This window comes from Mastigoproctus giganteus, chromosome 2 (genome assembly GCF_048544385.1).
Source record: "Mastigoproctus giganteus isolate SK-2022 chromosome 2, ASM4854438v1, whole genome shotgun sequence".
Taxonomy (NCBI): domain Eukaryota; kingdom Metazoa; phylum Arthropoda; class Arachnida; order Uropygi; family Thelyphonidae; genus Mastigoproctus; species Mastigoproctus giganteus.
In genome coordinates, this window is record NC_143576.1 from 30,249,757 (window position 1) to 30,371,652 (window position 121,896).

At 36.1% G+C, this 121,896-nt stretch overlaps 1 protein-coding gene across 2 annotated transcripts; it reads left to right on the forward strand.

Moving 5' to 3' along the window:
* The first annotated feature begins 16,768 nt into the window (after window positions 1-16,768).
* LOC150089243 (solute carrier family 12 member 1-like) lies at window positions 16,769-120,857 on the forward strand. 2 transcript variants are annotated; one of them, XM_090390398.1, is made up of 24 exons: window positions 16,769-16,934; window positions 19,630-19,719; window positions 25,214-25,289; window positions 25,484-25,579; window positions 31,515-31,654; window positions 38,129-38,248; window positions 38,684-38,795; window positions 46,586-46,710; window positions 48,392-48,586; window positions 55,099-55,206; window positions 64,271-64,394; window positions 66,293-66,394; window positions 72,596-72,751; window positions 73,872-73,971; window positions 77,081-77,192; window positions 81,758-81,892; window positions 94,050-94,153; window positions 101,771-101,943; window positions 102,426-102,701; window positions 103,391-103,505; window positions 104,490-104,576; window positions 104,912-105,017; window positions 118,666-118,733; window positions 120,592-120,857. In XM_090390398.1, the coding sequence occupies exons 3-24, from the start codon at window positions 25,214-25,216 to the stop codon at window positions 120,725-120,727; spliced, it is 2,766 nt and encodes a 921-aa protein (XP_090246524.1). In that variant the 5' UTR covers window positions 16,769-16,934; window positions 19,630-19,719; the 3' UTR covers window positions 120,728-120,857. The 2 variants fall into 2 exon arrangements, with proteins under 2 accessions (XP_090246524.1, XP_090246525.1); XM_090390399.1 differs by having other exon boundaries at window positions 19,633-19,719.
* The last annotated feature ends 1,039 nt before the right edge of the window (window positions 120,858-121,896 follow it).

Below are 121,896 nucleotides of genomic sequence, written 5' to 3' on the forward strand. Positions count from 1 at the left end.
GTATCGCCACAAAGTTTCATTTATTTAAATACTTAGATTTTTTTTTTTTTTAATTGTAAATCTGTTTTGTTTAATTTTGCTGATTTTTCTTTTGTTTATTTTCTCATGGATTTCATAGTATAAATGTATGTCGATTTTGTTTTAATTTATGGCAGGGGGTAGTTATAGAAAAATTATAATAATTCTGTTTTTAAAATAAAAATTTCAAGAAATTGCAATAAATGGATCATTTGAATATATATATAGTTCCGGGAAACCGGGACTCCGTCTTTTGTTCCACTGGAATTCTCTGGGCAGATTACTGTACACAGGGGCATGTTTAAATATATTGCAATAATATCCATAACTGTATGGGTCGCATTTCGCAAACGTCACAGGTATTAATGTGTGAAGAAACTCCCTTATGCATGCGAAAGTATAAGAATTAAAAGCAGTTCACAAAATCAACCGGAACGAAACAACCAAGAGAATTGGTTAATACGCTACGTTGCAGATTTTGTGGACCCAAGTGGAACAAATTATGCGTGGCACCTTTCTTAAACCGGTGATTATAGTTATTTATTATGGCTAAAGGAAATAGATCTTTCATCACATTGAAAATCTACGCAGTGGTGCCTCTTGATTTATGATTTCAAAATCACTTAGCAGTAAAATCCCATAGCCATAATTTACAGATTTGATTACCTAACTTTCAGATACCGTTGCAGTCTTAATAAATAGAAAAATTTTATTATCTGTAAAAAATCTGTAATAAATAGAAACAAGGAGGGAAACAAAAAAGACAGAGTTTCTGTTTTTCTAGTCTATCTGCCAATCATCCAAACAATTTATATACAGGGTCATTATAAAGTCCTTGTGAAGTTTTAAAATTTTCATAACTTCCGTTCTATACATGATAAAATAAATCTGTTAGAAATGTAATTTAGTGAAGTTTAGTATGTACTGAGAGTGATTCATTTATTTTATTGTAGTTCACAAATATTTTGTTATTATTATTTTTTAAAATTATTTTATTAAATGGCTTCAATAGAAGAGAAAGTAAATTGTGTGCTGTAGTTGGCCGAGTTAAAGTCTGTAATCGCAGTATAAAAAAGATTTAGAACCCATTACAACAAAGATGCACTACACAGGAATTCCATAAGTAACTGGATAAATTAGTTCAAAGAAGCAGGTTCCGTCAACAATGCCGGATTAAGGTACGGGCAATCAGGGACCTTGCCCTGGGCCCAAAAACAGAAGAACAATCAGTAAAAAATATCTATATCCTTAGTAAAGGGCTCCGATAAATCATTCTGCCCGGGGTGTGGAAATGCTTTGATCCGGTACTGTCCGTCAATGATAAACCGCGATCTGGAAGACCAAGTGTAAGTGAGGAAAGTGTGGCATCTGTAGAACAATCCTTTACTGCAAGTCCATGGAAATCAATAAAATTGGCATCTTTGTAAAACTGTAATAAATTTTTTCACTTAACCCTTTTTAAAGATTGATTTTATCATGTATAGAACGAAAGTTATGAAATTTTAAAACTGCACAAGGCTTAATATATAATTACTATAAAACCAAGAGCAACCAAGGTTTAATATATATAAATACGAAATCAAATAATACAGAATATGCCTATGAACCAATTGGTTGCGTTTCTTCCTCCTACCTAGGGTCTGCTTGCCCCGTGAGTGAGAAGTTTGTAAATAAATAAATAATCTGCATGCAGTATTAAAAGAAATACTTCATAACTTCTTTCCTTCGGTGGTGTGTACAAGTATATCTACCCCTTCCACCACGCTGCAAATATCTGTTGTTTTAGGTGCATCAGCAACTAAGACCATATTGTGCCATTGTGTATTATAATGTTATACAAGTGTGTGTTTATAGGCTGAGTGGCAGCTGAAAAATGCGGAATAACTCACGGGGGCGGGACCCTACTCCAGTGCTGTAGACGTAAAATTAACAGAAGGTATACGTTATGAATGTTACGAAAAGCAGAGAGTATACTGAACATATCAGGCTCATTAATCGAATTACAGAGAGTATACGGCGTATATGTTGTTATTTGGGCTTTTAGGAGCATCGGCAACTAAGGCCATGTTGTTCCGTGTGTATTGTCTGCAAATTGCGCGTGTTCTGAGATCGATTTTCTGTTCTGCTGGACGAAAAATCCGAGTTTCATGGAGAAGAAACCATGCTACCCTCGCCTGAGACCGACTAACTCAGCCACGTTGTGATAAATATCCATAAAAATTCCTTCCGTCATCGACGGGATTCGAACTCAGGTCTTTTCTGCCCGGTGTGGGGAGGACGGTGATCCTACCAACTGTGCTACCCACAAGGTACGGGTATACCCGTATATACATGGCATTCAAAGAAAGTGCATCACCCCTTAAAATTGTTACGTGCAGTTGACGCCACGAAGAAAGAGTGCTATTTTTGCTTCCCGTCATATTGCTTATAGAGTATCTTGTAATCAGTCGACAGTGAGTAGATTTCTTTCCAAACTCAAGAATACTTGTTTTTGCTGATAGTGAAAAAGGAACCGGACGCAAACGAGTCTCTACGCCAAAAGAGGACTGCGTTTTCAAGCGTTTATACCTTAAAAACCGTAAAGCTTCTTCGTCTGAGCGGAAAAGAGAATGGGAAGAACATACAGTAGTGGTAGCAAGTGCAGTAACAGTCAGAAGACGCCTCTTCAAAAATGGACTTGTAGCCCGCCGTCCTAAGAAGACGCCCCCCCCCCCCTCACACAAAAGGCCCGATTAATTTGGTGTAAGGAGCATGTCAAATGGACCCCCGAGCCGTGGAAGTCAGTTATTTTCTCGGATGAGAAGAAATTCAACCTGCATGGCTTTGATGGGAGACAAACGATTCGCCGTAGATGTGGTGAAGAACACCATCCAGACTGTATGGTGAAATTCCCTACCAGCCAAATGATATGGGGTTGCATTTCATATCGCGAAGTAGTTCACCTGCAGTTTATAAAAAGTTCCGTAAATGCCAATGGATACCTGGCTATATTGGAAGACAAATTGCTGTCAACCATTAGAGACCATTTCAACCTGCGAAGTAACTGCATCTTTCAGGACGACTCCGTTCCTTGTCATCAGGCGAAAAGTGTAAGTAGGCACTTCTGTAGTTACTTTAGCTTTATTTCTACATTAGAGGTTCGACAATAATGTGTTTACATTTGTTACAGGTGAAAAAATGGTTGGAAGAATGGTCCATTACAACTCTTACTGGCCAGGAAACAGCCCGGACCTGAATCCTAGAGAACTGTTGGCATCATGTGAAATCTGCAGTTTCCAGAAAGAAACCAAAGACCCTTTGTTAACTTCAGGAAGCCATAATTCGTGTTTGGAACCACGAACTATCAGTTAATTATGTTCAGAAATTCATCTTGTCAATGCCTCGACGGTGTGCTGCTGTCATCAGGGCCAGAGTTGTTGTTGTTGTTTTTGGTTTTTAGGAGCATTAGCAACTAAGGCCATATTGCTCCGGGGATATGCGGAGGATGTGGACTGACCTTTCCGAATCCTCCGTATTTGGTGGTCACGGGCTCGGACCCCGGTCTAATCAAGAAACGTGTGTTACGCACTGCCGTTCCTGCCCACCTGGCTACGGAGGAGCCTCAGGGCCAGAGGCGGTTCAACTAAATATTACTTTGCACCTGGTGAACTTTTCGTTTTGTTTTCCATTTAAAATTATAAACTGAAGCAAACTGAGGGCTTCTGATAACATTTCAGCCAGTTCTGTGCGTTCTGGAATAGCTATATGACTCAATGCTGTGCTTATGTGAACATCACTGAATACACAATTTTTATAGTGTATTCAGTGGTGATGTTGTTATATTCCTTTATATTGTATTATATGTAAATCTAATCAAATATATGTTTTTATTCCTTTATATTGTATTATATGTAAATCCCCCTGGCATATACTGCCGTGAAGGGAATTTTCTCACCAATGTAACACTTATGTATCTTGGTAGGACAAATAAAGATTTATTTATTTATAATTATCGTGTTTACCAAAACTGTTGTATAAACGTTGCAAATGCTCATTTTGTAATATTTTGAGAGCACCTGTCAAATATTACTTAGCTTTACCTTAACTATTAAGAAATAGCTTTTGTTCATATTTCTATTTGTGATGCTAGTCATTAATGTAACATACCATCGCGAAAAAGGATTAGAAATGTAAAATTCCTAGATGATGCACTTTCTTTGAACACCAGTGAATATACACAGCATATTTACTTACTTATATATACGGCATATACACTGAGTTATCACTGAATTATGACCACCTACCTAATACTTCGTAGGTCCGCGATGGTATGTTACATTAATGACTAGCATCACAAATAGAAATATGAACAAAAGCTATTTCTTAATAGTGAAAGTTAATTTATTTTTTTAATTTTCAGTAAATATTTTAATAATATTTGTTTTTTCAAGTCTTTCAGAAACCAGAATAGCCTATTCACCTAAAAAAAATCCAGAGGATATACGGTGTATACCCTCTACTACAGCCCTGCCCTACTCCATGGCCTGAGATAGATTAACTACAGCCTCGATTGAAGGGGACGTTAGAAATTCTTTCGGTTGTCCACAGGAATCGAAAATCTATACCTCTCCAAATGAATGGAAAGTGGCAAAACTGCTATTCTGCCGCGAAGACTACAAATCTCTTTAGTGATGCAGGTCTGATTTAACACTGATTATAAACACTTTGTTATAAGACTAAACAATAATAAGAACTAATATTTTTATATTAATTCCTTACCTACCCTCTAATAACTTCATTAACTAATAACTTTTAATATTTTAATATAATATTAAAACTCAAGATGTTTAATTTAATATATTAACTCTTTACTGGCATGGTCCGTAAATTTTGGCCATCCACTTCAAAATAACATTTTTTTAGTGAAGTTAGGTTCGTTTAACCTTATCCTCACTAGCGTCGATACCCTTTTTTCGGGCCCGGGGGCAAAGAACATGTTCGGGCCCCTACAAAAACAGGAGACAGACAAAGATGCCGGGCTCCTAAAGAGCCCGGAGGAAAATGCCTTGCCTGCCTACATGATAGCTACGCCATTGCTTATCCTTATGGTATATGTTGATCCAGCCGTTACAAAGCAGTTATGAACGAAAGAAATAAGAGAGAGAGAGAGAGAGAGAGAGAGCACTTAACTACAGCGCTGTGCAATTGAATAGTCAATCGCTCTGGGCAATTCCACTGTAGTAGTTATAAGAGTAAGTTGGGAGGGGAAGGGAGAACGACCAATTACTGCTAAAATGCGGGTACAATTGACACTAACAGTTAATACATACCGACTACCAATCCTTGTTCTCATCGTAGAAAGATGCTGAGAAACAGAAATCTCTAACAAAAAAAAAAAGAAGAAAAAAGTTGCTCTCCGCGAAACGGGACATCAAATGCAACGGCGATTTGGCCTACTCCTTACCAGTTAAGAGTTGATATAATATTAACTTAACGTTTTTCCATCCTTAACGAAAATGCAAGGCTGACGGAGTAATGTAAGTTATTTTGGTTTTATTGATTTGTGGGCTCATAAGAGGGTGAGTCAAGTGAAGACGACAATTATAAGTCTTTTGGTTGATTGACGGTTTCTTTACGTATGTGAAGAACTATAGAAGATGCTCATCCATTCCCCGGTGGAATTTTTGGTTAGTTGCAATAGTAGTATTGAATCGTTTCTGGTTCCACATTTTCGTGCAGCAAAATGGTACCGTCAGTCAGACATCCGAGTCTCAATTAACATTCTTTGAAGAACAGCACGAGCATAATCTTCCTGGTACTTTGGAAAGTCACTATGCGATCCAAGAAGTCATTCTTTCCTCTTCATATTCCGTTAGGTCTTGCCGATACAATCCCATTCGCAAACGTTTCTGTTCATCGTTCAGACACTTGGAAATAACAGACACTTGAACCATGAACCTGCAGAACTTACTGCACTGCTGTCATGAATGATGATGTAGGCAGAAGCAAGACGACTATCTGGCTTCCTCCCATCATCAATAGTCGTATACAGATTCGTCATGATGATGTTCATTCCTGGATAACATCTTGTCCTGGAATGAGGTCATCCTCCAGAGTTTTTTTTTTTTTTTTCCTTCCAAGGTAATAACGATTTGCCTATTAGTATACTCGTGGGTATTACGTATAGGTATAGGTATAGGTATGTTGAGGGTCTGACGGCTCCGGGGATTTATCCCATCTCCGCGTATGTTCTTTGTATCGAGTGACAGTACCCTGTCTATGCCAGAGGTTTAAAAATAATGTATGGGTCATGTGGTATGTAGTTTGTTGTGCCCATTGTTCATCCGGCCTGTTGGCCGCCGGGCCCCCAGTGGGACCCGGCGTTACCATACCTAGCGACGGGGACGCCGGCCGGGTGTACCAAGAGACTAATTATACTCTGGCAGGTCCTGCCACTTACTTTCCTGGGATTTCGGTGACGAGGACCTAAAATAAAGGTTGGAGTTATCGCTAAGTTGTAGTTATCGGTTTAAGTAAAATTGCATTTAGAAAGCGCTGCGTGGGGTTTTACGCTGAAAGAACTATTTCTAGAGAGCCTAAAAGGTCGGGCAAAATTTGATGTGATTTAAATTTGGACATGTGGGGCAGTCGCTGTACAAGAGAAAGTGTTGGGAGGGGAGGGTGAAGACTGGGGGGATGAAATAGGAAGAAGAGGGGTCGGATAGAGAGGTGACTCCCCATTTTCAGTGGGGCATGCCCATGCCCCACCAGAGTGAAAATATGGGGAGGCGAGGAGAGGAGAAGAGCAAATACCCCCTCCCCCTCCCCGAAAAAAAAAAAAAAAAACGCACAAGGGAGTGCAGTTTTGGGTCGATAGTAGGCCATTCAAATCATCCTAAAGTCTTGTCTTTCTGTGGTATGGTGAGTTTTTTGCTTGTGTTTTTTTTTTTTTTTTTTTACTTGTTTGACCTCCTGCATTCTTTCTAGTTGGGTTGCCTTTGGTATATTTCTATCATTGCTTCTAGAAAATAGATCCTGGGCATATTGACTGAGTGCCTTGTAGTCCTCTTGAGTGTCTAGCAGTCTGGGTTCTTGGTTGTCTGGGATATATTGCATTGACGTTATTAGCTGTAGTCGCAGGTCGTCATACAAATCGCACTCAAACATTAAGTGTCTCCAGGACTCCGGGTCGCCACAGGGACAGTCCGCGTTATTTATGATACCAAGTTGGTGAAGTTTAGCTTTAAACGGGCCGTGTCCTGTAAGGAGGAAGGTGGTATTTCGACCAGGGTGAAACCACACTGGCGCCTTAGGGTACAGCTTGGTGACAGTGGGGAGGAATCTTCTGGTCACTGCACCTTTTTCTGTGTTGCTCCATCTCCTCTGCCAAATCTGGATGAGGTGGTCGGTGATTCTTCTCTTCTCATAGGTATTACGTATATGCGCCTATTCCATACACCATTGAATTTCTGCCGACCGGGCTAGCCGGGTGGGTAAAGTGCCTGCCTGGCAACCCAAAGGTCGCGGGTTCGAATCCCGCCTCGGGCTTGGATCAAAGTACTGCAAAAACCTTGGGAGGTGCACTAGGGCCACAGAAGCCAATGGGCCAAAAAATTACAAAAAAAAAAAAAAAAAAAAATTGAATTTCTATTGGAAAGACGTCCTTCGCTGTAAAGAATTAGCAATTTGGAAGCACACTAAACTGTGCATGACATATTGCATCTGCTGCTGCGAATCACTCTTCGGGATACGGCCAGCATATCCCGTTGTTAACTGGAACCAGAGACGCGACGTGCAGTTGCGCCCGCACAAAGGCGCCTAATTAAGGGGCATCACCCGGAGTTTAATAGTTTACAAATCTTAAAAATTAAAATAAATACAAATAAAAAGCTAGAATGATTATTCTCGTTTTTGGTTGCAATTTACAAGTCCAGTTAGCACAGCGGTTATAATCACCATCCTCCCCTCATGGGATGAAAAGTGCCGGATTCTATATCCGCTACCAATTTCTTAAATGCCGATGTTCAGGTAATTCTCCAGTGGGGCAAAGACAACTTAGTTGATTTCAATCCTTCAAAATCTCAGTCTTGTCTATATCTCGCAAAAAGGATTCTTCTGCTCCTATGCTTATCTTTGGTGATACTCCGATTTCTAGGCAAGATGATATATCTCTTTTGGCGATTACCCTGACTTCTAATCTCTCTTGGCACAAGCACATTACAAATATCTTCCTCTGCATCGAAAAAACTTGGTTTTCTCTTTCGCTCTCGACGTTACTTTTCTTCCAAACAGCTGTTCACCTCTATACAAATCGCAAATCCGCCCTACAATGGAATATTGTTCCCACATCTAGGGCGGTGCACCCAAAGTTTAGGTTAATTAATGACGCATCTCTAACAGAGTCTCTCCACTTGCTGTCTCATAGACGTACTGTATTTGCTGCATGCCTTTTCTACAGATACTTCCATGGGCACTGTTCTTCTGAATTAGCTCCTACAATTCCCGCTCTCTCTTTAAAAACGGTCCGAACACATGCCCCCACCAGCCAACATCCATTTACTGTCCAACTTCAAACTCACAGAACCAACTTTTCATCTTCCTCGTTTATTCATTCAACTGCCGTTTTCTGGAACAACCTTCCTTCATACGTATTTCCTGAAAATTACAGTCTACAGAAGTTCAAGTCTAATGTCAGCAAATATCATCTTTCGTCTTCTCAACCTCTAACCCAAGCACGGTACTAAGTACTATAGGTTCTAATACCTCTCGTGTTTGGGGTTTTCATAAAAAAAAAAAAAAAAAAAAAAAAAAAAAATCCCGTCAATAACGCGAGTAACTTTTAAGAGATTTTTCACTTCGTGGCTGGCCGCGTTAGTCAGTCTCAGGCAGGCGTGGATGGCAAGGTTTTTCTTCCGGAAACTCGGGTTTTACGTGCAGAAAAAACAAGCAAATCCACCAGAGAACACGCACAGTTTATGGACCTAATTACACATGGGCGGATAAGTTAGTTCTTTTTTTTTGTACTTTACTATACACATTACAAAAAAGTTACCAATCTATTACATTGTCATCTGAGATTTACTTTCAGCCATAAATTACGCTAGTGTGCAAAACTTAAGGACCAACACTATTTCTAAAGGTTACAACCACAAAATCTTTACTTAAGGTACTCTTTACTGATGAGAGTAGATTCAGTCTCAGCAACGATTCTGGACGTCAGCTAATCTGGCGAGAGGTTAGCACACGGTATCACCCCGCAAACGTCACTGAAAGGGATCGATATGGCGGTAGAGGTGTTCTCGTCTGTGGAGGCGTTTTTTTGGATGGACATACACAACTCCAGATACTGAAAGGCGGTACTGTAACCAGTGCACGCTACTGTACTGAGGTAATCCTTCCCCCCCCCTGTGCATCTGTTCCGAGGTGCCATTGGCCCTGAGTTCGTGTTTATGGATGATAACGCCACACCGCATTGCACTGCAGCTGTTGATATGCTTTTGGAAAGTGAGGACATTGTTCGTATGGATTGGCCTGCCCGTTCTACGATATAAATCCCATAAAACACATATGGGACGCTCTGGGGAGACGCCTAGCGCGCACGTTCACGCCCATCAGAAAATGTTCACCAGCTGAAGATGGCGCTGACAGAGGAATGGACGATGTTACCGCAAGAACTTATCAACAACAGTATTCTAAGTATGGACAGGCGGTGCAAAGCCTGCATCGACATTAGGGGGTGGCCATATCTCCTACTGAAGACCACCTCTTCCGTTTGTTCCATCTTTGGCAGTGATGTATCTGTATCATGGCATGCTATGTTGCCATTTTTGAATAAACTCTGTCTGTACCGTTTTGTTTCCGTTGTTGTGTCGGTGTAGTTTCCTTCATCATTTCTGTACCTCACGAGGTTCCTTTGGTATGCTTTTCCCATATGCAGGGCACTCCTATGAGAAGCTACAGGTGAAAACTTGACTGATCCTTAAATTTTGCACACAAGTGTATAAAAAACAGAATGATATATATTTTGACAAAAGACTTTTTTGGTTGTAGATTGTTATAACATAATTAGCATTAGCATTAGTAGAGGCATTTGATGCAAGAAAGCAAGCTTATGCAGCATCAGCCAAAAAAAAAATAATAATAAAGTAAAAAAAATAACCACTTCCACTTCACCCCTCTGTTCGTTCGAAATACCTGTCCAGCTGAGCCTTAAACTTATTTAGGCTATCAACTTCCATGACAAGGGATGGAAGTCTGTTCCACCTACCAACCACCCGCTGGCTAAAGGCAAATTTCCGCACATCTATCCTACATCTGTCTTTCCTCAATTTGAACTTATGCCCTCTCAGGTGATTATTCTGAGCAAGAGGCAGTATCCCATCAGCATTGAGCATGCTAAAACCATTCAAAGCTTTGTACACCTCTATCAGATCACCTCGCTGGTGCCTAGTCTCCAGACACTGTAATTTGCAAAACTTAAGCCTTTCTCGTAAGAGCACCCCTTTGTTCCATTCACTAATCTTGTTGCTCTTCTCTGTACTCGTTCCAGCAGCTCTACATCCTTCTTGAAATGAGGCCTCCAGGCCTGTATACAGTACTCTAGATGTGGCCTGACCATTGCCTTATACAAGGGAATAATCACCTCCTTATCCCTGCTAGAAAAATTCCTATATATCATTGACAATACACCATGAGCTACTCTTGCAGCCCGTCTGCACTGCTCAGAGAACTTCATATCTGCCTGCACAACCACCCCCAGGTCCCTTTCATTCTCTACCACTGTCAGTGTAGTACCACAGAGTTGATACGTTGCTCTGGGGTTGCTGTTTCCCATATGTAGTACTTTACATTTGTCAATGTTAAACTTCATTTTCCACCTCTCAGCCCATCTGCTCAACCTTTCCAGATCCTGTTGCAGCAGCATAGTGTCAGTAGTGTCCTTGACAACCCTGCCAACCTTCGTATCGTCTGCAAACTTGGACATTAAGCTTGATATACCATCATCAATATCATTTATAAATACAGAGAACAATAAAGGACCCAATACTGAACCCTGAGGGACTCCACTAATAATATTAGTCCACGATGAGCAGTGTCCATTGATTACCACTCTCTGTCTTCTCCCCCTCAACCACCCCTTTATCCATAGCAGCAATTTGCCTCCAGTGCCACACTGCTCCAATTTGTGCAGCAGTCTTCCATGTGCAACAGTATCAAAAGCCTTTCTAAGATCCAAGTATATAATATCAAAATTATTCCCTGCATCCAGTTCTTTTGTGACTGCATCATAGTATCCAATCAAATTGGTCAGGCAGGACTTCCCCTTAACAAAACCATGCTGTGTCCGAGCTATAATTGAAGTCTTGTCTAGATGATCCTGCAGTGCTTCTTTAACCAGTGCCTCCATTAATTTTCCGGGAACAGAAGTTAAACTAACAGGTCTATAATTACTTGTGTCGCCCTTTGATCCTCCTTTGTGAATTGGGGTCACATTTGCACATCTATAGTCCATGGGTACTTCCCCTGAGTCCAAGGAAGCTCTCATAATTATGGCTAAGGGTTTGCTTACTTCCTTTGCTGCCTCCTTTAATATAACTGGATAGATCCCATCCACCCCAGGTGCCTTTCTTGTGTTTATCTTCAACAATTTCTCCTCCACTTTACTCTCAGTTATTACAAGATTCTCTAGCTTACTGCTAGAGTTGAATACACCTCTGGCATTCCCCTCGCTGAATAACTCCTCATGTGTGAATGTCGATGCAAAATATTCATTTAGTTTGTTAGCTACCTGAGCAGGATCATCAACAGTTGACCCATCGATATCAAGTGGACCAATCTGATTCATCCCCTTCCTTCTAGAGTTTACATAAGTAAAGAACTCTTTGCTGTTTTTCTTCGCATCCTTTGCCAAGGATTTCTCGTAATCTGCCTTTGCCTGCCTAACCTCCTTTGTAACTTGGTTACAGATCAACTTGTATCTATCATAGGCTTCTGTGTCACGTGTTAATTTGTATGTATCCCATGCATTTTTCTTCTCTGCCATATGCCTCATTAGTTCATCTGACATCCATTTAGGCCTAAACCTTGAACAATATTTCTTAGTTGGTATGTAAAGCCTAGTAGCTTGCAAGATAAGTTCTTTGAATGCTTCCCATTTTGAATTTGCTGTTGGTAACATCATCAGTTGATCCCACTGTATAGAATTTAAATACTGTCTCAGTCCATCGTAGTCGCCTTTACGAAAGCAATACCCCTTCCCAATTGTAGGTTTTTAATTCCAAAATGTATTATGTATTCGTTTATTATTATGAAATAGATTAAAATATAACTGTCTACAATTATTTATTATTATTTATTTTATTTTATTATTCTTATTTATTTATTTATTTTTTATTATTATTTTTTTTTTTTTGTGGTGGGGAGGTGCCAATAAGACTGCACAAAGGCGCCTCACAGGCACGCTGTGTTTCTGAGCAGTGGCATTAGTATCAGTCCTTAAATTTACAACAATGGTGGAGCGTAACCGAAATTAAGACAGTTGAAATCTCCTTTTCATTTTGTTTATCTTCATAAATGCATAATTAACTCAACAGGAAACGAATTTCACAACGAATTTGACGAATGATCCTAAATCATTCGCCTGATTTTGGACATGACTTTCTTTTGAGTCGTAATAGTTTAATATTTAATACTTTTAATATTTGATTTTGTGAAACTGTTATGTAATGCATGTTTAGTAGCATTATTATTATTATTATTATTGGCCATATGGTGCAAGGAAGCCTCAGGCTTGTGCTGCACCAGCCAAAAAAAAAAAAAAATTCCCGAGTTACCCTGAGAGACAGAGAGAGAGAAGTAGAAAGGAATCACCAAGAAAGAGAAGAATGATGATATCCCGCTCGGGGCCCTGGGTGTGCGAAGCCCATACTCACCAGATGTGAGCCCCTGGAGAATTAACCAGGGGCGAAGGTATTAACGCTCGTGAAGTATGCTATTCTTGCTGGTCGAACAGTATTTGCATTCCAAATCTGCTCATAATGGGAACTGCGATAGCCCATTAGTGCTGCTGCTGAAGACATTTGCCTTTCCATTATGAAAGACCATTATGATGCACAGCCTTACGATAGCTGTGTGTTGAAGTAAGAAGCCCTTTACGAGTTTCCTCAGTATTGCATTTTAAATAAATAGCACTGTTTCAATGGAGAAGTACATTGTTGCGTATTTAAAATACTACAGTGGCGGACAAAAAAAACTGCATCAACTTTAAAAAAGTAACATTTGTAGTGAAACGTATAAGATATTGTTTGATTACAGTCATTTTGTTTGTCGCAAAGCAAAAGTATTGCGTCAGATAACGCTTCTATTGCATTAGACAGTAATTGCAATGTATTGCATCAGCCATTTCTATAAGTATGGCGTAGGAAGGATATATACAATCATTAGTATCTGTTTTGCGGAGGTGTAAGCATGGCTCCATATGTTCAGTTGACACCAAGAAAAAAAAAAGTAGCTGTTGCTCTGTCCCAGGAAGGGCTTTCTAAGCGTGCTATCGCTGATAAAAGAGGCTGCCACCAGTCAACAGTATCCTGGGTGCTGAAATTAAAGTGTGAAACTGGTGATGTGAAGAGAAGACCTGGATCAGGCCGTATGAGAGTGACTACGCCTTCCCAAGATCGATATTTGAAATGGCTACGCCTTCGTAATCGCCATGCTAGTGCTCCTGGTCTAAAACTGGACTTTGAGATGGCCTCTGGTGTTGAAACAAGTGCACGAATCATCCAAAGACGGCTCTCGGAATGCGGTCTGCATGTCTATTGGCCCAAGAAGTCTTTGTTGACTCAACAAAGACTTCTTCAACAAAGTCTTTGTTGACTCAACAAATCAGGAAGAAGAGACTTGCTTGGACTAAAACGCATGTTTCACGGACAAAAGAGCAATGGGACACCATCGTCTTTTCTGACGAATCAAAATTCAACCTGCATGGCTTGGATGGGAAGCGATATGTCAGAAGACGAAAATCGGAGGCGTACCATCCTGGCTGCATAACACCAACTGTAAAGTACCCCGCCGGTCAGATGGTCTGGGGATGCATAACAAGCAAAGGGGTAGGGCGAATTAAGTTTATTAACGAAACGGTGAATGCAGAAACCTACACTGCTATCTTGGAGGAGTGCCTGAAACCCATTATTAGGGATTACCACACAGACGTCCAAAACTTCATTTTTCAAGAGGACTCAGCACCTTGCCACACAGCAAAATTGGTAAGTTTTATGCTATTTAGATTTAATGATGAGTTTGTTTTCTTGTCTCACAAGGCTTAAAACATACTTACACCAATGTTTTCCCTTGTTTTTCTCCCTTAAGGTGCAGTCATACCTCAGAAATGCTGGCATTACAGTGTTTGACTGGCCCGGCAACAGTGCAGATTTGAACCCTATTGAAAATTGCTGATACACAAATAGTCTAAAATTGCTCAGAAGAAGCCAACAAGTAAGATTCAGCTGCAGGAGAGCATTGTAAGGATGTGGTATCACGAAATTGGGCAACGGTATATGCAGAAGTTGATTAACTCTATGCCAGATCGTTGCAAGGCTGTACTTTCACGTTAGCAATTGCAGCTCGAGGAGGAACAACAAAATATTGAGGACTTATTTTGCTGATATACGGTACATGATACTATTACGTTAACTTGTCATTTCAGTTTGTACACGTAAATGCAATAAAATGTATGTTTGGTTGTCATGATTGCCATTTCTCATATTTCCATTAATTACGCATTTTACCCTTTGGGAAAATATGTTAATTAGGTATATCAGGTGGAGTCTTTTTATTGGATTTTATTCACATATATCCCATCTAACAAATGCATTTCGAACATTTTCGCAACCCACAATGCAGCGCAAAACACATTATTTGCAAACTTCACAAGTGATGCGGTTTTTTTGTCCGCCACTGTATATTAGCATTAGCATTAGCATTAGTAGAGGCATATGATGCAAGAAAGCAAGCTTATACAGCATATATGCATATACCGGCCACCACAATATGAGATCGCTGTACTTAGTAGCAAATTTACTTTGCTCAATGCTAAGTACAGACTGAGGTTCCTTACCTGTATAATTATGTTTTCTAACTCTTTCGTAGCATTAGTTATACCTTTAATACCTTTAAACATCTCTTATATCATAGATATTTCTTATCACCGGGTCGTCAGGTCATTCAGTCACAGTGCCTTCTTTTTGACCGATAAGGTTCCAAAAGGAATCGAATCCCGGGTTAAGACCTCTGACTTACAAGGCGTAGTTTGTGATTGAGAAGATATAGAGTATGGTTGCCATTTCTCTTCGACCTTCTTTACTCTTACACTTTTATTCATCTTTTTTTCTGCACTTCTGCTGTTGTTGTTGTAGGGTTTTAGGCGTATCAGCGACTTAGACCATATTGAGCCATTGTGTATATTATGTCTGTACAAGTGTGTGTTCACTGACCGATTTGTATGTTGTGCGGGCTGAAAAACCGGACTAACTTAAGGGATGTACTCCTACTCCTCGCTTGAGATTGGCTAAGTACAGCCTTGATTGAAGAGGATGTTATAAATTCTTTCAGTCAAAGACAGGAATCGACCCTAGACTTCTCAAAATGAGTGACAGTGGTGAAACCATTATACTGTCAAGGAGGACGATTCTTCTTCTACCCCTTTCTACTATTTTGGAGGCTTTTAGACTGAATTAAGTAGTGTTGTGTTTACAAAAAGGACTGCAACGGTAGTATGGAAATGACATACATTTTAAATAAATAGAAATAGACTCCTCCATTCGAGCAGTTCTTTTTATTTAAAGTGCCTAGTGAAATACGGACAGTACCGAGTTGCCTCGGTACTGTTCGTATTGTGAAGCACATACAGACAGCACTTCTCATATTGTGAAGCACCCCCACAATATGAGAAAAATGCACATATAATAGTTTGTTCAGTGGTACGTACTGAGCACAGCTTATCACACAGCTTCAAGAACCTAATTATAATTATTGCAAGATTAATGCATTGCTGCAGTAATTTTTTGTTTAGCAACATAGTAGTGTTGTGTTACCAAGCAAAAAAACAAATATGATATTCTAACTCATTAACTTCGGAATGCACTTAAGAAGCAGCTAGGATTATGTTTTTCATAATAATGCAGTTGTGGTCAGTTACTCTGGGTGTTGGCTATGGTATTAACTGCTCAACTCGTTCCTGTTTCAAAGGCGCAAAAAAGTTTCATCGGAAAATGTAATGAGCGATTTTCATTTCATTTGAAATACGTTCACTATTTTTGCAACTCATGGTTTAACTGAGCCCGGGCAGAACAGTTTTAATAGGAAAGAACATACAGTAAAATATGTAATGGTAACGTCTGTAGTACCCAATAAGATTACAAAGTGTAGCAATACCTTTAACCTCACGTTAGTATCACGTGACTGGTGATGTTATATGCTAATACCCTAGCCTGAAAAACATTGGATGGCATTATACCGCATGTAGGATGCACTAAACTTTCAGCTTCCACTTTCAATTACCTTTCGTTGCTGGTTAAGTCTTAAGGCGAAATGAAGACGTCAAGATTTCAAGTGTCTTCTGCTGGAGGATGCTATGACAATCCACTATCAGTAGGAATGACTGCTCAAGAAGTCGATCGTGTTCCTCCTGAAACTGTCTTAAGGAGGCTTAGTTTAGCTCTCAGAAGAGGCAGCAGAAGGCAGAGTTTCCAGATAGCAAGTCCTTCTAATCTCCAGAACTTTACTGCGATTATCTGTTCGATGAAAGTAGTGGCACGTATTGCCCTCAGTACACCCACGATGCAGTACCAAGGGTGGAGAATTATCGCAATGTACTTTCTTTAAGCAGACATGTGGTGCGACCAACTGTAGATGAACTCCACAGTCCCCTAGGTTTTCGGCAGGTCAGTGATGAAATAATAATTATTACTTAAGTCTGATTTCGTCTCTAGATTGCAATTTTGGAAATTTGTTTTTATCTGTAACACTGCAAGCTATGAATTAAAATAGGTTTTATTCTCAGGACCGTACTTACACTTCTCGGGGACCGAGGCGCTAAGCTCTTTCGGGGCCCCCTTTAAAAATACCAGATGTCCAGAGTCCAAAAAGAAAAAAACTTGCATATATAAATATAATCATAAATTGCAAATATAAATATAATTGGTTGGTTTGGAGGGGGGGGGGGGGGTTGATGGCTGTCGACTTTCCGCAAATCTTCTCGATGCGCTAAGTTGGATATGAGTATGGAATACATGATGATTTTAATACGTAGCTTTTTTAAAAAAATCATAAATTGATTTAATTAACATGGTACGGTAATTTACATAAGAATACATTTATACGCGATTGAGTGTCGAGAGAATTACAGTCCTACAATAAATGTATGAGGTGTTCTATTATAATTTAAGATAAATATAATCAGAAAAAAAAACAATTATTTTTACAGATCTGTTTAAACACAAACGTTGCAATACAAAGATCTCTTTAAAAATTTGAGATTACAGAGGCCATGCGAGGACCCCTCTATGGTGAGGCCCGAGGTTAGCGCCTCATGCGCCTATTTATAAGTACTGCCCTGTGTATTCTATAAAACCTACACAGTTGTCCTTAAATATTATAATAATACAGTAGGCCCTCGATTTAACGGACAAAAAAATTTCTCTCCTAAAGGAAAAATTTAGAACCTTTTTTATAAGCCAAAAAAAAAGTAAGGCAAAAAAAAAAAAAACCTCGTGCCTTAAAGGATTTAATGAACCAGCTACCGGTGATATATTCCCACTCAAAAAATGCCTGGTTACAATGGAAATTTTCTGTGACTGGTTCTTTACTCATTTTATTCCTAATGTGAGACACAATCAGACATATGTGCTGAAAATTCCTTCTCATGAAATAAAGGCTGTTTTACTGCTAGATAATGCACCAGCTCACCCTAATGCTGAGAGGTTAGTTAGCAGGGATGGGAGAATTAAATGTGTTTTTCTGCCTCCTAACACTACTTCACTGATACAGCCGATGGATCAGGGTATAATCGTTGCATCTAAAAGGTTGTATAAGAAGTTTTTGGAAGAGGTGATGGTTGTTTTTGAAGAAACAGAAGACGCAGAAGAAGATACAAGAGGCACCAGGACACTACAAAATTTACATGCATACAACATCAGATCTGCTAACTTCAACTTAGCAGCTGCGTGGAAAGATATGAAGATTACTACCTTGGCCATGCTTGGAAGAAGTTGTTGCACGATGTAGAAACTGAAATGGACTTGGAGGGAGTTTAGGCGTCTAATTTTCGGGACACTCTTCTGAGGACCGGCAACAAAAAAATGCAACTAAGAATTATGTGGAACAGTGGCTCGAAAATGATGAAGGTGAGCTGTGCTATCAAATTTTTTCTGAGGTAGAGATTGCGGAAAACGTTCTTCGTGGAGAACAATAGGACAATGATGATGATGATGACAAAATCGAAGAATCAGTTGCACCTCATCTTAAATTGTCTGTTATAACATATGGATGACATCATACATTATATTGAATCATCATTAGACCCTGATGTGCTTCCTTATAATGAACATTTTAGAGAATTTCGATCTACAGTAATAAGGAAGGAGCACCAAGGTGTAAGGCAACTGAAACTTGATGATATCTTCAAGACCACTTCATCAACTGGACCTGTTCACCAGAACCCTCTACCAGCAAGGAATTAATTAACACCTCTCCCTCCATATGACAGTTATTTCTGACTCTGAAAATTATAATTCTTTCAATTAAGTTAATATTAATATTGAATATTATGTATCTTTTTTAACGTTTTTTGTATGTTTTTTATTCAATAGAGTTTAAGAATTTTTGAAGTATTTTTTTCCTCTAAAATGGATTTAAATGAAAAAACTAATGTTCACATTGAAAACAACTTTGTGTGAGCTTTAAGAAAAAAAATTTAAAAAAGTGATGGAAACACTACATTAGTTACATTGTATAGTTTTTGACGTGTTTAATTAAAATAAAGTATGGTTCCTGTCGTAAATTTATTTTTATATTTTTAACAGATGTTTTAGTGGCGTGTATAAATTATTTGGTCTTGAAGTTATTTCCACAACACTTATTCCAGCACTAACTTACTCTCAATACGAACCTTGATGGCATTGATAATGATTTTGCTAACATAAAAAATTAAAAAAAAAAAAAAAAAAAAAAAAATATATATATATATATATATATATATATCTAGAAGATAAATCTGTGTTTAAAAATCAGTTCGTAGAATTTTATTGTTGGAATAAAAATCGTTGAATTCTATTTGAATATATACATATTTTTTAAGTCTTTGTTTATTCCTAGGCACTGCGCACTGTGCCCAATGAAAAAGACTGCTGTGCTCTTAACGCTTCTTAACAACAACTTTAATCCCCCCTTCCCCCATTATTGTTTAGGGAAATACAGTACTCCAGTTCAAGTCATGACATGCATATATGTTTAAATCTATTTACCAGTAAAGTTTCTGTGAATTCCTATGTGATGACATAATCTAATATTATAATTAGAGTTATGACAGAAATTCGGAAATATTCATGTAAAATATACAGTATTTCTATGTATTTTTAGCAGAGAAGAGATACCCACCAAAGTACAGATGAAGACGATACAAAACAGCTGGAGGGAGTAGTGAAATTCGGGTGGATTAGAGGTGTCTTTGTGAGTATTGCGGCCTTTTCATATATCTTTCTGAAGTTTCATCCTTCAATTAGTATAAAGACTGTTTTTACGTAGATGATGTCGTAAAAACAGTGACATCTGCCCAAGATGTCGGCAAATCGAGGACAAACCTGAATGCCAAAATATAAAAGAATCTCTTCGGACTATCTATTTGTATTTACTAAACAGTATGTACGGAGGTGGTGGTGGGGGGGGGGGTTATAATTAAATGACATGAATATTAAAAACAAATAATGAATTATAAAAATTTCATTTAAAGTTTAAAAAAATTACATACTTGTAGGCTTACTTTGCAATTCCTTAAATAAATCGTTCCTATGTATATATATGTATGTATCAGAAACATTGAAATAACGTGAAATAATAAAAGAAGATAATTTTCCGTGACCTCTGGTACTCTGATGCCAATCAAATATTTTTTGTCCTCTAAATGGAAGGTTTACTGTATAGTCGGCTTATAATTAAAAATATTTGTAAAAACATTCATGTGATGAAATAGATCCTTTAAAAAAGTCCGAATAATCCGATTTAGAACATAACCTTGCCTTATTATACGAGGGCTAAAGAATGATCTTTCTTTTTTTCTTTTCTTTTTTTTTTTTTTTCACAACGTGTCTTTTATTCATCATCTATATTTTGATGGTCCTTTTCAGAGTAGTCCCCATTTGGTGAAATGTACTTACTCCAACGTTTCTGCCATTCTTCAAAAATATAGTGGAAACCATTTTTTTGGCATGCGTTTTAGAATCGCCTCCGTTGTCTTTACAACTGATGACTGAAAACGTTTTCCTCGCAGCTCTTTCTTTAACTTTTGAAATAAAATAAAAAAAAAAAATCGCTGGGTGCAAGGTCAGGCTGTAGGGCGGATGGGGAACACAATTTAACATTAATGTGGCTAAGTACTCGATGACAGTACGAGCAGTGTGAGGTCTTGCATTGTCGTGATGCAGTACCCACCCATCTACGTGCAGTTGTGGTGGTTTGCAAGGAATGTGATCCCACAAAGTGTGCAGTTCAGTTCTGTAGTAAGGTCCTGTAACAGTCGTATGACGTGGCGCAACGTGCCGGCCGGTAAACTCTTCCTTGAATGTACAAAAAAAAAAAAAAAGAAAAAAAGAGATGATATACCTTTCTTGCAGAAGCGACAACTTTTGCTTTTTTCGGTGTTTTTGCAATGACTTCCAAACAGAGCTTTGTTGCTTACTCTCTGGGTGGAAATGATGAAGCTATGTCTCATCCGCCGTTATCGCTTTTCTGTGCAGAACCTTACCATCCGTTGCAGCTCCTGACGACCCTCCATGCGAACTTGCTATTGCTCAGGTGTGAGTAGTATTGGAACCAGCGTTGCCAACTCTTAATAATATTTCCCGCTAGCCGCATACTCAAAATCCGCTATTTTTAGCACTTGACCCGCCAAATTTTTTAAATTTTCATTTGTTTGTACTTTGTAGTGAATAAAAACAAACAAACAAATAGTATATATAAATAGTTATTTATTTTTCTGTTTTTAATATAAAATCAATATCTAAAAATCTAAATTAATTTCGAAATTCAATACCTCCTCATCATATGCTTCTTGTGTACCTATTTTGCGAAGCACTTCTTCAGGTAAAACATAATTTCTACAACACTTTCCAACTATTTTGAGCCCGTACCTACTGATAAGATTGCATTAACCATGCCAACACTCATTCTGTTGCGTGTTTTGTTTTTTACTAGATTTAAGTTGCTGAATATTCTTTCCACATCTGCATTGGATAATGGCAAAATTAAAATACCCAATGCAAATTCGCTAATTTCTTTAAATGGATTTTCACCGCTTGCATCTCGATATTTCGAAACTTCTGACCAAAACTTCATTGTATTGTTGATGTTTTCCCATTTAACGAGAGTAATGTTTATATACAGTTGCTCAATTTTTTTATTTTTCTACTTCAGACAATTTTAAATTTTGTAATAAATTTATCAGTGGTTCTTTTTGTTGCTTTAGTAAATCTATAATGCTTTAATATATTGTTAACTGAGATTAATGACATTTTTTCTAATTCTTTTATGTTGTCCGGAAGGCGTTGTTTTAATTGCTGATACAAATCAATCAAGAAATTACGGCATCTCTCTCTTATTGCCATTTCATCTGTTGTTGTGATAAGTTTATTCATTATTAATTCATTTATTTTTATTTCAAATTGGTAACCTAAATATGGCTTAGGGTCTAAATAATTATTAATGTCCTCTTCTATCCTTTCAATATCTGTATTTGGTAAAAACATTTTATTGGCAATCATCGACAATAGCATGTTTAAATCATGTAGTAATAATGTAGGATCGGCAGTATTTGATTCAAAAGATTTGTTTACTCTTTGTACTTCAGATAAGATAGGTTTTAAAATAAAAGATATACTAAATTACTTTCATCTTTGAACATTGAATAAAGAAGTTCTGCAGTATAACATTTGTCAGTCAAACGAGTTATTTCAAAATGGGCTTTTAATTCAATATACTGTTCTAAAATTCTTGTTATAGCAACTTCAATGGATAACCACCTTGTTTGACACGAATGAACTATCTTTTTCGGATCTGCACCATCGTTTATGGCACTGTATAAATATTTGAATTGATTTTGTCGGCTGGTGGATTTACTAAACCAATTAAAAGTTTCAGCTATCATGAATTCTAGACTTCTAGGGAATGTTTCGCGGGTTGCATGACATACTGCTAATTGCAAAGAATGACAAACGCATTTAATTAATGCGTATGTCATTCTTTACAATTGTGGAAAAGCTAACCATTCCTTCCGAAAATTTTGGGTATATTTCGTTTTGTTTTTGTCCGCCATCCCGTAAGGTAAGGCTTATGGCCAGTCCACCTCTATCGAGAGAGAAAAAAAATATGAAATCGTGAAACGCTTTGAGCGAAATGAAAGCCCATGTGATATTGCACGTGCTACAGACCTAAATGAGGCAACGCCGAGAATTACAAAGAATGCGGAGAAAATAAAAACAACTTTCATAGCGGGAACAACTCAAAGTGTAATTAAAATCCATTAGATTAAGACACAAGAATTGGAAGAGATGGAACGGCTGTCATCTCTTTGGATAGAAAATCAAACAAAAAACAAGTTTGCTTACGATAGAAGCAAAAGCATTAGCAATATTTTATTACGACCTTTACGTAATAAAAAAATACGTAATAATCGTAATGAAATACGTAAGTATTTTATTACGATTATTTATTGTGTTTGTAATGTTTTGGTTACAAATGTGTGTTCAATCTTGGGTGGTCGGCACCTAACCCAATTTTTCCCATAGGGCCTGTTGTTTATATTGCACGAGGGTTTCTAGGAATACAACTATCGTGCTATACGAGGACTGACTATACTAAGATATTATTACACTGTGGTTATTAGAAATAATTATTACTTACTCTTATTACTTATTGCTCTGTGGTTATTAGAAACGTTGAAAGAGATGTCGGTAATTCGGATCGCATTTCTTTGAAGCCAAACAAATACGACGAAGAAAAATTATCCAATGCCATTCCTTCGCGGTTTCAAAAAAAGGCGTCATTAGAATTTTTTCCACATTTTTAGATTTGATCCAACAATTTAAAGCTATGACCCAATGATCAGGTCGTTTGACCGCGAGCGTAACTACGTAAAATTGTTGGGGTTCTCCTCAGGGAAATCCAGAATAATATAAAACCGATTCGTCGCTTTATAAAAAAATAACTATGAAATATGATATCCCTACTATTTCAATTATGAATTATTTTTATTATTAATTAAATAATTAATTGAACAATTAATTTAATATTTCTTAAATGAATATTTCTTAATTTAAATGTTACATTGCCAAAATACATAAAATGCTAAACATTTATACTCTTCCCGCTAAAAAATCCGCTATCCGCTATATCATATTTTTATCCGCTAAACCTGAAGCAATTCCGCTAAATCTAGCGGGAAAACCGCTAAAATGGCAACACTGATTGGAACCCAGCGTACATAAACACATGTTATATGCAAATGGTCATGGACAATACCGTGCGTGCTTCCTACTGATATTATTATTATTAGCCATAGGGTGCAAGGAAGCCCGAGGCTTACGCTGCACCAGACAAAAAAAAAAAAAAAAAAAAATTCCCGAGTACCCTGAGAGAGAGAGAGAGAGAGAGAGAGATGTTAAATGCAAGGTGCAAGGTGTTTATGGTTTCTGTGGTGACAGCAGTGGTTGAAGTACCAAGACCGCGGATTTTTGTGATTGAATCACGTCCATCTTTAAACATTCTAAACCACCTGCGAGCTGTGCTTTATGGAAGCGTAGATTCACCCTGTCTCTTCTCTTTTAACATTTCATTGGCTTCACCTGATATTTTCTTGAGACGGAAACAAAATTTGAGAGCAGCATGTCACGCGTGTCACGTCCATTGTTACTTAAGCAAAACTGAACAGGCATAAGCTTGACCGACCACCAAGGTTACACAGTGCACACGAGTCAACTGCGCAGTTGCAATGTGATGCAGCTTGGTTTGATCTTAAATTCAGCAGCTCATATAGCAATAGCAAGCAGTACGGTTGGTTGTTCATGAAAATTATGATAATTCTTTATTGAGCAATTCCTCGTAGCCGAGTGGTCAGGAGCAGGAGTGCAGTAGCCCACGCTCTTTGAGCAGACCGGTGTTCAAGCCCCTGACTGCTAAATACGGTCGATCTGCCAACCCGCACTGGACCAGCGTGGAAGATTATGGTCCATTTCCTTCAGCATGAATTGTTGAGAAGGCTTCCATCCTGCAGTGGGTTGATAATGGCTGTAGTTTATACTTTTACTTCCTCATACATTACAACCCCAGGGGCTCACATCTGGTGAGTATGGGCTTGGCACACCCAGGGTCCTGAGCTGGATATCATCTCTTTCTTGGTGATTCACTTCCCTCTCTCTCTCTCTTAGAGTAACTCGGGAATTTTTTTTTTTTTTTTTTTTTTTTTTTTTTGGCTGGTGCAGCATAAGCCTCGGGCTTCCTTACACCATACATCTAATAATAATAATAATAATAATAATAATAATTTATTCAAGAAAACATATTAATGAGTAACTTGAGGGATGCCTGAAAATTAAAAAAAGAATCTTTATTGCGTACATGGCATTTTTGACTCCACATAACACTAAAAACATGATAATGTTCTTGCAATGCTCTACCTTGAAAACTTCGCTGTGTATATATATAGACAATCCAGAGTTAGTTTAAACATAAATTTTAATTGTTTATTTTTTATGGTTTGCTCTTCATAAATGCCTTCATCAAAAATTAAAAATAAAATTTATGTTTATGTTTAATTTTAATTAAATAAACGTAACTATTTATTTAACATAAATTTTTATTAAATAAACTTAAAATTTATTTATTTGTTTATGGTTTGCATTGAGCTGTAAATGCCTTCTTCAAAAATTAACGGTATACATATTTCTACTTATAGATGAGATGCTTATTAAACATATGGGGAGTGATGTTATTCTTACGAATGGGGTGGATGACTGGACAAGCTGGAATGGGTAAGGAACGAATGAAAATAAAAAAGCTATACAAAGTTTGTTTTTATCTTCTTATTTTTAAGTTTTATTATTCTTGTATACAAAATGGACAGTGAGCCCATTTATGGGCATTAAATAAAGGAATTTATTTTCATTTCACATTTTCTTACTTGTATTACAAGTTTACATCTGACTACTGCTGTTTTTCGTTGCAGGTTTAGCGATCCTAATTGTTTTATTAGCATCTGTTGTAACAGTTCTCACAACTCTTTCTATGTCTGCCATATGTACTAACGGAGAGGTAAGAGGAGGTAAGTGTTCTCCCCCCGCCCTTTAATACAGGGAATAGAATTGGGATACCAGACACTACAGTTTCTTATTTCTAATAATGCTTTTCTTGATTAGCTTTGAATAAAATACCCTTTGTAATCATGTTAATATTATTGTTGAAACTCCCTGTATTCTTTCTTTCTGTCTTCTATCTCCCCGCAGTTCACCATCTAGAAAGATGAATGATATATCAGAAATCTTGTTGCGGGAAACACAGTTTATATTAACCAGGATTAAATAAATAAAATTTTAATTAAGAAGTTAACATAATTGAATCAGAAGTATGACTGCTATTTGTCCGCTACAGGAGGGAGTTTCGCATGCCGGCCACTTCACTCCTGTGGCGTGTCAGTAGTTGTACTACTGTAGATATGTAGATATTTCCGTGTATCATGGGATGAAAACGAAGTATTTCTCGAAATATATGGACCGGATTTAAGATGAGGATGAAAATTAAAAAAAAAAAAAAATCTTTATTGCAACACATAGCTGATGATTTACAATAGTGTAGTTTCAACTACCCGTCACGGCACAATGGTAGTGGTATTTTTCAAGAATATTTATTTCTTATTATGTTAATAATTTAAATGCAAGACTGAGAAAGAATATGTTTATGTTTGAAATATTGCTGTGATTTTAGAATAAATTGCATGTATTCTAAAAGTAAGTTTTTCCAAGCGCAAAAATCCTTCGCCTTCAGAAAGAAGGTAGAGAACTATGAACCCGAGCGCGCGCGCGCGCACACACACACAAGGGGGCGATTTATTGTGCTTGATGTAGCAAGCAGGTAGATTCACAAAAAAAAAAAAAAAAAAAAAAACGGCGCCAATTGATTAATGCTAAAAAGCGCCACAATACCAGATTTCGGCGTCAGGGGGTACAGCGTCCCTGTTGACCCTACCCTGGTTACGCCACTGTACGTTTCTATTGCAGAAGATTCTACATTTTCATTATCGAATTCAACAGGGGCTCATATCTGGTGAGTATGGGCTTGGCACACCCAGTGTCCTGAGCTGGATATCATCATTCTTCTCTTTCTTGGTGATTTCCTTATACTTCTCTCTCTCTCTCTCTCTCTCTCTCTCTCTCTCTCTCTCTCTCTCTCTCTCTCTCTCTCTCTCTCTGGGTCGCAGGGTACATCAAATTTTTTTTGGCTGGTGCAGCATAAGCCTTAGGCTTCCTTGCACCATATGGCTAATAATAATAATAATAATAACAGGAAAACCTAAATTATACGAAAGTGACAATAAAATCGTTGTTAGTTTTCAGTCGAAGTGCATTACCGTTAGGCTTCTTTTATAGTCTATAACAGAGGTTGGAAAACTTTATCTGTAAAGGGCCAGATAGTAAATATTTTAGGCTTTGCGGGCCAAGAGGCAAAATCGAGGATATTATGTAGGTACTTAATTCAAAAATTCAAAAATTTAAGAAATTCAAAAATTTAATTATAATAATTCAGTACAATTTTTTTGGAATACAGATCTACTAATGAGAAGAATGGAATTCGGTTTTTTTTTTTTTTTTTTTTGGGAAAATATTTGGGTTAATTGGGGTTCAAAGTTAGCGTTCCCTATCATCAAAATCGATTGCAAATGTTCATCTGTTAATGCTGATTTATAATGAGATTTTACATATTTAAAATGCCTTTTCACACAGATAAGTAGTGCCAAATACTGATATCAATCCACGAACATACGATTTCAATTGAGCATATTCATCGCTTGGAAGGCATTTACAGAATTCTATTAGATTCTTCTCTTGATATTTGCCTTTTAGCATGTCATTATATTGCAGATTAATCACTTCGGATTAATCTGCAATATAATGACAATATAATATGCTAATTTCTTTTGCACTTGCATCCAAGTCCGAAAAATACTGCTGGAACTGTAGTTTGAGCTCTGAAAATATGTCATCTGCAAATTTGTATGGGAATGGAGATCTCGCTTCTTGTTTTAACTTTTGACAGCAAGAAAAGTGTATAAAGGACATTACTTGTGATTCAAAAACACGTTAGTTGCCGTCGAAATGACTTTACCGCAGTATAAGTTTCGCATGTAAACTCTGATTCGCCTTGTAATTTTAGGTTGAATTCATTAAGATACATTGTCAAGTCTGCAGCAAAAGCTAATTTCCAAAGCCATTCAGTGTTTGATAATAGTGGTTGAGGGCGTTTCTTCTCATGAGCTTAAAAAACCCCAATAAAACGTTAACACTGCTACGCCATCGAATTGCTGTGTGGTCGGACAAGTCAAGGATATTCTGACAAAAATTGAAGGAACTGAATTTTTTCTATATTATTTATATTAACTGATATTAACTTTCGTTAATATCGGTTAATAGGAACTGATATTAACGAGAGTTAAATCCACGAGAGCGAACGAAGTCCACCATTAACTACTGGTTCAATGACACATGATAGATTAAAATATTTTCCGCAAAGTAACTACTGATGAATGATACAATGAATAACCATAGGCTTTAAGCATCTTGCATTCACAAGCTATATAAATTTGCCGAACTAAGTCTTTTTCTACTCCACATATTTTTACCTCCATCAGTTGTTAACACATCTTAGCAGATTCCACGTCAGGTTGTACTGAATTAGCGTTTTCTCAATTTCTTTGAAAATATTCTCGCCTGTAGTTGTTCCACGCAAAAAATTCATAGAGGTTAATTCTTCAGTCACTTTGAACTCGGCATGGACTCCTCGAATACACAACAACTGAGCAATATCGGAAACAATTGTCTCCACATCAAGAACCAAGGAAAACCACTCGAAATCGTTTGCCTTGTTATTTAATTGACTATTGATGTTGCTTCCAATTCCCCCAACTCTTCAAAAGCGACTGTTCTCGCCGAAAGGCTAATAGTCTTAAACAAGTCTATTGTCTCTGGACACATTTCTTCGGCTGCTGCAATCAAACACAATTTAATTAACTCACCATCGGAAAAAGGCTTTCCTTGTTTGGCTAACAAATGAGCCACTCGGAAACTTACTTTAGTTGCAGCCTCATTTTAATTTTTTATTTTTGCGAAGAAATTCTGTTGTGATTATTATTATTATTATTAGTCATATGGTGCAAGGAAACCTAAAGCTTATGCTGCGCCAGCCAAAAAAAAATTTGAGTTACCCTGAGAGAAAGTGAGACAAAAGGGAATCACCAAGAAAGAGATGAATGATGATATCCAGCTCAGAACCCTGGGTGTGCCAAGCCCATACTCACCACATGTGAGCCCTTGGGGTAATGAGATATACCGTTTTAAAATTTCTAATTTTTCTGACCATTGTTTTCCTGTGAGTTGGGAATATTGTGATGAGTGCTTAGTTTGGTAATGTTGACGTACACTGAATTATGACCACCTCTATGAAAATTGAATGCGACCCGTTGACCACGTGAGGTACGAGAATGCACAGTTAGTCGATCTACGTAGCATAGATAAGGTGTCAGTGGTTCAGTAGGTAGTTAAATTCCGAGCGTGATGGGTAAAAGGAAGGATTTATCGGACTTTGATAACGGCCAGATTGTGGGAGCTCAAAGAGCTGGTGCCTCGATTTCCCAAACGGTGTTCTAGAGCCGCCGTAGTTAAAGTGTACCAGGACTGGCGTTAACATGGTCAAACAACGACCCGACGGCAAAACTACAAAGGTCAGTGAACGGTTGGTGTTAGAGGTGAGCGCCGGGTCCGATGACTCGTACAGGCGAACAGGCGCAGCAGTGTTGAAGGGTTGACTACCCAATACAACATGGGCCAACCCAAAACAGTATCTAGCATGACCATGCATCGCGCGCTCGCACGTATGGGCTATACCAGCAGATGATACCTACGGCATCCTCTCCTAACCAAGGTTCATCAGCGTAAAAGACTCACCTGGTGCAAAGAGCATGCAAGTTGGACATTAGAAGACTGGAAGAAGGTGTGCTGGTCGGATGAGTCACGTTATTTACTCCACACCGGGGATGGTCGTGTACGGATTTGGCGTCAACAACATGAGGCTCTTGATCCATCATGCATGGTATCAAAAGTGCAGGCAGTGGAGGCGGTTGTATGGTGTGGGGCATGTTTCACTGGCAGGAACTTGTTCCTCTGGTGCATGTGGAACAACGTGTCACTGGTCTCCACTATCGTCAACTGCTTGCTAACTGTGTACACCCCGCTATGTTGCACTTTTTCCCGAATGGCGATGGTGTCTTCCAAGATGACAATGCTCCAAGCCATCGGACACTTGTTGTGCAGGAACAGTTTGAGAGACACAGTGCTGACTTCCAGCCTATCGATTGGCCTCCGAACTCAGCCGATATTACTATGGAAAGGCATATCAGTCGTCTGGATACACCAATCACCTCCATACCTGCATTGCTGACCGCATCACACACAGTTTGGTTGGCCATACCTCCCGATGACTTCCGATATCTTGTTGAGATCAATGCCATGTCGGATAGCTGCTGTACTGAGGGCAAAAGGAGGCCCTACGAAGTATTAGGTAAGTGGTCATAATTCAGTGATCACTGAGTGTACATTGTATTCTTTTAGCACTGCTATGTGTCATTGTATAATAAACACAATGCACATTTAATTCGATAACAAAATAATCCACAGCGCAATAAAAGTGCGACATTCAAAGTCCACTTTTCTCTTCTTTTCTTGTTTTGGCATGATGAATACACACTGGTAATAAAATAAAAATAAAATGTCGCGGTACGGCAAAACACATGGTACTCGAAAGGCCGCCAAGTTGTCAAGTCAAAATTAGTGCGCTGAGCAACAGTGCGAAGCGATGAGAGTGCCACATACGATCTCTGTCGCAACTACTGAACTTTGCTGTTGTAGCGCGAAAGCAGCCATAGACAATACGTAAACGAATGAGCGTGGCTGTGTTCCAATAAAACTTTATTCATGGACACTGAAATTTGAATTTCATAAAATTTTCTAAAAGTGTGGCCCTTTGTCTGTTTTTTTAAAACAGGCAAAGGGCCAGATTAGCCTCGTGGGCCGTAGTTTGCCGGACCCTGGTCTATAACAGGGATTCTCACGCTGCTGTCCCCTCTGAGGAATCGAGGGTAACTCAAAGGAGGAGGTTCGCTTTTTTTTTTTTTTAATTTTTCCTCAGGTTTTAAATTTGATTATTTTTCATTTTATTTAATTTATTTTATTTTTTATTTATTTCCGGTAAAACGGTTTTATTTTAGAAAGGTGTAAGGTTCTATTACTGTTTCAATGTTTTATTTGATCTGTGGATTAAACTTGAATTATTAAAATAAGTGTAATACTGTATTTATTTCTTGCCCATCATCTAAATGGAATCACACAAATTCGTTTATCATTTACAGTGGCGTATCCAGGTATCATCGTAAGGGGGGGGGGAATGGAAACCATGCTTTTGAGGGGTTTTTTAGGAGGCCTCCTGCATTCTTTTTCTTTAATTTAAATTTTTTTGTTAGGGGGGCATATTCCCCTTCTGCCCACCCCTGAATACGCCCCTGATCATTTATGATATGAAATAATAGATACAAGTTGCCAGGTGGTATAATAAATATAAATCGCTACCAAGTGGAAATAATGGGATATATACAGTTCAACTGGAAAAAAAAAAAGAAAAAAGATTTTGAATTCAATAATATGAGAAAAAGTTGGCAAATTAGTATAAAATGTTGCTGTTGGGCATTTTCTGAAACTACTAACTTCTGGACATTTAAATTCATTCTTAATCCAAAACTTTGCTTTGTCTTAGAGGTTGTGGGGAAAGGCAAAATTCTCAGTCCAGCTTATAAAAATTATTTTTGCATTTTTTGCCTTCATAATTTTAGGCTCTGAATCCAAGGTCTTTGGAAGTTTATTTGTTCTTTATCAATTTTTCTGCACTAAAGTTAGTTATTCATTCAGTTTGTAACATTTTTGTAATATTTTTCATAGGTGGCGCTTATTATATGATCTCTAGAAGTCTTGGTCCTGAATGTGGTGGTGCTATTGGTATTATCTTCTCCTTTGCCAATGCAGTGGCTGTTTCCATGTACATAGTGGGAGCTGCAGAAACTGTCAGAGACTTATTACGGGTAAGCCATTTATGATTTCTTTTTAAAAAAAAATTTGGCTTTGTAAGCTTCTGCAACTTTGCTTTTTCTGGTCAGAGCTGAGCAAATGTGGTGCCGCCAAGGCACAGTGTACAATTTCTGAGAAGGCCGAAAATAAAATTATTTTTCCCCTCTCATCCCTTCCCAATGTGCTTTGAGAACTAGGAATGAGGAATTAAATATTTGATCTTCTCAGAGGGTGCAAACTTGACTAACTTCTCTGTTGTTGTTATCATTGGGTTTTAGGCGCATCAATGATTTTGACCACATTGAACCATTGTGAATTAAATCTGATGGGCTCACGGGCCAATTTGCACGTTTTTTTATTTGAATAACACGGGATAACTAAGGGGAAATCCTATACCCTCCGCCTAAGATTGGCTAGGTACAGTCTCAATTGAAGAGAACTTTATAAATTTCTCCAGTCGTTGACGGAAATTGATCATAGACCTCCAAATGAATACAAATTGGTGTAACTACTATATAGTCACAGAAACTCTCTCTGTCCTTTTCAATTTCTGGAGTGACACGGAGAAAGAACAGGGATGACCAATACTCCTTTCTAACTCATGCCACAGACACTGAATGAGACTGAAATCCGAGAATTGGGCTGTCCAGGGTAGATGCTTGATGTCATCCTTTATTCCTCAAAACAGCTTTTTCACACATTTGTTGTGGGTAATGGTTGTGTTGTAATTTTGAAAGAGCTCTCATCCATAGGAGTAAACAGGCAACATTTCTAGCCGTACTTGATCTGCAACATGTTCAAAAATGATCTGGTATTAACTGTGTTTACCAGTAGAGTCAGGGGACCAGGGAAATGCCACAAAAACATGATCCATCCCATTACACTTCCTCCAGCAGCCTGTACTTTGTGGTATAACTGATGGTTCCAGTACTTCGTGTAGTTTTCTCCATGTGTGCGCACTTCTAGGTGCTTGAAAAGTGTAAATCAGAACTCATTGGACTACATGACACCTCCAGTCCTGCTGCAGTCATCCTTTGCATTCCTGACACCAAGGCAACCGTATTTCAGGTCGGTGTCCATGATCAGTAGCTTTTGTGAATAGACTACGGGAGTAGTCTCCTACTCCTGTAGGCTATTCTTTATATGGTGCAGGTATTTATGCCACAGTGGTTATGATTACCATCCTTCTGCACGTGCGAAAAAGACCTAAATTGGAATCCTGTCAGTGATATGAGGAACTTTCAATAAGGTTTTTTTTTTTTTTTTTTTTACTTGCATATTTAGTTGGTCTCGTACAAGATTTGAATGGGGTGAAGGTAAAGAAAGCTATTGCAAGAACCACGGCAAACTACGGAAACTTACCGGATAGTTTGCCTCTACTGCAGTTTCTCCTTGCATTCTCAGTAAAGAGTATGTGCATCTTATCAGTAGCGGCAGTAAAAGTCAAGAATGATATACTACATTGATTGACACGTAGGTGTGACAGACGCTGTACTGATTGGTGCATGAACACAACAGACAATAACATTACAGCATTAAGTGATTAACCAACATTATGATATGCATATATATAAAGAATCTTTCTTTCTTTTCCTATTATTTGCTAACATAACCTTTAAAGTTAGTTAAGGAAACCTTTTACTAATCTAACATTAAGATCAGGTTATAAAATATAACTAAAAATAAAGAAATCTACGTAAAACTTCTGAATCCGTCTACTTGAATCCATCTCAAATTAGTGGCGTAAACTAACCTAACCTTTTTAGTCTGGAGTGTGCACCATGTTCTGAATTTATCCGAAACTGGTAAACCTTTTCCTTTTATCCTAACCTTAAAAACGTACAAAGAAATCAGTAATATGTTTTTTTAATAGTGAAAACACTTATTAACTCCAATAATGAGAAAAACTAATCATTACATTGTCTTTCGTGTCTATTTGTCAATCGATATATTGTTCTTGACTTCTGCCGTTACTGATAACACACAGTATTTTTACGGAGAATGCAGGGAAAAACTGCAGTAGTGGCAAATCAGTTTGCCACTACTGCCTTGAATGGTTTTGTCTTCTGGAAACTTAGGTTTTTCATCCGGAAAACAGTCAAATCTACCAGAGAATACGTGCTATTACAGACAATATACCAACATCTCATAGCCTTTGTTTTTTAGTGCTTAACACATAGATACACGTGCCTGACATAGGTAGGTATGGATTACTTATGTCTTGTGATGTTTATGCATTAATTGCTGAAGTTCCTTCTTTTCACATTTATTATACATGATAATCCTTTCCAGAAAGAGACAACTGAAATCTTGCTCTGTTGCCTTACATTTTCATCTATCCACAAATGTTTTCTGGATCTTCCATTCGTTAAAGGCTCAAGTGATGTTAATCTTTGAACACTCGATAAATGTAGCCACCCTCTCTTTGAAGCACTTGATGAACGTGCACTGAAAACCATGCCATTTTCTGGAATTCTCCAAGATCATATCCATTCTCTACTGGAATATTAATTGGGTCACAAAGCTCTATGTCCTCTGTGACAGTATAGTGGTTTTTCCAGCTGTCACTCGTTTCGAGAGATATGGGTTCGATTCCCATCTATGACTGGAGGAATTTCTAAAGTCCTCATCAAGATTGTTGTTAACTGAACTCAGGGAGAAAGTAGGAGTAGGCAATACCCTTGTGAATTGTTCCAGGTTTTTCAGAGCGAAAAACAAATCAGCTCACAAACACAAATTTTATACAAACATAATTCACAATGGTGTAATATGGTCTGAAGCAGTGATGCAATTTAACCCCAACAATGCAATTTTATAGCATTTTCCTGCACACATCACCACCACGTAATCTCTTTGATTTACATATTTTTGTATAAATTGTTGCATTCCTAATAAACTTCCTGATAGTGTAGTAATTTTGTACTTGTCCTCTGGATTCTTTGTATTTGTATACGAGGGAGTATCAAAAAGTTCGTACCCTGACCTAGATAAAACATCAGTAGGAAGATGCCGTTTTTAATATAAGTTGTCTACGTATTCATTAACTAACATGTGAAATTTCATTCCCTAGGTGATCGTACACCAGAGGTGGAGCCCGGAATCTGAGGAAGGGCGCTATGGTTGACAAAGTGGAGTATCCAGCAGTGATCAAGTTCCTGCATTTGCAGGGCAAGAAAGCTGAAGAAATTGACAAAGAAATGAAAGCTGTGCATGGGCAGAATTGTCCATCCAGTGGCATAGCTACCTTGTAGGTAGGCAAGGCAATTTGCCTCTGGGCCCAGGCCCTTTAGGGGCCCGATGTCTTTGGCTTTCTCCTGTTTTTGTAATTTTCATTAATTAAGTAGGGGCCTGAACATGTTCTTTGCTTCCGGGCCCGAAAAAGGGTAGCTATGCTAGTGTGTCCATCCTATGACACTGTAAAAAAGTGGAAATGGGAGTTCCAGTGTGGTCATACAAGTGTCTTTGACAAGCCAAGAGGTTGCAAAGGTTGAGCAGCTGGTGCTGAGTAACAATTCATTTCATCTCAGATGCAGTGGGAATTAGTTATGGGTCTGTCCACAGCATTTTACATAACCATCTGCACATGCCTAAGGTCTTCACACGATGGGTTCTAAGATTGCTGATGCCTTTGCAGAAGCAATGTCGAATGCAATGTTCTCACCAACTGTTGGATTTGTGCTACCGCAGCACCCACCCTATTCTTTTGACTTAGCACCGTCACACTTTTCTTGTTTCAAGAAATAAAGATACCATTGCATGGGCGCCATTGGATTTAGCATTAGCATTAGTAGAGGCATACGATGCAAGAAAGCAAGCTTATGCAGTATCAGTCAAAAAAAAACCTCCCATTTCACCCCTCCATTTGTTCCAAATGCCTGTCCAGCTCAGCCTTAAATTTATTTAGGCTATCAACTTCCACAACAAAGGATGGAAGTCTGTTCTACCAATCAACCACCCACTGGCTAAAGGCAAATTTCCACACATCTATTCTACAACTGTCTTTCCTCAATTTGAATCTATGCCCCTTCAGGTTCTTAATCTGAGTAAGAGGAAGAATCTCATCGGCATTCAGCTTGCTCATTCCATTCAAGGCCTTATACACCTCAATCAGATCACCTTGCAGGTGCCTACTCTCCAGGCCTGTAATTTGCAGAACTAAAACCTTTCTTGGTAAGAGCACTCCCTTGTTCCCCTCACCAATCTTGTTGCCCTTCTTTATATTTGTTCTAGCAACTCTACATCCTTCCTAAAATGAAGCCTCCAGACCTGTACACAGTACTCTAGGTTGGCCTGACCATTGCCTGTATAACGGGATAATCACCTCCCTGTTCCTGTTAGCAAAATTCCTATATATCATTGACAAGACTCCATGACCTGCCCTAAATGTTTCAGGAAGTCGTCAATGAAGTGGAATTGTGGTTTCAGGCAAAAAGTGCAGACTTCTATGATCAAGGTATTAAACAACTGATCCATAGATGTGAGAAATGTGTTACTATACATGGAGAGTATATAGAAAAGGATTAAAGTTCCTGTGAAGTTTCATTTTTCTAGGGTTCATTTTTTCATTTTTCAGGTTCTTAATCTGAGCAAGAGGAAGAATCCCATCAGCATTCAGCTTGCGCAACCCATTCAAGGCCTTACACACCTCAATCAAGTACTATGCTAAGTATTATTAAGTACTATGCTGAAAGATATTACTTTCCCTGTTATGGACAATGTACAGTGAGATTAAATAGTTGCATGAGTAACTCGTATTTCCATAGATTTTTTTTTTAAGAGCATTAGCAACTAAGGGTATATGCGGTGGTCATTCCCTGACCTTTCCGCATCCTCCGTATTCGGTGGTCACAGGCTCGAACCCCGGTCTAATCAAGAAGCGTGGGCTACGCACTGCTGCTCCTGCCCACCTGACTACGGAGACCATTTCTATAGACATACGGCTCTTATTACCTGTTATTTCTGGGTAAGGGTATGCACTTTTTTGATACCCCCTCGAATGTGCATACAGCATATTCTGTTTTGAATATGCTATGTTGCACTTAACAGAGAGGGTAGGGCAATGGCTGTCACCATCAGTTACTCATTTGGAGTGGTCTGTATTTGATTCCTGTCAATGATCAGAGAAATTTCTGAAGTCCTTTTCAACTGAGGCTGTGGTTAGCTGATTTCAGATGGCAGGACAAGATTTATCCCATGAGTATTTCTGCCACCTGTAAACATACGGATACAAGCATATTGCTTGGGTGCCATTAAAATAATAAAAGAACAAATTCTTTTATCTTATCTTATTTTATTTTACTCTTGCTTGTGTAAGTATTAATTGTAGTTATTTCATTAGGCAGAACTATATTCTTGATATTATTATTATTATTAGCCGTATGTCTATGGAAATACGAGTTACTCATGCAACTATTTAATCTCACTGTACATTGTCCATAACAGGGAAAGTAATATCTTTCAGCATAGTACTTAATAATACTTAGAATAGTACTTGATTGAGGTGTATAAGGCCTTGAATGGGTTGTGCAAGCTGAATGCTGATGAGATTCTTCCTCTTGCTCAGATTAAGAACCTGAGGGGGCATAGATTCAATTTGAGGAAAGACAGTTGTAGAATAGATGTGTGGAAATTTGCCTTTAGCCAGCAGGTGGTTGATTGGTGGAACAGACTTCCATCTTTTGTTGTGGAAGTTGATAGCCTAAATAAATTTAAGGCTGAGCTGGACATGCATTTGGACCCAATGGAGGAGTGAAATGGGAGGGTTTTTTTTTTTTTTTTTTTTGGGGGTGATGCTGCATAAGCTTGCTTTCTTGCATCTTATGCCTCTACTAATGCTAATACTCATTAGCTGGGATTTTTATGGTTTCTTTTTCTTTTTTTTCTTTTTTCACTAGCAAAATGGCTTCCAAATAATCAGGAGGGTTGTATTTAGTCAGTATGGGATCACTTTTTTTTCCATGTTTATAATTATTTAGGATTTTCACCATGCAAGGTGTAAAAAGGTGGCCAGAGAAGTTGTCACCTTAATTTTTTGAGATTTGCATCCAGACATCTCAGAGTGTGTGTGTGTGTGTGTGTATGTATATGTGTGTGTTCTATAGTTTTTTTTTTTTTTTATAATTATCCTCCTGTTTACAGGATGCAGAAATCCATAGAAACAATTTATTTAATCTGATGTGAAAAAACAAAGGATAAGTTGTAGTTAGTGATAAATCCACTTAGTCATGAAGGTGATTGAGTGAATTATATTGTGAATTATCCTGCACAGAATTACATGCTGTTTCATTTTGTTAACAGTATTTCAATTTTTGCTGCAATTGACATATATTAGTCTCATTTTAAACTTATTTATTTCATTTTTCAATAATATTGTTTTTAGTTTTATAAAAATATTCTAAGTATTTTTCTAGTTATGTTTAATTATTTGCAGTGTATTACACACTTCTTGATCCTTATTGAAAATTTAATCCGGATTCTACTTTTATTAGAATTTCGACAGTGGAATTGTAGAATATCCAAGTGATACCAATGATGTCAGAATCGCTGGAATTTGTTTCCTCGTCCTAATGACTGCAATTACAGGTGTAGGTATGGCCTTTGAAAACAAGGTAAGGACCAGTTAGACATCACATTAAGGATACTCTTAAAGGAATAGTGATTTTTTTCTAATATTCATTGAAAAGTGCATTCTTTCAACTAAAATATTTTGATATGGGGGAGTCAGCCATAAGGTAACTTACTTGAGTCTAGCAATAAAAATTAGCATTATATCAGTTTGTTGATTTGATGCTTCTGGAAAATATGCATGTGTTAGTATTTTGATCACCTCCTTTATATTTCAGAAAGTTTTCTAAATACACATTAAATTAATAATTATGAATAAATAATTCATAATTCCATTATGAATAAATACTCAAATTATATAAATATATTTAGTATTAAAAAAATAAACAGTATTAGATGTTATAAAATATTGACAAATTTAATTCATAAATAGGGGAGATGTACTGAAAGGTTATTTTATATATATTGACATGTTTTAGGCTCAGATAATACTTCTTTTCCTGCTGCTCGTTGCTTTAATGGACTATTTTGTGGGAGCTTGTCTGAATCCAACATTAGACCAAAAATCCAAAGGATTTGTGGGATGGGATGGTAAGTAATTTATTGTTTCTAGCTCATTGCTCAATTTTCCTACCTAAATTTTTAAGAAGGAAATTAAGTCAAAAATATTGTATGTGCAACAATTCTGATAGCAAGTGAACTCACTCTTGTACGTTGCTAACTGTGAAATTTAGCAACGAGCTAGAAACAATAAGATAATTTATTTTTGATCAATTATTTAGTGTGTTCTTTCCATTGACCATACCATTTGTTCTTCTTCATTTGTTTTGCTTATTATACTTATTAGTCAGTAATCTAAGTAATAAGCATAAGATAACAATCTGATTAATTAAAGACTTTTCCTTGTGTAACTTTTAGATAAGGGGTGGCTAACTGTGGCACATGCAGCCCTTGTTTACATGCTTTCCAGTGTGGAAAAAAAAAATAAAATAAAATAAAAAAATTATACACCAGATTTGAAAAATTAGAAATGAAGTTAAACCTATACAGTTTTTAAAATTCATTTTTATTGCCAGAAATTATGGCACTTGATTTAATGTGATGGAACCTACAGTTCATATTTACCACCTTTTTAGCTTTTATTTAGCATAGGTAAGTAGATGCATAAATGGGTGCCTCAATGTTGCCTCATGACATTGATTCCATAAGGACAAACATTTATTCATTAAAATATATTAAATTTATTTTATAAAAGTAAATTTGTGTTTTTTATTACAAGCTCTTGGCATAAAATTAGTTGACATAGTTAACAAAAACTTTTGATGGATCCAGATGCAGATCAGTAGGGTGAAGATATTGCTTCCAATAGCTTTTCAATCCACCACTAGATGGCGTGCCATGCATTTCCAACATAATACAGGGCACACTGCAGAAAACTGTTGGCTTCTTTTACAGCTATCAGTTCATTTGGGTTTTTGTAAAAATTCCTGTTACAAAACAATTCTCTTACAAAAGCTTTTGTAACAGTTCTCTTACAAGCAGGTATTCTGGGGCTTGAGTGTATGGTTGTGTTTGGGGTCTCCCTGCTTTTGGTTATAATTCTGTTATCACTGCTTAATAAAATGATTTTGGGGCCTCACTCTGTATTGAGGCCCAGATGCTTTGCATCCAACACAGCAACTTCCTCCTTTTTCATAACCTTAAGTACTGTCTTGTCCTTTATAATTGCCAGAATTTTTCGTTTGTGATCTGTTGGAAGTGTGTGACAAAATAGAAATATTAACAAATGTAAAGGCAAGAACTTCTGCTTCCACTATAGTATTACAAACATCTATTGAAAGGGTTAAATTTTCATGGCAATAGCCAAACAGTTTCAACAAATTTCTTCTCTTTCATTAAAAGCAAATGCATTTAACAGATTAAATTTTCACTATTTATGGGTTAAATTTCATTTCCAAGATAGTTTTTGGAAATAACTGCCCACCTGGCAGTGGACTTTGACTCACAAATCAAAATCATCTACCATCATAGACATATTATCATACCATACGTGTGTTGTTCAACAACTTTCTGTGCGCCTTTTTCGTCTTTAGGGGTAGCACAGTAGGTATAATTCCATCCTCCTCACTCCAAGTGGAAAAGGCCCAGATACAAATCCAATCAATGATTTAAAAAAATTTTACGGGCTTTTTTCACTCTGTGACTTAGTTGGCCCTCGGATGAGGAGAGCAAGGTTTCATTTTTCTCCTGGAAACTCATGTTTTCATCCAACAAAACAGGCAAACTGACTAGCAATACATTCAATTTATGGACATAATGCACATGGGTGGATAGGTTGTTCTTGGGTAAACCTAATATGTAGACATGTATAGTATCTTATGTAGGACGGCACCTGAACGAAAGTTCAACTCCGTCTTTGTACACTGTGGTGGTTACAGAAAGCACTGTAACAGGCCAGAAATGTGTGTAACGTTATGTTCGTGCAGTGTGTGTGTTGTTGTGTTGTTTAGTTGTTTCTGGCCGTTTTGTCACCAGGCAGGCGATCACCTGGAAAGCCTGCCCAATGTCCGTCTACACCACGGGGAGGTAGGCCACAACTGCACAGGAACCATGGCCAACCTCAGCAGTCACGTACTGAATGTCCAAAGAGGGTTTGGAGCCATTCAAAAGAATCCCGTGCCAAACCTAATATGATATTTTTTTACATGCCTTTTCAGATCTTTCAAGAAACGCACAGTGGTCAGCAGCTATTTGTATAAATAATGCTTGTGTCCAGTGCACTGAAGTTATCTGACCACTGCCGAATAATTTATTTCCACTGATAGTTTCAGAAGTAAACACGTATACTGAGTGATCACCTACCTAATACTTCATAGGTCCTCCTTTTGCCCTCAACACAGCAGCTATTTGACGTGGCATTGATTCAACAAGATGTCGGAAACATACAGGAGGTATGGCCAACCAAGCTGTGTGTAATGCTGTCGGCAGTGCAGGTATGGAGGTGATTGGCATATCCAGATGCCAGATATGCCTTTCCATAGTGTCCCACAAGTGCTCTATGGGATTGATAGCGGGGGAGTTCGGAGGCCAATCAATATGCTGGAAGTCAAAACTGTGTTCCTCAAACCATTTCTGCACAACAAGTGTCCGATGGCTCGGCGCATTGTCATCTTGGAAGACACCATCGGCATTCGGGAAAAAGTGTAACATAGCTGGGTGTACACAATCATCAAGCAGTTGACGATAGCAGAGACCACTGATACGTTGTTCCACATGCACCAGGGGTCCAAGTTCCTGCCAGTGAAACATGCCCTCACCATACAACCGCCTCCAACGGCATGCACTTTTGATACCATGCATGACGGATCAAGGTCCTCATGTTGTTGATGCCAAATCCGTACCCGACCATCCATGGTGTGGAGTAAATAACATGACTCATTCGACCAACACACCTTCTTCCAGTCTTGAAACATCCAAATTGAATGCTCTTTGCACCATGCGAGTCTTTTACGCCGATGAACCGTGGTTAGGAGAGGATGCCGTAGGAATTATCTGCCAGTATAGCCCATATGTGTGAGCGTGCGATGCATGGTCATGCTAGATATTGTTCCGGGTTGGCCCATGTTGTATTGGGTAGTCAATTCTTCAACAGTGCTGCTCCTGTTCGCATGTACAAGTCGTCGGACCCGCCACCCACTTCCTACATCAACCTTTCACTCACCTTTGCAGTTTTGTTGTTGGGTCGTTGTTTGACCATTTTGATGCCAGTCCTGGTACACTTTAACTATGGCGGCTCTCGAACACCCCACCAGTTCAGCCGTTTGGGAAATCAAGGTATCAGCCCGTCAAGCACCCATATGTCCTTTATCAAAGTCCGATAATCCCTTTCTTTTACCCATCACACTTGGAATTTTACTACCTACTGAATCACTAACACCTTATCTATGCTACGTAGATCGACTAACTCCACACTCTCATGCCGTATGTGGTCAATGGGTTGCTTTCAGTTTTCATAGGGGTGGTCATAATTCAGTGCCCACTCAGTGTATATATCTATCCATTACAGTGTCGCATTCAGGATATCACTTGCACAACGTATCAACTGTGTGGTACTATACTCGGTGGTAGAGAATAAAATGGACCTGAGGTAATTGTGCAGTCAGATATGAAGTTTTCTGACCAGTTCAGATGGTCTGCAAGAGTAGGTCATAGTGTCTTGTCAATGATATACAGGAATTTTTCTAGTAGGGATAAGGAGGTGATTATCCCCTTGTATAAGGAAATGGTCAGGTCACACCTTGAGTACTGTATACAGGTCTGGAGCCCTCATTTTAGGAAGAATGTAGAGCTGCTGGAAACGAGTACAGAGAAGGGCAACAAGATTAGTGAATGGAACAAAGGATTGCTCTTATGAAGAAAGGCTTAAGTTCTGCAAATTGCAATATCTGGAGACTAGGCACCTGTGAGGTGATCTGATTGAGATGTATAAGGCCTATTCTTCCTCTTGCCCAGATTAATCGCCTGAGGGGACATAAATTTAAATTGAGGACAGTTGTAGAATAGATATGCAGAAATTTGCCTTTAGCCAACAGGTGGTTGATTTCTGAAACAAACTTACATGTGTCTTTGTAGAAGTGGACAGCTTAAATAAATTCAAGGCAGAACCAGACAAACATTTGGAGCGAATGGATGGGTGAAATGGGAAAGTTTTTTTTTTTTTTTTTGGCTGATGCTCTTTAAGCTTGAATCATATGCCTCTACTAATGCTAATGCTAACAACATACAGAACAGCCCATGAACACACATTTTGACAGACATATACATAATATGTCTAATATTGTGTTTGTGTGCATGTGTTAAGCACGAAAGCAACTAAAGCTAGTAGTATTAGTAGTACTCACAAGAAACAAGCTTATACAGCATTAGCTAGAAAAAAAAAAAAAGAAGCCAAAATTTCCCATTTCACCTGTCCATCCGCTCTAGTAGTTACTCTAGTTCTTCCTTGAATTTATTGACACTACCCACCTCTACAACACCAGATAAAAGTTTGTTCCAAGAATCAACCAACCTCTGGCTGGAGGCAAATTTCTGCACTTCTGACCTGCAACCATCCTTCTTCAGTTTGAATTTATATCCTCCCCCATGTGTGTAATCTGATCAAGAGGAAAGATTCCATCAGCATTGAGCTTTCTAAATCCATCCAAAGGCTTTAAACACCTCAGTCAGATCTCCTCACAGATGCCTAATCTATTGATGCCGCAATATGCAGCATCAATAGATTAGACTCTTTATAAGAACACCCTGTTGTTTCTCTCACCAATCTTGTTTGCTCTTCTCTGTACCTATTCCAACATATCCATGTCCTTCCTAAAATGAGGCTTCCAGACCTATATGCAGTACTCAAGATGTGACCTAACATTGCTTTATCCCTGCTGGAAAAATTCCTGTTCATCATTGACAAAACCCCATGAGCTGTCCTGGCAGCCTGTCTGCATTCCTCAAAGAATTTCCTATATGACTGCACAAATACTCCCAGGTCTTTTTTCATTTTTCACTACTCTGAATCTAGTGCCACACAGCTGGCACTACATTAAAAAAAAAAAAAGTAAATTGCAGCCATTATCAACCCACTGCAGGATGGAAGCCTCCTCACCAATTCATGCTGAGGGAAATGGACCATAATCTGCCACGCTGGTCCAGTGCGGGTTGGCAGATCGACCGTATTTAGCAGTCAGAGGCTGGTACATTAATCTAAGGTTACTGCTCCTCACATGAAGTATCTTGCATTTGTCAGTATTAAACTTCAATTGCCACTTTTCAGTCCATCTGCCTAGTACCTTGTTGCAGTAGCATATCCTAATTACTGTGATTAATTACCCTGCCAATCTTTGTATCATCTGCAAGCTCAGGCTTAATGTCTGAGCTTGTATCATCTGCAAGCTCAGATATTAAGCCTGATATACCTTCATCAATATCATTAATAAATACAAGAAACAAGAATGAGCCCAGTACTGAACCTAGGAGACTCTAATAATAACATTAGTCCAAGAACAGCAGTGCCCATTGATTATCGCTGTCTGTCTTCTTCCACTCAACCATCCCTTTATTCATAGCAGCAACTTACCCTTAATGTCAAACTGCTCCAGTTTGTATAGCAGTCTTTTATATGCAACAGTATCAAAAGCTTTTCTGAAAAAATCAAAGTATATGATGTCAAAACTATTTTTTGCATTCAGTTTATTTGTTACTATGTCATAGTATCCAATCACATTAGTCAGACACGACGGTCCCTTAACAAATCCATGCTATGACTGCAGTATAACTGCATTCCTGTCTAGATGATTCTGTACTACTTTTTAATAAGCAACTCCATTATTTTCCCTGGAACAGAAGTCAAGCTAACAGGTCTGTAACTACTTATTTCACACTTTAATCCCCTTTATGAATTGGGGATACATTTGTATATCTGCAGTCCTTAGGGACCTCCCGTGAATCCAGGGATGCATTAACTATTTTGCTGCCTCCTTTAATATAATTGGCTATATATCTCATCCACCCCAGGTGCCTTTTTTACATTTACCTTCAGTAATTTCTCCTCCACTTTCCTCTCAGCTATCACAAAATCATTCAGCTTCCCGCAAGAATTTTGATCAATTCTGGCATTCCCATCCCTAAAAACTTCCTTGTGTGAGTGCAGATGCAAAATACCCATTCAGTTTGTAAGCAGCCAAAGCATGATTATTAACAGTTAAACCATTGATATTAAGTGAACCATTATGATTCATCCAAGATGAAGTTGGCTGATTTGTCAGGATGACTTTGCCAACTCTGATGTTGCTAGGCATTATTGGTGTAGTATGTTAATTGTAACCCACATTCCAATGTTGAAATTTTGGACCGTACACGTGATTCTTGTCATCACTCCACTATATGGAGAGCTTCCTGGTTGGAAGCTCTCCATATAGCGGTGGCAGGTTCCAATATTAATTGCAGTTGTGGAACCTGCATACATCCTATTATGCCACCTCCGTAGCCAGGTGGGCAGGAGCAGCAGTGCGTAGCACACGCTTCTTGACCGGGGTTCGAGCCCGTGACCACCAAATGCAGAGGATGCAGAAAGGTCAGAGAATGACCACCTCATATCCCCGAAGCAATATGACCTTAGTTGCTAATGCTCCTAAAAACCAAATAACAAACAAACAAACATCCTATTATAGAAGAAGTGGTTTTTTACAACATGATGATAAATGGCAAACTTATAATGTGGCAAATATATGTTGGCATACTTTCACAGAGACTGATTGCTGATGTTTTGCCCCCTCCCCTTTACACTGTTCAAAATTTGCATTGGTTTATTGTTGTGCATGCATATATGTTGTCACTACAGAATATAATGATATGTCATACTACTTGTCTTCTAAGTTGATAAAGGTGCACATCACTTCAAAAGTTACTTAATGTATATTTTGTGTTTGCTCTTATCGCTTTTAATACTTTTATCACTTTTAGCATTTATTGTATACATTTTATTACTTTTCTTAATAAGTTTCTGTACATTGTATTATATTTTTACCATATTTTTAATAAAGTTTTATTTTATACTTTTACATTTTTGTCGGTAGTGACAAGATTTCTTTCAGTATGCTTATTCCTGATGCACAAGGCCTCTATGCTAGCATCTAATACTGTCATAACAACAGGCATGCAATAACCATTAGGAAGCCATAAGGTGAACTAATCTTTTGCATGAGATGCAAATTTTGTCATTTGTTTTATCTCGTTTCATCTGCTGATGAAATGAGATAAACATGATTGTGCACGTGAATGCCTTTCACAGTATCAAAGGAAAGCAATGTTAATAGGTGGAAATATTTATTTTTCATTTATATTACACAGTTTATTTGAATGCATTTTTTTTGTATTGTATGGACATGTGAATATACCTTTAGAATTACTCCTGTTTGTCCCAGTAATGTTTGTCTTTTTAATTCAGCTTCCTTCCACTGTGAAGCATAAAATAAAATTTCATTTCCAGTAGACAGAACTCGCAGTAATAAGAAAAATCATTGTTAATTGTTGAATACAAAAGCACGTTTAACATTGAATAATCATTTCTAGTTAGGAGTCATTTACAAATTACATAATGCAATTTGACTTTTTTAAACACTTCCTCTGTAACAATTCTTAACAAAAAAGTAATAATTATTAACTTTGATCTTACCCTCTCTCCTGCATTATAACTTAATGAAATACTTTTAAAGTCAATTATTTACTTTTTTGTGAAAGACATTTTACATTACGCTCGTCCTCTCTTTACTTTACAAAGTTTGTGAATGCCACCGATTTTTATTTTTTACCAATCATTTATATTTTAATTTCAGCTGAAGCAGGGGCACAAAATCTTGGACCAGACTTCAGGGGAGAATCATTCTTCGGCGTATTCTCAGTTTTTTTTCCTTCGGTCACTGGTATTCTAGCAGGAGCTAACATCTCTGGAGACTTAAAGGTAGCATTATTTTTATAGTGTCAGAGATTATCTGTGATGAAGCTTACCATTGACATGTCCTTTTAATTGCCATTTTCAATCATCAATAAAACCATATAAAAAATTCACTTGTGGTAATTAGAGCATATGACAGATTGAACATGTGTATCGTATCTGATATGCTTGTTTACTTTCAGCACTGAAATTACCGTATAAGATTAAGCCATTTTCTCTATTTACAGGTAAAACAGCTGTGACTGAAGAATTGTACCACAAACAATGGGGTGCATAAAAAAATGTTAGTTAGTAGGAAAAGGAGTTTTAGCATTGGCATGACCTAAGGTATTCCTTCAGCAGCATGGTGCATAGGTAAACTGTGCTCTTTGAAGATAATAAGCACTCAAAACCTACATATTATTATGTTTATTTATGAATTGGAAATATGTACATAATGGAGACAAACATTGCATGATATTTTCTTACCACTTCTTCAGTGACAGCTGTTTTTGCAATATTGTCATCACAAAAGATCATTTCAGTCACAAGAACTGAAAGTTCTTGCGACTGAAATGTTCCAAGTCCTTGTGACTGAACTATGCCTTAAAAAAGCACATCTAATATGGGCTTTTTTTAGACAATAATGTATAAAGGCATAAAAAGTGTACTGTGAATGATAGAAAGCTGTGATGTATTCTGATGAATCCAAACCTTGCCTATACTCTAGTGATAGCTGGCCCCAAATTCACAGGAAGCAATGAGGCATTTCATCCAGACTGCATGCATGGTGTAATGCTAGCTGGCGGTAGGACAGTGATTCTTTGTGGATGTTTTAACTATTATAAACTGGGTTCCCTACTTCAAATACCAACAAGACAAATCAGGCTGGCTATACAAATACTCTGGATGATCAAGTTGTGCATTTTGCTAAACATTTGAGGGGACACTCATGATTTCAATATTCCTGTATACCAGGATGAACTTTCTGGTTCATAGTGTCTCTGTTTTAAACCAGCATAAGGAACATGAGAGAATGGTAGGGCATTTAAATTGGTCAGCCAACTTATCTGATTCAAATCCAATCAAGAACTTATAGGATTATCTTGAATTGAAAGTGAAAACGCAACAGCATCCTTGAAACCTGAATGAATTACAGGCCCAGTTTTTTCAGAATGGTATAATATTTATTAAACTATTTAAGGGGTCTAGTTGAACTCCTTCCAACAGAATTCATGAAGTGGCTTGTGCTAAAGGAAGACTTTCACATTATTAATTGAAAAATTACACAGGTGACTAGACCCCTTAAATAGTTTAATAAAATTAAATAAATATAAAAATAAAATATATTAAATTATTTAATATATGAAAATATATTAAATAATTTAATATGCAATATTGGAGACTCTTTGTAAAACATCTTAATTGTATATGAAGACAAGATGTATATGTGCTAAAATTAACCATCTGTGAGGCACTTAGTAGCCTGTTATTAAATTTTCTAAAGATATAGATGTTAAAATAATCTGAGTATGTAAGGCCATTAAAGGAAAATTGTTTATTTTAAAAGTATTTGATGATATTTAATGATTATCAAGGCTAAGTAAATTAGAAAAGTGGAGAAAGGGGAAGGTGATGCATGTAACTGTTTTAAAGCCTTTTAATGGAGTTTTGTTTGAAAATTACATAATTTAATCTTACTTGACAGGATCCATGTACGGCAATTCCAAAGGGGACTTTGCTGGCAATTGTTACTACATCGGGTAGTTATATTATCATCATTATCTGGCTTGGATTCACCTTACTTCGTGATGCTACTGGAAATGTAGATGATGTTGCTGATGGCTCTTTTGCTAATTGCACTGATCGCATTTGTCCTCATGGGATGCTGAATTACAATCAAGTAATGTAACATTAATGTTTTATTCATCATTGAAATTCTGCTCTTTCTAAATGTTATTTTTTCTATTTTAATAATCAGAAGGCAAAACCTAAATTGTAAGTTTCATATAGGGTGATCATAGAGTAACTCAATGTAAAAATATCAAGATGTTTTGATATGATATCTAGATATTTTTATTGAGATATGTACATCATATCTACATGCAAGAAAACATAATCCCATATACAGCCACTCCCCAACTTACATAAGGGTCGCGTTCCACGGAACTTTACATAAGTTGGAATTTCTCTAAATGCTTATGCAGCACTTGCAGATTTGATTGAAGCAAATTTGATTTGAATTTGATTGAAGCAAAAATGAAATGTTCGACGAACATGTAATTAGAATTATTTATTCAATTTTTTTATCTCATGCGCAGGAAAAATTACCAAAATTTCGAAATTATAAAATTACAAAAAGAGAGAGAGAGGAGAGGAGACAGGCATAATGTCAGCAAGTTTTACCTTTCGAGCATTGTTGCCAGAATTAACTATCCAGCTGATAGGCATGCCGCTGTAGAAGTTGAGGGCTGTGGAGATTTAGAAGGGGTTTTTTCCAATACATCACAAAATTTCTCTGCAGCTGCAGAATCTTCACTAGCGACATCATCGCATACTTTAATGTTTTGGAAACCAGCGCGATACTTGAACCTATTAAACCACCCATTGTTTGCCACGAACTTGTGGCTTGGGGTTAACCATACTTATCCTTAATATCTTCATAAATACGTCTTGCTTTTGCCTGAATGGCCATTAGACTCAGGGGCACTCGCTTCTGAATCTGATTTTCCATCCATATTATTTATGGCTTTTCCATCTTTGATATACCACCTGAATGCTGTTTTATGATCACTGTTGATCCTTTAACATGTTCTTTTATACGTGCACTGTACCTTAAAATAGTATTCACTGTTGAAGAAGTGAGACCTAATTTTGTGCAATAGATAACAAACTTTTTCCTGCTTCGTAATTCTTAATTAATCATCTTCATTTCTAAATCAATTTTGTTTCGTTTCCTAGCACTGCCAGCACTGCAGTGCTAGGAGTAATAAGTAAATAGGTAATAAGTAAAAAGGTTAATAAGTAAATAGGAACGAAGAGAAGATTCTGAAAATTTATTTATGTTTTTTATATGATTGGACATTTCAGTGAAGGCGAACTCATTTCACCATAATATCATAACGTAAAAACCCACAGAATTATAGTTATCGGTATTATCACAAATGCAATAAGATCAAGTTTACTATCTGTTTTATAATATATTGCGCTAACAGAAAAGCCCAATAAACCAGAAAGTGCAAATTGTTTTTATTGTTTTATGGTAGGGACCTGCAGAAATGTGTTTTAGAAACATATTACAAAGGCGTTCAGAATTAATTCTTATAATGGAACATATGAAAATGTAGTGCAATTTCCATTATAAAAATGAACCTTTTAGAGAGATGTATAACTTAGTTATATAGGGAAAATTTCAACTTCCGAGGTCTTGGAATGAATTACCAAAAAAACCAATGTGTTATTGGTTTCACAATACGATATTTTCCCGATACCTCCATTTATTCCTATATTCCTATGAGATGCAAAATACGTTTCTATGATTTTTTTTTTTCACCAGCCAGCAAAATCTTATGTAAAGTCGAATTTCTGTAAGTCGAGTATTATGCAAGTTGGGAGTGGCTGTATATTTATTTTAGGCCCTCAATTTACATGGCTACAAATAATGCTCAAAGTATTTTTCTCTAAATCAATAACAGCTCCAATTTGAGCAACGAAATTATGAATGGCAGAGGAAAGCTGACTCATGATGCATCCATTATATCTGATTGGATTGCCCTCTTTAGTTGTACATCTTTTGGATCATATCCATAGACAAAACTCTTTTAGATAATTGCCAATCAGCAGAGTTCAGATCTGAACTGCGACTTGGCCACTTCTTTTCAAAGATGAATCTAAGATTTATGAGCTTTTTTCACAACTTGACTGAGTTACTTGGTCTCAGGGGAGTGTTTTGTGTGTTTTTTTTTTTTTCTTGGAAACTCTAGTGTTTTGTCCAGCAAACAGGCAAATCAACCACAGAAGGTCTCCTGCTTTTTTTTTTTCTCACCAAAATGTTCTGTAAATAATGCAGTAACTCCCAATGAATATGTGGGTGGGACAGTCCTGTTGAGAGATCACCTAATCCATGGGTGGTGAACCTTTTTAAGGGTGTGTGTCAAAATTGGCTCAATCTTTTAAAAAACTTCCCTCGTATGCTCCTCAAAATTTTTCACGTGTCCTTGGAAGGCGATATTCAAGACACTTGATCACAAAATTTTGTCAGTACATCTCACCACTCTGACTTCAAACAAATTACTGTGCATGGATACAGCTATTTGCTGAATGGTGTGACAGCAGTATATGTCTGGCAGAGAGAATGGCTGTGTGCAGTTAGTGACTCAAGGGGGATTCCTGGAGTGATGTTTCGAAGTTTGAAATTTTTTTGGGATGCTCTGAATTCCACATGCCCAAAAGATTTGTATGCATGCCATAGGTTCGCCACCCCTAACTTCTCTTCTTCAAGTCCAGAATGGTAACATTTTCCAATATACCTCCATCTCCCTCCATTCATGGATAAAGTAACAATGTGCCCATTAACAATTTCTTCAGAAAAATATGGTTCGATTATGAAAGTAGAAGTGAATCCATACCATGCCATTATCGTTTCACCACATAATGGTTTGTCAGTTACTGCATGTGAGTTTTCCACACAACACAGTTACACATAAGAGACATGTTGCAGAGTGGCTGCAGGACAGGAAGCAAGGGATTGTGATTAATGGATTCTCTTCATGTTGGTCTAACTTTATAAATGGGGTCCCCCAAGGATGTGTTCTGGGACCACTGTTTTTGATTTTCATAAATGACATCGACAAAGGGATGGGAGCGTGGTGTCAATGTTTATAGATGGTGAGGAGTGATTAATGATCAACACTAAGCAGTGCTCCTTGAGGATGACTTGGATAGGCTTCAAGGATGGTCAGAGACAGGAATACCTGTGTGCCTATGAGGTGCCTTTGTGGAAGGTGTTATTGCTGCCCTCAAAAAAAAAAAAGAATAATAAATAATTGTAGACAGTTATTTTAATATATTTCACAATGATCGGTGAACACATAAAAGAATACATTTTGGAGTTAAAAACACCATAACTATTTTCTAACAACAAAAAAAAAAGTCTTTTTTCAGAATGCTTATCATTCCGAATTTTATAATTTATGGCTGAAAACAAATTTTAGATGATAATGTTGGTAACATTTTTAGTAATGTTTGTAGTAAAGTACAAACAAAAACAAGAATAATCATTCCTACTTTTAATTTTTAAAATTTGTAAACTCCAGATGGCATCCCCCTTGATTAGGTGCTTTTGTGTGGTGTCAGAGAAGTAAAAGCTATGTTTTTATGCAGCAAAATGCAAGGTACTTGGGGAATAGCAATCTTAAAATAACTTATACAGATGGTGGTGTTGGATTAAAACCAGTATAGGAAGGCCGACCGGGCTAGCCGGGTGGGTAAAATGCCTGCCTGGCAACCTAAAGGTCGCAGGTTCGAATCCCCTCTCAGGCTTGGATCAAAGTACTGCAAAAACCTTGGGAGGTGCATTATGGCCACAGAAGCTGATGCGCCAACAACTACCAAAAAAAAAAAAAAAAAAAATATAGGAAGAAAGGGATTTGATACGGGTGGACATAAGGTTCTCCTAGTAGTGTAGGCAGGTGGAAAAGAATGCTCATGGTGTTCCATCAATGATTTATTGAACATTTGCTTATAGAGATAGGGGGGTTCATAATTCTGTATCCAATATTCCTATCTCCTGTCTCCATAGTGTTGTTCAAAGGTAGTCTCCACACCTAGAAACAGTATTCCAAGTGGAATACTGTGTCTGGATATGGAGAGAGAGGAGAATTCAACTTGGAATACTATGTCTAGGTATGGAGACTACCTTTGAACTTTACATATAAAAAGACATTGAGCTTCTTAAAAGGGTCTAAATATGAGCAATATCTGGGCTATAGAGCTTTGCAACCAGGCATCTTAGATGGGACCTGATTGAGATCTAAAAGACTCTGAGAGGGGATAGTAAAATGAACGATGGCAAAATTTTCACTGTTATGAATCATTTCAGAATTAGTGACTATAAATTCAGATTACAGGGAAGTGGTTAGACTGGATTGTAGGAAGTTTTCTTTTAGAGCATGAGTTTTTAATCACTGGAATAAATTACCTCCCTATGTAATTGAGGTTAACAGTTTGGGGATATTCAAAGGCCAGCTGGATAGTTACTTACATGAGGAGAAAAACACATAAGTAGTTAATTTTACTTTTTATTTTTATATTTTACTTTTTCTTTTTTATTATTATATCATTTATTATTTATTTATTGTTATTATTTTATTTTTGGCTGGTTCAGCAGAAGCCTGTGTTTTCCTTGTATTGTGTAATTGATTACTAATACTTTATCAATACTTTGTATAATTAAACCCAAATTGCAGTAAAACTGCTAAAAAATAAAAATTAAAATAAAGAGTGTTTTAGAATGAGATAAACTGATATAGTTTTGGAAGCATCAGGTTTGAACAGGCTTATCAAATTTCTGCTAAATAAATTCAATGCCTACTTAAATTTCAGTATTGAACATGTAGGATGTATAACAGAGTAATTTTTTTTAGTTAAGAAAAGGAGGAATTATCTCTATGATGTCTTGTTGTTGTTATTTGGTTTTTAGGAGCATTAGCAACTAAGGCCATATTGCTCCGGGGATATGGGTGGTCATTCCCTGACCTTTCCGCATCCTCTGTATTTGGTATGATGTCTTGTAGAACACTTCTGTGCTGATAGTCTCCGTTGTTGAATTAACTATGCAAATAATTTACATGAATTCCTCACACTTCACACTCATAGACAAATTCAGTGATCCAATGCACCACAGAATTGGAGGCCCGCAAACCCCAGAAATACATCAAATCCCCACCCAAATCTTTGAGTGAGAGAAGACAATAAGTCTACACTTTAAAAACAATTTAAATAATGTGAAACAGATTTAAATAATGAGTCCATTCTTTAAACACTTTAAAAACAAATGTTAAAACATAAACATTAAGAATCCTCTGAAACATTAAGGAATTAATAGAATTTTGTTACTTCCCTGAAGTGGATGGGGCTTTTCGATTAGAGTCATGATCACAGGAAAGTGAAATCGTGAATTGTGTCTTGTCAAGTTGTGTCAGAGTAATTTTGAAGATAGAAAGAATAATAATACATTTTTGAATAGAGTACTTCATATGGAGAGTCATTATGAAAGAACTGACTTTTTTTAAAAAATGATGTCATTATTTAAAGAATAATTTTTTGGATGTTTATATTCTTGTGTACATAAATTCTGGGAGTTTATGTTAGCTACTATACCCATCAAAATAATGTCATAAACAATAGTGAAAATTTAAAAACAACAAAAACCATCAAACTTAAAAAGAGTTGTTTTTTTTTAAGTTTGAAAGTTTTAGTTCAGATGTATATAAATTATTAAATAGGATTTAAAAGTTGGACAGTAACAAAACAGTAGCTGAAATATGATACAAAAGTTTCAAGCAATGAGTCTGTATTGGACAGTCTTAAAGGGTTTTTTTGGGGGGAAATGAATGATGAGAACAGAAGAAGCCATAAATCTATTGGCGAGGTAGAGGGATAGCAGAATCAAGAGAAGTCTATGAAAATAAATTTAGAAATGAGTGTCGGGAAAACACAAAATATTATTAGAAAATGGCCCCATATAAGGAGTCCTTGTAAGCGTAATTTTAACAGGCATCTAGGGGGATTCTTTGAAATTTTTGGGAGCAGTTTTTTGTGACAGCATGGCCAACTGTCTGGAGATCTTATGTCAGAATGTGTTCTGTAATGGCCTTGGTTTCAGTTTTCCACTGGATGTTTTGTACTGTAAAGAAGTTCTGAATTCTGTCATGCTCCTACCTAGTGACATCCCATGGGCTCTCTACATTCACATTTACTGAGTACATTTCTGTGTGGTGTGTGGATTGTAAATGCCTTTTTCTTTCTACCTACCACATTACTTCTGCACTGTTTGGCATACGTTTGCATGAAATCATTATTTGTTAGTGTTCTAATACTTTTGGAAATATAGGGTATACATGTAAAAATGGGGAATTTGAAGGGGGGGCAGCCTTGAAATTTTTCCAGTATGCTCATCTCCTGTTTATGAATGAATTTAGTTAAACACAACTGGTTGAAGGCATTGAGCAGGGAGGAGATATCGTGCATAGAGAAGCTGACTCAGACCCAAACATGTATGGGTCTATCTGGAATGGAAAAGTGGACCACGCTGCAGACTTTCAACCCCTCCTCCTGAACACCACCTATATTGCTATAGCTCAATGTCATTTTTGTACTGAAATAATAAGTTAATAGGACCTTTTCTTCCTTCAGGTTATGGAAATGTCTTCAGGATTTGGTCCTCTAATTTATGTTGGAATTTTTGCTGCCACATTGTCATCTGCTCTTGCAGCTCTCATTAGTGCTCCAAGAATTTTTCAGGTGAGTAATAAAGTTACATATATAAATGTGAGATAACACTAAGGTGACTTTTTATTTAAAATACTGTTCTGTGAAGTTTAATTATAAAACTTTACACACTGAACCTGCTGCCTCAGGTTCTTGTTCCAACTGTTGATGAGCGATTGCAGCCAGAGATGGTACCAGAATTTTTTAAGAGAGAGAACTAAAGCAGTTAATACATTCATTTCCCAAATGTAAACTTGCGTCCAAACGAACTGTGATTTTCATGCCTCAACACAGGTATGCATTCATTCATTTGTGGTCAGTAAATGCATGCTGTAAAAGAAACAGCACATGAAATGAAAAAACTGAGTGATACTGATTGAACCATAGGCTATTGCATTAACAGCTGAGATTTTGCTTAGAGTTAATCACACTGTCTAGAGAGTACTATAAAAGCTATATACAGTTCCCTACGCAGTTTCCTACATTCTTTGCTAGTTTAATATTTTCCACAAGAAGAAAAGGTAAAATATTTTAAAGATTATGCTTGCTGAATTTTAATTCTGTAGTTTGTGAAAACAAAACATCATTCTTATTGTGTAAAAAAGTGTTTTCCTATCAAATTTTCCCTAAAGGGTTGTTATAATGGTTTCACAATCTGGGACATCAGGACTGAATAGGACCAGGGATGGACAGTATGTTTAAGCCAATGACATTGAATCAGCTCTTTATAATATGTCATCTGATACAGAAATAGAATTATGTTCAAGTGATGTCAATTCTGAATCTCGTTCAAATGTGTCTGTTGATGTTAGAATGTTACAAACAATAGATGCCGGTATTACTTGGAATGATGACTCTTCAGAGATGAAAAGCATTGCCTGCTTGTTCCAGCACCCCAGAGAAGTTCCCCAAGACACATAGGGATGATCCTCGCATATATAACAGGCAGCGAATGTGTTAAAAGGGGTCATAAAGCAGGGTGCTGGGTAATTATAAAATTTTGATGATATCGGGCTATAGCCCTTTTAGTGCTTGCCTGGGACTGTTCTGATTGCAGCAATAACCAGGGAAAGGATCTACTTATAAAGCATACCTTCTAGAAGCAAAGAGTCTTTAAACGAGATAGAAACACTGCATGGCATGCAGCATGCAGTGTTTCTATCAGTGGTTGATTTCTAAATGTTCTTTCAGTTTAACTTTATTTTGTATTCAGCCCCCCTCACTGGGAAAGCAAAATTGAGAGTAGGAGTATGCTATAGGCTTAATGACTTTGATGAGCACAATGAACAACTGTACAGAGAAATAGTGTACCAGTAAATCAGGTTGTCTTATAATGAGGGATTTTAACTTCCCAGATAATGACTGGAACTTGTGGTTGGTCATTTGCACACTATTAAGACTTTTGTGGATTTATTGGATGATTGTTTTCTACAGCAGTAATGTTTGACACAAACAGAGGTAGTAATACTCTTGATCTAGTTATCAGCAGTCATTATTCATGCATTAAGAATCTGCAGATAAAGGAACCAATAAGTGGCAGCGATCACATTATACTGATGTGGGATTTACTCAAAGATGTAACTACCATCAGGGGTAAAGGGAAGGGTTTTTGCTTTCGTAAAGGTGACTAGAGTGATCTCAGGCAGTTTTTAAATTCTATACAGTAGGACCAACTGATGTTGTTACCAACAGCAAAGTCTAAATGGAAATCCTTCAAGGAATCTTGGAAACTATTAGGCTTTTCATACACTAAGAAATACTGCTCAAGGTTTAGGCTTAAATGGATTTCAGATGAACTAACGAGACTCATGGCAGAGAAGAAAAATGCATGGGATCGATATAGATTATCAGGAGACACAGAAGCTTATGGTAGATACAAAAGAGGTCAGCAAATTATGAGAAATCTTTGACAAAGGATGCAAAGAGTAACAGAAAAGACTTCTTTACTTATGTAAACTCTAGAAGGAAGAGGATGAATCAGATTGGTTCACTTAATAACAATGGCTTCACTGTTGATGATCCTGCTCAGGTATATGACAAACTGAATGAGTATTCTGCATCTTCATTCACACATGAGGAGTTATTTAGGTAGGAGAATGCCAGAAGTTTATCAAACTGTAACAGGGAGCTAAATGATTTTGTAATAACTGAGAGCAAAGTGGAGGAGAAATTGTTGAAGTTAAAGATAAGAAATACACCTGGGATGGATGGGATCTATACAGTTATATTAAAGGAGGCAGCAAAGGAAGTAAGCAAACTCTTAGCCATAATTATGAAAGCTCAGGGGAGGTCCCCATGGACTGGAGATGTGCTAATGTATCCCTAATTCACAAAGGGGGATCAAATGGTGACACAAGAAATTACAGACCTGTTAGTTTAACTTCTGTTCTGGTGAAATTAATGCAGTCACTGGTTAAAAAAGCACTGCAGGATCATCTAGACAAAACTTCAGTTATAGTTCAGATATAGCATGGGTTTGTTAAGAGGAAGTCTTATTTGACCAATTTGATTGAGTACTATGATGTGGTCCAAAGGAACTGGATGCAAAAATAATTTTGATATCATATACTTGGATTTTAGGAAAGCTTTTGATACTGTTGCACATGGAAGACTACTGTACAAATTGGAGCAGTATGGCATTAAGGGCAAGTTGCTGTTATGGATAAAGGGATAGATGAGTGGGAGACAACAGAGAATGGTAATCGTTCGTGGAATAATGTCCTTCGTGGAATAACGTTATTAGTGGAGTCTCCCAGGGTTCAGTGTTGGGTCCATTGTTGTTTTCTGTCTTTATCAATGATATTGATCAAGGTATATCAGGCTTAATGTCGAAGTTTCCAGATGATTCGAAGGTTGGCAGAGTTGTTAATGACAGTACATTACTGCAATAAAATCTAGAGGAAGTTGAGCAGATGGGCTGAGAGGTGGCATCTGAAGTTTAACATTAACAAATGCAAAGTACTGCATAGGGTAGCAGTAACCCCAGAGTAACGTACCAACTGTGTGGTACTACACTTAGGGTGGTAGAAAATGAAAAAGCCCGGAGGTAATTGTGCAGTGCTGCTCCTGCCCACCTGGCTACGGATGCGCCGCAGTCAGATATGAAGTTTTCTGATCAGTGCAGGAAGGTTGCAAGAGTAGATCATGGGGTCTTGTCAATGATAAATAGGAATTTTTCTAGTAGAGATAAGGAGCTGATTACCCCCTTTTATAAGGCAATGGTCAGGCCACACCTTGCTTACTGCATAATGGGAAGGATGTAGAGCTGCTGGAACGAGAACAGAGAAGGGAAACAAGATTGATAAGGGGGAACAAATAGTTTGTTTATCTTACCAAGAAAGACTTAAGTTCTACAAATTGCAGTGTCTGGAGACTAGGCACCTGCGAGGTGATCTGATTGAGGTTTATAAGGCCTTGAATGGTTTGTGCACTGAATTCTGATTGAATTCTTCTTCTTGCTCAGATTACTCACCTGAGGGGCATAAATTCAAATGGAGGAAAGACATTTGTAGAATAGATGTGAGGAAATTTGCCTTTAGCCAGAAGGTGATTGATTGCTGGAACAAGCTTCCATCTGTCGATGTGGAAATCGATAGCTTAAATAGATTCAAGGCAGAACTAGACAAACTTTTTGAAGTGAATGGATGGGTGAAATGGGAAATATTTTTTGGTTGATGCTGTATAAGCTTGCTTTCTTGCATCATTTGCCTCTATTAATGCTAATCTATCCATCCAAAGAGTATCTTTATATGTTATCTAGCATAATCATATTAACAATAATATCACTGTAAAATTGGATAATCTGTATAATTGATACTGACCGTAGCTGTTATTCTTACTGTTATTATTTTTCATTGCACTTTAGTTAACGTTATTCACTGTAACTAACCTCCAACTTCAGCCATAATATTAATTCAGTTAATATTTATTCAAATGAACTAACTTGAGTGATTATTCTAACCCTCTCTGCAGACCTGATGACAAGAAACAGTGTACCGACAGTCCTCGACTTACTTATAGATATGTATAAAGCTTCTCAAAATTAATTAAAATACTTTATATTGAAAATATATCGACAATTTTGAACCAAGTGCGTGAAGTACCAAAATCAGCTGTCATGTACTGGGCGCCCCCGCTTTATGATATTAATCCATTCCAGAGACACCATCATATCATCAAAATATTGTAATGTGAACCCAATAACACATTGCTTTTTTGGTAATTTGTTCGAAGACCTCTGAAGTTGAAATTTTCAACTTCAGAGGTCTGAAGTTGAAAATAAGCTATATAAATAAGCTATTTATCTCTCTAAAAGGTAATTTTTTAGATGGAAATTGTATTAGTTTTCTATAAATTTATTTCTGATAAGCACAACACAAAAATCACTTTAACTAAAGGATGCAAAAACAAAACATGCAGCCAAATGCAGTCAATGTTGAAAAAAAGTTGCGAGTTAGGGTTGAATGTGAAAGTGTCTGCAATTCTGCCCAGACGCGATAGGAGGGAGTATATGATGAGAGCCTTTCAATAAATTCGGCCATGGAGAGATTGTGCAAGGCTCAAGGGGTAGAATTTTTTCAGCCTGGTCTGTGCTTGTTGACAGGACAGACTGCTTCTACAGGGATGGGGTACACTTAAATAGAAAGGGTGCAAGAATATTTGCTGATGCTATCGAGGCAGTGTTAGGTGGGTTGGAAAACTGCTAGCTTGGGGGGGGATACATAGACTAAAAGGTTAACAGTGGCCACAGGCAGAGGCAAAAGTGATTCTTGCACTGCTTCTATTAGAATGAGCAACAGCCTGAAAGTAAGATAATGGAGATTTCCAGGACTGCTAGGAGTGATAGTGGAACAAGTAAATACATGGGCTGTGTTAGGGTAACTAAGAGTAGAAACAAGTGCATGTATAGTTGTATGTACACCAATGTTAGGAGTATAGTTAATAAATTCGATGAGCTTGAAGTGCTAGTCAAGACATCAAAGGCAGATATTGTTGGGATATCAGAGACATGGTGTCACATAGATATAAGTAGTGCAGAACTGGAATTTGGGGAGTACAATGTGTACAGGAAGGGAGGAGAGGTTATGCTGTTAGTTAAGAAACACAAAATCTAAGGAAGTGCATCCAATTGATGTGGGTGGACAATGCAATGTTGAGTCTGTTTGGTGTGACCTAAGCACTGGGAAAGGAAAAATGAAAGTAAGTGTGTGTTATAGGCCTAATGAATCTGATGAGTATAATGAGAAATTGTGCAGAGAAATAGTGGGCCAGTAAATTAGAGTGTCTTATAATGGGGGACTTTAATTTCCCGAATATTAACTGAAATTTGTGGGTTGGTCACTCACACTCTAGCAAGGCTTTTGAGGATTTATTGGATGATTGTTTTCTACAGCTACTTGTTCGAGAGGCAAACAGAGGAAGTAATACTCTTGATCTGATTATCAGCAGTGATTATTCATGCATTAAGAATTTGCAGATAAAGGAACCACTGGGTGATAATGAAGATGTTACTACCATCAAGGCTAAAAGGAAGGGCTTTTGCTTTCGTAAAAGTGACTACAGAGGTCTCAGACAGTTTTTGAATTCTGTACAGTGGGATGAACTGATGATGTTACCAACTTTGAACTCTAAATGGGAAGCCTTCAGGGACTTAATTTTGGAGGCTACTAGGCTTTTCATTCCGACTAAGAAATACAGTTCAAGGTTTAGTGTGCGATTTTGTAATTACTGATTTTGTTATTACAAAATCTGTTATCACTTAGCTGTTACTGATAACAGCTAAGTGATTTTGTAATAACTGAGTCTAAATGAATGTCAGATGAATTAATGAGGCTCGTGGCAGAGAAGAAGAACGTATGGGATGCATATAAAGTATCAGGTGACACAGAAGCCTATGGCAGGTATAAACTAGTCTGTAATCAAGTCACAAAGGAGGTTAGGCAGGCAAAGGCAGATTACGAGAAATCTTTGGCAAAGGATGCAAAGAAAAACAGCAAAGAGTTCCTTACTTATGCAAACTCTACAAGAAAAGGGATGAATCAGATTGGACCACTTAATATAGATGGTTTGACTATTGATGATCATGCTCAGGTAGCTGATAAACTGAATGAGTATTTTGCATCTACATTCAGACACGAGGAGTTATTCAATGAGGGGAGTGCCAGAGGTTTATCAAATGCTAACAGGGAGCTAAGTGATTTTGTAATAACTGAGAGCAAAGTGGAGGAGAAATTGTTGAAGTTAAACATAAGGAAGGCACCTGGGGTGGATGGGATCTATCCAGTTATATTAAATGAGGCAACAAAGGAAGTAAGCAAACCAAACCCTTAGTCATAATTATGAGAGCTTCCTTGAACTCAGGGGAGGTCCCCATGGACTGGAGGTGTGCAAATGCATCACCAATTAATAAAGGGGGTTCAAAAGGTGCAGACCTGTTAGTAACTGCAGACCTGTTAGTTTAACTTGTGTTCCAGGGAAAATAATGGAATCACTGGTTAAATAAGCATTGCAGGACCATCTAGACAAGACTGCAGTAATAGTTAAGACACTGCATGGGTTTGTTAAAGGGAGGTCTTGTCTGACCAATTTGATTGGATACTATGATGTGGTCACAAAGGAACTGAATGCCAAAAATAATTTCGATATCATATACTTGGATTTCAGGAACGCTTTTGATACTGTTGCACATGGAAGACTGCTGTACAAATTGGAGAGGTATGGCATTAAGGGTAAGTTGCTACAATGGATAAAGGAATGGTTGAGTGGGAGATGACAGAGAGTGGTAATCAATGGACACTGCTCTTCGTGGACAAATATTATTAGTGGAGTTGCCCAGGGTTCGGTGTTGGGCCCATTGTTGTTTTGTATATTTATCAATGATATTGATGAAGGTATATCAGTTTAATGTCCAAGTTTGCAGATGATACAAAGGTTGGCAGGATTGTTAACGACAGTAAAGACAATCTGCTACTCCAACTGGATCTAGATAAAATTGAGAAAATGGGCTGAGCAGTGGCAACTGAAGTTTATCATTGACAAATGCAAAGTACTGCATATGGATAGCAATAACTGAAGAGAAACGTACCAACTGTGTGGAAAGTATACTCAGGGAAGTGGAAAGTGAAAATACCTAGTGATAATTGTGCATTCAAATATGAAGTTCACTGAAAAGTGCAGAAGGGCTGCCAGGGCGGGTCATGGAGTCTTGTCAATGATATATAGGAATTTTGCTAGCTGGGACAGGGAGGTGATTATTCCGTTATACAAGGCAATGGTCAGGCCACACCTAGAGTACTGTGTACAGGTCTGGAGGCCTCATTTTAGGAAGGATGTAGAGTTGCTAGAATGAGTACAAAGAAGGGCAACAAGATTGGTGAGGGGAACAAAGGGGTGCTCTTACCTAGAAAGGCTTAAATGCTGCAAATTGCAGCGCCTGGGGAGTAGGCACATGCGAGATGATCTGATTGAGGTGTATAAGGAATACACCTCAATGAATGGGTTGAGCAAGCTGAATGCTAATGGGATTCTTCCTCTTGCTCAGATTAAGAACCTGAGGGGGCATAGTTTCAAATTGAGGAAAGAAATTTGTAAAATAGATGTGTGTAAATTTGCCTTTAGCCTGCGGGTAGTTGATTGATGGAACAGGCTTCCATCTTTTGTTGTGGAAGCTAATAGCTTAGCCGGGCAGGCATTTTGATCGAATGGGTCGATGAAATGAGAGGTTTTTTTTTTTTTTTTTTTTGGCTGATACTGCATAAGCTTGCTTTCTTGCATCGTATGCCTCTACTAATGCTAATGCTAACATTTACAGACATTTACAAATGGTGCTACTGGTTGAGAGGAAGGAATATGTGGTCTGGTCAGAGACAATTGTAAGCCCTGAAATAAGCAGGCGCTGGTTAACATCATTGTTAGAATCAGCTGCTTTGTAGAATCAAATTTCAAAAAACCAATCCAAACCATTAAAATGCACTACACTTTCAATGTTTATTGTCCCAGAAACTTGGGTTTTTCATCCTGCAAGCAGAAAATCAACCAATTTACACAGTATAATGGAGCAATATGGCCTTAGTTGCTGATGCTCCTAAAAAACTCTTCTCCAACGTTTATTGCTATGTTTGGTTATAAGAATCAATTTTGAACACCTTCGTGATATTTTTCTAAAGCACATTTCTGGAGGTCACTACCACACGACAATAAAAACAATTTGCAGTTTCTGGTTTATTAGTTTTTCTGTTAGTGCAATCTATTAGAAATGGCTAGTAATTTTGATCTTATTGCATTTGCATTAATACCGATAGCTGGAATTCTGTGGGTTTTTACAGTATTATGGTAAAATGTGTTTCCTCTTTCATGAAATGTTCAATCGTATAAAAAACATAAATAAATTTTCAGAATCTTCTCTTCATTCCTATTTTGTAAGCTTTGTAAAATTGTTACTCTGTATCTCACTTGCGCTTATTGTGTTAATTACAATTTGTGCATGTAATTGATTGCTTATCTTTTTTGCTGTTTTATTTACAACCCAAAAAAAAAAAAAAAAAACCTCTTGTTTATTTTTGTTTTTGTATATTGTATCTTGTTTATACACTATACAGTACTGTTTACAGGTATTACATTAAATTCTTTTGAATAAATACTGTATTCTACATTATTATTCATTGTGTGTTTTTCAGCCTCATAACTTGGTTACAAATCGTAAAATTCTGTAAACAGTACTACACATATGGCCTGGTGAAGTTTGTTGGGAGTTATAATCTTGGTGAATTGTATTGTACTGTACTGTGCTGTACATATATTTAGTGTCTATAAGACTGAGTTTGGACTTGTGTACAAAACGCACTTATATACATGAAAAAAAAAAAAAAAAAAACAGAGTATGTAAGTCGAGGAGTACCTGTATTCCCAAAACGTTGCCAAATGATTTAAGTGTTGGTATTGAGGTATTTCAATTTAATTGCGACATTCCAATCAAACCAACTTTAATCTATTATGTGATGGCTTTATTAATTCTTTGGCATATGATGATTAATCGTGGAGCACCCCTCTTCCAATTAATTACAGATTGCTTTTTATGGATTATTATTTTTATTTTCAGGCATTATGCAAGGACAAAATATTTAAGGTCCTTTATTTCTTTGCTAAAGGATATGGAGCTAACAATGATCCCCGAAGAGCATCAGTTCTAGTTTTTATCATTGCCCTCCTCTGTACTATAATAGGTAAGGAAAAATTGCCTTCGTTTCTAAATAGTATGCTGTCTTCTACATGAAAACAGTTTTTTTTATAGAAAATAATTTAACTCAGTCTGCTGAAGGAACTTATGCAAAACAGACTGTTAAATCTTTCTGACCCTATTGTTATACTGCAAGTAAAGGATTTGTATTTGAAAGATGTAGCAGTATTTGTTGAAATATAAACAACATTACTTAATTCTTAGGCAATGGGCACAAGCTGGCTCATGTGTCCGATGCCCTTTCAACTTTACCTTGCACATGCCCTGTTTAGTTGAGATACAAAAGGGTCATCAGGCACATGGGTCAACTTCTGCCCATTATCTAGGAAATGAGTGATGCTACCCCTGAATATTCATGCAGCTGCACCTCTCAACAGAGTTCTCCCAGCACCATAATTCCTCCTCCCTTTGGCTTGCATTGTCTCCACTGAGCATGATACACAATATCAGTGAGCATCCTCCAACCAATGATGAATGTAGGCAAATATTTCAGTTACTTAGTGGGTGTGAAAGGGTTTTCTGATACTATAGCATAGAATTTATTTATAATAAATTCATTTATAGCTTAAAATTTATTTATAAATAACTTTTGACAGTATCTGAAACCTCATGCATTGAAAAAGCAGTTTTCGGAGTCCGCAGTTAGCTAAGAATCTTATTTTTACCAGCTTGGCTTATGCACTCCTGTCCAGTAACAGATGTAGCCAAATATCACCTCCTCAATTTAATCCCTCTTTTTGCCTACTTACTTCTTTACATGGAAATGAGTCACTCCAGCAATGGACCATGAAGAGTAGCCCCATCACGACCCATCTCCTTTTAACTTCATCGTGAACACAATAAATTGCAGTAGATGATACTCCCTAGGCATTCTGTACATCTCAACTATCTGATCAAAAGACTGCATAATGCAACTTGTTGCTCCATTGGATCTGTTTCCATTGTTCCACAGTCCAAGAATGAGGGCTGTTACTACTAGAAACAACATCTGGGGTTTGTTGGTTTGATGCGGGTCTTGTGAGCAGCCACCCTGCCATTAAAACTCATTCTACAGCTGACCTGACCATGGACTGTGGAGATAATTATGGACACTCCTATGGACATCTCGTAATATTTTCTGTGGATGTCACTTGATTTGCTTTAATTGTGTTCTTCAGGTTTCTATGATTTCTATCTAGTTTTTTTTTTGGCCTGTGTGACCATTTATACACACCTATATAGCCCTTGTTCTTTCATCTTATCATTAGATTAGTTATGGTTGACTTGGACAGTTTGAATGTGTGGCTGTCACATTCAGTGATAAATTGCTGATATGTAATCTGACAGCTAAGCTCCTTTGAAACTTCATAAGCCACTTGTTCCATTTATGTTGCTAGAATTGCACACTACATCTGAAGGGAGTAGTGTGCAATTCTAGCAACATAAATGGAACAAGGGAATACCACAACCCACTGCAGGATGGAAGCCTCCTCAACAATTCATGCTGATAAATTTATCAGCCCTAGAAACAAATTGAAGAAATATCATCAACAAAAAAAAAAAAAAAAAAAGAAGCATTTGTCTATTTTCACTACATGCAATTAATTTACATATTACAAGTAATATGTGATTTATTTGTGTTGTGCCAGAATGGGATTCATTTTTGTGTAAGCCTTAACTCAAAGGAAATAATCGCCAGCTCTTTTTGACTGAAATGAATAAAATGTTTCACATTACCAGTTAAGTTCTGTAATAAAAAAAAATCACTCACAACTTAGGCTTTACTTTTTAAAATCTTTTTTCCATTGGTTAAACATAAATAATCATGAAGGGTTAGTTACTATATTTCAATTTAAATTTGAATATTAAATATGCCTTGCAACGTATTTTTATTTTATTTTATAGCCGAACTAAATGTGATTGCTCCCATTATTTCCAACTTTTTTATGGCCTCGTATTGTCTAATCAACTTTTCCTGCTTCCATGTCTCTTACATAAAATCTCCAGGTAAGTGATGTTTCTTGACTATTTGAAATTCATATTGGTAAGGGCCTTGTATAGTTTTGCAAGATTAATTAATTAATTAGATTACGTTAGATTAATGGTGTGAAGAGAGTTTATAAACCTATTAAGCAATAAAGTAGTGTTTTTTTTAGAACAAGAAGTTATTTGGCCTGTATATTGATTTTAATTCAGTTTTGTAGACTTTTATTTCATCATATCATCTGAGACCTATTTATCCATAATCCAAAAATGCTAATAAATAACCTTAGTTATCGTTGTCATCATCATCATTATCTTTTACTGATTAGTGTTAACAGTCTGTGTTCCTGCGCTATTGTTTCCTCGGCATATCCTATGTGAAAGTACACTTTACTATTTACTTTACCAGCAGTTTATTTTATTCGTTCATAGCCTCTTTGGCCAAAGATTGATTATTGTTTACTGCTCTGAAAATGCATCCTGTTTATGGATTTTAATGAAGGGCAGTGAACTGATATAATGGCGACCAATGAGTTAAGTTATACTAAGGACAAAAACAATAGGCAGTTTGAAGTCATTCATTAGATATTTCTCTTCTCTCTCACTCCACAGTCTGAGCATTGAGTGACCTTAAACTGCCAATTGTTTTTCTCCTTACTATAATGACTGAAAAAAATGATAGAAAAATTGAATTAAATGTAATAAATAAAAGAATAAAAAATAATAAGTTCTGGAATTTCAAAATATGCACTTGTCATCTTTGCCAGTGGAGGGTCCCTTGGTCATGACTCAAAGCCAAGTGACTATTTGAGATCAACTCGAACTTGGTCACAAATTGCTCCCAGCACTGATAATTGACAGGTTCTTACAGTTTGATGGACGAATTTCATGAACTTAGTACAAATTCCAAATACAGGAAGTGTCTTTTCAAACTGATGCTTAAATAAAATAATATCTTTCCTATTTCCCTGGCTTGTGTACTGTCTCTGATCATTATTGTAGATTCTACATTACATATAAGGTCACCGGATAAGAATTTAATATATAGATCATATAACAGATTGAATATTTCATCTTCCATGCTTGTTTTCTTCAGCACTGAAGAAACCAGATAGGTTAACCTTATACTCTAATTTCAGTGCTGTAAGAAAACAAGTATGGAAGGTACAACTAGAGAAAACAAGCATGGAAGATACACGTAGAGTTACTCTCCTGTGACTGAAGAATCAAGAATTTGCACCATGAAAAATGGGCACAGATAAAATGGTAGTGAGCTGCAGAAAGGAGTATTAGCATTTGGCAGGTATAAAGGATATACTATTAAAGAATTAGCTGAATTTGCTGGTGTTTCGGAAGGAATAATAATAGTAGATTTTAAGGAATGGTATGAATCAAAATCAGCAGTATATGAAAACTGATTTCAAACAAGGCAAGAACTGCTGCAAAAGACCTCATCAGCCAATTTCTGAGAAAACATTATAAAGAGGATTGCATAACAAAGATACTGGAGTAGGGTCCCAAAAAAGACCGATGTTAACAGCTGCAAAAAAAAACCCTATCTAATATGGGCTAAAGTCATAAAAACTGGACTGTTGATAATTGGAAAGCTGTAATGTGATCTGAGGAATCCAAATTTTCTATATTCTAATGATGGCAGACATCAAGTTGAGAGGAGAAACAATGAGGAATTTTACCTAGACTGTGCACAAGGTGTTGTACATGCTGGTAGTGGGTCAGTGATGCTTTGGGGATGTTTTAATTTATGGAGTGGATCTCCTACTTGAAATCACAACCAGCATGAATCAGGCTGACCATACAAATATTCTAGATGATCTAGCTGTGCCTTTTGCTGAGCATTCAATGGACATTGGTGATTTCATTATTCATGTATTCCAGGATAACAACTGTCTGGGATCTAAAGGGCTGCTACTTTTTAAACTGGCATGAGGAATATGATGGAATGGTAGGGCATTTAAATTGGCCAGCCAAGTCATCAGATTTTAAATCCTATAGAGAACATATGGGTCTATCTTGAGCAGAAAGTGAAATCACAAGAACAGTATCCATGAAACCTGAATGAATTATGGCTTAATTGTTTTCAGAATGGCCAGCATTGATAATCCAAACTAATTGGTACTGGGGTAGTTCGGACTTCCGATTTGTTTGGATTTTCGAACTTATCAAAAATACAGTTCTGGAGACTAAAAAAAGGGTTTAGTAAGTTTAGAAATAAAAAACACTAAGTTGTACTTACATATTTTTATTCATAGGTAACACAAAACAAATGGAACTTTCAGTCACAATAACACATATATATAGGCCTTTAATGAAAATAATTGCTTATTTTTTGCTGCCGTTTTCAAACTTCATTTCTTTGCTGCCAGATCTCTCACTCTTTTCAGCAAGAGTAGTTGAGTTGGGCAATATTCAGTTTATTGCTCGTACCTAGCTCTCGTGGGTAGCACAGTTGGTAGAATCACTGTCCTTCCCACCCTGGATGTAAAAGACCTGAGTTCAAGTCCCATCAATGATGAGAAGAATTTTTATGAGCCTTTTTCATAGCGTGGCTAAGTTAGTCAGTTTCAGGCAAGGGTAGCATGGTTTTTCTCCTCGAAACTCAGCTTTTTCATCCAGCAAACAGAAAATCGACCACAGAACATGCAATTTACAGACAGTATACACGGAGCAATATGGCCTTAGTTGCTGATGCTTCCAGAACCCAACTACAACAAAAACAAACAGCATTTTTGAGGGACATTAGCTGTTCTCATAGTTTTTCTTTTTGCACCATCAGCCGAATCAAGTTTCGATGCTAACTTTAAAATTTTTTCCTTGTTGTTTTTAATTTCTGTTATGGTTGACTTTCCAACCTTGTAAAATCTTGCTAACAAAGACCCACTTTCTCTCTTTGAAAGTCTGTTTAAAATTGTTAAAAGGAAGCATAAATTGTTAAAATTTATGCTTCCTTTTAAAAGACGAAGAAGAAGACCATAACTTCAGCACGGTAAATTAAAACTCTGTAAATATTCAGAATCTCTTCATTCCTATATCTAAACTTTGTAAACATTTTGCTCCGTATCTCACTTGTGCGTATTGTGTTTGTTGCAATTTCTGCGTGCCGTGTTCTTTATTATTGGTTGATGCTTAAGTACTGTTCATTTGTACTTGCATTTTCATCTTACTTTTTACTGTTCATCTTACTGTTTACTGTTTTAAATTTCACAACCAAAAAAAAAATAAATTTCAAATATCACTTAATTTTGTTAATTTATAAGGTAAATAAAAGTATAAATTTGTGCTTTATATCTTCATTTTTATAGCCTGTGGATAATATTCCTCTGATTTTCACTTATTACAATTGCCATTTAATAGAATCAAAATTCAATTCGCAAACCTGATTACAATAACTGGCACTTACTGAAATTATTTTATAGCACCAGAATAAAAAAAAAAAATAAACAAATAAATGCTGGCTTGTTCGGATTATTGACTTTTCAAATTATTGACATTCGGATTTTCGATGCTCTACTGTATATTTAATTTTACAAATTAAATTGCCTGGATTACCAGGTATTGCACAAGTGAGCAATACCCAGTAATAATCAAATAATCAAATCGGCTGTTAGGATGATAGCATGGCATTTATAATAAACAGCAATTTGCTTCTCAAAAGACAGATGTTTATTTTTAGTGAAATATGAGGTCAAGTCATAGTGATAAAATTGTAACTCGATAGGTGAAATCATATGTGAAGCATTAATGCCCTCATAATTAGCAAAATATTTTCTGCATGGCAGCCAACTGGCATTAGCAAATCAACAAAGAAGCTACGTACTGTATGCTAAGATATATAGCCATAATATATGGAAATAATACAATGTTTGTATTATAACAGTTATACCATATGAAGCCGACTGGGCTAGCTGGGTGGGTAAAGTGCCTGCCTGGCAACCCAAAGGTCATGGGTTTGAATCCCGCCTAGGACGTGGATCAAAGTACTGCAAAAAAAAAAAACCTTGGGAGGTGCATTATGGCCACAGAAGCCGATGCGCCAACAACTACCAAAAAAAAAAAAAAAAAAAATACCATATGAACCAAAAATTAGGACAAATCAATGTTGCTCATGTTGAACATTTTCTTTAATGACTCCTATTTCTTTAATGGTACATGTAAGATGATATCAACCACATCAGCTTTTGTTTCGTATATGTTTGCATCATGTAAATGTAAACAGATTGCTTTAATTGCCCTGGCTTTTTGTCAACCATTTCTTCATTTTTTTCATTTTCATTCATTTTTCATTTGTTTCATTTTTGTTCTTTGTCACCTGCCATGTATATTACTATATGTGGCATTTGTTACAAAGAACCAGGTACAGGACCTACTTGAACCAGCTTCTTTATTCACTAAAAAAAATACTATCTTTTGGCAGCAATTCTTGCTTGTGCAGCTGCTTGGATAAGATAACCTCTCTCTCTTCTAAAACAGGTCTCTTTGATTCTGATCTAGCCTTACTAAATTTTTCACTTTCTCTGAAGTCAGTTACTATATGATGCAATGAAGGCAAAATCTCTTAACATGCAACTGTTAAAGCATTGCTCAACATTCAACAGCAGTGCTCAACATTCAACAGCAATGCTCAACATACAACAATTAAAGCAACTGTTAAAGCATTGCTCAACATTCAACAGCAATTCTCAACATACAACAGTTAAAGCAACTGTTAAAACATATAACTGTCTTAAAGTATTTTTGATTCCCTGATCTCTTCAGGATTTTTTGTAACAAAAGGAAGATGAGAAGACCCACTGCAACTTAAGGAAAGAAACTATCTACAGATTCTCTTGTGTAGGAAGTTTGTGGGTCAAAAAACTTAGTTTCAGAAAATTAAAACCTAGGATAATCTCTCTTCATATCAGGATCACCAAAATTCTTAGAAAATTGCTTTCACATTCTGAACAAGTTTTCCAATACAATTGGCATTACTGGGACTTAATAATTCTGTTTCCTCTTTGTTTTTGTCATAAAACTTTTTTTTCCCAGTTATTTTGTGATAATACTTTTTATGTGACTTCCAGCAAATCAAAGTATGTTTTCAAAACAAAGCTAAGAAGTGAAACTCCTTGCCACAGTAATGGCATTGCTTATACATAGGGAAATTATATAAATCGTGACATGTACTTCTGTGTTTATAATATTTATACAATGATGGAAATGTTACCACAACAACCACATATCTTCGACAAAGTTTTTCCCTGGTCCTTTTGCAATTCCTGATATTCCATCCCTTGAATTTTCTCTACATCATCTTTTTCCTCTTTCACACTGGCTATATGAGATTCTATATGGTTCTGATGACCACTTAAGAGGTGATCTGATAGAGGTGTTTGTTATAAAGCCTTGAATGGTTTGCGTATTCTCGATGCCAATGGGATTTTTCCTCTTGCTCAGAATAATCACCTGAGAGGGCATAAATTTAAATTGAGGAAAGACAGATGTAGGATAGATGTGCAGAAATTTGCCTTTAGCCAGCGGGTAGTTGGTTGGTGGAACAGACTTCCATCCCTTGTTGTGGAAGTTGATAGCCTAAATAAATTTAAGGCTCAGCTGGACAGGTATTTCAAACGAACGGAGGGGTGAAATGGGAGTGGGTTTTTTTTTTTTTTTTTTTTTGGCTGATGCTGCATAAGCTTGCTTTCTTGCATCATATGCCTCTACTAATGCTAAATTCCAATGAAAACTTTTAATAGTGCATATACACTTTTAAAAGTTCGTAGCTGTGAGCATGAAAGTCAGTCAAGAATCTAGAAATGTTCCTCTTTCTGAAACGCCTAAAATTATAAACATTATGGTTCCTCCTATCGAATGATCAACAGGCATTGAAAGAAATGCTAATGTGACTTTAACATTATCCAAAAAATAACTGTTTTTATTTTTATTTTAATAAAAATAAAAAACTTAGTTATTTTTTATTAACTAAGTTTTTTTAGTTAATAAAAAATAACTTCTATTTTTATTATTAAAAATAATAAAAATAAAAATTTATTGTTAAATTTTAATAATACTAATGCTCGAAGGCTAATAACTGTTCTTAGAATGAAAACATAAGGTAAATTTTCATATGTTAAGTAATGTAAATAACTGAATATTTTTTTGTAAATAGAAGTATCAGCTTCTTATCATGCATTCTGTTTACTGTATAACTTTCATTTTCATCTATTACAGGCTTCCGTCCAGGATTTAAATATTACAATAAGTGGCTGAGTTTAATCGGAGCAATTTTGTGTGTCACTGTCATGTTTATCATGAACTGGATAACAGCTTTGGTGACATTTGGCATTGTTCTGTGCCTCTTTATCTACATAACTAGAAATAAACCAGGTAGGCACAGTTTGATTTCGATTTAATTTTGTTTTTCTCGTATTAGTAAAATCTACATGATTAGGACATGTAACAGCTTAAATAAATGTTCTGTTTATATTCCGGCATGATCACTAAGTTGGAGGAGCTTACAGTTAATCATTTTAACAATGAATACAATTATTAATCATATATCAGCAGTCTCATGGGCTCAAACCACAGTCAACTCAAGCATGTGTGTTATTGTACTCCTGTACTGATTGCTCGGCTACAAATTTAGGCATCTGAGGCAGTTGCCTCATTACTTCATATATTGCTGTGGCTCTTGATATACACAGTATATATATATATATATATATATATATATATATATATATATATATATATATATATGGTATATATTAGAAAATATGATAGAATGAAGAAGAAAGTAATGAATGGAAGACTGATATCCAGAAGGACCAATTTGAACAAATATAGAGATCTGTATACCTGCTGGATTTAACAGATTCAGATGATGATGATAAGGATATCAGAAAATTAGATTACGTAAAATATCCTAGTGATACCTCACAAACATTTTCCAGAATCTTTACATCAAGCATTTATTGGAACTTTGTTATAGGAATTTTCAAAGAAACACCCGTCCCTTTTGTATTATTTTCTGTATATTTTGGTTGTATTAAATCAAGCAAAATCTTGTAGAAACAAGTTCGTGGTATTTACATTGGAGGACACACACACACACATGTGCGCATGCGTGCGCATGCGTGCGCACGCACAAGGTTTTCCGATTATAATTCCAATACTCTCATCTCATGTTGGCACAGAAAAGCCAACTCATCATTAATCTAAATAGCAGTCCAGATTTAGCAGGAATGAACTTGGATCTAGATGAGTTTATGTTTGAAAATCCTTTCTAGATCTGTATTTTTTCCTTCTTCCTCATCATCGCTTAATGGTAGAATATATAAAGATAAATTTTATTGTTTGTACATCAGAACACCCAAATTATTAATACTTATTTGTTTTTTATTAATTTTATTTAAAGAAATGTAATATGAAAAATTTATTTCTATTTTTAATAGAAATCAGCCTTTATTCACCTACTATTTTTTTAAACTGAGATACTTTTATTTAGATGTAAATTGGGGAGCATCAACACAGGGACATCTTTATAAGAGAGCACTAGAATCTGTAGTAAGCTTAAACAAAACTGACGATCATGTCAAGAATTACAGGTGAGTATGGCCTTAACATTCATTAGTTTTAAAAATACAGGAAAATGCATTAAGTTTAGGTGATTATTTTTCATAATGAATGTAGGTTAAATAAAAATTTGCATAGTGTATATCTACTAACCTGTAATTCAGAATTCAGATGATATTAAATTCTTTTATGATTATGTAAATTATTTTTCTACATATGATATCCTAAAACTACACCTAAGATTACAATGATGGAGCCATTTCAATGGAAAATGTCCACAGGGCTACAGGTCTGTTGCCTTGGAATCTCTACCAACAAAGGTGAGCAAAAGATACAACTCCACTTCAAAATCAGATTCATTCTCATAAGAGTGACTATCAGCATTATGCTGATATTGGTGACATTAGCAGCTGAGAACAGTATGCTGCTGTTGTCATTCTCAAAGCTAAAACTCATTGTAGCTCCAAGTGTCCTAATAGTAGCCAGAACTATTAGGGATGGGGGGGAGGAGAGAAAGAGAGAGAGAGAGAGAGAGAAAGAGAGAGAGAGAGAGTGTGTGCTTTCAGAATTTCTGAGGATGTGTGCATTGATTTCTATGGATTTAAACCAGAAAAACTGAGGAATTGCTAATTTATAGAGCTTTCCGAAACTTTTTCCGCTTAGTTATTATTAAAATAAAACTAATATTTATGATGTGTTGTATTCCAACCCATCTTTCTGCCTGCACAATCATTTTGATTGTGCAGGCAGATATGAAGTTCTCTGAGCAGTGCAGACGGGCTGCAAGAGTAGCTCATGGAGTATTGTCAATGATATACAGGAATTTTTCCAGCAGGGATAAGGAGGTGATTATTCCATTGTATAAGGCAATGGTCAGGCCACACCTAGAGTACTGTATACAGGTCTGGAGGCCTCATTTCAAGAAGGATGTAGAGCTGCTGGAACGAGTACAGAGAAGGGCAACAAGATTAGTGAATGGAACAAAGGGGTGCTCTTACGAAGAAAGGCTTAAGTTTTGCAAATTACAGTGTCTGGAGACTAGGCACCAGCGAGGTGATCTGATAGAGGTGTATAAAGCCTTGAATGGTTTAAGCATGCTCAATGCTGATGGGATTCTTCCTCTAGCTCAGAAAAATCACCTGAGAGGGCATAAATTCAAATTGAGGAAAGACAGATGTAGGATAGACGTGCAGAAATTTGCCTTTAGCCAGCGGGTGGTTGATTGGTGGAGCAGACTGCCATCCCTTGTGGTGGAGGTTGATAGCCTAAATAAGTTTAAGGCTCAGCTGGACAGGTATTTTGAACGAACAGAGGGGTGAAGTGGAAGTGGGTTTTTTTTTTTTTTTTTTGACTGATGCTGCATAAGCTTGCTTTCTTGCATCAAATGCCTCTACTAATGCTAATGCTAATGCTAATCTATCTAAAATTATGAGGAATCCTCTTATGAAAAATAGCTGAACTTTCTTTTTGGATGATAAGAATATTGAAATTTTGATTGAAGGAATATCATAACTTAGATTTCAGGATGCGATCCAAACTATTTTCTATTTTCTGAGCCCTCTTCTTCTTTTTTTTTTTTAAGAAATTTGGAGAGCTTGTCACTCTTTTCAGATATAAAATAGCCCAATAACTTTATTTTGCATTTTTGTAATTAAATTTTTTCCACCATAATTTTTTAAACTGCCAGTTGTGATATGACTCTGCTCAACCTCAACCAGTGGTAAGCTTCTCATTAAAAACAAGAAATTTGGGCAGAACTTATACTCTTAAAGTGCCTACTTCTGATTTTTTCGACAAGGTGAATAATAGAGCATATTATGAGTATTTATAATAACGTGGGTGTCATACTCCTCTCCCCCCCCCCCAGAAACTCAAGTTTATCTTCCAACAAAATAGGCAAACCAAGTATAAATATGCATGATTTATAAATATTATATATTGATGTCTCATAGACTTTGCTTTGGCATAAAACAACAAAAAACATTTTGTAGAGTATACTAAAGGAGTTCTAAGGTTTCAGTTCACCATAATTTACAGTAGTTCATAGTTTTAAAAATCATTCTATATTGATAATATTAATAAAAGCAGATTTTGTATTTTTTCATCTCATCATTAAAAATTAAGGTTATGATGTTCACTTTTTAATCAGATTGCCACAGTATAACTGGGGATTCAGTCCCCACCCCAACATTCCATCACTTTGAAGCTGAAGCATATGTTTGTTTTAAAAATAGTGTAGAAAATGTGAGGGACAAATTTTACGACAAATAAAATTCTTGTTAAATATAGTATATATTAATCCATATTTAAATACTCAACATTCTTTGCAAAGAGTTCAGCTATCTGAGAAGGCAAAATTTTGACCATCCCATACTGAGATTTGGTTATGCCTGTGAATTATCAGGCTGTTCAAAACAAATGGAATAGCTCAACTATCAAGAAAGATTAGCATTTCCCTACTCCCACTTCAGAAATGGTTTCAATATAGATAATGTCTTTTCTTCTGATGTGTATTTTAGGTTGTTAAACATTCACAGTTGATTTTAGGTTGGTTCGAAAGATCAACAACTTAATATTAATGGTAGCCAATATAAGTATATGTATTAAACTGTTGTAAATCCACCACATGGTTTTATTGTTATCTCATGGTAATATACAGGAACAGAGTTCAGAATGCCTGCAGTAAGCCAGAGACTTGGTCTGGGTTGAAAGCCAGTGGATGTATTATTTACATGCAGCAGATACTTCTGACCAGTTGCTCTACTGTACTTCTAGTCAGTGATTCCAAATTAAGGACTACAAAAGCAGAACTTTTGTGGATTATGAGCAGCTAATCCACCTAGGTATAGACAACTGGCCAATCAAAAATCTATTGCATTTCATAGGGAATGAGTAGATGGTTTTTGTACTGCATGTATTAAACATGTGCAGTTTCTTTTAATGAAATGTTCTCTAGTGTCTGACAGTTGCACAAAATTTGATATGCAAATGCCAAAAATTTTAATATTTTTTTTCAAGTTTTTATCTAATTTTTCTCGGTGTTTAGTTTAATATATGAATCATCACCTAGTTCAATTTAAGTTTAAAATTATTTTAAGATCTTATTGACCATCTCTTGCAACATTTTATAATTTGTTTCAGACCTGCTGTACTAGTGCTGACAGGAAATCCAAGTAGTCGACCTCCACTAGTAGATTTTGCTCATCTCATAACAAAGAAACTTGGACTCCTGGTTTGTGGACATGTGAACAAGGTATGGCACAATCTGTAAGACAAAAGTATGTTGTATACCAGATGAACAAGTCTTGTGTTTGCACAGTCAGTCCTCCCATTGTTTGCTTTGAATTCAGATTTTTTTTAAGAAAAACAGACCAGGCATTTGAATACTCTTTCATCAGAAAGTACATTATTTTTAACAGAATAAAATAAGCACTCAGAATTTATCAATTTTTTATTCATTTTATTCTGTTATGGTATATCATGGGGAGCACAAGTAAGCTGTATGTGGCTTCTCTGATACATTCTTTGCAGCAAAGCTAATCCTTAGGGCAGTGCAGTAGGTGCAATGTACTCAGGACCTGAAAGAGCTCCAAATCCTGACAGGAAACTCATTTCAACAAAGGGGAATTTCTCCTTGCTGTCTTTTTCCCCCAACATTAATACTTGTGCTTGGGCCCACCTGAACTCTAGGGTTGACCCTGCAGTGCAACACAATCACATGGACTAGCCCTGCCAATTTCTTTCATTTCATCAAAATTAAAAGTAAAATTACCCTTCACCTCCACAGTTTCTTCCCATCCTGTGTTCAGTTTGTGAAAAATTCCTTTATGGTTGTATACTTTATGATGGATCAAGCAAGCAGTTACATGTCAGTTTTTATTTTTTATTTAGGTGCACTTTATTAGAAATTTCCTGTAGAACAGGGGTAGCCAACTTAATTTGTAATACGATCAACTTTTTCCCTTCAAAATGTGCCACGATCTACCATCTCAAAAATTTCATTGCACAAGGTTAAAAAAGTTAATCAACACATATTGAAAAATGTTGTTTATAAATTTTAAAATTCAATACAATTCAGAATTCTTATTTTAAATTCATGCGTATTTAAAATTTTAATTTATGCAAAGTTTGTGTCTTCATGTCATCTGCCAAGCTTTTAAAATCGGGGATATACTGTGATAAGGCCAACCATAAAGAATCTTTTGTATGCAAGTCTGTAAGAGCACAGCGATTCTTCGTCTTTGTTTGTTTCAAATACGAAAAGGTCGATTCACACAGATATGTGGAACCAAAACAGGAATTTAAAAGTTCACTGCAGTTTTTTACATTTGGGTACTTTTCTCAGCAAACATATTTCCAAAAAAAAAAAGTCTTCTTCTGATGGAAGAAGACTTTTTTCTTTCTTCCTAAAAGACAGATATCTTCCTAAAAGATATCTGTCTTTTAGGAAGATATCATTTCGCATTGTAATAATTTAATTTTCAAGTAATATTTTCTCCATGTGAAAAATCGCAGTGATTTTTTTCTGCAGTTTGTTTCATATCTAAGTGGACATTAAATGGATAAGAAATATATTGAACAATGTCTTCAATTGTTTTAAAATCACTGATTCTGGTTTAAAAATCGTCCACAACATTCTCAATTTCAGAAACATATTTCGCACTATTAAATTTAAAAAGAGGATATTTTTACAAATGATCTTGCATATTTGCAAAATGGTTGAATTTTTTTTCTTTGAAATCCTTAGCCATTGCCAAAAATTGATATTTATGTGCAGAAATACTACTAATCATATCACCCACATTTTTATTTTTTCCTTGTAATTCCAAATTTAAGATTAATTAATTTACTGGTAAAATCTGCCAAAAAAGCCAGATCACACAACCACTCCATATCTTGTAAAAGTAAAAAGTAAAGTGCAGCCATTACAACCCACTGCAGGATGGAAGCTTCCTCAACAATTCATGCTGAGGGAAAATGGACCATAATCTGCCACGCTGGTCCAGTGCGGGTTGGCAGATCGACCGTATTCAACAGTCAGGGGCTTGAACCCCAGTCTACTCAAAGAGCGCGTGCTACTGCACTCCCGCTCCTGCCCACTCGGCTACGGAGGCCTTTTTCCATATCTTGTAGCCACTGATAATCATTTCCCCTTTGATCAACAAATTTTTTAATTTCATTCAGCAAATTTCGAAATCTCTGTAGAAACTTACTCCGGCTCAGCCACCTCACATCTGTGTGTAATATCAGATCTGGTTCTTTTTCATCGAGTTGCATTTTGAAAAGTCTCCTTTGAAGAGATTGTCCTCTGATGGAATTCACGATTTTGAAAGCGATATCCATAACACTTTTAGTATTTAATCTTTTGCTGGCTAACACTTGTTGGTGGATGATATAGTGGTAACTCAAAAAATCTGGGAATTCATCATCCTTTTGGCACAATGCGATGAATCTGTTAAGATGCCCCGTCATTGCTTTTGCTCCATCTGTTGTTACTGATATGAGCTTAAATAGTGGTAATTTAATTTAATTTTCTCAATAAAATGTTTGAATGAGTTAAAGATATCAAGACCTCTAGTTCTTTCTTTTAATGAAACCATACCCAGCAGTTCTTCACTAGTGGCAGAATCATCGAAAAACATACCAACAAAAATGAGCAATTGAGCTGTATCACTGACGTCTGTAGATTCATCCAGTTGTAAAGAAAAGGACACACAATTAGCAATATCAGCATGCAATTGTTTGCTCACATTTTTATTAATTTTTTCAATGCGTCGCATCACAGTATTTCCAGATAATTGCAAATCTTGAAGGGCACTTAATTTCATTTTTGTTCTTAAAATTTTCAAAAAGAGAATTTGTTATTTCTAAAAATGCGTCTTTGATAAATTAACCATCAGAAAATGATTTGCATTTTTTTGCAAGAAGATGACTCACTTTAAATGATGCTACAGTTACTGCTTTAGATTGTAAATTAGGTGTCATGAAGAAATATTGTTGTGCGAATAATCTGGATTAAAGTTCTAATTTATTTCTTCTAAGGTCACTATTTGTCAGAAAATCTGTTTGGTATTTACCATGGAGTGCATTGAAGTGCCTTTCTAAATTTCCTTTTTTGGGTATAGCATTCCATGGAAGCATTGCAAATAAAACAGCAACATTATTCTTTCACCATTACAAAAAAGTATTCTAGTTCCCACTCTTGATGAAAATTATACATTTTACTCTTTTTCGTAGTATTCATTTTAAATCAAAAGGTATTAAATTAACATATAAGTACTGTCCAGTTATTAAATCAGCAAAAGCAATGCTTACCGAATAAAACACTTTAAGTTGCGCAAATCGGAAAAATATTCTGTCTGAACAGCCAACGTAGGATAATTGATGAAGAGGATTCCCGAATGAGGAAGTTGTTTCCAAAATAACCGGACAAAAACACCACCGTTTATTGCTCTGTTTGGTTATATCCTTATAAAAATCAGTTTTGAATGCCTTTATGATATTTCTCTAAAGCTATTTCTGGAGGTCATGACCATAAAACAATAAAAACAATTTGCACTTTTCGGTTAGTGCAATCGAATTATAAACAGATATAAACTCAATCTTATTGCATTTGCAATAATACCGACAGCTGCAATTCTGTGGTATTTTACGTTATTATGGTGAAATGTGTTTCTCCTTCAATGAAATCTTCAATCATGCAAAAAAGAAACAAAAATAAATTTTCAAAATCTGCTCTTCATTCCTATTTTTGAAGCTTTGTTAAAAATAAAAAAAATAACACACAGGTAGCGAAACCCTCTGCGCAATATAAAATTTTGGTAGTACTGTATACCTGTTGCACAAATTGAGGGATAACTGTATATTTAAAATTTGTTGTGATCGACCAAAATTAAAGCCACGATCGACTGGTAGATCACAATCGACTCGTTGGCCACCCCTGCTGTAGAAGATTGATCTAGGAAAGAGGAAACTATGTAAGAAGGTTTGTATTCTCCTTGTTCCTCCCATCACAAAGGAACTGTTTTGACGGTGAGACAACATCCTCTTCTTGAACCATAAGCCCAATAGGCTAATGCCCTCTTTAGATACAGTGTCAGTCTTGAAAGTGATTCTTATTGTGTTCTTATCTGGAGAGAACACAGAAAATGATCTCATCACTTTAACATGGAACAGAGAGATAAAGAGAGAGAGAGAGAGAGCGAGAGCGTGCGCTAGCTATGATGGTGGTTTGAGGAGGCATCAATTGAAGCTATGCAGAATTTCAAGCTGATGTGACATTCTCTCTATAGTACAGTCAAGTCCCTCTAGAAAAATTTTCAGGGAAAGGACCATCTCATTACAGATGTGTTCCACAAGATTTGCTGACTTAAAATATTAAAATATAAATAGCAAGAACCCTATCCAAACCAGATTCTACAAAATAATAGACAAAATGTCATATAGCGAAATTATTAAGCTAGTGACCTATTGTATGGAAGGTGTGGGAAAATGGTCTGTAGCATTACGAAAGTCGTTTAGTTAACTATTTCCTGCAGAAACAGCACTAGCGTTTGTGGCGCTTGAGGCAAAACCTTGTCGTTGGGCCTAATTCATATTGTATCTTAACGAGCATATATATGCTTGATTGATTGATTGATTTCACTGGTGCAAAAACGATTGTGGTTATATTGTGCCAGGAAAAGCATATATATGCAATAGCCATCTAGCAGTGCCTATTTTAGGTGGCACTTGTGGCAAGTGCCTCACTTACGCCCCTAGCACCAGGCTTGCTTGCTGGTAGTACTGCATGTCATAATGACATTTTGTTATTTTTAGGGAACTCTCTCCCAGTCAGCCCGGTCTACAATGGTGGAACACAACTATTGTTGGCTGGAAGAAAGGAAAGTTCCTGCTCTTTATAGTCTCGTGGAATCTGATGGATTGGCAAATGGAGTGCATTCCCTTCTTCAGGTAAGTTTCAAAAAGATAAAGTGCATATAAACAAATTAAATTTTTATATTATTTACCAACACACACATTTGAAATATCTTTGATTACACTCAACCTTAAAAAAAAATTATTACCAAATTAGAAATACGAGTAATTTTTATTGATCAATAATAGATCACAGAATTCACTCCCCCTCCCCTCACTTTCTTTTGAGGAGATTGGTTATTAGACTGCAAAGAATATTGTGATCAATTCATTTAATTCATAACCTCTATTCCAGGTGGTAATATTCTTATTAAGATCCACTGCCACATTACAATTTGGCAAATTATTCCATTAAGTAATGGAATAATCAATTGAATGATCAATGGAATAATTGAATAATGGATAATTGATTGATCAATGGAATAATCAAGAGAATAAACAGTCGCGAAAAAGAACAGTTGGTGGATTTTTGGCTGCTGTAAAGGGATAAGTATTTTTAATTTTTACCGTATTCTTTGTTAATTAACATACTACATTGTGTTTTACAGAGATATTAAATAGGTTTAGTAGCGTTCGTTAACTTCTTATTTTGAATTTGACTAGCGATTTTTGGAAGTTACGACTCCCGGTGTTGGTGCCAATATTGTTGAACTAGCCGCCATATTGTAGTTGATAAGAAATAGCGTAACGTATATATATCTCGAACTGATAGCGTAAGGTATAAAGTAAAACTAGATGGCATAATAGGAAGCACTCAATTAGGAATCTGTTAGCTTATTATCGTATTATCGATTAATCAAAATTTATTATTAATCTTATTAAACTTCATTGTTAATTAAATTGTATATAAACGGATATCATGACCCAGACTAGAGCTGCGAAGCAAAGATCACAGACTACCAAGAGGGCTGTGACTCGGGGGAGAAACGAAGGGGGCGATTCTCCAATGCATCACAGTCTCAAAAAATGTGCAAAATGTGAAATGTTTGCTGAATTTTCTAAAATGGGATGACCTTGCCAAGGAGGATGTCTTTGTTTGTGCTAGATGCCTAGAGTGTCAAGAAATTAGATGCCAACTCAGCGTTCTGATGGGCGTCTATGAGAGCTTGAGGTGTAGGGTAAATGCCCTCAAAGAAATTAATATGAGAGGCCCATCAAGCTCTCGGCTGCCCAGCTCAACGGCAGAGCTGACTCCTGTGCATCAGGCAACACAGAGGCAATCTCCAGGGCAGAATGCACTGGTTCCAAAGGAATTAGTTATTGTTGGTGACTCTGTTGTCAGGGAGACGGGGAATATACTATGCAAGAAGGATAGGTGGAACAGGACCAGGGTATGTCTGCCAGGGGCAAAAGTTGATGACGTTGTAGAGCAGATATCATCTTTTAAGGGCACAAAAGGTGATATTATTATACACGTTGGAACTAATGACATTAAGAGTAAGAGATCTGCAGATTTACTTAACAAGTACAGGTCAATGTTGAAAAAAAGTCACGAGTTAGGGTTAAATGTGAAAGTGTCTGCAATTCTGCCCAGACACAATAGGAGGGAGTATATAATTCTGCAAATTGCAGCACCTGGCGAGTAGGCACCTGTGAGGTGATCTGATTGAGCTGTATAAGGCCTTGAATGGGTTGAGCAAGCTGAATGCTGATGGGATTCTTCCTCTTGCTCAGATTAAGAACCTGAGGAGGCACAGATTCAGATTGAGGCAAGACAGTTGTAGAATAGATGTGCAGAAATTTGCCTTTAGCCAGTGGGTAGTTGATTGGTGGAACAGACTTCCATCTTTTGTTGTGGAAGTTGATAGCCTAAAAGGCTCAGCTAAACAGGCATTTCGAATGATGGAGGGGTGAAATGGGTGTGTTTTTTTTTTCTTTTTGGCTTATGCTGCATAAGCTTGCTTTCTTGCATCGTATGCCTCTACTAATGCTAATAATACCTTTGTAATTAAAAAAATTATTAATTTAATTCTGATTAATATCATTAACTATACTTTTCATTAAATTTTAGTGATATTTGATGTCTTGGAAGAGACAAACTAGAGGGTGGGGAGTTGTTTCAGTAATATTTAATGAATAATTTATATATATATATATATATATATATTCAATAATAGCTTTTTAATGGAGAAAATTTCATTGTATGGCATGTTCATTTCTATATTATCATTTATATTTGAGGTCAGCAAAGACTATCACTTGGTAACATCTCTTCAGAATTAATGTCTTAATACTGATGTTCTTTAAAATGTTAATTGTGGATGCTGTTCATGTGGATAGCTAATAACATGATGAATACACAAAATAAAATAGATTTTTTTTGTATTTGTCTGTCTGAAAAAATACACATGAAAAAAATTAGCCTTGCATTTAAAAACTTCCTAAAGGAAGTTAAAAGTTGTCAACATTTCAGATATTAACTCTTTTTTTATGGAAGTCACCCAAAATTTGGCAGCAAAAACTAGTTTTATTTGGTTCATGCAAATGAAGATAATATTTGTAGCCTAACAGGCATTACTAGTAGACTGATAGCCCCACACATGGTCATGGTCATTTTGTGAACAGATTCTTTGAAAGTGGCCTCGATTATATTTTTCTTATGTTTTTATTATTTATTTATTTTTAAAATATAATAGAGGGTGAGGGGTATTTACAAATAAATATGCAATAATAATTTTATTCAATAAATATTCAATATTAGCTTAATTGTATCAAAATTGTAGTTATGTGCTGCTTTATAAATTAGCCTAAGAAACCACACAATCTGGAAATTTCACCATAACCATATCCATTCTGTTCTCCAGCTGCACTGGTTGACCCATGCTAGACAATGGAGTAATCTGCACTGGTTTTCAATATTCTCTTTTCATTCTATTCTAATTTTATGTGAGAAACATGTTGCTAAGTCAGTCAAAAGGAAATCAATCAGAAAAATTCCAGTTACACTGTATGAATAACAACAGTGGAAAATGGCATTGATAAATTCAATTAATAATAACCTGTAAATTTCAATAAATAATCTGATAATTAACAATAAAATATTTAAAAAAGCCACAATTTAAAAATAATAATTGGCGAAGGTAAAGAAAGCCTGCACGAGAAGCATGCAAAAGTTTGACGAAATTTACCGGTAAAAATACTTTGCCGTAACGGCATTTGTATTGTTGCTCACTCGGTAAACAGACGGTGGGTGTTATCGGTCAGGAGTAGAAATTGAATCCCATGGGAGATTGAAACCCTTCCGAAGTGGAAGGGGTAACCTGACCTTTTTTCTTTAGAATCACCTGTGGACTAGTGGATAAATGGTTTATTAAGAAAAAAAAAGGCAAAGGAAGCCCACACGAGAAGCATGGCAATTTTCGAAAAAGTTTACCGTTGTGAAACTATGTTACGAACATTTTTTACAACGCCAGAACTTCCAATATGGCTCTGTTCGTGATTCAATTAGTTAATTCAATTAGTGATTCTAAAGAAAAAAAGTCAGGTTATCCCCCCCCTCCACTTCGGGAAGGTTTCAATCTCCTGTGGGATTCAACTTCCACTCCAGACCAATAACACCCACTGTCTGTTTACCAATCGAGCAACAATACAAATACTGTTATGGAAAAGTACTTTTACCAGTAAATTTCATCGAACATTTGCATGCTTCTCGTGCAGGGTTTCTTTAGCTTAGCCTAATAATTCAGTAAAATTAAAATAACAAAATTCCTTTTACCATAGTTTCAATTTGAGACAGTCTTATACCATCAGTTTTAAAATAGTACTGTCAAGATGAGTGAGAATTCAAAATGCTTCTGAAAATAAAATAATGCTGACAACTGATACTTTCTTGTTCATCTTTACAAACTGCTAAGTCAAGCCACTTAGGCTTGTTAATGGATCTAGTTGTAATTGATTAATTGAGCTTAAGTTTTACCCAACAGACTATATTTTCAGTAATATAGCACTTTCTGAGAAAGTCTTACATTTATTTATGAAAATCTAATTTTTCCATCTAGAGTCAGAATTTGCCCCACTGCCTGTTTTTGTATCTTTTTCTGTTTTTAAATTTGTAAAGCCAGATTTGGAAACCATATGACTGTTGCATAATCAGTAATCAGGATTACTCATTATGCAGCAGTTGTGCAATGTTGTCATTACCGGTATTATGAAAAGGAACTTATGGAGAGAGGATGATCGTAATAGTGCGCTGCATCTCCTTTATAATTCCAAAGTTGTTAAACACCTTTGATTACATTCAGTATTTATACCACAAAATGTCCATTCAAAAAAAAAATAATAATTATATTTACACACACACACACATACACAAAGGATATGCAGTGATATTAGCAGTTGCAGTTCAGTCAAAATAAAAAAAACACAGTACCTCCCATTTCACCTATTCATTCCATCCAATAGTTTGTCAAGTCTTGCCTTGAATTTATTTAAACTATCAACTTCCACAACAACAGATGGAACTTTCTTCCAACAATCAACCACCGGTTCATTAAAGGCAAACTTCCGCACATCTGTTCTGCAACCATCCTTCCTCAATTTGAATTTATATCCCCCCTCATGTCTGTAGTCTGAACAAGAAGAAGAAGAAGAATTCCATCAGTATTCAGCTTGCTCAATCCATTCAAAGCCTTAAACACCTCAATCAAATTGCCTTGTAGGTGCCTAGTCTCCAAATGGTGCAATTTGTAGAACTGAAGCCTTTCTTGGTAAGAGCACCTCTTTGTTCAGCTCACCAATCTTGTTGCCTTTCTCTGTACAAGTTCTAGCAGTCCCACATCCTTCCTAAAATGAGGCCTCCAGACCTGTATGCAGTATTTAAGATGCGGCCTAATCATGACCTTCAGGGCCGGCCTGAACAAAAGCGGGGCCCGGTGCAAAGTCAACTTGCGGGGGCCTTGATACAAATTTCGTACAACAAAATAATTTATTGCATTTTGATATTTATTACATTGTACAAATTGGTTTAGTAAGGATTACATGAAAATGATAAATAATTAAATCCGCACATCTTGTAATATACTAAAATACAATTTGGTATGCGAATAAGGTCACAATATGTGATTTTTGTTTCATTTTCTTACATGTTTTATAGCAAATTCGTTGATAATATCATCATAATTTAGTTTTTTGGCTATTTCGGATTCGATAGATAAAATGGCTAAGGATGTAAATCGTTCTTGACTAATGCTAGAACTCAAGTAATTTTTTATTATTTTCAATCTTGAGAAAGATCTTTCTGCAGATGTGACGGTAATTGGTAAGGTTAATATAATTTTCAGAACAGTAACAAAATTTGGATACAATTCAAATAAATTATTTTTCAGTAAATATTGTAATATTTGTAATATTGGGATCCTGGAAGGCAAAACTCAACGATAAATTTTGATTTCATTAAATAAATCAATGCAATCAATATCGTCTTGCAAGGTCGAATTTAAGTCTTTGCAACATTTAAGAAGATCGTTTTCAGTCAGTTTTTGAATATTATCCGAATTATATAAAAAACCATATGATGTCTCACGTTCATGATAAATTTCGAATCTTTTCTTAAAAGAAATAATCGCACTATCGATTATGACTAGAAAATATTGAATTCTGAAATATTCTTCGCCTGTTGAAATAGGCTGATCGGTTCCTTCATAACAAAATTGCTTTGTTTTTCGTCCAGTTCTTTGATTCTTAAATTCAGATGTCACTTGTAATTCTTCAGCTATTTCCTTTGCAGTTATTAAAGAAGATTTGAATCCTGATTCACGATACTGTTCAAAAAAATTTAAAAGGCCTTTTAAATGTGAATTTGCAGTACCGATATCTATATTTGAATATTGAAATATCTTGCTCACGATATTTACTTCATTCAGTAGTCATACCAAATGACCAAACTTGATAAAAATTCAAATGAAGTAAGTTTATTTTCGATTGATCGGATTTCGTTTTCATGTCACTGGTATGTTCATAAAGGTATTTCAAAGCTAGAGAAAATTGTGGTACTTGGTATCTCACAGATTTCACACTTTCGAGGCGACATTCCCACCTCATTTCTGACAGTGGTTTTGGAGTAAGATGTTTGACATGCTCTTTTAATATATCCCAGCGTATCACAGAACTTGCAAAAATATTATATATGCTTTGTAGTAAAGTCCCAAAAAATGAATTTGGAAGAGAAGATGATTTTGAAATGTCTCCAAGAACTAAATTCAAATTATGACTTCCACAGGGCATATACTGTGCTTTGGAATTCTTTTGCAGGATAAGTGCTTGCACGCCTTTATATAAACCTCTCATATGAGCTCCGTTATCGTACCCTTGTCCTCGACAGTTCCCTAAATCTAATTCCTCCTTTTCTAATATGCTTTCAATTTTGACTGATAACCCTTTTCCTGTCGAGTCTTTTACTGTTTCAAAACAAATAAATCGTTTTTGTATACTCACATCACTTTCAGAGTTATCTACCTTAACATATCTTAAAATAACAGATAATTGTTCTTGATGGCTTACGTCTGGAGTGCAATCTAATAAAATTGTGAAATACTTAGCTTTCTTAACTGTATTTATTATTTCCTTTCTAACTTTTTTAGCCAAAGCAGAAATCAGTTCATCTTGTATTCTATGAGATAAATAGGAACGCAATGCTGATTCTATGCACCGATCCAAATGTTGTTTCATGATTGGGTCAAATCTTGCAAGTAATTCTATGAGACCTAAGAAATTACTGTTGTGCGGTTTATATAAAGCATCGCTACTGCCCCTGAACGCCAAATTATGCTCTGATAAATATAAAATTGCAGCCACTATTTGTTCATAAACACATTTTAAACGCTGTGTTTCGTTTTTAATTATTTTTTCGTGTTGTTTGTCAATAGTGTTTCCAAGTTTCAAATTCTTTTCAAGTTGTAACAATTTGTACATAGCTTGTAAATGATATTCTGATCTTTCATGACTTTGTAATCACGAACTTAAATGTACCCAATCTTTAAGTCCAGTTAAACGCAGAGAAGTGGTATTTGAAGATAATAACTTACATGCATAACACAATGTGGCATCTTTGTACTTTGAGTAGAGTAACCACCTTCGTTCTTGACGTTCCCCATTCGTTAATTTTCTTAAATAATAATTTTCAGAAAAACTTCTGTTATTTTTATCTTTCGGAAAATCATAGTTTTTTACTTGTGTCACGCCATTTTGTACAATAGCCATTCTAAATTTATCAGTTATAATTTCAGGCCAAGTACCAGGATCATTGATATCAACATTTTCGTCTTCGTCGCTTTGTTGGTTCTCTTGAATCTGCAGTCCTCGGAATAATTCATCTTGTTCTTTGTTCAACGCTGACAAAAAATCCTCCGTCTGTACGTTTCCCTCTGCTTCATGATTATCTTCCCGTTCTACAGTTTTCTTATCATCGCTTTCCTCTTCATTAGGACGAGAGCTGGCTTTATGATGATCAGGATCGTTTTCGTGGATGTCGCATGGCGTAATTTCATTTCCGCGAGTTTGATCTTCCAGTAACTGTGAATTATGCGTGTCTTCAGTTTGTTGCACATTTTCGGTTTTTAAAAAATTTTGCAAGGGAGTTCCTCTGTTTTTCCGTAATTTCTTCTCTTTTTCTTTTTTTCTTCAATTTATCAGAGCCACATATACTTTCTTCCTACATCTCTGTCTCTACTAATCATGTTGCGAAATAGATACGAATATGTTATTTATTTTCACACCTCGCAAATCGCGATAAAAACGTACGATGTATGATCAGCTGTCATATATATATATATATATATATATATTCGTATTTGTGGGGAATATTTATTCAATAATTTCAAATGAAACTCCAATAAATTATTATATAATTATTATTTTTATTTGTAAGGAGAGATATTTTCAATATATTTGAAAGAAAATATATTTTTCCGTGTTCTTTGGAGAATTCTTGGCGGGCTTTCAGATAATGTTAATAACATGATTATATTGACATTTTATTTCTTATGTATATTAAAAATATGGCCATTTTATGGCGATGTCATAAAATGGCCATATTTTTAATATGGCCATATGGCCATAAAATCGCATAGATTTTGTGACAGTATTAAAACAAAAAGAAAAATTAAACCATTTTTATTTTGCAAAATCAGTCAGCGGCGCAGGGCCTTGTGCGTTCGCACCACCCTCAGGCCGGCTCTGATGACCTTATATAAAGAGATAATCACCTCCTTATTCCTCCTAGCAAAATTTCTGTATATCATTGACAAATCCCTATGAGTTGTCCTAGAAGCCTGTCTGTATTGCTCAGAGAACTTCATATCTGACTACACAATTACCCCCATGTCTTTTTCATTTTCCATTACCTAAGTGTAGTACAACACAATTGGTATGTTACTTTGGGGCTACTGCAACCCGTATGCAGTACATTTCATTTATCAATGTTAAATGTTAAACTTCAATTGCAATTTCTCAGCCCATCTGCCTAAATTTTCTAGATCTTGTTGCAGTAGCCTACTGTTATTACTGTCATTAACAACCCTGCCAACATTTGTATCATGTGCAAACTTGGACATTAAGCTTGATATGCCTTCATCAGTATCATTGATAAATACAGAAAACAACAATAGACCAACACCAAACTCCAGGTGATTCCACTAGTAACATTAGTCCATGAAGAGCAATGTCCATTGATTACCACTCTTTGTCTCCTCCCACTCAACCATCCCTTTATCTATAGCAGCAACCTGCTCTTAGTGCCACATTGCTCCAACTTGTGCAACAGTATCAAAAGCTTTCCTGAAATCCAAGTATATGATATCAAAATTATTTTTTGCATCCAGGTCCTTTGTGACCACATCGTAGTATTCAATCAAATTGGTCAGACAAGATTTCCCCTTAACAATCCCATGCTGTGTTTGAAGTATAATTGTAGCCTTGTCTAGATGATCCTGTATTACTTCTTTTACTAGTGACTCCATTATTTACCACAGAAGTTAAACTAACAGGTGAATAATTACTTGTATCACCCTTTGATTTCCCCTTTGTGAATTGGGAATACATTCACATATTTCCAGTCTGTGAGGGATATTCCCTGAATCCAAGGATGCTCTCATAATTGTCTCTAAGGATTTGCTTACTTCCTTGCTGACTCCCTTACTATAACTGGATAGATCCCATTCATCCCGGATGCCTTTTGTATATTGAACTACAACAATTATCTTCCACTTTTATTCTCAATTATTAAAAAATCATTTAGCTCCCTATTAGAGCTTGATAAACTTCTGGTATCCCCTTCCCGAAAAATTCCTCATGTGTGAACATAGATGCAAAATACTTATTGAGTTTGTCAGCAGCCTGAGCAGAATCATCAATAGTTGAACCATCAATATCAAGTGGACCAATTTGATTCATCCCCTTCCTTCTAGAGTTTACATAAGTAAAGAAGTTCTTGCTGTTATTGCATTCTTTGCCAAAGATTTCTTGTAATCTGCCTTTGCTTGCCTGAGCTCCTTTGTGACTTGATTACAGACTAGTTTATATCTTCCATAGGCTTTTGTGTCATCCAATAATTTGTATGCATCCCATCAGGGCCAGATTTCCCATTAGGCACCATGGGCACAGTGCCTTAGGGGCTATGAAGGAGGGAAAAAAAACAACAACGCTTCACTCTTTTCACTGTGACTAACGAAAAACGAGCTGAGAAAATGTGTGCAATCGACACTAGGAGCTTCAATTCGATACACAGTCTAGCGACTGTTCTCAAAACGGGAAGAATGGAAGTGATGGTCGTTCTGTCAATTGAGGTGGTTTATCATTTATTATAGTTGAAACTTGAGTCACGTTAATTTATGTGATTCGCAGTCAAAGTGTTAAAATAGATGAAACATTTACCCCCTTTTTTAGCACATTTCAGAATAAAAGTGCCTAGGGCTTACGAATACCAAACTCCAGCCCTGCATCCCATGCACTCTTCTTCTCTGCCACGAGTTTCATCATTTCATATGACAACCATTTAACCTTGAACAGTATTTCTTAGTTGGTATGAAAAGCCTAGTAGCTTCTATGATTAATTCCATGAAAGCTTCCCATTTCAAATTTGCTGATGGTATCATTAGCAAATTTGAAAATTTAAAAACTATCTGAGACCACTGTAGTCACCTTTATGAAAGCAAAAATCCCTCTCTCCCTTTACCCTTGATAGTAGTTACATTTTTAACTGAATCCCACATCAATACACTGTGATCACAGCAACCTAGTTGTTCCCTTATCTGTAGATTTTTAATGTGTGAATAATCACTGCTGATAATCAGGTTGAGTATTACTCTGGTTGCCTCCTAACAATCTGCTGTAGAAAACAGTCATCCAATTAATCCACAAAGGTCTTGCTAGTGCGTGAGTGACCAATCCACAAGTTCCAGTCAATATCTGGAAATTAAAATCCCCCGTGATAAGACATTCTGATTTACTGACACCTATACAGACTATACAGAGAAATAGTCATTCATTTCAAATAGTGGTTCATAACAACTATACAGAGAAATAGTGGTTCATTGTACTCTTAAGAATCATTATGTCACGCCAAATGGACTCAACATTGCACTGGCCTCCCATGTCAACTGGATGCACTGCCTTAGATTTTATGTGCTTCTTAACTAAGAGCATAATCCATCTTCTCCTCCTACTGTCCTGGCTGTCTGTCTTTTTTGTATATATTGTATTCCACATATTCAAATTCTGCATCCCTTATATCTGAGTGAGACCACTTCTCAGAAATCCCAACAATGTCTGCATTTTTGATGTCTTGACCAGTATTTCATATTCATTAAATTTATTTACTATACTCCTAGTATTGGTGTACATGCAAGTATACATGCAACTGTTTTAACCCTAACACAGCCCATGTATTTACTTGTTTCCTGATGACTCCCAGCAGTTCTTGAAATCCCCAGCACCTTGCTTTCAAGGCTGCTGCTCATTCCAATGGAAGCAGCAGTGCAAGAATCACTTTCACCTCTACCTGCAGCTATTGTTAATCTTAGCCTTGTGTATCCCATCCTAAGCTAGCAGTTTTCGACCTACCTAATGGAAAACTGTTAGCTTGGGTGGGGGATACAGAGACCAATAGTTTAACAATAGCCACAGGTAGATGTGAAAGTGATTCTTGCACTGAGTAGCAGCATTCTTGATACTTCCTGTTTATTAATTACATAATTAAAATTATTTTTGGCCCTTCTGTGTAAATACCATTTTACGATACTTTGAAACAGGTTATATTCAAATTATTCTTGATTTTGATTTAAAATACATAATAATCCAATTTTCATTTTAAATATACAGAAATGAAGTGTCTACATTAATTTCTTGATTATTAATTTCATTTTTGTCCTCAACTCATAATAATAAAGTTTAGATAGTATGAATCAGAGCTGTAATACCCAATACGTTCTACGTTGATATTAATATTTGTAAAATAATAAGAGGAGTATACCTCAGTATAGTACGTAGAACACTTCCGTATGATACTCTCCAGAAATTAAAACGAAAAAACCGACAACTTACATTAGAGTAAAATATAAACAATTAAAAATCAATTTAACGCAATTAAAAAGAATCTAACAAAAATATTCAAAACGATTTTCCTTCCTGAAGCTGACAACGCTTTTCGACCATATGTCGTGATCACAGGAATGAAAATATATACTCCTCTTATTATTTTACAAATAATAATAAAGTTTATATCAGGCTAAAAACTCTGCATTGAATTAGGTTGTGAAAGTTTTCTTTCAACTTTCCGTAATCAGCTAAGTGATTTTTGATGTTAAAACATATAAAATTATTCAGTTAGAGTTAATTTTATCTTCCTTGCTCCATAGAAAATATATAATTAATTCACAGTCTGAACCAAAAAAAGACATTATCTCCTTGTTATGTGACATCTGTAAAAATAAGCACTACTACTGAGCAGCGACTGAGATCTCCTTTTGAAATGAACCTCAACCAAAACTGCTCCTATGATTACCAAATTAAATACTGTAGTTCCATTTATCTGATTTTAAATTTGTTTGTCATGCAAGCTCAGTAATGATCTTAAATTGCTTCAATGCTAATCCTACAAATATCAATATTTCCATTCTATTAATTCATAAGATGCTTTTAAAATATTAATGATTTTGTTATTAGCTAGGTCTTATGACTTTTAAATCTTAATTGTATGTAGTTGGTGGGACTAGGAAAGCTTCGCCCAAATATTCTAATAATGGGATACAAAAGTAGATGGCAAGAAGTTGACTCCGATCTTCTGGATTATTTTACTATTATTCAGTAAGTGGATTTTTCTCATTACATATCATACTTAAAAGCTCTGTGCATGTGTATGTGTCTTATTAGACAATTGAGTGTGTGAGAAAGAAAGAGATGAGTGAAATTTGAAAACAAATAAATGCATGTTTATTTAATTATTTACATAATTTAATTATTAACAACATGGGAAGAAAATGTACATTTTCTGTACTTTTATTTCATTTTTCTACTTTTTTTTACTAATGAACTTTCTTATATTCATTTTCCTAATAGGAAAAATTATTGTTGACATTTTATTCTCTCTTGGTACATTAGGATGTGATCTATTTCTTATTCAAGAATTATTAATTTAAATATTCATCACAAAAACTTGAGGCTTTTGCCATCAAGTTTCAGTTTATTCAACAATTGAGATACTTAAAATTTATCATTAAGGTATGAAATCCCAGCTTTAGCTATTACTAGTTCCATAAAAGTTGCTATACTTAATCTACCAATGGATCTTTGGGTTTACCAGTGGATCCAGCTTCTGCATGTTCTGACAACTTCTTATGATAATTTATAAACTGGAAAGGTATTCTAGTTCCATTTCCAGAAGCCATGCAGATGTTTAGATATTATGCTATTAATTACTTTTAATATTTTTTATGATTTAAAAAAGTTATTATAATTACTTTTATTATTCAAGGCATTAATCATCATGTCTATTGTAGAGAAGAGCAACATACACATTACAGCTGCATTTACATGGACTTTTTATGAGAATACAATCAATTAAATAAATGCTTGTCTGAAAAAAGACGGTCTTAATACAGGCCATAAATCTCTCATGTTACAAAGTTGTCTAGAATTACACTACAAATAATAGCACTTCTTGGAGACAAGTATTCTGAGATAGACACAGGGCTTGATGCCCTAAATTACCACTTCATACATTTATTAGCATCCCTCATAACTGCGAGTTAACCAACTATTAGTGCAGCAGTGGTATCCAAATTATATATAAATTAATCATAGTTAATTTGATATGTTCTCTAATAAATGGCAATAGCTTAGAATCTGAGATCAGTGGTACTCTCTCAGTACTAGTCTTAGAATACATAGATGTCCAGCTTTTCAATTGTACATTAGCATGATAATATGTCTCTGGGGTGTTATGCACCCCAGAGACAATAGCTGATGAAGGCAGCCACTGCTGCCGAAAGCTCCTGTATTAGCGGTTTTAAACAACTTTTATCGCTTTTAATTTTATATATTTTATTGAATTTTATTCTTGTTATACAACATTTATTTTATTTTGTTTTAATATTTTAACATATAGTTATACAATCAGTATGCATGTATTTTATTTTATTTTATCATAATAAAGACGTTTTACAGTTTCAAGTCAGTGTTATTTAGTAGCATTACAGATGAATCACCCCACTGCACTAAGCACATAATTTTAATGTATAAGTAAAGTTTTCAAGATTATTTGGGAATATAATTAATTATAAATTTATGTAATTTTATTTCTACATATGATGAATTGTATTATCCCAATTTGCAACAAATTATGAAAGAATAAATAAAATTTTAAGAAAAATTATTGAAGCTGAATAAGATGCAGAAACATAGGAAGAGAATTGACCAGCTGAGTGGCTCAAGTGAAAATGATGATGTTCAAGTATGACATCATGCAACTGGTATAGAATAAAACCCCCAAGAAGAAGATGAAACAGATACTCAAAGTACTAAAGACTAAAATCATATATAAAATTGTCTGAGTAACATATTCACTGTGTATTAAAACTGGTTTAATGAACATATGAGGTGGTACTTAATATACACACCACACTAATGGCGTAATCATATTCCACCAAATTAAATAATAACTAGGTTGTCAGGTACTGCACTGATCAGGTGTCTGGCTTTCCACTGATGAGTTGATAGTAAGCACAGAAACAGTTGTGAGTTGACACCATATTACAAATATATTTGTATAAGCTTATCCTACTTTTCCTACCGAAAATGTTACTTATGTGTTGTGTAGGAAACACTATTCCAATTTGTGCAGCAGTGTTCCATGTGCAACAGTATCAAAAGCCTTTCTAAGTTCCAAATATATGATATCAAAGTTATTCCCTGCATCCAGTTCCTTTGTGACCACATCAGAGTATCTAATCAAATTGGTCAGACAAGACTTCCCCTTAACAAAACCGTGCCTGTCCTAGCTATAACTGAAGTCTTGTCTAGATGATCCTGCAGTGCTTGTCTAGATGATCCTGCAGTGATTCAGTCTGTCCTTAAAAAAACTCATGTCCAGTCATATAATACTTATATAGCTTTTAATATTGAAGATACCGACAAAGTGTTCTGTAGATTTATTAGCAGTAATGATACCTTCTATGTATGTGATGCTATATATGTTACTGTAAAAACCCCAAATTTGGACTTTTAACAAAGCAATATCAGAGCAGAAATAGTGCAAAAATTCTAGTATTTAACAGTTTGCATTGGTAAAAGCCCATTTGATAAATGCATTTGTGAATTCTTTTCTGTTATGATTGACATACTGTATATTGGGACTCTTGAGTATTGGGGGGTTGCCTGGATAACATATTCACTATATTCGGGACTCTTGCCCCCAATATAGTGAATATATTATCCAGGCAACTTTATCCAAATAGAAGATATATATCATTACCTATGCCTTTGTTTAAAAATTGGAAAGTGAATGAAGCAGAAAATTATTGTTGCTTTCCTTTACGCACTGCCCGATTATCTCTTTCCCAATTTTTAAACAAGGGCAAAAAGAGGGATATTCACTATATTTGGAATATAGTGAATATGTTACCCACACAACCTTGCGGGGTCTCCCCATGACCTTGTTTAAAAATCACAAAAGAGCTAAATGGATGGTGCGAAAAGGTAAGCAATTATAATTTTCTGTTTCATTCATTTTTCAAATTTTAAACAGGGGCAAAAGGGATATAGCTGCTATCCATGCAAATTGTCTGAGTAACATATTCACTGACTTATGAATCACAGACAGCCTTGTTGGACAGCAGATATCTATTATCCCTCTGCCCCTGTTAAGTGAATAAATCAGGAAATTATCATTACTTCCCCACACTGTTACCAAAAATCTTTTCATGGAGGAAAAGGATTCCAAATATAGAAATGTTTGCACAGATCATCCAACATGATATGTAATTCGAAGTGTCACAGAAGGAATTAAACCATATTTTACGGTTTTTACGTTTCTATAATACACTAAAACAAATTTATTTTGTTACGTATTTTGAACTGTTAGTTTTTAAAAACACATTCATCATTCACCAAAACAAACTTGGAAATGCTAATTTTCAGCTTATTTCTGATTTTTACAAGTGATAAAAGTTGTAAATAAGATGAAAAGTGTCGATATTTTGGACTTTTCCCAACACGAATTGATAAATCCTTGGTTTTACTGGACTGCAAATTTTTACAATAGCATAAACATAAATGAACATCTAAACAGTTCATTGCCATTTATACATAATAGCATTAGTATTAGTAAAGGCACATGATGCAAGAAAGCAAACTTATATAGCATCAGCCAAAAAAAAAAAAATCTTCTAATTTCACCCATCCACTCGCTCCAAATGTTTGTCTAGTTCTGCCCTGAATCTATTTAAGCTATCAACTTCTACAATGACAGATGGTAGTTTGTTCCAACAATCAACCACACGCTGGCTAAAGGCAAACTTCTGCACATCTATCCTACAACCGTCTTTCCTCAATTTGAATTTATGCCCTCTCAGCCATTATTCTGAGAAAGAGGAAGAATCCCATCAGCATTGAGCATGCTCAAACTATTCAAGGCTTTATACACCTCAATCAGATCACCTCGCAGGTGCCTAGTCTCTAGACACTGTAATTTGCAAACCTTAATCCTTTCTTTGTAAGAGCAACCCTTTGTTCCATTCACTAAACTTGTTGCCCTTCTCTACACTAGCTCCAGCAGCTCTACGTGTTTCCTAAAATGAGGCCTCCAGACCTGTATACAGTACTCAAGGTGTGGCCAGATCATTGCCTTATACAAGGGGATAATCACCTTCTTATCCCTGCCAGAAAAATTCCTGTATATCATTGACAAGATACCATGAGCTACTCTTGCAGACCGTCTGCACTGCTCAGAAAACTTCATATCTGCCTACACAATTACACCCAGGTCCTTTTCATTCTCTACCACTGTCAGTGTAGTGCACCACACAATTGATACATTACTCTGGGGTTACTGCTTCCCATATGCAGTACTTTACATTTGTCAATGTTAAACTGCAGTTTATACTTCTCAGCCCATCTGCTCAACTTTTATAGAACCTGTTTCAGCAGTGTACTGTCATTAGTGTCATTAACAACCTTGCCAACCTTCATATTGTCTGCAAATTTGGACATTAAGCCTGATATACCATCATCAGTATCATTAATGAATACAGAAAACAGCAATGGACCCAACACTGAACCCTGAGGGACTCCACTAATAACATTAGTCCATAAAGAGCAGTGTCCATTGATTACCACTCTCTGTCTTCTCCCACTCAACCATCCCTTTATCCATAGCAGCAATTTGCCTCCAATGCAACACTATTCCAATTTGTGCAGCAGTGTTCCATGTGCAACAGTATCAAAAGCCTTTCTAAGTTCCAAATATATGATATCAAAGTTATTCCCTGCATCCAGTTCCTTTGTGACCACATCAGAGTATCTAATCAAATTGGTCAGACAAGACTTCCCCTTAACAAAACCGTGCTTGTCCTAGCTATATCAGAGTATCTAATCAAATTGGTCAGACAAGACTTCTCCTTAACAAAACCGTGCTTGTCCTAGCTATAACTGAAGTCTTGTCTAGATGATCCTGCACTGCTTTTTTAACCAGTGCCTCCATTAAACTTCCTTGGAACAGAAGTTAAACTAACAGGTCTGTAATTACTTGTGTCGCCCTTTGATTTTCTTTTGTGAATTGGGATCACATTTGCACATCTCCAGTCCATGGGTACCTCCCCAGAGTCCAAGGAAGCTCTCATAATTATGGCTAAGGGTTTTCTTACTTCCTTTGCTGCCTCCTTTAATATAACTGGATAGATCCCATCCACTCCAGGTGACTTTCTTATCCTCAACAATTTCTCCTCCAATTTACTCTCAGTTATTACAAAATCATCTAGCTCACGGCCAGAGTTTAATTCACCTCTGGCATTCTCCTCCATGAATAACTTCTCACGTGTGAATGTAGATGCAAAATACTCACTTAGTTTGTTAGCTACCTGAGCAGGATCATCAACAGTTGAACCATCAATATCCAGTGGACCAATCTGATTCATCCCCTTCCTTCTAGAGTGTACATAGGTAAAGAACTCTTTGCTGTTTTTCTTTGCATCCTTTGCCAAAGATTTCTCGTAATCTGCCTTTGCCTGCCTAACCTCCTTTGTGACTTGGTTACAGACTAGCTTATATTTATCATAGGCTTCCGTGTCATCCATTAATTTATATGTATCCCATGCATTTTTCTTCTCTGCCACATGTCTCATCAGTTCATCTGAGATCCATTTAGTCCTAAAGCTTCAACAATATTTCTTTTTGAATTTTGTGTTGGTAACATCATCAGTTAGTCCCACCGTATAGAATTTAAATACTGTCGCAGACCTCCGTAGTTGCCTTACGAAAGCAAAAACCCTTCCTTTACCTGTGATGGTAGTTACCTCTTTGAATAAATCCCACTTCAGCACACTGTGATCACTGCTCCCTAGTGGTTTCTTTATCTGCAGATTCTTAATGCATCAAGAATCACTACTGATAATCAGATCAAGGGTATTACTCCCTCTAGTTGCCTCCCAAAGATGCTGCTGTAGAAAACAATCATCCAATAAATCCACAAAAGCCTTGTTCGTGTGTGAGTGACCAACCCACAAATTCCAATCAATATCCGGGAAATTAAAATCCCCCATTATAAGACTCTTTGATTTACTGGCCCACTCTATTTCCCTGTACAGTTGTTTATTATACTCATCAGAGTCATTATGCCTATAACACACTGCTACTCTGAATTTTGATTTCCCAGTGCTTATGTCACACCAAACTGACTCGACACTGCACTGTCCAGCCTTGTCAACTGGCTGTACTTCCTTGGATTTTAAGTGTTTCTTAACTAATAGCCTAACCCCTCCTCCCTTCCTATCCTGTCTATCCTTCCTGTACACATTGTACTCCCCAAATTTCAGTTCTGCATTCCTTATATCTGTGTCACACCACATCTCAGATATCCCAACAATATCGCCTTTGATGTTTTGACCAACACCTCAAATTCATCAAATTTATTTACAAAACTCCTAGCATTGGTGTACGCTCAAGTATACATGGACCTGTTCCTATTCTTAGCTACCCTAACACAGCCCATGTATTTACTTGTATTGCATATGACTCTCAACAGTCCTGGAAATCTCCATTGCCTTGCTTTACAGGCTGCTGCTCATTTCAATAGGAGCAGTGCAAGAATCAATTTCATCTCTGCCAGCAGCTATTTTTAACCTGTTAGTCCATGTGTCCCCCAAGCTAGCAGTTTTCTGACCCAATTAACACTGCCTTGATAGCATCAGCAAATATTCTTGCACCCTTTCTATTTAAGTGTATCCCATCCCTGTAGAAGTAGTCTGTCTTGTTAACAAGCACAGACCAGGCCGAGAAAAATTCTACCCCTTGAGCCTTGCACAATCTCTCCAGTTCCGAATTGATCGACAAGGCTCTCATCATATACTCCCTCCTATCGTGTCTGGGCAGAATTGCAGACACTTTCAAATTCAACCCTAATTCACGGCTTTTTTTTCAACAGTGACTTGTACTTGTTAAGTAATTCCGCTGGTCTCCTACTCTTAATATCATTAGTGCCAACGTGTACAACAATATCACTTTTTGTGCCCTTTAAAGATGATATCTGCTCTACAATGTCATCAACCTTTGCCCCTGGCAGATATACCCTGGTCCTGTTCCACCTATCCTTTTTGCACAATATGTTTCCCGTTTCCCCTGACAATAGAGTCACCGACAACTACTAGTTCCTGTGGGACCAGCGCATTCTGCCTTGGGGGTTGCCGCTGTGTTGCATGGTGTTCAAGTGCAAGCTCTGGTATTGATGTGGGCAGCTGAGAGCTTGATGGGCCCCTCAATTTAGATCCTTCGAGGGCATACACCCTGTCCTTCAAGCTCTCATATAGGCCCGTAACAACGCTGAGTTGTTGCCTGATCTCCTTACATCGTGCACACACAAAGACATTCCCCTTTGGCAATATCATGTCCCATCTCTGATTGCTCCACAAACATCAAACAAGGAGTACATTTTAAAAGGCTGTGATTCAGAGGGCAAATGCCCCCCTCAGTTCTCCCCTGAGCCACAGCACTCCCATTAGCTTGAGCCTTTTGCTTTGCTGCTCTGGTAAGAGTCATGATTTTGATTCAATTTCAGTACAAAATTATAACCCTAAACTTATATCCCAATGCAGTTATAACATTATATATTTATATATTTTTTTTCTCTTAAAAATATGAATATTTTTAATAAATAAAAATATATTTTTCTCATAGAAAGATATTAATAAATAATATCTTTCTATTCTCCAATAGCCATGCCATTGATATGCGCTTAGGATTTTGTATTCTCAGAGTTGAAGAAGGCCTGGATTACGCCTCTTATTTCGAAACAGATAACGGTATTCCTTTTAGCGATCCTCTTAATCTTGCTTCTTCACCACAGATCCAGTCTGATGGTTCATCAGTTATCAGCCAGAACCATCTAGGTAGGTTGGGAAAATTGCCTGATCTTATTCTATAGCAAAAAAAGAGCAAACCATCATTCGTACAATTCACACTTAAATTAATACTATACTGTAACTACAAGAATAGCAATAGTAACATTAATTTGTTTAGTTCCCTCGCCTTTCTCTATGTCCCTTTTAATCTAATGATGTATATTACCTCCAGGCTGTCGGTTCCTAAGAAGGCAACTTTTGAAACTTGACTTACCTATCTTCATCCTCCTCCTTGAGATTTCTTCACTTGGATCTTAGGCTATCGCCCTTCCACTACTGTTTTTACTCTCATGGCCTTCTTTTTGTTAGAGCATTTTGCAAAGTTCTCTACATGTTATATTGCCTTTAAAAATAAAACAAATTTGTTTTTGTTTTTTATTATAGAACTAGGGTGTATTGCTGTCATGTTCTGCTATTAATAACTTCAAGGAAAATTGAGAAACACTTGCATTTTTAATGTGTCCCTTTAGGTGGAATTGCTGAAGAACCGGCACTCTCCTCCCCCATCTCAACCATAGCTGAAGAAAATGACAATGAGGAAGAGGGAACAGAAGTGTCAGACCAAAAGGACGAATCTAAGGTACCACCACCACCTACGCTGCATCGATTTAGGAGATTGAATAGCATCGAAGCATCAAAAGTACATCCCCGAGAAATTCCCCCAGAAGTAATGGCAGCTGTTAACCAGTTCCAGAGGAAACAAAATGTGGGAACCATTGATGTGTGGTGGTTGTATGATGATGGAGGTAAATTAATAACTTTTTTCTTTTTTGATGCCATTGTAATAGGATACTAGTAATCTGAAATTTACGGTTAAAGTTGATTAAGCGTTTGCATCACAGGGGCTATGGCTACACCATGAAAACATTCATTATAGCTACACCATAAAAATATTTGTTACGGACTTACCATTTTTAACTTTTTAACAAGGATTTCATAAAATTATCTGTGTAAAGTGTGTTAGCTGTCTAACGGCACCAGGGATTTCCTCCATGTCCATGTTGTGGAGATGGGAGAAATCTGTACTCTGTGGAGGCCAGAGATTTCAAAGTGTGTGGGATATGGTTATGTTGTGTAGTGTTATGTTCTGTTGTTTCTCTGACCATTTTGCCGTTGGACCCCTAGTGGGACCCACTGTTATAGTAGTAAAAACTCAGAAATCATTGGCAAGACAAGACATGGCAACATTCTTGCTTACGATAGCCGTAACCATCACTTTATAAGGCGCAGGGTAATTTTTTCGTCTGGGGAAAAAAAGTGCATCTTATATGTAGTGAAATACTGTAGAAATTGTTGGCTCATATTCCCCCCCCCCCATTTTTACACCATTCATTTTCAATCTAACTTATGAAGGCTAATAAATATCTTACTGTGACTCTTTTCCTAGTAAAATATAGAAGCTAATACCAATGAAAAAATGTATGATTTATTTTAGGCCTGACACTATTGATCCCCTACCTGTTGACTACCCGATCCCAGTATCATGGTTGCAAATTGCGGGTTTTTGCATTAGCTCAAAGCGAAAATGACTTGGATAATGTTCAAATCAAGTAGGTAGAAATGTATTATACTTCTGTTTTATGAACATTGTTAATAATTAATTTATATAATGACCAATTTATTGAACAGCAGGTAGTAAAATTTATTTGTGTTATTTCGTAAACTGTTTAGTATAACTGATCAAATAACAGTATAATAATTATATGAAATTGAATCTAAGATATTAAATGCATGAAACATAATCGTTGCGATTAATTGATTTCTGCTACCTCTGACTGAATATAGAAAAGCCTTTTTGCTTTTCTTTTTCTTATTGCAACCAATGAAATATTGATTTGATTTCATTTTGAAACTGCTTATACTAATTACAATATATACAATGAAATCTGAATAATTAAAAAAACAATAAATAATTCATCGTAAAGGTAGTAGAAGTGTAGAGTAGATCACTTGTATGAAGGCATTGAACAGCAAAGATGCCCTGGGACAGGACAGATTTTTGAGCTGAATTTTTAAAGCCTTGCCGATAAGGGTGAGAAAATTACTAAATACAAGTCACACAAGTGCCTTCTTCTAGTACAGAGTTTCTCAACCGAAATTTTTGGAAAAAAATCACGAAAATGTCATTTAAAATAAAGTGCAATATATTATGTAATAACAGATATTTACATTTTATTTTGTCATTTACAAGAGCTGACCTACGAATTGTATATCGGTTTTAATATCTGTTTTAATACCCGTGAACAATCGCCACTCCACTTTCCTGACAGATTTGTACATAGGGAATATGTTAAGAACTATTCACTCAGGAAGCTACCACGAATTCAGGTATTTTCCAATGGCTCTTTGAATACATTTTCATGTCATGAATGTGTCCTTTCTTTTCACAGGTATAATTAGGGGTCACCAGTAATATCCATGGATTTTTATGATAATTTAAATAATGGATAAATAACTCAGTGATCTCAGTGAACTATAGTTAATCTTACAAAAGGATGGAAACAAATTTACTTTTTAATTGTGTCATCCTGCAGCATGGCTTCCCTGCTGAAGAAGTTTCGAATAGATTTCAGTGATGTTACGGTGGTCACTGATGCTAGCATTCCTCCTCAGGAAGAAAAGTAGGTGATTTTTATCAATCCGTGTAGTTTTCTTTTTCGTTCATTTTAAATTCCTGCATTTCTAATTTTTCATCTCTGTTATTCCTTAGAGATCCTTAATTTAAGATAGAAAAAAATAAATAAATAAATAAGTTTACTTATTTAGTCAACGACCATAAGTTGTGGGGGGGGGTGAAAGAAGTACCGCATTAAAACAGTATAATAATTCTGTGAAATCGAGTCTAAGATATTAAATGTAAGTAATATAATTGATGATTTCTGCTACTGTGACTAAATATGAAAAGTCTTTTGCCTTTCTTTTCCAATAATCTAATGAATTTGGTTTCTTGTTCCAGCAAACGCTATTTCAAAAGCCTCATAAGTAAATGGTTAACAGCAGATGAAACTTCCAAAAATCCTCTTGCGATCAGTAAATCTGATCTTGCCGCTCATAAACAGAAGGTAAGTCCAAGTATGTTTGTTCATTTATTTATAAAACGCAAATAATCTGTATTAATGCAACTCTTCTATACAGAAAGTTAAGACAATTCATGACTGAGTGCTTCACATTTACATCTATTAAGCCTTTTCGTTAAGAAGTCAGAATGGTTAAATCTAGCGATACATAAATGTCTGTAAGAAGATAAATAATAAATTAATATAAATTATAAATTAATAAATAAATATAAGGAAAAAGTAATCTGTTATATACTGTATAATATACAGTATATAATAGATTACTTTTCCCTTAAATTAAATTATTATTTATCTTCTTACAGACATTTATATATCGGTAGATTTAACCTTTCTGACTTCTTATATTATTAAACAGTTCTTCAATATATGTATATTTATTCACAATATTGGAGTTTTGCTTCTACAAAGATAAATCATGTATCATTCAAAAAGTCTCAACCAGGAATTGAGTTTATGATACTAAACTGAATGTAAGGTGTTAATTTTTATACGAAATTACGAAATGTGTCTTTTGTGCATATTACTAACTGACATTGTAAATCAGGGTATTAAAACCACATCGGTAACAATTAATTGAATAGTGTAATTGGTAAATCAGTTTGATGGTTTTCTTTTTTTCTTTCTTTCTTTTTTTTTTTTTTTTTTTTTTGTAGGGTACTGATTCTTAACATTTATTACATGCATTCTCAAATACTTTTTTTTATTATTATTTTTTTGGCTGGTGCAGCATAAGCCATAGGCTTCCTTGCACCATGTGGCCATTGCTAATACTAAATATTAAATACAGTGTCCGCCGCATATTGTGATCACAGATAACGTAAAAATGATCATATAATACATCATCATTTTAATGAAGTCCCGATCAGACATATATGAATACATAAAAAAAAAAAAAAAAGAACATTCATTGTAATCAGCCCTTTGCGGTTTATGCACATGCAGCAGAAGTGATTACTTAATATGACAGATTTGTTCTTGAACTCCAACATATTGTGTGTCCAGTTACTGCTGTTGTTTTGTACAGTTGTATGGTTGTCAGTGTCGAAAGTAATGTATCTGTACTCCTAACAATCTGACTGATTTACAGCAGAGCATTAACCCTTTTCTAATTCTTGATTTTAATAATTTTTATATGAAAATTTAAAAGTGCTGCCTTAGCTAAGCAAAATTGCTGATATATAAAGTAAAAACTATAATAAACATAAAAACAGTCTTTTATCTGAAATCCGTAGAGCCTACGTGCTATGGATACTAAGTTCCAAGATTTGAATTTATACATTAAAATTTAATTTATTAATTATTTTCTTTTGTTTGCTTCAAAGTAATTCCTTCATGCAGCTTTACATAATGCCAGTTTCTTCTATCACGATTAGAAGCATTTCTGGAATTTGTTTTTAGGTATTAGTTTTAGTATCCTCGATGTACGCTGTAGGACTTCCTATCAGTGGTGGCTGGCGACTCTGATGTGTGGGGGTGCTGCTTCTTAAAGTTACATTAAATTGCCTTGGTTATAAGACATGTAGACATAGATGGTAATAATAATAATAATAAGCAAGTTAAAAATACTACAAAACATTAAATGGACACTTACCATTAGCCTCAGGCTTCCTTGCACTATATGGCTAGTAGTAATAATAATAATAATAACAGACTTGGGAATTAATCTTGAAATTTTATTTAAAAATACAATCCATTCTTCGCTTTTTATTTGTTGAAAATAGATTAACTTTTTTATTCAAGTTTGTTCAGATCGGCACTGCTTACTCCGCAGTTCCTTTGACTCGTTTTATCACCTCTAAAATTGCGTACTGTCAACCTGCCAACTAGGCATTGACTCAACCACTGGGGCCTAAATGTGAACTGTGTAGTGCACAGTTCCACCTACGTTTAAACTTCAAAGTTGAAAACAATTTCTTGTTTTTTCATTTGTTTATTATTGAAATAATTATTGGAAATAGAGGATGAGTATACTATATGCGGGACCTGTTAATAAAAATATTCATTGCATTCTTCACAAAATTTCATATCACTCCTTTGACTGTATATTATATTTAAAAAGCTGGGGACGCTGCAGTTCCACAGTGCCTACCAATGAGCCACCCCTGCTTCCTATAAAGATGTGTCCCTTGTAGTAAAGTTTTCATAACTGGGAATAAAAAGAAGTCTGATAGAGCTAAATCGGAAGAATAGGAAAGATGCTACATCTGAATGATTTAGTTTTGGGCATCGCATTCGAGCAGGCCTACATTTCAAGTGCCATATCGTTTATTCATACATAGTGAAAAATTGACAAGCACTCTCTTTCCCCCCATTTGTTCTCCGATCATTCCAATAGATATCCTTCAACTGGTACGAACAAGTTCCGCACTTTTGAACATTTTTTTTATTAGTTTTAGCCATCGTCAGACACACATCAAGCATCAAAACTCATGATGGATGTTTTCTTCTCCAAGAAATCACTCCTCCCTTCGACATTGCAGGTCCCCCTCCTCTCCCCACAAACTTCTTGTACCAGTTTGGAGCATTTGGTGAGGGTTTCCTCAGTTTAAGGTATTCTTTGTGCATCATGGTGCTTAGGTAAACTGTGTAGTTTGAAGATAATAAAGCACTCAAACTTACATTGGCATAATTTTGTTTATTTCCAAATTGGAAATATATACATAATGGAGTCGAACGTTTTGAGGTATTTTCTTACCACTTCTTCAGTGACTGCAAAGACAGTTACTAAGAGTTATTACTATGGAATTCTAAGAATTTTAAAGTTTAACTAAAATTTTTAAGAATTCCATAGTAATAACCCTTAGTAACTGTCTTTGCAATCACTGAAGAAGTGGTAAGAAAATACCACGAAACGTTCGATTCTTATGTACATATTTACTTTATTTTACTTTATTATCTTTAAACAGTTCCTCAGTTTAACCAGAAATTTCTTATTCATGCAGTGTTCCATAAATTTTTCAGACATTGTTCCGGTTTTTAAGCAAATTTAATTTAATATTGTGATCCACGCAATGATTATGCGTCAACTTATGATGGGTGAAGAGACATGGTATAACATAACATTAGCAGCTGATTCGTCCATTGTGGTAGCAGTGCCATATAGTTTATTCATACGTATATGCATATGAATAATGTTAAAATCATTAAATGACTATACACTTCTAATTGAGTAAAAATTCATTTCACCACGTCTTCCTGGAATTGAACTTTTCGAGATAAACTGCTTAAGTTAGTGCAGGAGCGATAATAGGGTGATATCACCCCCAAGTGGGCGAAAATTGGTTTTGGGGAGGCGAAAAAATCATGGGTATTACAATGGTTTGTGGCCCTCCAAAGTTCAACCCTACTCAATGACATCTTATTCCTTAATATTTAATTTCTCTCACTGGGGTTTCTTTTCCTCTGAGACAACTGATTTTTAACATATAGGTATATTATACTAGGAGTGAGTGAGAAATTTTGATGAAAGGAAGATTTCTTATAAAATAGAAACAATAGACTGAAACATTTCCTTATCCCATCCATGCCTCATATATTGACCAATGAAACCAAAGAATAAATAAATAAATCAAGTCCATTGGCATAGTGGGTGTGGTGGTGACATGCCACCAAGGTTGCAGCTGTTGGAAAGGCACAAATGCCAAAGATTGCAGAGACATTACCTCTGAAAGCACTTAGGCATTTAATGCCACCTTTGCTTTTAATAGGCATTAAATGCCTAAGTGCTTTCAGAGGTAATGTCTCTGCAATCTTTGGCATTTGTGCCTTTCCAACACACAAATGCCAAAGATTGCAGAGACATTACCTCTGAAAGCACTTAGGCATTTAATGCCACCTTTGCTTTTAATAGGCATTAAATGCCTAAGTGCTTTCAGAGGTAATGTCTCTGCAATCTTTGGCATTTGTGCCTTTCCAACAGCTGCAACCTTGGTGGCATGTCACCACCACACCCACTATGCCAATGGACTTGATTTATTTATTTATTCTTTGGTTTCATTGGTCAATATATGAGGCATGGATGGGATGAGGAAATGTTTCAGTCTATTGTTTCTATTTTATAAGAAATCACTGGCAAATAGAGCAAAGAGTGGAGATAAGGAATTCTTCACATATATGCAAAGAAGAGAAGGACAAACCAGATCAGACTCTTATGTAATGAATGTGAGATAGTATTAGATACCCCCAGCTGAAGTTGCTGATGAACACAACAGTTACTTTGCATTGTTATTTACAAAAGAAAACCCTTGTGTCAATGAGAGAAATTATGAGAGTGGAGTTGGAAAAAGTGTAATTAATGATGTTAAAATTTACATGTTTATTTAATGAAAAAACTTTGAAGCCTACAGGTCAGTAAGGCTGCTGGGACTGATGGTATATACCCTATAATCTTAAGGGAGGTGGCAAGTGAGTGTATTGAACCATTGAGGCTCATTATGAGAGCATCATTGGACTCGAGAGATTCTGTTGGATTGGAAAAGTGCCAATGTATCTCCAATAGATAATGATGGTTCTAAGAGTGAAGTGGGAAATTACTGGATAGTTACCCTAACTTCAGTAGCAGAGAAAATCATGTAGAGAGTAATCAAGGGTGGAATTCAGGATCATTCAGGATATTCTGAAGAAATAGAATTCTCAGCACAGTTTTGTAAAGGGAAAAATCATGTTTAACTAATCTGGTTAGCTATTTTGACAGGGTCACTCAAGATATCTCTCTCTCTCTCTCTCTCTCTCTCTCTCTCTCTCTCTCTCTCTCTCTCTCTCTCTCTCTCTCTCTCTCTCTCTCTCTCTCTCTCTCTCACACACACACACACACACACACACACAGGGTAACTCGAATTTTCTTTTGGCTGGTGCAGCATAAACCTCAGGCTTCCTTGCACTATATGGCTAATAATAATAATAAGTACCATTGGAAAAATTTGTTATCCTGTGACACTAATGGTGCTACCTCCGTGGTTGGAAGGCATAAAGGTTTTAAAGCCTACCTAAAGGAAGTATATCCCAAAGTTCTTGCAATACACTGCATTGTGCACTGACATCATCTGGTTGCAAAAAATATTAATCTAGTTCTTTGTCAATCTCTCAGTATTAAAATCTAAGAGAGCAGAAAGATACCTAAGAAAGCAGAAAATTTGCATAAATCCGAGATAATTTAATTTTCCCAACAGCAGAGGGCTATAAAGGCACAATATGAACATCTCAAGCGTATTCTGTAAGTTTACTGTTAAAATTATTCCTCAACTGCAGCAGAGAGGATGCCTGGATGGGACAATTTTTATGCAAGATGGGGCTTCTCTTCATATCGCATGACCAGCGCAGCAGCTTCTTCAGCATCACTTTACTGCAGAAAGAGTCATTAGTCATTTGTTTCTCATTGCATGGCCACTTCGTTCGCCTGACCTTACACCGTGTGATTTTTGGCTGTGGGGTACCTCAAGGCCAATGTCTATCGAGGAAGTGTCCCTAACCTGGCTGTCTTAGGACAATGTAATGCAACATGTGTGGAACATTATTCCAGAGATGTTGCATTCTGCAGTGGAGCACACTGTGCATTGAATGCAATTTTTGGTCCAGAACAATGGTAATTACATTGAAAACCAACTCCACCATCGGGAGTAAACTGGGAGTGAGTTTGGAGTTGTGAAACCATTTCCTCTGGCAATTTTGTTCAGTTTCTTTCTGTTTTTTTTGCAAAGAGCACAAATAAAAATTTGTAATTTCATTAAGGTTTGTCTTAGTTATTTATTTGTTCGTACTTTGTCATGTCTTTCCTCTTGTAGAGCGTCATATTATCCCTATCGGCAGATTTTGTAACTTTTTTTTTTTTTCACAGGATCCTTCTTCCTATGCCTTGAATAGTTTACTTACTGGTTTTGGTGGCATTCCACTTATTACTTAGAGCTATAGAGAGCTCTGAATAGGGATACTTAAATTATGGCCACCCTGTACTATATGGTTTGGATTTTTTGAAAACTTAATGAAGTCTCACTTCAACTTCAAGGGAAATTAATTATGGTGATAGACTGCAGATGTGTATTAAAAGACTTCACTGAAAAACTGGAAATATTTGAAAGAAATGTAATGAGAAAACAATATCATGGTAGGCAAGAGTTAGCTGAAATCAATGAATCTCTCACCGAGAATGATCTTAAGAATTATTCAGATCATTTGTGTTCTTTAAAAGGTGAAATGAAAAATAGATTTTCAGATTTATTTTCTTTTGAAATGAAGCCATGGGTGTTATATCCAATTGGATGCGATGCCGGGTCTGCTAGTGAAGAAATTCAAGAACTTATTGAATTAAAATGTAACAAAGAATGCAAATATAAATTCTAAAAAGGTGGAATGGCTGAGTTGTGGGGATCGGAAATAATCAAACTTCTTTATTCGACAATGTTGTCTGAAATGGCCAAAGTACTTCTTTGTTTTCCAACGTCTTATATGGTTGAAAGTGGTTTCAGTTTAGTAATTGTAAATATTAATTGTAAATATATACAGAATTGATATGCATATTCAAGAGGAGACATTAGAATTAAACTTACTAACATCATACCGAACATTGAACTTTTAGCTAAGAAGCATCAGGCTCAGGGATCCCATTGAATAAAAAGAGTAAGTATAGAGTATTTTTTTTTTGTTTAAAATTTCATGGGGGTGCCATTAGGAAAATAATTGTCTAAAAAAGCCCTTTAGGGAGCAATATTTAAAAAAAGCCCTTTAGGGAGCAATAATTAAAAAAAGATTGAGAAACACTGGGTTAGTGGTATGTAATAACCTAGAAACACGATTAAAGTAATAGTGAAAATAATATTTTGTCCTAGAAAAGGATAAGGGGAGAGAATGGGCGAAATTTCTTGATGGTCTAGAGAAGCAATTGAAATAAAAGAAAATAATTTTTAAATATATAACAATAGATCGAAACCACATCTAGTTTTGCGTGCAGGTGCATGTCTCCTAGCAATCTAGAAAGGTTGCTTGGAGACATGCACCATACTTTTATCTAGAGGAGAAACCTTCAGTTTTTGACCCCATTTAGCATATGACCTGGTGCGGTAGATTCCCTTGACCTAATTTACCAGTGACAAGTTCCATTTGAACTTATTCACATGCTTTTGAACAGATTATGCAAATAAACGTGAATGTTACAGGGGATGTGATCTTAAAATTCTAAATTTAGATTAAATCCAAACAGTTAACACAGAAGTAAAAGAAGCAAACCTAACTATTGGAAACAAGCGAGTCTATAATTTAGTATAGAAAATGCAATTAATATGGTGAAGATCAGATACAGTGTACAAGAAGAATCTATCACAGATTACGGGGCTAGGTGTCTGACAAGAGAACAGGGCTAGATGCAAATCAGTGATTTAGTAATTAATATATAAGAGAGTTATAGGTAAAAGATGTGATAATGGAAAGTTAGAGCTAAACTAGGGATGCCAAAAGATTTCGTAATGGTCATATGACATCATCTTATTTATCACCAATTAACCCGCTACATTCTGTTGCGAGCTAATGGGTGATAAATACAATGATTTCATATGTGCGCAAGATCTCATGTATCCAATATGATTATTAGGCATTTTAGTTTTACGTGCGAGCGTTGTATTTCTGGGATCCAGTTTCCTCAGCGGTGACTCTCAATCAGTTATGATAACGAGTTCGAGTAATGGAGTAACGAGTTCATGTGACGCCTAGATTGCATTGTCCCTCTTTCGATGACCTAAACGTTCGAACGGATGCAACATGCTGTTCAATACGATTTTTTTTTTTAGGAGCATTAGCAACTAAGGCCATATTGCTCCGGGATATGCGGTGGTCATTCCCTAACCTTTCCGCATCTTCCGTATTTGGTGGTGACGGGCTCGAACCCCGGTCTAATCAAGAAGCGTGTGCTACGCACTGCTGCTCCTTCCCACCTGGCTACGGAGGCGCCTGTTCAATACGAAATCACATCTTATGTTGCATACTGATTTGAGATGAATCGTATTCCGGACGAGGTTGATGTATTCGTTTCATTATTCGTCTCATGGCACTTTAGTAACTTAACGTTATTTGCAAGTATTTATGGGTTAAAAAATCAGAATTATCTGCGTATTTTGAAATGGCTGTTACATGTTTTTGATAAGAAAAAACAGAACACATAATTAGAGATTTCTATCTAATCTCTCTTGCCTGCTTACCTGAGCGAAACTGACTCGTTACTTCGATTTCTTATATTCAGCCATCAGACATTTTGCACTCTTTCTGATATCAGGAAGAGTGCAAAACTGATGCTTCATTGTCTTAGTTTTCTTGGATAAAACTCTAAAACAATCCAACTTTTCTGAAGGCTACATTGCAAGTGTGGGCATATTTTTTGTTTTAGTTTTTGTCCTGTGTTGGTTTACGTTGTGCAAATGTTTCGTATATGATTTGTTGCCCTTTACTGGTTCCCAAAATCTGTCTACAAGGCAGTAGTAACCATCACATTGTTTTACACAGCTTTAATCTGTATCTTCCAATCAACTTTTGAATTCAGTATTCACGAGTCTATTTCAAAATGGAATGTGAACTTTTTTTATTTTTATTTTAGACTAAGGCGCATTTAGGGCTAGTGCCTCAAGCTGCGAAAAAATTTGGACTATGTATATATAAAGTGCTTTAGCATCATAATACACAGCCATTTCTGAATAAACAGAAAATTTTTAAGGCGGCATCGTTTTAGGTTATATCTCATATTGTGAATACCTTCACAACGAGTTGCCACGATATTACACTACTTCGAATAAGTAACGCTTCACCTAAGGAGAAGACTTATGAAGTATAACTCCACAATATGAGAGATGCCTGATGGTGTATGATGTATTTAGACTAAGGCGCATTTAGGGCTAGTGCCTCAAGCTGAACAAATTTGGACTATGTATATATAAAGTGCTTTAGCATCATAAGGTACCTATCTGAGAATAAGTAACATTAGTCTTCTCCTTAGGTGAAGCATTACTTATTCGAAGTAGTGCAATATCATGGCAACTCGTTGTGAAGGTATTCACAATATGAGATATAACCTAAAACAATGTCGCCTTTAAAATTTTCTGTTTATTCAGAAATGGCTGTGTATTATGATGCTAAAGCACTTTATATATACATTTTTATTTTATTAAGTGTCTATAATATAAGTATGTTACTTTTGTCGATATTCCGCTTTCTATCTCTTCTGTTCCGAATGGTTTTCTTTCTTTCTAGGGAGCTTTGGGATGATTATCGAAACCATAAGGCCGGTACCACACATTGCGTTTTAGCGGGTCCAGGTGAAACGCATCCAATCAAAAAGGACGGTGTTCTCCGTTCACACTCATCCTGCTGAAACGCTTGTTTTGGGTACTGTCTCCATCGAGCTGTGGCCACACGCTGTGTTCGCTTGTGCTCTGTCAAGTAAACCATTTAACAGTTGTTTGTGTGGTCGCAGCAGCTAGATGTCTAAATTTACCTGTGACAAGAAAGTATTGATTCACCCTTTTTATGCTAATCGTGAGAAGAATTTTTTTAAATAGTTAAAAAATATCACCAAAAGTTTTTCGAATATTATCGAATGTCTAGCTCTTCCTTTGATGAACTTTTAGAAATTGTACAGACCGATCGATCACAATTTTTTACAATCGTATCTCTATTTTTAATTATATTTTTATTATATAAAAATGAAATACATTAAGAAATTTGAGCTGAACTTCAAAACTAAATCAGGCAATTAATAAGATTTCTGATATTGGCGTTCTCTAAAAAAAAAAATATTTTTATTGCTATGTACTTCGATTGTCCATTTTCCAACCTCTTTTTTTGAACTATGGCGTCGATAAAGTCCTAAACTGAAATTAAAAATCTGTACAAGCAGTGGCGCTTTTAGATAGGAAATAAAGGACTACACCCCTATCCTCTTTACAAAATCCTAGGACCTGTACCATACTGTATAAAAGAAAACATTTATTACAAAAACCATTTCCTTAATTTTTTCTTAATAAAATTTAACTAGTTAAAAAAAAATTTAAACTAGAAATTAATCAAAAAATATGTATGTTGCGTGAAACACTTTCAAGATTGCTTCCACTGTTTCTCACCCCTACCAAGTCTACACACACACACACAGTCCTTGATACAAATTAAACGTAATAGTGCTTTCTGATAACTTACCAAATAATCCTCTTTCATTATTTCAAAATTTTTCTTATCCCGTTAAATGTTTCTCAGTAAAGCGAATTTTTCAGGCCAAGAGAGGTCAACAGCCCAAATTACAACCGATTTCAGCGGAATATTCTATATAATAGGCACTCAGCAGGAAACTTCTGAATGACCTTCATCGTCTAGACAGGCAACATAGACAGATATGAGGTTAGAGAGAGAGAGTGATTTGCAAACCATGTACTGTACTGTATTTTTAAACAAAGTATCAAAGTTTTCGCGACCCATTTCAATTCATCGACCGCCCTTTGATACGTTGGACGTTTAGAATACACTACAGTATTTGAAGACCTCGGTGGCAATAAAGTCACTAAATGCAATTTAAAGTGCTATTCTCCCAATGACTTTTCATGGTTAGACATGCCCCCATTACATCTCTTCTTCCTTGCCTCCCTCTCTCTCTAAAATATGAACATTCAACTTATAAAAGTAAAAGTATTATAAACAAACTTTTATTGCTTTTAGTTCGTACGCGATATTATACATAAAGGAATAATTAGAAAACCTTCGCGGCCAATAGCCAGGAGAGGTAGGGAAAATCACCGTAAATATAAAATTGTACGGTGATTTTCAAGGACTGCTCATAACGGATTAATTTAACAGTTAATTGCATATCATATAAAAAATTAAAGTTCTGTCAGCCTAATTGCTGATCGTACTCCAGATGTTAGAGTCCACCAATACGATAATTTTTAAAAAATTCGACGAAGAAATCCTGGATCCCAATAAATCTGTGGATCACAGTTTTGGGAGGCGCTGATCTAATCTTTTTATAGGTTAGAATTTGAGGCTGGCAACAAGGGGAGCTTGCCATTGCAATTATTAACATATGGGCGACAGGTAAGAATTTGCCTGGTTCCTGATTTGCCTTTTTAGCAGCACTAAAGGAATTGTTTAGTCTGTGTTTATTGGGTGTAAACATGCTAAACAATTTTAACATGAAAGGACTTAACGTTAGTATCAGGTTTCGCAAATCGCACGTGACCAGGAGGAGGATACTGTTAGAAACTGCGAAGGTAATGTAATACAATACATGACATGTTAACCTACCCCGGTAACAGGACCAATGAACGTAAGAATACGCACAAATGCTTGTATGCATATTTGACATATCAGATTAACGTATTAATTAGGCAAGCGCGTGAAGCCCGAGAGAGAGAGAAATATTTAGCACGCCTGACTTGAATTTTATCTCATTTAGTAAAGCATGGATGCATTTTATAGAGGTTAACAGCAAGTCATGAAAGGTAGTTGCATATTATTTGAATGAATATGCGTATTACTTGAATTTCATTTATAGCTTAATATAAATGTAAAATATTCCCAGAAAGGATTAAACAACTAATTACAAATCTGAATGAAGGTACTGGTTCCTTCTTTCCCAAATCTCTGCACTTTGAAGGCCTAATACTGTAATTAGGATTAAGTAAACTCGAATTATAAGCCATCACTGTATTTTTCAAAAAGAAAATTTTGTCTAAGTTCCCAAAAGACTTCAGTAATACAGTACAATGAAACAAGTTCGTTAATGTACGCAGTACGTTACATTTAAGACACATTAGTAAATAGTAATAATTCATGATTTATAACAAAATAAGTCAACCCATCGACGTGAAAATTTGTTAATAAATATTCATAAAATACTCTCGTCAGCATTGAAATTTTTAAATGGATCAGAAGAATCGGAACTCATGTTCCAAATTTATAGTAATATTTCTGTAGGGGAAACTGGAGAAGGTACGCTATGAAATCGGAATCGAACTTAGAACCATTCCCGCAGCCAAAAGAATGCAAAATAACAAGCAGCACTAACTGGTTCTAGAATAAAAGAAGGGAGGAAATTGGAAGGTGGAATGCAATGTGCTGTCATCAGCAAACCTATGTATAGGATTTCGAGTCAGTGGAATAAGGACATTAACACACAAGAGGAAAAGAGTAGAGAAAGAACTGAACTTGTGGGGAACACCGGCATTAGTGGAAAAAGTTAGAACATAAACCACCATCTGCAGCGAGCTGTTAGAGAGAAAACTGGAAACCCAACCAAATTACAAAAAATGGTCCGCTGTCCATAAGATAGAAGCTTGTTTAAGAAGACCTTTATGCCAAACACGATCAAAAGTCTTCTGTCATGATCAATCAGGACCTCGTGCTTTCATGACCTTAAGATTGTTCAAAACTCTTTTGACTGAAGCGCACACAGCATTGCATGGAGTGTGCTGTGAATGGTAGGAAGTGGTTTACCAAGATCGCCAATACAAGAGTTAGAAGAAAAGTAGGATGCTAGTAAGTTGGCTTTTTCTTTAGCTGAGGAAGCAATAGACCCATCGAATTTTAACAGGGATGGAAGTACAGATTGGCAAAAGTTGCGGCCAATGGTCTTGGCAAGAGACCAGAGCTGAACGCCAGATTAGGGTACCCCATCCAAAATGGCGAGGAAAGAAGTGATTGACAGGTGAAGGCACCTCCCAATCAGTGCTGCGATTGATGGACGGTCAAGTTCTGTGATTGGATGATTATTGTGGAGGAATTTTCTTTCTGATAGTTTTGTGTCGTTGAGGTGGGGGATGCTTAGCTTAGGTAGGGTGTTTACCCCCCATTCCGCAGTTTTTGAATCGGAAAATGAGTTCGCGATCTAAAAACAGCGACAAGTGGGGGGGGGGAAACACCCTAGGCTTATCATCCTGGGAGGACAGTGGGCGGAGTCACAACTTGTCAACCACTGTTTTGCTAGCCGCCATGTTGGACGGGGTACCCTAATCTGGAGTTTTACCGCGACCAGAATGCTCGACTAACTACTGCCGTAGCCGAGTGGTCATTGAGAGTGCATAGCTACACGTGTTTTGAGTGACTGGTGTTCAAAGTACGTGACTGTTAAATACGGGTTGTTTCTCGTATTCTCTGAATCCCTTCTGAATCCCTCTGACCGTGTGGTTTTCCTGGAGTGCAAACAGAAAATTTATTTATTTATTTTATTTGGACAAGAAGTAAGTTTTCTATTCGTAGCCTGTTCAGAATGTAGTTTGGACTAATTAATAACTGCTTTACAATTGTTGCGAGTTTTAGTGTAAGCAGAAAATTAATCTGGAGTTGAATATAAGTAAATTTCGATATGTAACATTCTTATTGTCAACAGCCTTAACACCTTTACTGGAAGACCACTTTTGTTCAAGTGGAAAACTGAAACAAAAGCATCACAATTTTCGCGTGCCGTAGGTGAAAAAGAAAAAAAAAAAGCAAAAGCTGACTAAAATTAATAAATAGCTTTCGTTGATATTATAATATGGTCATAATATATGAGGCTTTCTAATGAACCTGTAAACTGTGATTGGAGTTTACAGTTCTACATTAGAAAATTACACTTAATATTTACTTAATTTACATAGTTGTTTACTAAAACAGTTTTTGATTTCTTTTTCAGACAAACAAACATATTCGTCTTCGAGAATTGCTTGTGAGGTATTCGAGGGATGCCATTCTCATTGTCATGTAAGTATGCAAATGTTCCTAGTACAAACTATTATTAAGCAGTCGTTAAATATGCTGCTCTACTTTTTTTGTTTTAAAACGAGAGTACCCAGGCTGACCTTGTGTTGCAGGGGCGGCTCGTCCATAGGCGCTGCAACCCCAGCTATTTAAATCTAGATATACAGTGAACGAAATTTTGTGAAGAACGGTGCAACGCAATGAATATTTTTATTAACAGGACCCGCATATAGTATGCTCATTCTCTATTTAAATAAAATAGAGAATGAGAAAGTTCAGCGCGCATGCGCAAAACTTTTCTCGCTCGAGAAACACCAACTTCGCTCTGTAGCTTGCTCGCTGGCAATGTTCGTAAACAGTGAGTTCACTGTAAACAAAGAACGTGAAGTATGCAACACTCATATCGTTAACTTCAAAATAATCTAAAAGCAAACACTCCTAGCATTGAGGAGTCAAATTTCATTCTTTTAAACCAATTCCGTTTTCATATTTACGTGTTGGAAACGTGGCTGGACAAATATGCAGTCGTTATACTTATATGTACATACACAATTTTATCAATTTGAAGTGGGTTGTCTATGTGGTTGTGAGACACTGTTATAACTTTTGTGTATAATATAAATTATAATTCACGTAGTATTTATACAAGAAAAATGCTACAAGTGAAATTTTTAAGCAAAGTGATATTTTATATTAGATATATTTATTTAAAATTTTATTATTTAATTTGGGCCTTCTTTACACCTATTATATTATAAATTAAAATTCACAAATAATTATGTTAGCTAATTCGGAAAAATTAATAAGGAGTAGCCGGATATACATCAGTAATAAAATCATCGGAAATGTTATAAAATAAAACATCATATAGTCGTTTATTACTATACAATATATTGTTTACTATTATATTGTAACTATTGTGGATATCATAATTTAATATCCAAAATAAATATTTCCATCATTTCTTTAAAAATAATAAAAAATATATATTATGTTCATTTGCGAAATTTCTAATCAATGGGCCATCTGCACTTGTAATTTGCTTAAAAAAAAAGTATGTTATTACGCACTATATGTATATATAAATAGTACGTAAATGCTCTCAATGTCAAAAGAAAAGTATGATTATTTAATTTATAATTTTAAAAAATGTCTAGGAGTCATTTAAATATCCTCATTGTAGTTGGATTAAAGAGCGCCACCGTAGCCAGCCGAGTGGTCCTGCGAGAGGGTGCATAAGTACACGTCCCTGAGTGACCGGGGTTCAAACCGTGACTGCTAAATACGGTGCTGTTTCTTGTATTCTCTCTACCTTGTGAACTCCTCTGACCATGTGATCGTCATGGAGTATAAACAGAATTTCTGGCAAAGCACTCTGTCACTGTGGTCCCCAATCCGTCATACCTCCACTGGATTTAGCCCTCTATGATTTTCTTTCCCAAGCCCCTTGAAAGGTCACCTTTTCCAAAAACGCGACACAGAACTATTAGCAATTCCAAAATAAACCTATCTGAAATGCCTCCAGAAGCTTTAGAATCGGCTTATATAGTGCTAAGGGGGGACTACTTCGAAGGAAATCCTTCCGAATAGCCAGTAAGCTTCATCATTTCCCAAATATTAGTTCAGTTAAAAACGTTTTCGGAGAATTTTTTTGATCACCCCTCGTATATTATTGTAATAAAGCATTTCATTTAATGCATTGTGAGAGCTACAAATGTGCTATTAGATTTCCTTGAAATCTGCCTGCATAGGAAAGGTCTTTGAAATGGCCCTTTTTTAATGAATTTATAGATATTATGGACTGCATTACCAGAATAAATTTTTTAATCGATGTTTATATATTTACTGATATTTCTTTCAGGACGTTGCCGCTTCCTAGAAAGGAAATGTGTCCTGCTCCTCTGTACATGGCATGGCTGGAGATTCTAACTAGAAATATGCCTCCTTTCCTGCTCATGAGAGGCAATCAGGGCAGTGTTCTGACCTTTTACTCGTAAAAGAAATGCCATAACTTACTTATTACCTTCACTGTGAGGGATAAGTTATACAGACTGTTGAAAAGGGCTTCTACTTGTAACGTCAAAAATTTTATAATCTACAGTTGGTTGTAATTGGCAAGTAACATGAGCGCTGAATATTACCATAGTAATTTTTATAATAATTTTTGCCATTTTACAACAGAACTGATGCTTTCATCCAATAAATATTTAAACCTGCTATAGAGAAAATTTCGTATATTCCACAAAAAAAAAAAAAAAAAAAAAAAAAAGGTTTTCCACATATACAAAATTAGAAAAAGATGACTGCAGTGAATACGGTGCTATTCTTGCGTTTTCTCTATCTTGTCAAGTCCTCTGAACCTATGTGGCCGTCCTGGAGTATAAATAGAAAATTTATTTTTGTATTTAGAAAAGACAGTTACATTACACCAGGGTTTCACAAACTTTTTCAAGAGCGGATCGGTGTTTGCAGATTTTTTTTTTCGCGGCCCGCCTATAGCTATAAATTATAATGTATTTTCAATAATTATACTCGTAGTTTCAGGAAATAATGACACTAGGACATTTAACATACCAGTAATAATGCAATTAGGTATTCATTAACATCAGTAAATGTAAATAAAAGATAGGTAATTCATTTCTTTGTTTATTATCAAAAGCTTAAAAGCTTACATAAAATTGACATATTTTTGAGTCTGTTTTTGGGGCAAATAAATATTTATTTAATGAGTAGGGTGATGCTGTTTTCCATCACATAGTCATTTTAAATCAAAAGAAAAATATGTTAACTTGATTCTCCAAGCTGTTCCGTCATTTGTTTTTTTAAAAAAAACTAATGTTGAGAATTCGGTTTCACATTTGCAAATCATAAGAAATTTCAGTGTTTTTTCTGATAAATGCTTGTATTCTTCACGGCAACTTAGTTAAAAAATTTTCCTGAACTTTAAAAATATTTATATCAATACCTTAAATTTAAATTTAAGGCATTTAAAAAACAAAAATATCACATAAGTCGGACACCTTAATTAACCAATTAAACTCATTACTCCCGTCTTTAAATTCGAATATTGCGTCCTTTGCTGATGGAGGATGTTGCTCCAAAATCAATAAGTACTCATTCTTCATTTCGATTAGTCGTTTCAATATATTCCCTCTTGATAACCATC

Excerpts from the sequence above, each read along its gene's own strand:
- LOC150089243 (XM_090390398.1), top strand. The coding sequence starts at position 25,214 with ATGAGATGCTTATTAAACATATGGGGAGTGATGTTATTCTTACGAATG. Across the intron at positions 102,702-103,390 it reads GTGGTTGTATGATGATGGAG|GCCTGACACTATTGATCCCC; the intron begins GTAAATTAATAA and ends GATTTATTTTAG. Across the intron at positions 118,734-120,591 it reads GATGCCATTCTCATTGTCAT|GACGTTGCCGCTTCCTAGAA; the intron begins GTAAGTATGCAA and ends TATTTCTTTCAG.